Source organism: Homalodisca vitripennis, chromosome 3, assembly GCF_021130785.1.
Source record: "Homalodisca vitripennis isolate AUS2020 chromosome 3, UT_GWSS_2.1, whole genome shotgun sequence".
Taxonomy (NCBI): domain Eukaryota; kingdom Metazoa; phylum Arthropoda; class Insecta; order Hemiptera; family Cicadellidae; genus Homalodisca; species Homalodisca vitripennis.
The window spans coordinates 60,855,792-60,977,687 of NC_060209.1; the positions used below are offsets into that span (position 1 = coordinate 60,855,792).

Consider the following 121,896-nt stretch of genomic DNA (forward strand, 5'->3'; position numbering starts at 1 on the left):
CTGTTACATTGTTGTTACACGTTCTAGGGAGATTGAGGTTATGTCATTGTTTTGAGTGAGCTTTACCATTTTAGTCATGATGGATCAGTGGTCAGTTCAGCATCGTGTTTTTGCATATGACACATTTATTAAAAATGGCGAATCCGTTATCAAAACACAGCGTATCTTCCGACGCCACTTTAATATTGCGCGAAATGACACGGTTCTAAGCCGGAATACATTGCTAAGATGGGTGCACAAGTTCAGAACAACAGGAACAGTATCAAAGAAAAAGCCACCCGGTCCAGCAAGAACAGTGAGAACACCAGACAACATCGCTAGAGTGAGAACTGCTTTGATGAGGAGCCCGGGTCGCTCTGCACGAAGACACGCACAAGAGCTACGCATGAAGCGCGATTCTGTCAGAATAATTTTAAAATCAGATTTGAAATTTCATCCCTATAAAATACAGGTGGTACAGCAACTGAAAGAGAGGGACTATGGACAAAGAGAAGATTTCGCAGTACGTATGCAGGTGTTGTTTACTGATAATCCTGATGTAATGATGTTAATGAGCGACGAAGCTCACTTCCACTTAACCGGTTCAGTGAACAAACAAAACTTACGATATTGGGCTCCTGAAAATTCATGTAACTTTCATGAAAAACCACTCCACTCTCCAAAAGTAACGGTTTGGTGTGCTGTAGGCCACTTTGGGATAATTGGTCCGTATTTTTTTGAGGAAAATGGAGTCACAGTGACAGTGAATTCTGCACGCTATGTTCACATGTTGGAAACATATCTCAAGCTACAACTTCGGAGGCGAGGAATAAACGTGAAAAATGTTTACTTCCAACAAGATGGGGCTACATACTGCTGCTGCATCGATGCGAGTTGTGAAGATGTTCCCTGGCAAGTTGATTTCACGTTTTGGTGACGTGCCGTGGCCGCCGAGGTCACCAGATTTGTCGCCCTGTGACTATTTCTTATGGGGGTATTTGAAAGCTCGTGTCTATGTTCACAAACCACGAACATTATTGCAGCTAAAAGATGCAATCACCGAAGAGGTGAATTTCATTGGACAAGACATGTTGATGAGAGTGCGTAATGATTTTCTCCAGAGGTTGGAAACCTGTATCCAGGTTAACGGCCATCACATGCATGATATCATCTTTAAGAAATAAACCCAAACTAGGATAAAAGGTTCCATAAAACATATGTTTTTTGAAATGGTATGTTTTCACCAATATATATTCCACAATTAAATAATTTTACTCTATAAAATAAGGTTGTACTATTCATTTAAAATACGTCCGGTTCCCGGCAGTCACCCTGTACCAGGTCTTTTGAGATCTACGTCTTATGAGAAATAGTGAAACATTGAACGAATTAATATGATTTGCTCACTGTAATCTCTTAGTGTTAAGATCAGATTTCAGTTTCTGGATCAGGTTATGTTTATTGGTTCATGATTTTGGGATGAACAATTCACGTTTTTAGTACAGAAACATGTACATTTTTCTTCCTACTACAAATGAGTCTGAACAGACACATTTGTTAACACAATCGTAGTCACCGTCAGTCAGCTTGGGAGTGTTTCACATCTTGTATTGTTGTGAGTCCTAAGGATGAAGTTCTTTTACAAATCTGCCATTAAATATAATGAAGCAAAGGTTATTATAGCATTTTCTAAATGAAAATCGCCAACTACTTCAACTAAGAACTGTGTAGCGATTTTTATTACAATTTTACATAATATGTCCATGTAATAATTTTATTTTTTAAATAATTTTTTAGTACATTTTGAAAAGCTTATATCCCTGACTTTAAAATTATGCATAGTATGATAAATTTATATACTTGCTGTAATATCACTGCTTTTTTAAGTATGAAAATCCCACAAAGCCCTGCCGAGACATGAATGGTCTAGGGTACAAAGTGTTAATCAACAATGACTCAGTTGAAACAATCCCGCCAAATTTTTCATTTCTGTCTCACAGGAATAAACAACAAAGGAATAAGAAAAATCAGTTGTTGGTGATATAACAGTTTTATTTAAGTTCTAAAACACTATTTACAAAACACAAAGATAAGACTAGATTCATCTTGATTTTATATCAACGAAACCCTTGACAAAAACTGAAGGAACATGTATACGATTTACAACATATAGAAAAGGCAACAACAAACTGGAAGCTAAATGAATATTTATGAACAGATAATTTCAGATTTATGAAATCATTTATCTTTTGTACAATGATCCTGATAATGTAGTTTTATTCATTAAGATGTAACACTGTTATTTTAATTCTCCTTACAGCAATTACAGGAGTAAGGTTTACGTCAAAACTAGACCATTAATTAACAGCGATTATTATACAATACACTATTCACAGGTAAATATCTGATATTTGTGCTATTTCCTTTTATTTCTATAACTTTAATGGTTTTAACAACAATACATTTTTCAGGAAACATTTATAATTGTCTGGTTACTATTTTATGACCTGCAAACTGTTGGTTCACACAAACTCTGCAGTTACTGGGTTCTCTAACGAAATACTGTAGTTATCAAACTAAACATTACTAGTATATAATAATCTCACACCAGCAATTAACCCTTTTTTTTTATTGATGTTATTTTTTTATGTTTTTAAATTTTAAACCCGTTTGAAAATAAAAATTTTAACCCCTTAACAGTTTATTATAAATACTGAACATTACATTGTTTTCCATGTATACTTATGTGGTTAATTCAGAAGATTTTATTAATCGTTAATCTTTAAGGAAAAAATGTACTGCATTTTCTTTCAGTCTTTTAAATTATTATAGCCCATCAAGACTTTAGTTTGGTCTCTTTCTCCTTTTGCTGATATTAGCAATGGCTACGCCGAATGAGCCACTCTACACTACTGTCTTGATTCATCGCACACATCTTGTGTACACGTAAACAAAACCAATCATCAATTTGCAAATCAAGTTTTTCCATAGGAAGCTAAAACTTTGCAATACAACCACAAAATACGACATTGATGAAATGCAACATAAACATAGTGTTGTCTAAACCACAGTATCACATATGAATTCTAGATGATGGTTCTAGATTCTAGAAATTCATAAAAGAACATTAGAATGTCTTGACATCAATTAGCCAATGTCAAAATTACATGTGTGATACACTAGAACAATCTCTTTTGTAATTCTTCAACACACCATAAAATGGAATATACTGAAAAGTACTATTGCGTTAATGGCACATTTCTATAAACATATTATTCCATCAAGAACCATTAAGGAGTTAATAAAATTATATATTTGAAAAACATTTGGTTATTTAAATATTTGTTGTTTTCTTTTATATTACATTTTGATCCATTTCGACCCACCAACTGCACCGCATGTGTCAACAACTACAAACTTAAACACTATGGTACTCATTAATAAAATGCATTAATAAACTTACATAACCACAAAAATTATTTACAACAAATAATAATAATTTACAATCAATTATTAAAAAACATATCACAATTTTCTGTTAAAAACTAATTACTATACAATGGAGAATTACTTTACTTTTACGTGGGTCTAACAATAAAGATAATATGAATGTAACATATTGCTGTGCCCAAGCAATAAACCAGCTGCAAAATGTAACCTATAGACCTAGACAAAATAAATGCAACGTAATGTATGTGGATGTAGCAGACCGAATGTGATAAGGTAGTCTATTTATTATTGCTGGAGAACTTGGTAATTATGAGAAACTAGAAGATATTTATTCTCTTTGTTGTGAAAGAGCAGCTGTTCTGCGTTCTTCTCGAAATCATGCTGCCCCATATATTTACATCGGTTACAATTGATATGAAACTTCAAACAAATTCTGCAAAGAGCTTAAGGAATTAACGATTCAGCTAAAATAATTTAAGCTGCTGATTATGATTTACTTGCGATACAAACCCATCGAAAATCACGATACTTAAGCTTTTTAAAAATACAATTTGCTACAATGCCCACAGAAATACGTAAGTGATTGAAATAATTAGACGTCGAATCATTCAAAAGCGGTTCCACAAAAGGTTATGAAGGCGGCGGCTATGTACAAATGCCTTCACACCAATAAATAATGGTTTGAAACAATCGGATTTTTTCTGAAACAAAATTAAATACAGCATATTTACAAGGTTACTTAAAACAACTTTGTACCAAAATATACAGAGATCTAATAAATTAAATAAGTTATTGATCTATATGTATAAATTTTCAAATATTACATGTATATTTTTCTATGTATTTACGGAATCAGAAGAAGACACTGATTTTATACAAAACTTAAAAACGGGAATGTAAACAATAAATAATCACCAATTGGGAAGCATACGCCACTTTCGCATTGAATGAGAACATAAACTGATTGTGCATTGAATCGATAAAACAAATCAGTCCTAAGAAAGGAATCATCCAGCCACTCTAGTTTTGGTGAGAATCAAAATGGAAGGTTTGCAAAACTATTACATTAGAAAATGACAAATTTGTTCAGGTCATATTTTTTTGGCATGACATGCAAACAACCAACAATCTAACATGCAATTAATATCAGTGTCGGCTAATGAGAGAAAAACTGTTAAGAAATGACAATATTCAATAGTCATTTTAAACCTCTTATGTTTACCGTCACCAAAACTAGAATGGCTGACATCAATACCTACCTTAGTAAATGTTCTAATACCGATGTCATGAAAAATTTGCTTATGTTCTTGTGCAATGCAAAAGGCTATACTGGTCATTCAAAGTATTAAGTAGGTGATGACAATAAAAATTAAGAATTAATTAAATTCTATAGAAAAGTCTGAGAGGGTCTAAAAATATCAGAGTTTGTCATATGTCACGTAATGGTTTATGAGGTTTGTCTGGAAACTATCTCACCTTGGAAAAAGGGTGAGTCACTCTGCAGTTACAATAACCAAATCCTCTCTAACACTTTCACTGCGTCACCTGCCAGGTATTGACTTTAGGACAGCCACGATAGTATCAGTGTGCTTATGGCGCAGTCAATGTGTACTTATGAGAAGTAAAGTACTTTAATTCCATATACCTCTTATGGCCCATAATCTAATACATAGTAGGTCACTAGTTACATTTTCTTCTTTCATTCTATATCCTAAAATCTTTTTCCCTTCAAGTGAGTTTCTAATTCTGTGGAAAGCCAAAAAATTACAAGGAACTGCATCTGGATTGTAAGAGGGTTGTCAAATTGTTTTTGTTATGTTTCACTAAAAAAATTTAGAATAAGATTGGATGAATAGTTTGGTCTGTGAAGAAAGATTCAGTCATAACTTCACCTCAGTTTAAGCTATTTTCATCATTTTTACTACGACTAATCTTTTATTATTCTGTCGTAACAATTGTTCAAATGTTTTTTTAACTAGTGAACTGTGAAACAACAGATTTCATTTATCAAAACACATGAACTTGCAGGTACTTCTATCAGTATTTGAAAAATATGCCAAAATAGTTACAATGCAGATACAACCAAATTGGGGAACAAAGGTCCAAATAAGACAAAAGAACACTGACTGTGATGTTGCCGATAGTCCTATCAGTTTAGAATACCTGTCAGTAACATAAGATGTGACTGGGAATTCTAAAGTTTCTAGACAAACCTATTAATAAGGATTACTTGAAGGAACAAACTGAGTCATCCTATGTCTTGGAATGGGACAAACTTTGTTCACTCGTCATTTTGCAAGTAACCACATCACAATCAAGCACAAAGTATAAGTTTTGTTACAACAATGAAACTTTGCTGACAAATGTATACTTTGAACTACAAATTATATATATATATATATATATATATATATATATATATATATATATATATATATATCTTTTCATTCATTACAGTCATGGCACTGATATAGGTAAATTATCCCAAAAAAGTGTAAACCCTTTTCATTACGGTTCAATAGTAATTACTGTCCCTTTTTAATTCTATCTTTGTGTAGTAATGTATATAGACAAATACATAGGTTACATATACATTATAGGTAAGTAATTCTAAATCAGCCACAAATTTCTGTTACATTGTTAAAACATGCCATAGTATACATTGTTGTACATTTTCAAGCACTTTAAACAATCCTTGATATGACGAGTCAATTGTAGTTATGGTACTTAGATTTTGTCCTTTTTATATTATATTTTGATAGTACAAAATATAATATTTTACAACAAATTTTAATTTGCAAAACTTTGAATAAAATTTAAAAAGCGTAATAAATTTAACATATTAGTTTATTACAAGCATTAACAAATTTGCATATCTCTTTGATGAAAAATTTTCTGTTTTTGTGCAACTAGTTCAAATAATTTTTATCCTGTCTTTAATGACAGTGGGTCAAAATAGGGTTTCAAAAATCCCTTGGCATCTTTTGATGTAAATTTAAAATATGTTAAAGATTGTTTTGTGAAAAAATTCAAATATTTTGTAAGAATTAATTCCTACACTGAAACATACAAAATAAATAATAAATATTTTTAAAAAGATACAGAAATGAGTTTGAGTAAGAAATCATTTAATAATTTAGAATAGATTTAAATGTCTTGCGCAAGCTCATTTCTGCTTTTACTTTATTGTTTTGATATCCCATACAATTTTAAAAAGACGGGTAACCCTTTTATTTTAAAACAATGATTTCCTTTTTAGATGCAAGTGAGTCTGGAAACTAAAACTGTTTAGATTATTATCTTATTCACTGTGCTCATACAAGATACTGAGTACAAGAATATTCGTTAAAATTTATACTTATTGTATGGTTCATACAATTAATAGAGAACCACTAATAGAATTTTTGTTTAACATTATTTCTTCTACTGAAGAATATTGACTGTGTGGTCCCTCAGATTGTCCAACAATAACCAAAACATGAACTTATGTAAAAGAGATGCACGTTAAAATGATAAAACATGTCTTCTTCCAAGTGACAAGCGTAGGTGCCCAAACGTCTAGAGGCGAATGTTGCTGCCGACTAGTAGTGTTGGTAAAGCGAGAGCCTACAAAGCTGTGTTATAAGTCTACGTCGGACATAACACTGCAATCACAAACATTTAAATTAGCTCATTTATTTCACACCCTAATACAATTGGTTACATAACAAAACTGTTCAAACATTTTCCATCATATCGAATGTGTAAAAAAAATCCTCAAACACAACCTTTTGAGAAGTGGTGTTTTCTCTATTCAAAAACTTAAAAACTAATAGAAATGCTAATAAATATAAAAGGTGTAAGCAACCCAAATGTTCAACAAGAGAGCAGAAACCAGCTACCTAAATACCATGTTGTATTTTGGGCTAGGTTTTATTCCAATAATAATAAACAAAAAACTCAATACAATGGACTATCAAAGGATCCAACAGAACATAATGGAAGTTGTAACAACCAATTCAACAAAGTAACTTAATAACACGTTACTATGTTACACAGTGGTGGATTTAACTTTCTTGGGTCGATAGGCCCAAATAAATTTGCAGCACCCCCATACACACAAAATTTTTACCAGTTATGTGAAAATTGTTTTACCAAAAGGTGACAAAGGGAATACTATTCATAGTTCACATGAAAGACATTTTTTGCGTATGAGAAATACATTAATATTTGAATAATCAATCCATGAGAAAATCTTAATTATCAGTTAAAACAAAGTAATTAACGTAATATTGACAGATGAACTTTTCTTGCTTTCTTTCACGAAAATTCCCCAATAACATCATCAAAATTGATGGTAGATAGCATTTCTACCATTTACATTAAAAACTTGTATACAATAGTTTGCACTGATCACTATCCCAGACACACGCTTTTCTTACTTTACCTGGAGCCTAACCTAATAAATTTCTCCCTTACATTATGATCACCTAAAGAGATTCATACAGTACTTTCATTACTCACTTTAACCAATTATCATGCAGCTTCAAAAATGTGGAATTTGTATCACTTTTAGGATAGTTAAAAGTGTTTTTATAAGAGTTCTGTGTATCATATTCGTGTACATAATTCATAGTTTTATTATGGAACTTAAAATAATGTATTGTACACAAGGTGTTTTATAAAATTATTATGTCTTGTAATGGTAACATTAATCAATCAATCAATTCATTTATTGCCAAAAACATAACATGCATAGGCATTCGTCAAGAAAATTATAATATCCCAACTTAAAGTATACACTACTGACAGATCAAACACAACAAGACCAAATCAATATAACAGGAGTGATCTACAATTTATTATCCTCAACGTATTCCCGGACACTGTAATATTCTCTCGAAATAAGAAATTTTTTCAGATGATTTTAAAATTCCCTATCGTCCACAACAATTTTCAAGCAGGATGGCAAAGAGTTAAAAAGGCGGATGCAGGAGTAAAGACTTTGTTTTTCAAAAAAAGATGTTTTATGGCAGGGTAGGATTAGGTTGTTTCTTTTTCTTAAGGAGTAATTATGGGCTGGATTAATGTTGACTGAAAAATGTAGAGTTGAAATTTGGCAGGGGTACTAATGTATCCCTGCCAAATTTCAACACTACATTCATGACGACATGTACTCCATTGGGTACACAAATGATCTTTCACAACTCCCGCCGTGTACCCGATTGGGCACACACTTGACTTTCATAAAGCATGTTGTGCGCCCGACGGAGTACACAGTGCTACGCATTTCCTTATTGCATTTTTATTATTTGCCTGTCTCGGTTATTTATTATATTTGATCCTGCGTTTAAATAAATACCTCAGACTATCGTGTACCCCATCAGGCACACAGAGAAACATTGAATAAAACATATTGAAATTTTTTTTGTGCAAAATTGCCAAGCCTACATACTTTTCTCGTTATACTTAGACGTGCAATGTAAAAAAAGATTACAGTTTCTTTGCCATTATTATTGAAAAATTCGACGGTATATAATGGGGTTTCACATGTACTATCCACTGTCTAGACTATTTTAGTGCGGGCTGCTCTAGATGAAGTCTTATATAGTATGACACATCTTATTTGTTTGTACATGACAAATCATCTGGTGAAGTTTGTAGAGTATGGAGTCATTGTATATTGAGTACTCAATATAAAACTTATAACAATTAGTTGATATACAAAATTGTTAAAATTCCCATAATTACAATTATACCCAAATATGTAAAAAGATATTTCCTATTCTGACCAACTACAAACTTCAGAATTCACAATCTCAGAACAATAACAGTGACAATAAACAAATAATTATAATGGAACACTGTTATTATGCAGATAATACTTACCCTTTAGTATGTAGTCTGTGAGAAGAGTTGGAACTGTAGGGCTGTCTTCATTGATGGCTTTCAGGACTGGAAAATATAACAAGTGTTAAATCTCCATTACGCAGAATGTTAGATCACGGAAACTTTAATTAGGGGTACTAGAGAGAAGAAGTTAAGTGGAGAAAGTGTTGTGCGACATGTTTTGAGAAATACACGGTTTAGTTTTATTAGTCTGAGATGACAATAAAATTAAAGCTGTTTGAGGGTAAATATAATATGTTAAAGAAAGTAAATAATATGGATTGCAATGTCTAGCACATGTCATAACATTACGTATAAAATAAGTTGTTTAATCATTACATTCCTAACATTCTGTTACTGAACTATCTAAAAGTGAGTTACAATGAATCTATTACCGAATATTGGAGTGTCAATTACCGAACAAGTGTTAATAAGAATCTTTAGCCGACAAGGTTTATTCCTTTTTAGTTAATTATTTGTTTCTTTCAAAGCCAGTTAACTCATGTTTGATGTCTGTGCCAAGAGGTGTCCCACTTCAGCTATTGCACTATTTGGGAATTATGTTATAGTCAAAGAACCTCACTTTTGATTGGTTCAGATCTAATACTATTAACTTTAAACTATCAACTGTTATACTTGTTATACACTTACCATTTAAGTTAACAATACACATGGCCATTTTCATTTCAATATCATTTAATATATTGAATACTGTATTTTAGTTAGAAAAATGGTTCACCTTAGTATTTTAGTCTTATTAAGATAATTTGTACTTTATGATAATTAACATAATTGCAACCAAGAATTTGATAGATTAGAGTAAAATACCTGTTAACCAAAGGCAACAGAATAATATTATAGGCTTTTGAAAGAACTAATATATCAACATCATTAATGAATTTGAAGTTAGCACTTAAAGATATACAAGAAACTGTAGAGCTAGCTGTTTCGTATGAGCTGGCTACCACCACTTGAAATTGGCATTTTTATATTCTCTACTCAATTTGACTCCATGATTTAGTTATCTATAGTAGCTACAGATGTATGTGTTATGATTTTATATTTTAAACTTTGAATGCATTTGTGATACTATATTCTCACTCTGAATTATCATTACGGTATCACTAGAATAGCACATACTTAGCAATATCAGTAGTATTCAAAAAGGAAAGATACAAGACTTGTGTTTTATTTCAACATACTTTGTACTTTAAAAGAATGTTTGTGTTAAGTTACATATGTTTTGTGTACGTGTTGTAAGTGTTTGGTCAAAGAGTTTCCGAACCATTTCACAAAGCCTAATGTTGACAAATTCTTCCACTTCCTCATCCATTGTATGATGAGATCATTCATCCCAAATTATGTTTCAATTTGATAATCTAGTGATGAGTATAAAATGTGGGGTGCATGAGGCAGAGCGTATCATACAAAAAAATCAGTTGCTACACAATCAATGTATATCTGCAGTAGGCAAATTCCTTGTTATCATCTCTTACCATAAGTTCTATATGACTTGATAAAACATTTCAAGCATTTAACAAAAACTTTCGTCTTTCCTTGCATTACTCTAAGAAAAGTCAACCAAAATAGGGCCCTTTATCTTTTAAATTCTAAACACATAAACTTTTTCAGTCAAAAGACTTTAAAGTTTTTGGGACAGTAAATACTGGTGGCGAGAGAAAAGAAGAGACCTGGCCCGTGCCGGCGCACATCTGATGTACTAGTATGTTGCCAGTAATTTCAGGCGCTTCGCCCCACAGCCAACCCTGCGAATTGTTTATCCTAGCAATGGAGTTATTTGTTTTCAGTAATGTGGCATTCCTGCAGAGTGTGACTCATCTTAACATTATTTTCTTTTGACGTGGTATTTGTAAAGCTGTTGAAGCAAATTTTTTATCTAATTACAAATGTTAATATTTTTTTGCGTAAGAGGTTTTTTGTTTACTGTATATTGTATTAATCAGTAAGGTATCAATGTTAAATTTTTATATACATAAAAGCACATTTACATTTACATTATACATATATGAACATTAGTAATTGTTATCTTAACAATACAAAAATCTTCAATTTCAGCAATTCATTCCTTTAATTATTGTTTATTTACAACCACTGTAGAGCCTAATTATTATTAGTATTACAAACATAAATTTTGCTCAATTTTAATTGAAACATAACAATTAGGCCGCAAATAAATCAAAACAGTAAAACAATAATGGAATTACGAAACAAGGCGCTGCAACATACTAGTAGTAGCGCCTGCAATTTTCAAATAGGCCAGAATCCAGGTCTCTTCTTTTCTCTCGCCATCAGTATATGTATTGCCCCAACACTAATTGACAGTTTGACTCAGAGGTTTTGTGGAAATCCAGAATCTCAATTCTTGAGGCCATGGCATAGGTCAATTAAAAAAACCCTGATTCTTAAAATTCTAAATAAAAGCTTCAACATAAATTGTTTTGTGTTGTTCACTGAACATTTCTGGCATCTATTGTTTCTCGATACTTCGAGATACATCTTTTAATATCTAAGATGTCTTTTCTACCTGCATCTTGACTATTATACATGATAGTGCAACAAACATACTCACTAAATTTCCTTATGGCCTACAAAAGAACTAAATATCACTTTTAAAATATGCCTTATAGCTCTTGGCAAGGTTTGATATTATATCAGTAAAATGTAATCAAACGATCTTGACAAGTTTAGATGTTCGTATAATGTGTACCAACTGTCTCTCCTCTGCTGCTCTCTTTTGTAAAAGCATAAACTATTTTCACCAAGTAGTTATTAATAGAACATTGCAGACTGACAAGAAACACGTTGCTGTATTTATTTTTTTTCTAGTTGTTGACGATAATAGACAATTTTCAATAGCTGACAAGAGTATGACGGTGAGAGTGAAATAAACAGAGATGTGTGCTCGTTAATGGGGACATATCATTCTGTCAGTTTTTCAAGTTATTAGAAACTTGTACTCCAATAACATTTTTTGTGTTGTAAGTGTTATTATTATTGTTATTAGACTGTAATGTCCACTCAGGACAGTGTTCTCATTAATGGGAATGATTTTTTTCATAGTACAGTAATAATAGGTAATCGTGTTAAATTTTTGCATATGTTGAAAATTTTAACCATTATTTATTCTGAGTGTGTTATTTTAGTAAAATAATCATAAAAGACGTTAAGTTTATACTAATTTTCCACATTATTATACCAGATTTTTATGAAAAAAGTCATAATGTAGGGAACACCATGTTTACTATAAGAATGATGCCATAGTTTAATAGAGATAAAGAGTAAACTGGTAAATGCACAAGTCATATACATGTTTTACTGATTGCATTTGATCAGTGACAGATATAACGGAAAAGCTATTCGATCCACTCTTGTGTTATGTTTTAATATTGTCTTAAAGAACTACTTGTTTTCAATACAAAGTCCTTACTGTATATTAGGCACCTTAAACAGTACATGTGTATGTATCTATTATATATATACAATCTAATTTTACACCAAAAGTTTATTTTTCAAGCAAATACCATAGAAGGTTATACATTAAAGTTATAAAAACCATTGAGATCTTAAAGCTAAATCTCTAAAAATTAAATAAACCTATGGACAGTGGAATATCCGCAGCAACTTACTTTTGATAAGCACCTGAAGAGCTTGATTATTGAGAGGACCACTGTCTAGGTGATAAGGTATTACAGTTGTGAGATACTGGAACACACCAAAACACATTAGTTCACACTCGTTACTTCAAACCTCTCTTGTCTCTTATTTCAATACATATACTTTTCCAATTATTCATTAGGTACTGTTTACTCTGGAAACAACTGTATGGCTTATGTGGATAAATACCTGTATTTAGTTAATTGTGCATCCCTGTGCCATTTAGTCGTTTACAACCATCCTTCCCCATTCCAATCCACCTCCACCCATCATCCACCAGCCAGAACCGTTCATGAACACATGCATTAATTTAAACATAACACATAAGGGACCTAGCTATGATTTAACAAATTTTTTACTTCATGGTTTTATAATTGATTGATAAATATTACAACCTCCAGGCCATGTATGGACTGCATACGTTTTTGCTTTATATGTTTAAAACACAGAAATAAACAATTTTTTATGTACCTCCCATTATTCTAGCTCTACTATAGTTAGATAGTGGTTATGTAAATTCGATTATAGATATTTTTTATCGGAGAGTACTAGAGCGGTAGGCGGTACAGCACAGTGGTGGCAGATTCTATCTGTTGTTATATTTCATTTCATTCCCATTTCATAAGTTCTTTATTCATAAATATACAAAACAGCTTGTTTTGTTGTAAATGATATAAAGTTATATTTGCTTGAATTTAATAAAAGGTTTTTACTAATAAAAAATTCTTTAATCATTGAAAGATCTATAAAAGTGGACAATTTAATACTCTCTAAATCTTTACCTGAAACGGTCACATTTGTGTCGTCTGCATATAAACAGACAGCAGCTCTCTTTCCTCCATTGCTACAGGGAACTGATTTATATAGCAGAGAAAGAGAAGGGGCCTAATATTGAACCTTGCAAAACTCAGTGATCAACTTTTCTTAGTTTTGAATGAAATTTTTATTTTAATGATATTTACTACTGATTGAATCATGTTTAATTTCCATATATTGCTTTCTATTTTGAAGGTAAGAGTTAAACCATTTAAGATCTTTGCCAGTAACACCTAAAGATTTTAGACATTTATTAATTTACAATGTGACACACTGTCAAATGCTCAAAAGCTGCGCTCCGGGTGTGTTCCGCCTATCGGACAGTATCCGAGCCTGCCGTCCTGGTGGTTGCCGGAGTCATCCCTGTCAAGCTCTTGGCAGGGGAGAGGAAGGCGATTTATCAGAGACAAGGCGAGATCGGCAAGGACGCAGCAAGATACGAAGAGCGTGCCCTTCAGAAGTTAAAACTAGCTGAAAGTTGTGAATTCTGTAATTCAATACTGCCTACATCATTGCTCGAGGGAATGTAAGGAAGTACTAAGTTGTCAACAGCCCCAACAACAAAAAATCATTCAACACATTTGCAACCAAAACTGGGTCTGTCAGCACTTTATGCTCTACTGTAAGTGATACGTTGGACACTGAATGTTTGTGTTTTCCTACTTAAAGTTAATTCAATTCCAAGTAGTTTTAACTGTATTAGATGTTTTAAGAATTTTATTATCAAAATAATTTTTCTTTTGTAATGTAATAGATTGGTTTAACTCCTTTTTTCTATCTTTATTTAATATCAGTATTTTTATTGATACCAAACTGCTGCTCTAACTGAACTATTTCTCTCCTCCTATATGCCAAATCTTTAGAAGCCCATTAATTTTTTTCATGAACTTTCTCAGTAACAAAAACTTTAGGAAAATTTGTCTCAAAATAATAGCAGAACAAAGTGCTGGGTGAGTGAAAACATTATACTTTCAATCTACATATGCTTGGAAAATTTTAGACCAAGATAACTTTGACAATTGTTTTGAAAACACATTAAAATTGTTGTCTGTGAATTTTCTAATTAGTCTTTATAAAACCGGTTTCTTTTGTTAATCCGAAAACTGCTAGTATCTGGACGCCATGATCAGACAGTTGAATTAGTAGTCCATAAGTATTTAAATGCTCCTTTTTTTATATTTATTATAAAGTTATATATAGAAGTATCTGACTTTTTGGAAATTTGTATTGTAAAATCTACAGTGTAAATAATGCTATTTGCTTTTAGAATATCACAAACCATTTGTACATATTTAGATTAATACTTAGATCTCCTGTTATATAACATTTTCATATTTCTCACTTAAAATTTCCAATAATAACTCAAACTTAAGTAGAAAAGATTGAACATAGCAATATTTAAGCCTTCTGAATACACAAGAAATATATCCATAACATGCAATGTACAGGGTGGTTATAAATTATTGTACACATTTTAAGATTGAATAAATAAATAACCAATCAACTTAAAAACATGGAAATTGTTTTATTAAATAGCAAATTTAAAACAGTTTTATTACCAATGAAGGACAAAAAGATTACTGTTACTCATACTTTTACAAGGAAACTAAACTAATTCCACGTGCTCTCCGAGGTTTGCACGCAAAGTTTGTAGTCTAAATTCAACCTCACACCATGTGTTTCTGAGCATTGCTGGAGTTATGCTTCCAATAACCTCTCGAACTCTATTCTTGAGTTCCTCAATATCTTGAACTTTTTTGGCGAAGACTCTGTCCTTGACATAGCCCCACAAAAAAAAGTCTAAGGGTGTAATGTCTGGGGAACGTGGAGGCCAAGGAATTGGACCATCCCGTCCAATCCAACGACCAGGAAACGTGTCATTTAGGTAGTCACGTACTATCTTACCCCAGTGTGGAGGGGCACCATCTTGCTGCCAGTAAACATTTGGTTGTCTATGCTCAATTTGCGGTATTGCAAAAAGTTCAAGCATGTCGAGGTATACCTCTTTAGTGACTGTCGGTTCTGCGAAGAAAAAGGGTCCTATCACTTCATCTATAGAAGTGGCTATGCTATATATAAATTTGGCTATGCTATAGTCAATGCACACCAAACGTTTATTTTAGGGCTGTCTCTTTCTTGTTCTCGAACATTATGAGGATTTCCAGTACCCCAAATCCTACAATTGTGTCTATTCACCTTACCAGAAACATGAAAGGTTTCTTCATCAGAAAAAATTACTTTTTTCAAGAAATTGCTTTCTCCAATGTTTATTGTTTGTTCTTCGAGGTCAAGTAATCTAACAGCAAAATCGTAGCGTCAAGGTTTATCGTTAGGTTTTAGTTCATGTAATAACTGAATTTTGTATGGATGGAGCTTAAGGTGTTTGTGCAAAATTTTTAAGACTGTTGATCGAGGTAATCCTAACTCCAAACTTGCACGCCGAATAGACTTACCAGGGCTCCTCGTAAACAATTCTCTTACTTGATCAACAATAGCTTCAGAAACTGGAGGTCTACCAGCACCTTTTCTATGTTGGACACTTCCCGTCTGTTCAAACTGCCTATACCAGCGTTTTATAGAATTGTTACTCGGAGGATTGCGGCCATACTCTAAACGAAACCTTCTTTGAACAGTTATTACAGATCTGCTTTCATGAAACCAAAGAACACACCTTGCTTTTTCTTGCACACTAGCCATTTTGATACTGAGGTTAGTTTAGTGTTTGTTTAGTCAACTGTAATTAACAGCTGGTGTGGAAAGATCCATTGTTGACCAGCTGACTATGTCACAACACAAGTCATTAAGAAGAATCATACCTTACACCCACAGTTTAAGTGACATTTTTACTTTCTTTTTATAACTACTTTTTATAATTATTGTAATGTGTACAATTATTAATTTTCAGTCAGTATATAAAACTGTTTTAAATTTACAATTTAATAAAACAATTCCCATGTTTTTAAGTTGATTGGTTATTTATTTATTCAATCTTAAAATGTGTACAATAATTTATAACCACCCTGTACAATTATTTTAATCTATAACCCAAAAACTGAACCCCTATCATTTCATTAGTGTCTGCCACACCAAAATAAAACACTACTTTTTTTCTCATTTAAGCGTCAGCTATGCCGGCTTCGAAGTGCACTGGTTTTTATTTATTATTATTATTACATTTTTGGACCTCCCCGGGATTTGAACCCGTGATCTTTCGGTTAGAGAGCCGAGACTATAGCCATTAGTCTACGGAGGAGGACTAAAAACACTGCTATTAGTTCAAGGTAATGATGGTTGATTTTTTTTTAACAGAATCAAAAGAAGCACATGCTGATTTGTCTGAAAGACAAGCAATAACTCATAATATTATTACTACTGTTTTGATAGCTGACTGTGAGTGGTACAGGGTAAAAGGTCCAATTGAAAAATTATTCTTAGATCTTTGTTTTAGTCAGCTGTGACATTAATGTTTCCCAAGAAAAAATAGTACTTAAACAAATTTAAATGTTCTGGGGCAGTTATAACAAAGCAACAGAGATGATAACACTTTACTATTTTCCATAGTGGAAGATTTTCCATTGTCCTGTATAGGACATCAAGAGGAAGAATAGATCAAAGTAATACTATAATATTCTTAAAAATAATTTTTACCCTTTTGTGATATAACCGCATTTAATTAGAAATAAACTTCATTGGATATTCAACAGAAAAAAGGAATAGTATAATATTTCAAATAGAAATCATTTGCTTAAATCTTAAGCTGCCACAAGTTCTTGTATGTATTCCCTTAGTGCTGGGTATATTTTTATATGTTTAGTAGCTTCTGACAATCATTTAATATATATTATCTATATAAAGAAAACAATGATCAAAAATATCTATAACTATTTTAAATACCAATTACTAGTTGATACTAAAAACGTTTAATACATATAATCATCCAGTTTCCAAGTTCACTCTGAGTCTAAAACTTATAATTTATTAAAATCAAAATACTTTAGCCTCACTATTGAGAGCCATCTTCAAGTCAACAAAATGTGAAATCAAAACTGACAGAACCAGTAATGAACATGTTTAAGTGTATGAAGGGAGAAGAACTTCATCTTGATTGGTTGAAATTAACCAATCTGATCAATATGTATTCAGCATTAATATGGTTTCTTATTCACATGTTATCAGGTTTTTGATAATCTGATTATGTCTTTGTTTGTATCCTTCTTGATTATTTCTAAGGCTTCTCTCGCTGTTCTTGGACAATAGTGTGGAACTTTAATTTGTTGATTTTGATCGTGTATTTCATTTGGTAACTATGTGTAGTTTTCCATATCCCGATATTTCAATATACAGGGTGTATATTATGTCTGGAAACACCCAAATATATCCTTTAATAATTTAAATATAAATTTGAAACCTCTTAAAATCGTGATAGAGATTGGGCATCTACTTTTTGGAACAATGTTTTGTTATGTCACACCAACGGGGGACGTCCTGCCGAGGGTATCGTGAATATTCTTAATGGAAGCCTATACCTTGTGATACATAATTTTAAAGGTAATAGCTTACTGAATTGAATGCCACAAACCGCATCTCAAAGGAATTATTCTATCAGAAAATAGAGCATTTTTTAGTATTGAAAAATTTACTGATGTTCAACAATGTAATTTTAACATGGTTCTTGCACACAAAATGTGTTACACTAATTTTTTAGCATTTTTTAAATGTTCAATTAAAATAAAATAAAACAATTTATTTTTAAGCTGGTTTCATTAGTACAAATTTACCAGTTTTTATTACAATGAATAAAACTTATGAGTCACTTTCTCTGATTACTTATGAATCTATACTTGGTGTTTTCCAGTCAGCAGGAAGGTTTAAAGAGACAAAGGTCACTAGCCTATGAGAAACATTATTGTGTTATTAATCATCTGGTCTACAGGTTTCAGTTTGTTGAGCATGGAGCTTTCACTAGACAGGTCTAAGCTTGGGAATTACAAATGGACAAAGGTCATATCATTCCTGTCGAGTTAATCAGTGTCTCTGAAGCATTGCTGTCAACAAGTTATCTAATTACAGTAGTTCAGTTTTTTATTTGGCATTTTAATGGAATTGTCTCTGAAAGAGAAACGAATTACTCTGTTGATGATGCGAGGATTATGGCGATCGTCAAAGATCTTATCGGGAAGTTTGTAATTTGTTTAATGACACTTTCCCAGAAAGGAATCCCCATAAGTGTTTCAACAATATCAAAAACTATTGAGCGTTTTTAAATGACAGGGAGTGTACGTAATCGGCCAAAGTCGGGTAGGATACAATCTGCAACAGATGAAGAACATGCACTAGATGTTTTGCAAACATTTATTGAAGACCCACATACATCGCTCAGAAAAGCTGCACAGCAACATGATATGCACAGTATGTCTGTGAGTAAGATTTTGAAAATTAATAAATACAAACCATTTAAAGTTCATTTAGTCCAACAGTTAAGTGAGGATGATTACGACAGAAAGAGTTGAGTTTTTTGAACTTGTGATGCGCAAATGTGATGACAATAGAGATTTTCTGACCAACATACTATTTCTGATGAGGCAACTTTTTTCCTAAATGGCAATGTTAACAGGCACAATTGCCGTTACTGGGCTAGTGAAAACCCACATTGGATTACTGAGTCCCATTCACAGCAACCACAAAAACTGAACGTATGTGTGGAATTTTAGGTAACAAAATTGTTGGACCCTTTTTTCATCAATGGAAATTTAAATGCCGAACTTTACTACAATATGCTTCCAAAATGAAATAATCCCAGCTATTCAAATTGCATCAGGAGAATACTTTGATAATGTATGGTTTTCAGCAGGACGGTGCTCCACCCCATTATGGGAGACAGGTTAAGAGAGTATTTGGATTTAAGGTTTCCTCATAAAATGGATTGGCCGAAGAGGAGAAATCGAATGGCCTCCAAGATCTCACGGATTTGTCACCAATCGATTATTTCCTATGGGGTCATTTAAAATCCAATGTTTATAGAAGAAAGCCTCATAATTTGGATAAGACCTAAGAAACAGGATTATAGAGGAGATTGCTTTGATAACTGAAGAAATGTTAGGCAACTCTGTCGAATCATTTTACACAAGATTGGCTCATTGTCAAACCGTAGAAGAAACACAGTTTCGAACAATTGCTTTGACACCAAATGCAGGTAAAACGTTTGTTGTAAGACTTTTCTAACAGCATACATTATTTTTTATTTGTAATAAGAAATCAATAACATAAGTATTTCCATAATTGTACTGTAATAAAAAAAACTGGCAAATTTGTGCTAATAGAACCAGCTTAAAATGAAAATTTTTGTTTTATTTAATTGAACATTTAAAAAAATGCTAAAAAATTAGTGTAACACATTTTTTGGCAAGAACCATGTTAAAATTACATTGTTGAACATCAGTAAATTTTCAATACTAAAAATGCTCTATTTTCTGATAGAATAATTCCCTTGAGATGCGGTTTGTGGCATTCAATTCAGTAAGCTATTACCTTTAAAAATTATGTATTACAAGGTATAGGCTTCCATTAAGAATATTCACGATACCCTCGGCAGGACGTCCCCCGTTGGTGTGTGACATAAAAAAACATTGTTCCAAAAAGTAGATGCCCAATCTCTATCACGATTGTAAGAGGTTTCAAATTTTATATTTAAATTATTAAAGGATATATTTGGGTGTTTCCAGACATAATATACACCCGTATAAGAAATGCATTTGTTTTCCCAAGTGTAGACTTAGCCTCAACTACATGGAATTTCTTAGACTCTAAAGTTGCTCATTGGTGTATGACAGGATGTAACAGTTTAGAGTCCAAGAGCCAATTTGCAATGCATACACGCACAACCCAGATTTTCATAAAATTGATTTAGACTTTTTTCTAAAACTAGTTTAAGGTGGGGGTAAAAAAATATCAAAAGATAATTTTTTCCATGACATATTTTATAACTTGACGTCATAATTTAAACCAAATGTTAGTCGTATATAAAAAGTTAAAACATCAGCCAACAAGATAAGTATTGACTATTTAGCTAAAATAATAGTGGTTTTCAGTTCCCAGATGACCATGTAACTACTATTTAAGTTTAAGTGAAGTGTGTAAAGTTAAAATATAAACTATAAAAAAGTGTATAATTTGGTATTTTTTATAACCCATTTTGACCTCGACTAAACCTAGCATGACTTACTATATATTTATAATAAGAAATTCCTTTGTAACAATTCCATGAAAATCCAGAAAGACTATTTTTGTGAGGTTTTAGAATGCAAATTACCTCTTCTGGCCTACTGGACTATAAATACCCTGGTGGATTTATGTTTTAGTATCAACAAGAATATAACATTCTACCCAGTACCAATAATATTGAATTATTGTTGAATTCAAAAATAATAAATAAGTGCAAATAATAAGCATTTGTAAAAAACATAGCCTACATTACTAATAGCATTCTTTAAAAAAAGCTTCTTAATAATTATTTATTAGACTAAAATTTTTATACAATTTAAACCCTAGAAGGTGTTGATATTATTAAGGGGGGTCCGTACCAAAAATTTCATTTTTTTGAGTTTTTGGTTTTTTTTAGTTTTATATTCTTCAGAACCTCACCTTTTCAAAGATGTGCTTATTTTCTTTCTATCTTTATTAGAAGTTATTGAAAAGAAAGTTTTTCGAAAGCATTGCAACCAATTTATGGTGAAAGAGGCAGCCCCGCTGGTGGCCCACCGCTTTAATCATATTCATACATACTACTACTATTCTTGTTTCCTTATTGTTATGTTATGTTGGCTACCCTGCTTTTGATGTATATTTTTGTCTCTGTCAGGTGTACTATTTGTCATGTGATCTTTGTTTATGTGATGTCAGTGAGAGTGTTTCTCAATTTGTGTTGTTTACAAAGTGACAGTTTACTTATTCGAGTTTTGTGAATATTAGTTGTTGTTTCAAGTTAACATGGGAAATAAACAGAAAATCGGGAATCGTTTCAAGTGTTATTCCAAGAGAAAAGCATGTTGGAAAGACTAAATCTAGCCTTGATAGGATCTTCTGAGGCTATGTATAACCTCAATACTGAAACTTTGCCCAGGCCTACCACCAGCACTGACACTTCTGATAATCCTACCACCCCTAGTTCTTCTGTTAGAAAAATGAAAGTTCAAGGTAATTTTGAATACTATAATCAGAAGAATGAGGTTTAAGCATATGACATATTTGATTTGAATTCGCTTGCCGAAGCCATAAATGAAATCGCAGGATGCAGTCGTTGCAAGCACAAATTGATTTTTGAAAGGCGGTCTGTTGAAGGACTTGCAGTAAATTTCTCAGTGTATTGTCCAAACTGTACAGACAAAAAAAGGTCTATTGACAATTGTAATAAAATCACTGAAAATATCAATGGAAAATCTGTAACTCTTTTACGACTTGAACCTACGTCTTGTGCACGGTATGCGCAGCATTGGCAAAAGGCCACACAGCAGCCCAAAATCTTGTGTGGCACTCTAAATCTTCCTCCTCCTCCAGTTCATTATAGAAAACATGAACAAGTTTTAGGCACAGTAGCAGAAAATATGTGTAAAAAAAAGTATGAGAAACGCCGTAGAAGAAGCAGTGAGCAGTAATGATGGGGACCGAAATAAACTTATGCGTTGCACTAGACGGTTCATGGCAAAAGAGAGGCCATGTCTCTCAAAATGGCATTCTTTCTCTAACATCAGTAGATACAGGGAAAAGTACTAGATGTATCTATCCTTTCAAAGTTTTGTAAATGCCCAAATAAAGTGTGAAAATGTTCGTGTAGTCAACTGTAAAGCAAACTATCAGTGGGTAGCAGCGGGAGGAATGGAGGTCGCTGGCGCTTTAGAGGTTTTTCGGAGGTCAGAGCCGGAATATAATGTTCGCTACCTCAACTAATTGGGAGATGGAGACTCAAAGGCCTATGCATCAGTGAATGAAGCTCAAGTTTATGGAGAAAGAAATAAAAATAAAACAAAACTTGAATGCATAGGCCACGTGCAAAAGAGAATGGGAACACGTTTTACTCAAAATAAAAAGTTCGTCGGGTAAAACCCTCTTGAAGATAACAAATCTATGTCCGGAAAGGTCGACTTACTACTGCTGCTGTTCATCAACTGCAAAGTTATTATGGACTGGCTATACGTCGGAACACATTCAAGTGTAAGGGAAATGAAGCAAGCAGTTTGGGCTGAATTTTTCCACGTCTTATCGGACTAACGAACAACCCCAACACGAGCTTTGCCCAAAAGGAGACGGAACGTGGTGTAAGTTCAAACCAGAGCTTACTTGATAATACTGAGTATGATCATAACAAACACTTTCATTTGCCAAAAGCTGTTATGCTTGCTATCAAGCCAATATTTAGGGATTTGGCTGATCCTGAGCTTTTGCAAAAATGTTGTGAAGGGCAAAACACAAAAACCCAAACGAATCATTGAACAATGTGATTTGGTCTGTAATACCAAAAAGGGTTTTTTGTTAGCCTACCAGTGCTAAACAAATATGGGACTTATTTAGCTATAAGCACATTTAATAATGGCCTGATAAGTAGAGTACAAATAATGGATGAGCTTAAACTTTCTCCTGGTAAAAATTTGGTTGCTGCAATGAAAAGCCTTGAGAATAAGCGACTCAAGGGAAAGCCGAATTAGCTGCAAATGAGCTTGAGAAGAAAATCAGGAAGGCTTAAGGCATTGAAGAAAAGAAAGTTAGAGGACCAATTTGAGCAGGATGGAGCAGACAAAACCAGCCTACAGCACTGGCAGCTACTGATGTTACCAAGTTCACTGTAGGTTAGTACAACGATTTTTTCAATCGCGTTTTCCCAAAATTTGTATTTTCTAACTTTGATGTAAGTTTTCTCAGGACCTGTTAAAGATATCTTTATGAAATTTTCACTGTGTGTTTGTTTTAGTATTTACTAGTCACTAACACAAGGATTTTGTAAAAATTTTAATTTTTGGGCTTATAAAAATTAAATTTCTGAATTAAAAAACTTGAAATTTAACACAAGTTTTTAAAAAATTTGTAGAAAAATTAAAATACAAAATAAACAAAAATCCTTGTGTCAGTGACTAGAGTATTACATGTTTAATAAAATAAAATAAAACATTTCAGTGTAGGTTCAACACAACTCTATAAAAAAATTACATATAATTAACATTACGGAGATAGGCGAACAGACCCCCCTTAAAGGAAAGAACTATTGCTTTTCCAACAGTGACTAGTAACATTTCACCAACAGAGACTGAAATGTCAATAGGACAGCTCAGTGACATTTCAATTGACATCAGTGAAAGCTTCTCCCACCATAACCTATATCATTTACATTGTCTATACCATAGTTCCAAAATGCTGACTGTAAAACAATAATAAACTATTCACACTATTATTAGATTAAACATTTGAATTAACTTTACCTCTACATAACATAGATTATGGTTTAAAACAGAACCTAATTTATTCAATGATATTAAATTCTTGGAAAAATAATTCTACTGAGTAGTAAATTTAATAGCCTGCTTAAATCCCTTTTTTATACAATGAAAGCCTACATTTTATCATTTAACTACAAATTGAAACTTGTACATCTTTCTTCATTTTGCATGAAAGGAGGATATAAGAAATGAATCCAATGCACTAAATCATCAATACTTAAATTCACTAATGTTGTGAAGTCCATACAAGTGAGATGAACATAAGGTAATGTGAAATTTAGGAGGAAACTATCTAACAAAAAGATATTGGGAATTACATATCCAACGTAGCCTACTAATGTAAATATGAAATCAAATTAAAACTAACACATGATCTAAGTTTTAAGATATCAAGGAGTTTAAGATAAATAGGAGATATTAAGGAAATCAATCTATAAATCATAAAACTTACTACCTGTACAGTGACAATGATCTTGACACAAATCACCCTATTTTATTCATAGGGACATAAATAAATCTAAAGTACATTTACATTTTTCATTAAGTAGGATATTTCCAATAGATTAAACTTAGGAATAATATTTATATTACAATCACTTGTAAGTAATAATCTCCTAACAATCAAATACCAGAACCTGATGGATGTCTACTGTTAACAATTTTACAGCACTCGGATCATACCCAAGATGCCATATGTGCGGTACAAACATGTATTAATTGATGCTGCCAAATATGTCTTTATTTAAGAAGATTAATAAATAATAGAAGTACAATGCCTTACCACCAGTTATAAAGACTTTGTCTGTTAAAACTTTCAAAAAGGAAGTTAAAACTGTATAGGTACCTTAATGATGTATTGTTGTTTAAGTATGAATTTTCTACCAGCACGCAATATTTGGGTGTCACAGTTTTAAAATACGAATTGTACTGTTATGATTAGTTTGACGTGAGTCGATTTGTAAAACAGATTGTAAACTGAAATCCGCTCAAGAATAAAGGCCTTATTTATTTATTTATTTTAGAATTCACATAAATTGGAACTACTCTTTACAGACAGCTCATAAAGATTTATGAAAATTTTCTGTGCGAGACGTCACAAGATGTTTTCTGCTAGTTTTGTCTTGGCTTTTATCACTTATATCTTATTAATTGCTATGAACATGTTTATTTCGATCTCTAAGCATACCAAACTGATGTGTTTCTATAAATTAACCCAATATAGCCTATTGTAGTTTTAAACTTTTTCTGGGTTGAGTTTCACTGTTAAATCAACTGTTCTGATCAGATTCTCACCAGTTTTGCTCAGTGTTGAATGGGAGATTGGTGAGTCAATACTTGTAAAATGTGTTTCTTACAATGTTAATATTTAGTGATTATACATGTTTACATTCAGTAGTAAATAGTAACTTGTAGCAGTGTTCATTTAATTGCCATTATGATAAAATAATAAAACTAACTTACCAAAGAGTGGTACAAGTAAATACTTTGTTAGCCATATGAAGAATAACAATATTACACATAATGTGATAGGTTATTTCCAATGTTAGGTTAGTTTGATGAATAAACACTGTTAACATTGTTTACTACTTTAGCTATAGGTAAACCGCTTGCAAAAAAACCTTGGTTGATTTGAGTTCAAGCAGGGTGGGGTAAATACCCCTCCGCCCCCCCTCCAAGTATCCCCACCACTGCTCGGCCCTCACTCTATTTGATCAGCTGACTAATCCAGCTCAGTCGGTATCGTTCACTGCTGCGACCCGTTCAGTTATACCGCTAGAGCGTGTTATAACGGTCATCTTGTTGATCGAACAAAATGAACGAATGAACGACTGGATGTAATTACCGAGTGAACGAAAGGATCTGCTAGTAAAAGAGTATTTGAATAGAGGTAGAAACAGCATATTGTACAGTGAATGGAAAGATATATAGACCTAACAATACATGTATTATTTCAGGAATCTATTAAATGCAAATGTATATATTAAAACTTTTTTTTTAAAATGTAATTGTAAGTTACCAGATGCATTGCTAAATAATTTTAAATGTTAATATTTATTATCAATGGACTTTATCATAAGTAAGGTATACCCTACAAATGGGGAAACGCGCTAGTCCCCCTGTTGAATTATACGATTACTGTTTTATTCTTAATCGGTTAACAGTGAACGAAAGTAACGACTGAACAATTTTGAGGACCTAGTGTAACCTAATAATGCATAAACTCTATAATTTTGTAGTTATTTCCATTTGATGTTAAGCTATTTTTCATGGATAAGAGTTTGTAAATGAACTTAATAATAATATTATAAGTTTTAATGATCATTAAAATAACATATTTGGTTTGAAAAAAAATATCAAAACTCATTCAGTTGGCAGGAAAAAGTGAACGAAACGTTCTAGGTGAACGGGTCTTTTGAAACACTCTGATCTAGATCACTTGTTCACTTGACTGACCCGTTTGAATTGAACAACACATCTCTAATGGCCACTGCCATTGCACGGCTAACCTCAAAACAAAATGCAAGCTTCCTGGATACATCTATGGCTACATTAATCTGTTCAATTGATATTTTTACGCTTTGCGATACTTGTATATGCCTACACAAAACATATATAGTTATAGAGCAGTTAAAGTAGCTGCAGTGTAAACAAAACTGTGAGAGCGAGACACGATCCACACAGCTGATAAACAGTTTACAAGAAGTGGGTGCTGGTCCCACTCCCCACCCCAACTCCCAATCGGAGGGGTCCCCCTCCTGCGCGGGTCCTGCTCAGAAATTTGCTTCTGCGCAGGTTTCTTTAATAGCGGTTGACCTATAGTCCAGTATATTGTTATATATCCTATCACGTATGAAAATGTTTTCCTTTCCTCCAGGACCACTCTATATAATACCAATGATGCCATGGTGGTGTCATAATACTATTCACATAAAGAAATTTATAATAATGATAATTAGTAATAAATGCTATATTAATTATAATAAATATTATATTATAGCAGTGTTGCCAATATTACGCCAGTATAAGACATTAGTACTGGTGATGCAACATCATTTTATTTGTACGTAAATGAATACATTTTATTCACAAAAATCATTATATTTATAAATTTATTTCAAATAAATACAGTTCATAGAAAGTTTTGGGGATTTACTGTACCATGTATTATGTATTAGAGTGGGTGTCAATGCATTGGATTGCTGCTAAATATAATTACTGTATTACATGAATTTTCAGATATCAATTTGTTCTAGAAGATATGTATAACATAGGAATATGTATAAAACACTACTAGAAGGATATGTGAATCTTTTATCCTGAGGTACTTTTTGGGGGAGAAACATTTTAGAGTAGGCTATCCCTCTCTACTAGTATTATGTTAAATTACACAATACAATAAGAATAACATCTTTATTTACAATCCTCCCGCAATATAAGATCAAAATACTATTTGGTAACTTTTTAACGTTTTCTTGGAATTTATCCTCCTATGTGTTTTACAGACACACTTGTTTGCATCATATTAGTTTGTGAGCATATTTTAAACAACAGGTTGTAATATTTAAAAGATACCTTAGATTCAACTCCTGCTGGTTTATTTGAGCCAATCCTGCCCCGCTTCTTCTCCACGTGATGTTGTCGCCTGCGGTTCTGTACCGCCAGCAACAGAGAGATGAAAGAGTTCTTTAATTCCTTCTCGTACTCAAGTTCGTCACGAAGAGCCAGTTCCGAGATCAACGTCTCCGAGTAGTCCCTGATCAGTAGTTCCAATTCCAGGTATAAATCGTTCAGTTGGCACACACTCAGTGTTTTCAGTTCTGGAATTTAAAGTGTCTTTATTAAATTCATTTTCTTTTAAATTTCTGTATTTCTAAGATTAACATAGTTTTAATTTCTATTGTAATATCAGTGTAGGCCTATACCATGAGTGCTTTTAAAACATGTTATATCCCAGTAATTACACAGTGAGAATTACCAATTACAATACCTTAGAAAGTGTTCTTCAACCTTAATAACTTTTAGGCCTATATCTTTTACAAAGTCAGTCTGTAAGTAAAATCTAGACAGTGCTTCAACAAATGTTAAGTCAAGAGCCTTGTAAGCCCCATATTCAAACATCTAAATGAACCAATTAAACCTAAAAAATTTTACACTAAGATTTATATAATCTGACTGACTAAGGATATCATATTCACAATAAAAATACCATTACGTAATATTCCATTCAAAAATATTGTAAAGTATTACGGTACAAAATTTTCTTCAATATTTGGCACATTTTTGTAAATAAATAACAAATAAGTGATAAAACATATCTAACAATTTTAATTTTAGAATCTAAAAGAGTTCTTCACTAATTTATTTTTATTTTGACAACATTATATCAAAATCTTGGTTGGTACTTCCAAAATCAACTATAAATAAAATTGTCTGTTTTAAAATATGTTCCTTTATTCATAATATTTCTCCATACACTTCAATAATCATTCCTTCGTGACAATAATCACATAAATTTCCTTTGTATCCAGAAAATATATATCAGCCCATATTTCAAAATCAGGGATATTTTAACTATTAGAGGCATTATAAACCTGCACAAACCATAATTTACCCACTCCATTAATAAATACTCCACAAGGCTGTCTCTATCTAGACTACAAATTTAGGTACTCAGGACACTTGCATGGATTAGTGCCTGCAGTAGCCATCTTTATAATGATATTTTCTTTAAAAAAACAATAATGATGAATGAGAATAAAATGTACATAATGTTATTCAAAAATGTATATTTGTTATTGCTTTCCAGGGAGTGAGACACCACTATGGCATGATAGGTAGCTCAAGCTTATTAGTGAATAATCTAAAACTAAAGTGTGAGGTAATTTGATGCAGAATAAGGAAACAACCTTGACCTCAGTGGGGAATACAGGAGTATTTCTTATAAGTTCTGAGTAGACCAGAATTGCAAACCTTGATCATCACAGAACATACATAACAGAGAAGATAACTAAAGCTTCATTTATTTTGTTGATGAGTCAACAGATTTCGGTAGACCAATGTAAATGCAATAAAATACTTGGTGTACTTACTGTTTTTATCTATTCCTATAAACTATCAAAACAAATACAACTTTTCACATCTCGCATAGAGGTAAACAATAATCAACCTGTCTTAAAATAGAGCAAAGTCTCCAAAATTATATTAGTCCTATTTTTAGCTTCTGATTCTTCAATAACAATTGGTAATAATCTTTCCTAGTGTACTTATTTTATCTGAAACACAAGTGGCAAATACAATGTTCTATCAAGGAGAACTTTAAAATCCATGCATTATATATTTAGTAAAGCAAACATAGAACCTATAAGACTCACTGGAACACAATTTATAGCACTAGACAACAGCCAGACCTAGGACTACCATTGACAGGGCATAGCTTATCACTAAAAAAAATTCTTATAACAGGTCCTAGTTATTATACTCAGTGAGACTTCTGGGTTTGAATTATCTTTAATACTTACTGTCTTCATATAGTGGAGAATACAGAACTTCCTTGGCCTTCCTCTGCAAAGCATCCTCAACAGTTTCTGAGTCCGGTGTGCATTCTGTGGATGTTGTCTCCTAAACAGTATATAGAAGTTAGTACTGACCAGAGTGATCATTACATCAGCAATAACTCTCCAAGATAATTTGGTCTAGAGTCAGAGAGAGTAATTTGTAACAATATGTCAACATAAATATAGCGATTATCAGGAATAATCTATGTTAAAAGTTTGTTATTTACCGTGCATAGTGTGAAAGGCTAACAGGATTTTTGAAATTCTGTGTAACATATAAAGATAGCAAATCTTCGAAATCCTATCAACAGGGATAAATTATATTAAATTACAAACAAATTACATACATCATGTAGTCTTGCTGAAAATTATAATTGATTGTGTCTTGGCAAGATCAATGCTGAGTAGTTCCATGATCAATGCCAACCAGAACAGTCCTGCCTTTAACTTAGACCATTGTGTGGTCTACATCATAGGGATTCTGAATTCAACTACATTGGTAAGTTGATGATATGCAATTTTAAAAGTTAAATGCCTCCATTTTGTTAAGCTCTTCCACCAACTCCAATTTTTTATAAGGATAGATATGTGGTCAAGGATGTTAGTTTGATTCCCTAAAATCACATCCTTAAATTCCATTCTCAAAGTCCTACCTTCAAACATGTGGATTACATGACCATGGCACTATGGTATAAGTCCTACAAAACGTTGGCAAAAATTGTTATATAGAATTCAACAGAAAGTAACAAAAGTCTGTACTGAAATGACTAACATTTCCCTGAATTAGTGATTCTTCCACAACTTTGCTGGCCTTTGACCTTTTGACCTCAATATCAATAGAATTTTTCCTTGGACCAAGACCAAGAAGAATCTATTTACCAAGTTTCACATCTGTAGGACCTATTTAACTTGAGTTATAGGACAGACAACAATAATATGGGTTTAAAGGTAACACTGTTATCAAAAATAAACATATATCGTGGTACAATGTTGAATATTGTGTAACTAATATAATCAAAGCTAACAGACACAACAGTAAAATATATATTTTGTTCATTTTCAATCTAGTTTTAAATATCCTGTAACATGTTTAATAGAATAATTGATGGATGATAAATAATTGATAAATGATAATTAATTATCCCCTTATTGATCAAACTTCGTGGATAGTACAAGACGCAAACTAAAAATTCTATCTCTGACCATGCATAATGTCTAAATGGACATTGTATAGAAAACCTGTTGTTACCTCCATGATGTCATCAATCTCCTTGATGACTTCCTCCGCTGTCTTGACTGGTTCTGTGTCAGGGTTGAGGCCACTCAGTATCAGGGAGTGCATGTCCAAGTCACTGGCCACAGCTTCGTCCTCTGAGCTCAGCTCCCCCTCGTCCAGCAGACTCTTGTCCTAAACAAACAATGACTTGAACCATCCAAAAGAATCTGATGAAGGTTTGAAAGTATAATAGGATTTTGTACATTTGCTATCGTTATGTTACTAAATGTCAACGTTTCATTGTTTCAGATGAAACGCCACAAGGCCGCAAGAAGGGCCAACATTGATTATCTTGTTAGAATCCCACTTTAGTCTGTGCTTCTTTGACGTGTAATAAAGCTTTGGACTTCTTGTGCTCGTGAATTGCATCCTGTGCAGTAACAACGTCTTGGTTTTTGACATGACAACGTCTTAAATTAGGTTGCGGCTCGGAGTCACTCATGAAAAAGTGTAACGCCCGGTAACGTTACGATGCCCGTCCAGTGGGTCCGCTGCACGCCGCACGGGATAAAGCAGATAACTGTGGGTCCGCCGCACGGGATAAAGCAGATAACTATGTTTATTCGTGAAAATGTGGAGTGCTTAGATTCGTCATTTACAACAACTACAACAATAAAGGTAAATAATTGTACACTGATATTTCATTATCGTAAACTATGATTGATTGATTAATTGTTAGATTGACACAAAAGTTGAGAAACTGAGTTTATAGGTTATGTCATACTATTGACAAATGTTGATAGTGTTAAGTAAATTATTAGTTTAAATCACTCTGCAATCAATCGTAATTCAGTCGATTGAGAAGAAACAGCACGTATTGCTAGTCAAACATTTAAAATAACAAATTATATAACCTCTAACCTGTCATAACAGTGCGACCAAACAAACGAACTAAACCGACCAATCACCACGCGCGGAGTTAGAATTTAACTGTGTTTAGCAAGAATTTCAAATTCCAATTTTAGTAAATGTTTTATTCAACTTTACCATTTACAATAACAAATTTTAATTAATTTCAAATTATGTACAATGTTTTAGTAAACAAAATATATTTCTATAGTTAAAATTTGTGCAATTCTTATTTTCATTCAATTCCTTGTTCCTATTGTGCAATTTAATAATATTCATATCAATAAATATTCTACCGAGAAAAAGACGTTGTCACGTAAAATCTTCGCCCGTAAAACCGACTTTACAGGCAACCATAATTTTTTTTTTCTTGTCTGGACTCCAAGCAATTTTCGGGTTTGATTGACCCCTTTCTTTCTCTTCTCTTCTTTCTCCTTTTTCCTCTTGTTCTGTCTCTTTTTTCCTTCTTTTCTTTCCTTTTTTTATGTATTATCTTCCCATCTGATGAACAGTATAGATTTTAATTCTTGAACCATTGAGTTATACATTTTGTAACATATACCAATGGACAATGTCTGAAATCCTATTTACATTTAATTAATAAGGTCCTTTGCGCTCCTCTGGAGTGACATTATCTTCAGTATCGGTAAAGGTGTATTTGTACTGCCTTGTGCTCAGCTCTGTTTAGGTTCACTGTACAGTCTTGACACTGTGAGTGATTCAATCACTCCAACTACCATCCTCTGCAGTGAATTCAATCCAACAAAGTTATCAACCTTGTAGAGACCTTGTGCTTATAATCTATAAATGCTATCAGAAAATCCTTTTCAAATGGCTTACCTTATCACATTTACCATTTTTGCAAAAGCCACACAATAATCCTACAGTGACAAATTTACAAATGGCGCACTAGGCCAGGGCTTACGGGCCACAAATTTTAAAATTAAGTGAAACAATATTTTCTGACTAGCATTAACTCAAATCCAGAAATGCTTTTATACATGAACTTTGACGATGTTATTGTTGAACATTTCCATCAATGAAAGCAAGAAGAGTTAACATATACTGACTTATAATGTGTACTTTGGTATCTACTAATGAGTTTCTTCTTGTTGGGAGGTTATAAAAAAACTAACATATTTTCTGTAAAATATTTCTCAAAATCGAGTAAACGGTATGAGCTGCTGACTACTGGTTACGCTTTTGACATGGGGCTAAAGATTAAAACAGTATTATTAATAGGAACTCATCTGAAATCCATCAATATTTTGATTCAGATAACTAGATTTTAGTGTGTCAAAGCTAATGAGTTGTTACAAATACAAAAAAATGATCTCCTGTCATTACAAGTTTTAACGTTTTTATAATTATTTATATCAATTTCTTATAGGAAAATCTGTATTGTTTGATAAAAAAATTACCATTATAATATAATATAGCTATATTTTTAATATGAGAGACATCAAACTTCTGGGCTTTGTCAAGAGAAATTCAAGATATTTCCACAATACTAAGACAATTATGACTTTGTATAAAACTATGATAAGAAGTAAATTAGAGTATTGTTCTGTTATCTGGAATTCAATAAATGTGTTAGAGTGTAGCAATTTAGAGATAATACAAAACAAATTTCTTAAATTTTTATTTTACAAACAACATAATTATGTATGTCCTTACGACATGCCCACTTCTAATTTAAGGGAAATGTTTGAGATTAAAAAATTGTCCATAAGAAGGGAACTAGCCTCAATAAGTTTTTTATGTAAGTTACTTAATAATTCAGTTGATAGTTCGTATTTGTTAAGTCACATAGGTTTGCATGTACCACATCATATATTTAGAGAATTTAATTTATTTGCTTTACCTACATGTAGAAACAGTTTCTCATTATAACTTTCCTTTGTACAAGACTCTACGGTTTCTTAATTTAAACCAATCAAACATAGATATTTTTAATGATAATTTGGAAAATATTTTAAAGATATGCAGCAACCTTTTATTTTGATTTAATTTATTGTTCATTGTAGAAGTGTATGTGTACAATGAAGCAAGTTGTTATTTTTTTAAATTTTATAGAGTTCATTTATTTATGTTGTGTAAAGAAATTTTAATATTAATTTGTGTAACTGCCAGCAGTTTAGTTTAGTTTAGTTTGTTATGTTAAAGTTCATATTAAGAGTACATTAATTTTAGTTAAGATAGCTGTTTTGGGAATAATTGAAGGTTTTGTACTTTGTTTGTGCTATATCATGTCCTGTAGCTGTCATGTAAAATTGAAAATAAATAAATAAATAAATCTCCCTTGTACGTGATGATGAAATGTAAGGCTATATAAATGTATATAAGGGAGATTTAACATTGATCTTATAGGATTCAAATCAAGATGGCCCCCAATGTAACTGCCTCGTGACATGTTTTAACAATATGTATAAAGGCTACGTCTCATGTTTTGGTAGATCTCATAAGAAAAAAGCACCATCTTATTGATTGTATTTTATTGAGCAAATAGTGACTGTAGAATACATAAACTAAATTGTAAATATATATGAAAAACATTTCAAAATAAATAAATCAGTGGAAGTACACAGACAGTCATCAACCTCTAGTTACAGGCCATATGCTGGAACCTGCTGGTCACAGGTGTTCTCCATCTGTCTCTGGCACACTACCTGAGCTGACTGTTGATTGATAACAGCTGAACAAGTAAATCCTGCAGAACAGCTCTGGTTCCAACATCTGTCATCCGATGTGACATTCTGAATATCTCTGACTTTAAACTATACAAGATTTTACATTGATTTTTTTTCATTTACAGCAAAATTGGCTTAACAAAACAGGGATGTAGATTGTATAATAATGTATAGAATACACACATAGGAGTTGCTTCTTTTAATCCACATCATTCTAAATGTAACCAGAATGTATTTAATAATATATTGTGAAGAATAATTTTTAAATTTAGAAAAACCTTTCTTTTAATTGGAGAGGAAATTTGAGAAAATAAATACAGGCTCTCTGTAATGTATGGATATAATCAGTGTATTTTTGAATGTATGGAAATATTAGATCTTTATTATAATGATATACCCTAAGGGTTGAATGGCAGCCATTTAAATTAAAGTAGATAAAAAATCTTACACTTTACGTAAAGATTAACTTTTGTTGCCCTACTTGTAATTCTTATTTTCTATACCTTTGGTATAACTCTGAATACTATGAAATAAACAGTAGTAATAAAAGTGTCCATAACAGATAAAAGGTACTTCATTATAGAGTAAAAGTTGTATGGACAGCTCAGAAATGCATCTAATGGACGCTTTTTAGTGATATCCATTGTTTGATAGTATTGAAAACTTCTCAATGCATAAGAAATAAAACAGGCTTCAAAAAATTACTGTTAATAAATGTTATTAAAATGTACCTTTTAGTTAGATTAGATTGAATATTAAAAATGAGTGCCATTTGTAACTGAATACTGAAAAGAATAGACATCTTTATAAGGATGAGCAATATAGAAAATGTAATTCAACAGATTAGTTGTTCTATAGGCTTAAATTATTTACCAATACAAATTGCGGATAGCTAATAAAAGAAGAATGTTTTACTTTTTGGCTCATACAAAAACGTCCTGAAAATTCCTATAAATAACAAAGATGCCACATGTTTAATACTTTTTATCCCAACTCTGATGGTTTATTGGAAAATTTGTTGTAATTCTTGTTAAAATAGAAAATTAATCATGATAAATAAGCTCTTAAATAATTATACAAGAATATACACACACCATGGTTTTACATTAATACGCACCTTGTTTTCATTGAGATTCAATGTAGGCATGTGCATTTTCCTGGCATATGATTTTGACCAGTCGATGGGAAGAATGTTGCCAAAATTACCCGTGATCGTCCACCACATCCTGCAACAAGTAATATACATTAGCCAAGTGCCAGCCCCAGAATTGAAAAGACAAAACACTTCTCTTAGAAAACAGCTGGAACAAAACCAAAGTGAAGGGTAGAATCTCAGTAGATAATTTAGAGGACCCCCATTTGTTGCACAGGCTTACCCCGGCTCACATTTTCTTGTTCCAAGAGACTTTCAAAATAGCAAAGTTCTTTACATGGAAAAGAGTTATTAATATTTAATTCCATTCTTTATTTAGTGAGTAAATTACATAAATATTTAAACATTATTTTAAAGTAATAGATGTTTGAATTTATTTATTTTTAATTTAATTTTTAAGAGACAGCAGCAGATGTACTGATGACTTACGTTAATTTACCCAAATAAGAATAGTGAAAGACGTTTAACATTTTTACATCATTAATTTGGCCCTAGAATCATAGGATGTCCCATTTTAATAAAGTAATGATTAAAATGCATCCAAATGCTTCTTTAATTTTTTTCAACTGTGTTATTAGGTTTTTTAAAATTGTTTTTAACTTAAAGTATTTCTCAAAAATTAAAAAGTATACATTTAACAAGCCAAACCTAAGAACATTTGGATGCATATTAACTAAAATATATAAAAAAAGACATCTCTCATGATTCTTCCACCAAAAGTTAAGGATATGAAGGTGTTTGATGTTCACCAAAGTTCTTATAGAGTAAAACTACTAGGTTGTTTTACTGCATTAGGCTCTTAAGTATATTTAATTATAGAAATTTTAAAACTATATGTTTATGTGTATTGGGAATCAATAATATATACCTCAAGGTAAATGTTGAAAATAAATAACTGCCTCAAAATGGGTTTCACGGATTTTCAAAAGAATTAAAAGAATATTTTCCCAACATGTTTAGTACATTACTTTTAGGAGATTAAAGAAAACACAAATCAGCCAATTAATACTATTCTGCAATACATGTTAAAAAGTAATTTCTTTTTTGCAGTTTTGATAGTAAAAATGTCTTTGATAACATAGGAGATAAACGTATAATTTTTTCTAGAACAATTTATATAAGAAAGCATTATCTATATTTCTGATATAGAAAAATATACAATATAGAAAAATCAGATTACTTCTTATGAATAAGGCAGTGCGTTTTAAATACTAGCTCCTTCAACATTGTACCCTGCTAACTGCAGTTCATAACTGAATAGCAAAACCGCATCATACATATTGAAGGCGCGCAGCTGTTACTTGGCGGAGAAGGCTTTTAAATGATTAATTAACTACTGTTATCCACCGCCACACTTAGAGTAATTGCTTTCGTGTAATTAATTACTGACTAATCCTCCTGTACAGCACTGGGTATTATTCATGAATAGCCAGAAATATAGTTAAAACATGTATGTACTTACTGACTAAATATGTTTACATCTACTGTAGAATAAATATAACCTAAAATAAAGTAAAATCGATGTGTTGGTACTCCACTAGAAAGATTAGATTGCTATATCGCGTGATAAGCGAAATACCACAATATTCTGGTTTCCTTGTTATCAGTGAAATATTGATAAAGTTCAAGTTGTAACAACTATACAAACATTTTCCAGTACCTTAGCAACATGATAATTACTGCCTTAGGTGGAGAGGGAGGCGGAAATTGTTTCGAGTTTAGAAGAGTAAGGGATATGCAAAATCATCAAGCAGCGAAAGATTCCTACATGCTATTATTATATAACCTAAGCCTCTATTTTAATTAAGTTTCCGGAAATATACGTACAGTATCTAAATGTTGACTTTCATTAAACGTACAAGAAAAGTTTTATTTAGATAAAATTCAAATACTCTTAGTGTTTTTTTGTTTTCTTTCGTGCAATCCAGCAACAAAACTCAACTATATTTTTTTAAACTTATTTTCGTAGTAAAAATGTCCAAGTAATTATATAGGTTTAAAATAAAATAAAATAATTACTTGCCTCCTGTTATTGTTTAAAGATACTGTTTATAAATATTCCAAAGGAACAATTTACTCATTCCAACTCAATTTTTACTATACCTATTTGAATGCAGTTGTTTGTAAGATTAAGTTAGGTTAAGAGTGAAACATCTCGATTGTTATTAGTTTATTTGTGTTTTATATACAAGTTTAAACTTCCAATGCGTCGACGTTTACCTTAACAATGATTGGTCAGTGGTTACTTTTGCCAATTAATCAACTGGGCCGAAGTAATTAGACGCACAAGCCAAGCCAGTGGCCATCTGGAGCCAAGATTGAAGATAAGGAAGACACAATGCGATGCCGGTACACTCCGGTGACTACGACGGTAGCTACGAGATCAGAGATGAGTTGTTGCCGACAATGCCGTCTACAGTTCCACTAAGTACAGTACCCGGTAACTGCTCTCACTTCGTCAGCGTCACGTGACCTGGCTAGTAGTAATTAACTACCAAGTCAGTGGCTATCAGGAGCCAACATTGAAAATAAGGAAGACGAGATACGATACCGGTACAGCCCGGTGACTACGACGGTAGCTACGAGATCAGAGATGAGATTGTTGCCGACAATGCCGTCTACAGTTCCACTAACTACAGTACCCGGTAACTGCTCTCACTTCGTCAGCGTCACGTGACTTGGTTGTTACTTGGGTTCATTACTTTCTGACATCTTTGGAAATAGAAATAACTAAAGAAAAATAAGTCTCCGCTTGTGTTGAATGTTGCAAATTTCAAGTATTTTGGGTATGTTTAATGCAACGTTGGTGAAGACAGTTTTAAGTGTTTATTAATATATTGCACCTAACAAGTGTTACATTCTTAATTTTACTGCAGATGCGTTCGGAAATAAATTACTGCAGTATTAAAAACCCCCGAGTGTAAGAGTTAAATTTTACTGATTTAAAACTAAAATAAGGTTATACTTTTAGATCGAATATACGTTCTACAAATCATAATGCAACTGCGTGTCTGCAAGCTATTTTACAACATTACCATCGTCAAATATTAGCGGGCTTCAAGATTGATGTTTTCTTTAATGAACATAATTGTATAATATAACTTGAACACTTTCTGTCACTGAACTCCATTCATATTTCGCAGGCAGTGATTGTAAATCTAAAATATTTTTGTAGTGACCGTGTTCACGTCGAAAAATTTTCTTGGAGCTATACCAAAACATTTATTTTCGATCCTGCACAAGAAGATTTGTAATTAGTGAACAAAATTTCTAAAGGTATAACAAATTTGGTGGGCAAAGGAGTATTTGTTACAAAAAATAAGAACGTCCAATATGCCTGTATTGGAGAGATTATCTGAGATTATCAGAGATTATCTGGAGGAGAAATGTACGAGGTAAATCCAGAAATAAGTTGTTCTCACGGCTAGAGGGGATTTCTTCGACTTGTTAGTTACAAGACCGTGTAGCCTGATTCATCCCCTCCGCAATGAGACCGGTTCGAGGTCAGTACGTTGGGAACTGTCGATATAATATGTTTCGTGAAAAATGTCAATCCAATCTCCCGCCAAGTGGGAAATGTATGGCATCATACGTTATCTCGTTTTGAAAGGAAAAACTCCGGTTAAAGCTTATAATGAGGTAAAAACTGCAAATTGTGATGAAGCTATGAATTGTACGAGTGTATTCAAGTACTGTCGCGAGTTTAAAATACGGTCGTGCGCCTGGGCACGATGATCAGAGGAGCAGAAGACCTTTAATTCTGGAAAAAAAAATTGAAAATGCGCACCATAAAGATTGACTGTAGATGAACTTGCAATATTTCCACAAATCTCCAGATCCAGACTACACGAAACCATCACAGAAACCCTCGGATATCGGCAGCTGTCCGCAAGGTAGGTCTCTAAACAGCTGACATACCAAGAAATTGAATTGAGTGGAAGCCAGACAAAAGTTTTTGAGGCGATACTAACTCCATGGAGATAAATTTCTCCGCTTCATCATTTGGAATAATGTAGGTTGTATCTCGTTATAAACCTCCACCGGAGTTTTTCTCTTGTAAACGAGATAACGGATGACGCCGCGAATTTTGCACATGGCTGGAGATTGGATTAACATTTTTCACGAATCGTATTGTCGCATCAACAAATCCCGTTGAGGAGGGGAGGAATCAAGCTACAGCAGTGTAGCCAACATATCGAAAAAAATCCCTCCAACCGTGAGAACCTCAGTACACTTACTTTCTGTATATGCCTCTTATATAAGTAACATAACGTTAGTCCATTACGATGGTGTAATCGATTTTGGGTTAGGAAAGTAAGTTCTTTTGTTAAATTTACAGAATACAAAAATAATTATAAATATATTTTTAGAACCCGTGACATGACAGGCATTTAAACGGGTAAATTAGGCCATTTTTTAATCGGGCCCAAATAAAACTGCTGAAGATAAAATCGTGACACTTTTAAAGTATGTACTGAAATGTAGCTCCAGGGGTTACATGTTATTTTTTATTATAAGAATATTTAATTTCTTTAGAAGTATATTAAAAACAATAAACTATCTTAAAGTGTATTTAATTTATAAAAACACACACACAATTTCTTAAAGTCATATATGAATAGAAAACATGTCACTCCCTGAAGCTACATCTCATGTACATACTGTAAATATTTCACATTTTTATTTTCAGCCGTTTTTCTTTGGACCTGATTAAAAAATGGCCGAAATTGCTTACTTTGATACCTGTAATTTCACGAGGAGTGATAAATAAGGTTTTCTATACTATCTGTATTCAGAGAAATTATCTTAAAGAGCTACGAATTAAAAAATATATATATTTTTTCAAACCCAAAATCGATTGCATCACCTTAACCTTTGTTGATACTATTGGTGCTTTTTCCTTTAAACAACTACTTTCACTTACCAATAAAAACTTCTAATCTATTTATCTTTATGCAAACTAAGCGTATGATAACAAGTCAATAAAGTTCAAGGGGTAGAAGTATTACTGCTGATAATAACATACTGTATTATTCCATTGTCACGGGGTTTCAACAGTGGCTTTTTTATCAACTCACCCATTGAACAGAGTTGAACTTACAGTGTACAACAATTTCATAAATGATCACAAATCGTAAATCTTAAGCAAAAATCGACACATTTTATGGATGAACCTATAAAAAAAATATTTTTACAGATGTTTCACTAAAAGTAACGTACGGTTTATTCAGCTTTTTTACATTTTGCAAGTGTTTTCGTTTTTAGATGATCAAGTTCTTTTTGATATATGTAAACAGAATTAAAAGAGGTTGCCTTCTAGATAATATTATCTAGCGTGACCTTTGTCTAGAGTCAGCTACACGTTTCATTGCGATGGCACAGCTATTTTCTCCTGGCTGTTTCCTTATAAAACTATTTAATCCAGTTTAAATTAGTACTTTCACCAATCCGCTCATGTTTAACAGACGACATAAAAAAGCCCCTTACGATGAGTTTTAAATAAGCTCACTGATATATAACACAACTGGTTCTACGAATTAACCTGTATGTTTTAACCTACGCTCGTATTTTGTAACACAACAACTTTTAAACAGATTGGTAAATAGTTAAAATTGTAACAATATTTGGTTGAATTTTACTACTTACTTGTCCACAAAACGAAAACTTTCTCTACATTACTAAAAAGTCTTTATTATTTTCGAAAACGATTAGAACATATATCTAATTAATGAACTGTTGAATCTTACCTAATCACCATATCAATTATCTTTCCGAATCGTCGTAGTTTATATCACGTTGGCACTGATGTCGACGATCGAAGCATCACTAAAGATAATAGCAATCACGTAACAAATCAAGCAAGGATCTGATAACGAACAAGTATGTAACTTGCTATTAAAAATGTAAGTACTGGTGACATATAACGGAATTCAATCCAAGATTTTAAACAGTCGTGTCAATTTTAAATTCTTTCCTTGAATAACGTATATATGTCACTTTTATTCAAAGACTATTATTAACACTCAAGGCATTAATGGCACGAACAAATCGTAATGAATGTAATGAACCATTTTGCTTGTTTACATTATCTTTCATAACATTTTAGATTAAACCTCAGGTACTCATGGCCCCAAAACACACCACGGATTATAGGAGACCCCTGTTCTGTTTACCAACACTGGTATTGCACTGGGGTCACTGCTGACGCACGTGTGAAGTTACACAACTACTACACACTGGGGTCGGGGTCCGAGCCCTGAGAACCATGCTAATGAAGCAGCTGACCCTGTATGGTGCTAGTTCACGTGTACAGTACGAGATCTGTGCAGTGTAGTCGAGGTCAGACAGACCATAAAGTGGTATACGGTCACCACCTGGTTCACATCAGGCAAGGAAGCAATTATCGTGCCAGGCAGCTCCGTCTTATATAGTACGTCTACTGTTATATCTCGTATAAAAACATGTAACAATACGTTCACGATGAAGTCTACATAAGCTTCCATAAAACCAGATTGTGATAAACTTATTTTATGGAGAAACAAAAAGACTCGTGACAATTTATAATACATTGCAACAATGGAGTGTCCAAAACCGATAACAGTTTTTCAGTCTCGTTGATTTTTTTGTTGCAAAGCTACACCCCCCACTTTTAATGCGTGTTTCCTTCAACTGGACTGGAGCTAGCATATTAACATATAGGGAAGCACACAAATTCCGTCTTTCGCCCTTAAATTTCTTTCATACCATCATTACACTAGGATGGTAGTAGTCATGGAATTAACCACACAGTTTCCATATACTGTTTCCGTATTATCCATCTTGACGTTTTTAGACTTTTCTGTTCACTAGAAAATGGGGAAATCTCAAAAATAAATCTGAAATGACTATTGCGCTGCTTCCAGAGTGACAGGATATACGGAGGTATGGGTGGGTAGCCGCCTCTTGTTGAGATCACTACCATGAGGATGCGGTGGTTGTGGGGGATATCTCAGTCATGCACCTTGCAAGAAGGGGAGGCTTTCTCTGTTCCAGGCTCTAACAGTCAAAGCTGATATAGCAGGGCAAGTGTTTCTCACGTTTATATAAGCTTGCTAAAACCTTAACAATATGATAGCCCCACCCATTCCAACAATCACCCTCCGTAGTAAACTACCTCACCCCAATATGTCCACATATTTGCGGTAAACTATGTGCCATAGATATCCACTGCCTTGCCCAGATGGAAGTGACACATTGGTTATTGCTGTACCCAACAAAGGTTCTATTGGCAGGTATAAACTGACTAGGAACCCTCCTTCGTTTTTCTTATACACACAAAACTGATAAAACCACATATTTTTTCCATTTTTAAAGGTCTGTAACATATAAAACATTAACTTTAATTTAATCAATTACATGCATCTCTGTACATATGTTAGGAGAATATATGTGGACTGTAATGGATGATGAGAACCGATTGTCTTTTTAGAAAGTGCTATTAATAGTCAATAGAACTTGGCTATTACCAACTGTTATCAAGTACCAAAAAGATCTACAGCTGTATGAAGACTTATATATCAGTATTCTGTTAAAATACAGCTTTATCCATTATAAGAAATGATGATAAGATCTACAAACTAAGTTATACAGACTATGACTAAGTTACTGAGCCAATACACAAAAACAAATCAACAAATCAAAATTGATAATACTATTTCTCTCCGAGACGCGCCTCAAACAGTACTTTACAAACCAAATCAGATTTTGACACTCGAAGGGAGTAAACAACTATGATAAACTGCAGTCTCATGAAAATGAGGCTATTGGTCAAGTAGTAATGGCCTGCGGACAGAAGAGGGCAGAGAGGTCACCACTGACTGACGGGTCACAGTGGTGGTTAACCCTTACAGCTCGGTACCTACATTACAAGACGCAGACTGTACATAGTCTGCGCCCTTGGGCGCAACTTCAACTCCGTCATTCACAATTGAGATTTATCATTCTACTAAAGTGATTCGCTATCTCTTTTAGTATCTTAAACAAACAGCGCGTAGACCCTACTTTCATTTTCAATGTTTTTACTTTGAAGTGTTTTAAGTTATTTATGATCTGTACTTAAAACGTGTTGCATCTTGGAAACACTGATTATACCAGTTACGAAGATTACGATAAATAACTGAATAATACTTTTTGAGTTTTGTTATTGACGACAGATATTTGAAAGGATAATAGGATTTCGGAAATTTTCCATCGTTATATGTTACAAAAATAGAACACTTCGTTTCGAGGGTTGAAAACCAGCCTCTTTGTCAATTATCAAAAAACCATAATTCTTTTAACATCGGGAAAAACCGATAAGAAAAAAGTACGGCGATGAACGTGTTTAGTGTCAAGTACTTGTTAGTACTTTAATCTTGCACTCGAATTGTGCAAATCGTCCCCCAGACATTTTGGAAGTGAGACACTGATTCATCTCAAAATAACTGACAACAAAATATATATTTTCACTTTTCAAAATCTTGGAATCGTTATCACAAACTACATCTCACCAAATCTACTGGCTCACCTAGTAGCTATTTTTTATTGTGGTTTGATAAGGTACCGGTATGTAAAGTTTCACATGCATAAATTTCCTCCTAAACAACACTTTTGCACAGTTTTAAACGTCATATTTTAAGGTACCAAGTATAAAAAACTAGTTGAACAGTCTTCTTGTTGAGCCCTGCGCTGATGATTTGCAGACTCCACGGGCGATAAACTCAACAAAGGGCGTGAAATTTCCAATAGAAGCGTATCGTTTGAAGGCTAAAAAACAGAAGTAAAAAGTAGAGACGTCGACGACCAGGTATTGACTTCAGTATTGAAGAGTCCAAGGTTCTATTCCTGCTGGAGGTATTTATAGAACTCTCCCGCGGCGCGGCGTCAATCGAGGCTGATTTACACTGAAAGCTCAGTGTCATTCTGGCCGAAGCTTCACATTGAATTGAACAGAATTTGTTAGAAATGGATTATGCAGGAGGTTCGGGTGGCTACTATTTTTAGCTTAACTATGTTTATATTCCCCATAATATCTACTTAACACTTTCACTGTGACTCTACACTGAGCTCGTACACGTATATGTAAGAGGGCGGGCCTACTAGGAAGTCTGCCGTAGCTATTGGGTAGATTTGGTGAACTGAACATAACTCTCTTCGTACACTATTTCAACATGTCATAAAGAACATTCTCTGACAGTTACTCCACGCTGAAGTAAGACTCGAAAGCAGTAAATTCTCGTATGAGAAACATACTTCTGTCAAAAGACAATTAAGATGGGGTTTAAAGACTGTTATAAACCCCATCTTACCATCTTAATTGTATTTTGACAGAAGTATGTTTCTCATACGAGGTATATATCTTCTTGATTAGGGCAACAAACCAAATTCAATTAAGGCACCAGAAATATTTTTGACTAGAAGTAAATTACAATGACCGAAAGTAGTCGTTTTATAACCGAAGTAGGCTTTTCGAGTCTGTGTATATATTTCCTTGATTGTGGCAACGAAGCAAACACAACATTGTCCTTGGAAATATAATTCATTTCAACTAGAAGTGCTTATACACATGTAAGACTAAGGAATTGCGTGCGAAGCCGCGGGTAACTGCAAGTTGTAAATATTATTTGATGAAAAAGTATTAAGTACTTAGCAAACTGAAGCAAGAAATGACGCTCTAATTCCTTATCCTTGGCGCTCTAATCGCCTAGCAGACCTTTCCATCTCAAACCTTTCTCATAAAAACTAAGTTTATCCATAAAGCAATGCTCATTTACAATTTAAACCATTCAATTCTGTTTTACAAACTACTCCAATCTTACATCGAAATTGGAGAAACCAAACCGTAGTTTTGTTTTGATCTAAAATAAAACTTAAGAAAGCACAAAATAAAATCTGGGATCAAATTCCAGATTGTGTATATGACTTTTCACAAAGAACTACACAAAACTCCAAAGCAATCTTTGTTAGTTCTGAATACTCGAGAATGACGCACAACTGAGAAGGTCTGGCTCGTTTATTTACCGTGCGGGCGAGGTGGATTCCATGGAAATGTGAAGAAAGACAGACAATAGCTCACGAACTAAACAATTACCAGGTCAGTATCAGAACTGTCTAGAGGTGTAAACTTAGGATCCAGCGATGTTTACTGTGGAACAATAATAGTCTACGTACTCTCTTCTCAGCCTGGTTTGATGATGGGTCAAGGTTTACAGCGCTCTCAGGGGGTCGTTCCTGGTTTATACCTGTCTGGGCGAAAATACTGGACCTATTACTTACTTAGCATTACCAGCCTGTTCACAACTGATATATCATCTGTTTTACCTAAGCGTGTGTTATATCAAACTGAGCTGTAACATGAGTTTATCAGAAGATGAGGTGGAGAAGTTGACATTAATTCACCGTAAGGCTACCCTGAGGGGAGGGCTGAGTACTTGTCGAGGTGTGTATTAAACTGATCCGAGAAGGATGAATGAGAAGGGAACAAGACTAGAGAGTTTGCGATATCTCAACCAAGCAACTGAGCATTAAATTTACCAACGCAATTGTCACAGGTTTTCCCCTGGATTTATGGGTAATAAACTCCACATTTATGAACTTGAACTTTTGATTGCCTCCCATTCACTTGCTTCTTGTTTTTCTAGCGGATTGCACGATGAATGTTGGATCTCACATACTGTAGTAACATTACAGCAGTACCAGCCTTCAAATACCACATCCAACATAACAAGATATCCAATGAGCGAAAGTGTAGGATCACATAATTCTTGCAATCTGTATTAGGTACTTAATTTTTTAGTTTAGATTATTATGTGGCTTACTATACAATGTTCACCTAAGAACCCTAGGAAAGTAACCCACTCTGCCGGCACTCTGCGTTGCAAGGACGTTGAGAAAGGAGCCTTGCGGAAAGGGTTGGTGAATTGAAGAAACTTTGAACGAGGCATAGTATTATGAAGCACAACCTTATATCACCTTGCATGCATTGATCATGACATTATTATATGTCTCTTGGAGTTTTGTTAATCATACCGCCCGCACCACTGATACCCTTAAGGATTACCATTAGGCCATGATCATTGGCAAAGAATCTAAAAAATGTTCCTAAACCTTGCCTCACATCTTCCGGTTAGTTTTTAATATCCAAGGTGCTAATCTTTCATTTGAAAAAGTATGACAATCACGAGCTTGAAATCAAGGGAAGCGTTCAAATTTAATATGTTTTAGCAGTGCTCTACTAGAGCAATTTTATCCCACAACCAAAAAACAACATTTTACATATCAGCAGATAACGTTATTTTATTGATGTTTTGCAACAACGGCTTAAGTATTAACACAAAAAAAAGATGAAATTAACGAATTCGGCATCGAATTATTAACGAGATCTTACAACTTCTCTTACTCCCTACTCTGTACGGTGACAGCTCAGTATTTCCGGCGAGGAACGGCTTAGCTAAACCGCAATAAAACAAACCCAAGTTTACAGTACGTCGAAATAAATGTCATGCGGTGAGTCACTTTTATACTGGGTGATAACGTTATCATGTCCCACACACGTACACATGCCGGAAGTGAAGTGCTCAACGGAGATTTACCCACTTCCCAGTGTTTACTATTGATTGACATTTTCTTTCACTCGCTTTACTGGATAATAAAGTCACTTTCATAGTGTACATCAAATATTGGATAGGAAACATTCAAATATAACTCACTGTAAAGCGTTTATTAATATTCATGAAAGTGTATTTGTCGCTCTATTATTTTAATTGTAATTTTTAGACTACTCAAGTGTAAAATTCTATTTATTTTAGAAGATAATCCAATAATATAACTATTGCTTCTGTCAAGTATACACTGTACAAAACATGCTAAACACGATAACAAAGGGAAAGGACATTCATTGTCCAACCCACATGTAAAAATCCCACAAGCAACTTAACTGTTTTTGTTAGTTCTCAGTTCCGTTGTTCGGGCAGGTGCAAAATCGATCTACCCTCCCCTCCCACCCCCTCCGACAACCCTTGTTGCTAGGTGACATTTACCGGCCCACAACCTTCAGAGTACCTTGCACTCGCGCTTGCGGTTTCCATAACAAGACCTTGCCTTTGCGTTCGTTTTACTGTCGCGAGTACACCCATAACATATAAGGTGTACTGTTACCAACAGAACAACAAAAACTTTACCTCTCTCGTTCTCCATTTTATGTAAGAAATCCCGTGACACCGCAGCAGTACATAAAAATGAACAACACCAAATGTCATGAACAGAAAGGGTTTGACTACTCGGAGTTTAACTGGTAAAACTCGGAGAAAATTTATTTCAAATTATTAAGAGTTTCACCTACTTCAAATTTTTTTAAGCCTGAGATAATTGCAACGACTTTTGAAGAATAGAGAGTTTTACTTGTACCAAATTCTATATTTCCATCCTTAACGAAAATTTCAAAAACGTGTATAAGTAAGGATATTACTATCTACTTCGAATTTTACTTTTAAATCCAGAGAGAACTACAAACCACAAGACAACGTGTCTTTCACATGCTCCAAATTTTCTTCTCGAGCCATGAGGGAATTTCAATTCTATGAAGAATCAAATACTGAACAACTCGCAGGAACATGAAGAATTAAGAATTTTACCCGCTACGAATTGTCATTTTAAAGATAATTCTAATAATATCTAATTCTGATATAATATATATATATATATATATAATATGTATGCTATATCTAACGATATTTTATCTGAGATGATATTATTAGCTGGAGTGAAGAAGATAAAATTAATGTTTCACAGATTTCAAAGAATGAGGATGTTATGATAAGAGACTATCATTAAGTGTTTTTTTTTTCTTTTTTTCAGAAGGTTCCTCTTTTAATACAGAACTTTTAATACAAACGCTAGTTTCAGTTATTATGTAAACTAGTCAAGCTCAAAAGAATACATTGATCAATATAAGAAATGTTTTCGTAATTCTTCCAGCAGTACTTTGCCGATTTATTTTCTTGTAAAATTTGCAAAAAAGAAAATAATATTTATAAATTAAGAGATAATCATTGGTTACATCCCAATTTAATATTAACGAAACAAGTTATTTTTGTTCCACATCCATGACAATGGTGGCACTTGTAAATGTAGATGGTATTTTTTATATTTGAATAGTGTATGTAAAGGACAATACTTATGGATGTCAGATGTCAATTGTCAATGTCAATGTAGTTGGTCAGCTTTGAATAATCTCCCTCCCCCCTCTCCCGCATACACAAAATTCCGCGTTCAGCAATAATTAGATTGACAGACATGACGCCCGCACACGCGCACGCGCTCGCCTAACCACTGACCGTGACAATCACTGAATCAGCTGATAACCGGCTGTTTCCGGCAAACTGTTGCCATCATCAGCTGTCAGTCGCTGACGTGATTGTACTTCTCACTATCCCGATTGTCACATTGGTCCATACAATTTGAGGAACTCAAAGATTTAAATACGCGAATAGCAGTTACAGCTCTGCTCACAATTTCTTCCACTTCAGTAATATTTGTCTCGGTAAAAAAATGCTTAATCCTAAACAAATCTTTCATTTAAATCCTTAAAAATGTGAACCCGGCAAGTTGCTCAAGTAGAACCCTTGACATCTTGCGTACTGTAAATTTTGTGCCAGATTGTACAATAATTGTAGTGTAACCCAAAAGGTAGGTCTATCCAGTGAAACCCATATGTCCAGAAGAAGATAGTGCTATCCAATGGAACCCATATGTCCAAAAGATAGTGATATCCAGTGAAACCTATTTGTCCAGAAGATAGTTCTATCTAGTGAAATTGATATGCCCAGAAGATAGTGCTATCCAATGAACATCCATATGCCCAGAAGATAGTGCTATCCAGTGAAACCCATATTCCCAGATGATAGTTCTATCCAATGAAACCCATATGTCCACAAGGTAGTTCTATCCAGTTAAACCCATATGTCCAGAAGATAATGCTATCCAGTGAAACATCGGCAGTAAAAACCCAATGCGGGGCACGCAGGACATTGATATTGGGAAGTTTCTAAAAATCGAACAAAAGACTACACGCGGAAGGAAGATCGACAGGTTCTGCTAGAGACAATAGGAATCTGTCAACTACCTCAACCCAAAGGCAAAAAATGGGTCAAACACAGGTTGGGGGAGGGGGGAGGAATGTAGAAGGACTGGTCCAGGTGAGCTGGCCTCTGTTCAACACCGCGGTCTACCTTTGTCAGGGCCTGCAGATGTATTACTGCAGGCTTGCAGGTGTTGGGTGCGGGAGGACACTGAACTCTGGAGGAGACAAGATTTTTTATTCTTTTTGAAACGACTCGATTATATCTCCAGAAAATCGGTGGCCTTTCTCTTTAGACTTTCTTTGGGGATATTGCTTGGAAGAGATGAGATGATAATGACCAGCATCACATCTATTTCTACACTAAATTATTTTTAACAAATGCGACCACATTTTTCTTTAACGTGTTTGAATAAAAGAGTAAACTTTTGTCGTTTAAGTTTAAAAGTTACAAATAACTGTTCTCATTTTATGAACTTGAACTTCCTGATAAATGAACTCACGTAACGGAAAAGAATGCGGATTTCGAACGTGACCCCCAGACCGTGAAGATTGGTTCCGGCTGAGCCATGATATATGCAGGGCATTACACACTTTCATTTTCTACACTATTCCATATGAATTAGGGAATTATGATTGTGTTTGCTTGAAAGAGAAAGTAAAAACTAAAATTAAGGAACTAAAATTAGGGGCTATTAGGTTTTATTATTGTCATGTCAGATAACCTGAATTAATTGTTTCCGTAATATCAACATAATATAAGATGCTCCTAAAGAAGGTGTCTAAATCTCATTCTAAAATCTTGATTCAGAAAATATAGTTTGCATTTTTTTAAATTTTATTTGATTCCATAGACAGTTCCGTTAGTACACAACACTAAAGATAACACAAAACCACTAAGACAATAAAGGTATTTCAGTATTACATGGAAATTATTGTTTATTACCACACATACAGTTTAAATATGATCCCAGCATGTAGCATATCGACAAAGGTTTGTATATCGTGTTTCTATATTATGAACAGTCTATTTTAAATCCAGTAATGATTTAAGGAACATTAAAAAACGAGTAGGCATTTAAAAAGTGTGTAAAATGCAATTAGGTAAGGGATTAGTGAACATTTAATGAAAAGAAACCAATACATTTTCAGGACAAATGTTTGTGGAGTATATTCAAAACCAAGTCTTAGATCTCTGAGTAGGGAACATAATAAAAAGTAGGTTGGGGGTAGCGGGTCTGGAGTATTATGATGAGGAAGGGGGAAACGGATCAATATGACGGGATTGCGGGGATGACTCACCCTGGCGCCACATGCACCCCATGCGCCCTCCTCGCTACACCCCTCTAGCTGCACTCCTGGCGCCCAGTCACGATAAGGGACTGATCCTTTAATTTACCGCTATAGCTGTCACCTGGATGGAGTAAACACCTTTTTTATTAGGACATCAATCGCTTTTATTTTATACTCCACTAGATTCACCCTAAGATGTTCTACCGCTACAAATCTGCGTAAAGTATGCTTAGCGGAATACTATAAGTACTTATAAGTCAGTCTGCGTTTTAATTCATAATTTACAAAAAGTAGTAATTTGGGACTATGACATCATTGTCCATTTCTATTAACGTCAAAGTTAAAGAATGTCTTATTTTTACAGGCGAAGTTACGGCTGATAAGTACTCTCTAACACTTAACAGCTTAAAGGTGACTTCCGAACTACCACCAAAGGCAGGGCAGGCGAGCTGCTTGCAAGGACAGGCTCGCTCAGTGGTCACACATCCAAGTAGCAGCCACGCTCGACGTTGTTTGATTCTGTTATCTTGCGATAACCGCCGTACCCGCTACACTGCGCCACTGGAAACCTTAAGGTGCCAATAGACACGTCTTACTTATATTTTAAGAGGTCATTAAGTAACTTTAAGGTCAAGATGCCCTAGACCTCCTACAGAAATGTTCTATTACACCCTCAATGATGGTGAAATGTAGCCAAGTTCTTAGGTAAATTGTTAAAACCATCCTTTGCAATTCTTTATCTGAACAGATCTGGAAATTGGTGGACTCCAACGGAGGTGTTATCGAGCACTGATAACGAGAGATCTCCTTTGACACCCCGTTCCGCAATCCATCTTGCTGCACTGAGCTTGGAACATCTAGGTCTCGATATTTCTTCAAGGATATCCTAACAGCTCTTGCTGCAGAAGGTAAGGCATACGGGACTTGAGACCTCTAAACCATCGATCTTATCGGAAGCATCTGCTTCACTCGTTTGGGTGTAAGGGGTACACGAGTAACACATTTACTATGTACGTACCACATTTTCGAACAGTAGGAAAAGGAAAGCTGAGTACAACCTATACACACTAGGGATGGATACATGAGACGGTCTGTGATAAAGGGTACACTAAAACAGCGTGTTATCACCAGTAGCTAGGTATACATCTCAGTGTTTTCCCGTCAAATGGGAAATTTCGAAATGTTAACCATTGCGATGACAGTTGGGATTGCCGTCTCACTGTACGATGGCGATGGCCAAGGCCAAGCGGCAAGGTCCACGCTAAACTCACAACCTCCTCTTATGAAAGGATTGTTCTCAAACGTAGAATGTCACTTATGAAGACGTATAATACCTTTATATGGTTTATTGTTAATATTTGAATTTTCTGAATAGCAACACATTTAAGTGCGGTATAGTCTTGTGATTTTAGGGATAAAATAAGTTACGTGATATAACCAAAGAATATGCGTCTTTTATGTTATTTTTGTGGAATGAGAATTCACAAAACTGAATTAACAATTGTGCCAGAACATTGTGATTGTTCGGTCCAAAAACAAGAAAGGGTAAAGCAGACACAATTGGTTTGTTTTGGGAAGTAACTTCCAAAATGGAATACCACCAAAATTCTAAGAAAAAAAAAAATTGTACTACTCATTTTGTTTATTAGCTATACACAAATGTACAGCAGAGAGGCGTCATATGCGAGCTATTGTATTGGCGAACCGGTTGGCAATATATCCTGGTTAAAGCTTTTCAGCGCAAGTTTCTTTCTCGAAATTTGTGTCTTGAGCCAAGAGCAAACAATAATTCCCATGTACTTCTAAAAGGAGGTGAAATTTGTCGAGCAGTTCGAATTATATTTAAATTGGACGAATCATGTATTCATACCTATGTTACTTTATTGCGGTAAATAGGTTATCACTTTCATTCGCTCACCTTCTCTTTAACTAAGTTACTTTTTAAATGATGACCTGATTCACGAACACCGTAATGAATTTATCGTATCTTTCTAAACTGATTGAAAGTAAAAGGACTGAATAATAATAAACTGATCTTCATATTGGATCGAATGTTTCACTCACTATTAGAAATAGTTAAAAAGTTCAACTCAATCAACAATGTATGCTGTTGTTATCAACAAAATAGTATTAGTTTTCTTGATTGAGTGAAGAAAACAGAGATGAATAATTTTTAGTACATTGTACTTTAACGATATTATATAAGACATCTAGTACGAGAGTCAGAGGGCCAAGGTCCAGGCGGAGCGAAGGCCAAGTGTGAAGCGTGTGACCATCAGTCACAGCAGCTGCTGCTAGAGATGACGTAGCAGCGAAGATCTGCAAGATGTGGTGCACATCCGCGCCGCCGCCGCCACTGCCAATGCCAGTTGGCCTGGTTTTTGTGCCGTTGCCATTCCTCTCGAGAGAGCTCTTCATTGATCACACATGGTCTCGACCTGGAGTCTCCACACGGGTTTCTTTCTGCTGGTTGGGCCTTGGTAACTTTCCAACAAACAACGGACTGTTGGATATCTCAAGCACGGAGCAGAGTAGAAAAATTCGCATATGTTTGTATTTAACCTAAAAACTAAATGTAATTTTTGTACGTAAACAGTTGTTGAAAACACAGCGCGATAGTTAATCTCATCTTCATAGTTGAACAGGCTTAGTTTGTTTATGATTGCTACTAAGGATGGATGATTTTAGAATTATTTGTCATCGATCTTCCAAAAAATAGAACATACGTTGAAATCTTGTCACCATCTGGAGTTACTCTCACCTTTTCTGATACGTGCGACATGTGTACACAACCAGTGTACCAAGTTTTGTATAATGATATTGTTTTATTTGCGACAAGAAGCTAAGAAACCTACCATTTCACTTAGTACTGAAGGGAACTTTGTACTCGCTTCCAGAGTGGCAGGATATTCAGGATGGGAAAGGTTGGGGTTAGGGCTATCTCCTGTTGTGATCCCATGAGGAGGGATGGTGGGCTCTGTAGCTCAAGTCAAAGCAGGCAGGGGTCAGCACTCCCTCACGTAATAGCAACAGCCTTTAACACAAGGGAAGATCCACCCACCCCAACAGTCGTCCTCCGCTCTAGAGCTATCGACCCACCCTTGCACCCCAATCGCGACATTTGCAGTGATGTGCCGCTCCTCATAGGGTTACCCAGATATAAGCGACTCATCGGCTTTTGCTGTACCCATTGTAGGTTCAACTGGAAGGTTTATCCAGCCAGAAGTGATTCTTTCTTCTGGGGATGTACAGTGACATGGTTTTGGATTTCTTCTTACAGGTCTGGACTTATGAATGTATGTTTGGTTTCTTGACATACTTGTTCTATTTTCCAGTTCAGACTTGATTGCCGGTTAAATGCCAAGCTTAGATTGGTTTTAATTGTTGTGTGTATGATTAGCCATAAGTGGAAGATTTCACCTGTGGAAGATCAGGTGGATTTCACCTGAGGAAGAATGTAGATTCCAACCCTCGAAACGTCGTGTTCTACTTTAGTAACAAATAATTGTGACAAAAGTCCTCAATCCTGTTATTCTTTCAGTGTCCGTTACTCTACCCTTTCACATATAATAAAAAAATATTGTTCTAGAGAGCCTGCATTACTAAGTTAGAAAGTCAAAGGCTAAAAATACCATGGCGCTATCGTATGGCACCCAAACCTGCCCGTCTAAAGCCCTAAGCTATTCTGGAAGCATAAACTTGCGATTCTGACCGAGCTATTCTGATGAGAAGTGCCGAGTGCTGGGTGTTGATACGCCCAAAATACTCTGGAAGCCGAACAATGCTTTGATCCAGCAACGGTTTGGACGCGCCAACATCGCTCTTTGACAGATTCACGCCTCCTCGATGCCCTCGTTACTTTTCATTTATCTAACAATATACAAGTCAAGGCCATTTGGAAGCAAGTTATCGTTCAACATTTAACACTTTGCTAGCCCAACCCTATTTTTTCATACGTGTTAAGAAGTCAAAAGAAAATCTGATAGACTGACTGCATTTGAATAATGACAGTAGCCATATTTTGTCGTCTCACTCAATAAAAAATCCGTTCTATAACAATTACTTTACAAACTTTATTGGTCATCTTATTTTTCAACCTTTGCTGATAATTCACGTAGAAAATCTTAACGAAATCGAATTTGCAAGTACATGCCAATTTCACATCAGTAACCTGAACATTTCACTGATGGCAACAGGCCAAGCACGGGTCTTGCATAATAGCCGAGGGCCCAGAGAAAGTTGTTCCCCGAAGGCCGTCATCGTTAGTGCCTTTCGGGAGGAATAATTTATGATTCTGATTGTGTGCCCATTTAAGGGGAAAGATTTCCAAGGCACAGCTTGAGTTTCAGTTACTTCTAGAGATGCCCCTTTTAAATTTTCTATCAAATTCAGTACGTGAGAATTAATATCTACCACTTAATTGTCAGTTAGTTGAACAAATTTAGACGATCTCTTCACCCCTTCACCATAGCTCTCTACCACGCTTATACGTGGATGCTAGCTGATTATCCCTGGACCCGCATCTGCCAGCACTTATTCACTAGCCATTACAATATGCCCTCATCTGCGATCATTAGCATTCCGCAACTCAGTTCCCTAGCCCTAGCTCCACGCTACACCAGGTGTCTCCCACATGTTCTTCCTGATGTGGCCGGAAACACAGTATCAGATTGTCCTCACCACGCAGACATATAGAGTTACCTGCAGTCTCTGACAACAAGGTCATAACATGTGATCTGTCTGAAGGTTCAAAGAAAAATCAGATTTTTTAAATTATTGCCCATAAATAGTTTTTTTTCTGACTTTAAGACCTTCACAGTTTGTTTTATTATTCGCTTAAAGTACGATTACATATGAATTCCGAATTTCTCTTAAAAACTGTACGAGACGCCACAAGGACCATCAGACTCCGAAAATCCTGACTTATGTATCCATATTTTTGTGCATGTGTGGAATTACTAAACTAAACTAGACCTTAGTACTAGTATAAGGCTTTATCGAGGTAATTTGCAGTACGTGACACCACTGACTCAATTGTGATCTTGTAACTCTGCACTACTTGATACTACACGCCCAATCTCGATCTTAGAATTCTGCAGTATATGACACTACTGGCCCAATCTCAATCTTGGAATTCTTCAGAACAAGACACCGCTGACCCAATCTCGATCCTAGAATTCTGCAGTATATGACACTTACTGGCCCCAATCTCAATCTTGGAATTCTTCAGAACGAGACACCTCAGGCTGACCCAATCTCGATCTTACAATGCTGCAGTATATGGCACTACTAGCCCAATCTCAATCTTGGAATTATTCAGAAGGAGACACCGCTGACCCCAATCTCGATCTTAGAATTATGCAGTATATGACACATAACTGGCCCAATCTCAAATCTTGGAATTCTTCAGAACGAGACACCGCTGACCCAATCTCGATCCTTAGAATTCTGCAGTATATGACACTACTAGCCGAATCTCAAACTTGGAATTCTTCAGAACGAGACATAACCGCTGACCCAATCTCGATCTTAGAATGTGCAGTATATGGCACTACTGGCCCAATCTCAACCTTGGAATTCTTCAGAAGGAGACAACCGCTGACCCAATCTCGATCTTAGAATTCTGCAGTATATGACACTACAGGCCCAATTTTAATCTTGGAATTCTTCAGAAGGAGACACCGCTGACCCAATCTCGATCTTAGAATTGCTGCAGTATATGACACTACTAGCCCAATGTCAAAATCTTGGGAATTCTTCAGAAGGAGACACCGCTGACCCAATCTCGATCTTAGAATTGTGCAGCATATGACACTACATGGCCCAATTATAATCTTGGAATTCTACAGAAGGAGACAACCGCTGACCAATCTCGATCTAAGAAATTGGTGCAGTTATATGACACTACTATTGGAATGTCAATCTTGGAATTCTCAAAATACGAGAGCTGACCCAATCTATCTTATGACACTACTCAGAACCAGACGACCGCTGACCAATCTCGATCTTAGAATGCTGCAATATATGGACTAGCCGAAACTTGGAATCAGTCACCATTGACCCAATATCGATCCGAGAATTCTGCAGTATATGACACTACTGGTCCAATCTCAATCACTTACCGCTTAACCAATCTCGATCTTAGAATTCTGCATGACACTACAGGCCCAATCTCAAATCTGGAAAATTTGGAATCTCGATCATTCTGCAGTATAACTGGCCCAATCTCATCTTGGATCTCAATCTTACCGCTGAAATATTAATTCTGCAGTATATGACACTAGAGCACAGGCCCCAATCTCAATCTTGAATTCTCAATCGCTTAGAATTTTTTCAGAACACACCGCTGACCCAACTGACAATCCCGAGTCTTAGAATTCTGCAGTATATGACACTACAGAAGCCCAATCTCAATCTTGGAATTCTTCAGAACGAGACACCGCTGACCCAATCTCGATCTTAGAATTCTGCAGTATATGACACTACTGGCCCAATCTCAATCTTGGAATTCTTCAGAACGAGACACCGCTGACCCAATCTCGATCTTAGAATTCTGCAGTATATGACACTACTGGCCCAATCTCAATCTTGGAATTCTTCAGAACGAGACACCGCTGACCCAATCTCGATCTTAGAATTCTGCAGTATATGACACTACTGGCCCAATCTCAATCTTGGAATTCTTCAGAACGAGACACCGCTGACCCAATCTCGATCTTAGAATGCTGCAGTATATGACACTACTAGCCCAATCTCAATCTTGGAATTCTTCAGAACAAGTCACCATTGACCCAATATCGATTCGAGAATTCTGCAGTATATGACACTACTGGTCCAATCTCAATCTTGGAATTCTGCAGTATATGACATCACTGGAACCATCTCTATCTTGAGACTCTGCAGTAGGTTGTATGCAGCTACTCAACTTAAAACCTCTTATCAAACTCTCCACACTAACGCTGAAATATCTCATTACAGTATTTATGCTAGCAATATCCAGACGCGGGTTGAACTGAAATACTTCGAAGATGGTCATGATATCGGCCGTGTGAGCTTGACAAATATAATCATATCACTAATTTAGTCACGTTTTGGCACGCTGAAATATAAGATACTACTTAATTAGCCCGTTTACGTGCAAAGTGGAATTTACTGTAAGCTCAATAATAAGCCCACATAAGACTAGTGTTACGCATTATGTTTGTCCTCGGACAGACCTGGTTCAATGAGAGGCTAAAAAAAAGAGTTGGACCTGTCGTTCAACAACAAAATCCTTATGAAAGACACAAAGCGGTCTGCAGTTTCCCACTTGAGCCCACTAACAAGCCACCATCCGTCCAATTCAGGTGTCGACGCCATGTTTAATTGTCGCCCGTGCTCAAGAGAGCTCTCCGCCGCCTTTGTCTAGGCATCTTCACACTGACACGGCCGTTATGAATTCACGAGCACCTTTATAACTACTGCAATTTGGATTCATAATTGGACATCATTATTTCTTGAAACGACATTACTGCAATGAAAGTAAGAAAAATTCAAATGATCTAAGAACCTTATTGTTCAAAAATTGCTTGCAAGGTTGAAATTATGAAATGTATGAGACTTTAAAGCATGAATGTTAACGATTTGTAATCCATTTAATCACGTTGTTTTAAAACATTCACTGCACCAGTGAAAGGAAATTTGAACTCGATATGATGCAGCGAAAATTGTGCCATACATTTTTTGGTGCCATATTGTAAACAAATGATGTATAGTCATCCAACGCCACTTAAAAAGTAAATTATCACAACTCTTTCCCGGTCTTTCTCATCCAACGAGAATTTAATGAATTTTTTCAGTTTTATTATTTCGATGAGCGAGAAGTTTGTTTAACCATAGTTTTAAACGTCAAACCCTTCTCAGCCTAGAAATTATTCTATGCTCATAAATCTTCTGGTTGAGAGTGAAGTATGTAAAAATGTCATGGTCTTTCCTTATCTCCTTTGTCAGTGGGGGTGGGGTATCCTCAGTCATAGTCCCGCGTCTCCCTAAGTGGTAGTTACATTCGTAGCATTGAGAGATCGCGGCGATAAATATTTGTTAGAGAGGTAAGCCTCGAAGCATTAGTTTTGCTATTGTTGTGCACCGGTAATCTTGTCTAACATTAGTTGTACAATCGCCAGATTAGAGTCAGGATTACAGGAAACAAGCTACTATAGAACAACATAATAGACAAAACGTAAAATACTTAAGAGTGTATGTCATTGTCAGGATAATGAGTAACATGGCCAAGCATTTGGCAAGCTTTACTGTGACAAATCCATGAGTAGTATAATCTGTTGACTAATATACCTCATTTCATATTAATATATTAACGATTCATATTTATTAATGTGGACAGGAGCGTAGCCAAGGCACATAGCAATATATTGCCACATTTTAAATTAGTATTATTGTTATTGTTCAATCGGGAAATAAGTTAAGTTTTAATCATTAAACATGAAGATTGGGATCCATGGAATGACTATATCGATAACAAAAAACAATTTCTTTATGTTCCATGCCTTTGGTGATTTCATTGCCATTATTAAACTTTTTAATTTTTGTGCATACTTATTATGGACATACTATCATTGTATCTTGAGGTTTCTTTCTGGTGAAGAGAATAGATTCAAATCCTAAAAATGTATTGTTTAATTTTTATAACATAACGATGGTAAATGTCCTTTATCAAATTATCCATCGTCGGGCTTCCAGGTATTTACGCAATCCTGGTATTACAATCCAAAACTATTCAAGGTATTTGATAATTTTATTAAAAGAATTTCATTTTCGTCAGGTCTCCTAATTATGAATTAATAGTTCCTCCTCCGATATTTCTAACTACGCTGCTAAGAGTTAAATCGTGACTTTTATAAATCAAGACCTTACATAACGTGTTTAGGGTACTCTATGATATTTATCAATAAATACTGTAGGATGTAGATTGGTTGCAAAGAACGGATACCAAAGAGAAGCTACAGCCACGAACTTCGTGGAAGATTTTAGTAACTATTTTTAACCTACCTAATAGATCCAATGCAGGAATCATACCACATGAATCTCGGTCTGCGCTGTATTACTAAGTTGCTGTAATTATGTTTCCTACTCGTGTGAATACCCATGTAAATGGCAGTAAATTGCCATCGTTACATAGGACATCTACAAGCACCCCATGTGTGTGTACACATATTTCACAACTGGCCATATCAAATAGATAATTTAAAACCGGGTTTAAAGGGTTATAAAAATTGGAAATTTATTTTCCTTTAAGAAATATGAAGCTTTAAATCTGGGTGCTTGTGTTAGAATTTACAGTTATAGTGTTATTATTTATATCAAAAAAACAATAACTGCGATCAATAAACACTGGAACATCGCCGTTAGTGTGAGATTTGTATAAACAAATGTTGTCATGCCTAGTTAATAAAAGGATGGGAGAAAATAAGCAATTAATACAAGCATCAGCTCAACAAATTTTACCACGTACTTGAGACTGCCTACACAATGGATCGTAAACAATTTATTGAGCAACAACAAACCTCCATCTTCATAGCGCTAAAGGAAGGGAGTTGTCCCTGTGAGGTATTCATGGGGGACAAATTATTTATGTGGACAGTAAGAAAAGAATTTCCTACGAAGTCGTTGCCTTTGTCGTCATCATACTCCATAAAGGGCTTAGTCCGAAGCCTCTGAAAGGCGAGATGCGCTTAGTCTTGTGTAACTCAGCTAAGTCCAGAAGAGCAAGTTTGACTTGGACAGTGTGGATTGTAACTTGGACTTACTGACCTGGTATTTACTGCGGCTCATTGAAATTCATCACGTCGACTTCCGGTTAACAGTCCCTATGTTCTCTGTTGCTTAAATGCCCCTCTTATATCGCCTGGATGATATCACATACAGAATCAATGTTTGGAACTTTATATGTGAATAATATACTACAAATTGGAAACACAGCTCCATTTTAATAGATTTGAAATATTAAGAGCATCATTAGTGTTTATATTGCGCAAACTAGAAGGTGTATATACATCGTCTCAAAATTTAGTTCCTTGATACGTAATAAGAACAGGTTTTCACAAACATAAGGCGTAAAATGCTTTGATTTCCGTCTATTTGTGTGTTTCCTTAAACGGCAATAACTTTACAGATTGGCAATTATATTTATATTATTATAGCATAACTTATTGCGTTAGAAAATATAAATTTAAAATATTGTCTTTGGTTTCAATATGGCAGCCGTTTTAAAACTCCTTGTTAAATGTCTCGAAAGCCGTTCAGTGTCCAGTTCGACACGTTAATCCTACAAAATTCCCTCAAAGATTGAAAAATTTAATTTTCTCTGATATTATCCTACCAAAAAAGTAGGATTAAAAACGTAGTTAATTTTTTTGGACGTTTATTGAAAATTGCCTCAAATTGCATTCGTTACGGTTTTGAAATCAAGTCTGAAATCTCCCAATGTCTCACGAAAGCCCTTTTATACGTTTATTTAGGAACCGTAAAAACATCAACGGGAATAAACAACTCCTGTAATGACATGAGCAGTAAACCACTTAATTTACAACGTCGGATTATTTGGACACACTGCAGCCAACACGAAGAGGCACACTCCGATAAACAAACAGTCCGAGAAACAGGTGTGTGGCCGAATTACCTAATCAAATTCTACCGTAATTTTGAGTTATAAATCGTTGCTTTCACTTCCTCATCAATTCTGCGTCACTGTATAAATGTAGTGTTTGCAAAATTGCAAGCGCAAAACAACCGATTTCCAATGCACTTATTATCCAGTATGTTTTGTAAGATACTGCATCCAGCCAATCGAAGGGTGGAAGTAATTACACTTGCGCAAGATATTCACGTGTTGATATATCTTTCATTATAACTTTCAGTAGGTGCAGTCGATATTCGGTTGGGTTAACTTCTTAGAATTTTTAAAACTTTTTTCAGGTCTTTAAGATCTTTCGCGAAGACGAGAAAAATATATAACCGTGTTTTTCTCATTCCTAGAGGACTTGTAAGTGTTGAATTTGGTGGTATGTAATTACTATGACCTCAGAAAAACTACTGAAGATGAGGATATGAAATGTTAGTGAAATATATATGAAGCATACTGAAGGGAGTGACTAATCTTTGTCAATAAAAACTGTCCCTAACAAATATCAAGGATTATGTTAATTTTAGATTATGTTATATTTTTAAATGGAATGTTCTCATTAAAATTCAATACGATTCCCAAAAGTAAATAAAAGTCATAAAATAAAGTGCAAATATCTAAAGTTATAACTCTGCCATTTATACCAAATATCACCTCTCTTATCTTCTCTTATATTTTTACTTAGGCCTTATTACACAATTTCCCAAAATTTCCACTTTAAACGCCTATAAATTTTAGAAGAATCGTCATTGAATATTGCTTTGTTTTATAGAAGAAATCTAAAGGTGAATTACTAAAATTACAAACAAATATTCAAACCAAAATCTTATTGCACAACTTAAGTCTCTTACATTGGAATTTGTGAGAATCAAGAAACCCACGGGGTAAAACACTAAAAAACTCATTTATTTGTATCAGGTACGGCGCAACCGTTGGATGCATACTGTGGAAGTGCGCAGATAAGGAGAGAGGAAAAAGAGAAAATAATAATAAAACTATATATTGGAAGAAAAAAGATATTAGTTCTTGAGAAGTCGCCTTTCTGTTGTTGCAAAACATAGCGATGGCAATCCTGTTATCCTTTCTAATGCTAATAATAAACTTTGAACAAAAACATGTGTCTATAAAAACAGAAAGGATACACTCCATATCTAGCCTGATGTATGCAGATAAATTTCAGATTTTTCTTTGCATTCAATACTTTAAAAGTTTATAAGCGTTCAACTTCATATCACAAAAGGTTGGGAGGCGGCAACAAATTGACTTGCACAAGGCGGCGTAATAGCTACCGCCGGCCCTGATGTTTAGTTTTGTAACGATAACATGACTACACAGGTCATACACTCTCCCATATGTTTACTTAAACTATCAATGTGCAACAGGTAGAGAAAACAAACAAACCCATTATATAATTATAACAAGAATAACTTTACTCAAATATATTCAATGATATTAATTTTACAATATATCTCTAATTAGGCCAATCCAATTAAAACGTTTAAAAAGTTTCATGAGTGAAGACTATTCATCCATTCAATTTTCATTGTACCCAAATTGCCATTTAATGGCATTACTCACTTTTATTATTTTGAGAATTTGTTATAATAAATTCGTGCCCTGAAGTTTAACTTGAACTATGGCTTAAGACCAAACAGCTGTTAAGGGTAAATCAGAACGCCTAGTAGGAGTTAACCTCATGCACTCTTTACGCACATACCCAGACAGGTATGTTGTCTTTCCGTACAGTGGGTTAATTGCTTCACTTTCCCTCATACTCAGGGACACTGTATTACGACGATAGCCTTGTTTAGAGTCTGTACTGGCAGTTTAACGTAACTAAAACAGCCCATTTGAAAATTGATTTGGAACTGTTATATATATGGCGCTGCCAGTACTGTTCTAATGCCAATTACAATACCGTTATGGTTATTAACATCAATGACAGTTAACGTTTTGTCATGTTTGATAATGTTATATTCATACGGCTCATTAAAATTACATATTAGGTAGATATCTAATCTTTTGAATACACTGCATGTTTTAAATAAATCTCTACCAGATCAACTTGAATACGTCGTAGTTGTTTATGGACCTTTACAAAAACCGAACGTTCCGAAAGAGGAGAAGTACCAGATACAAAACAAATTCCTACACAAGTATATCTAAGTCTTTTGCATGTATTAATTATAACGGCAACTGATAAGAGCATTCTGTAAAAAATGGTCATTTACGGTAAGTATATACCTCTAGTAGAAAAGGGAGAAAATTCTACGGATTTACACTTTTGATTAACTCATATGAATAATTTTTGATAACTGACTTCATGAAATTGTCATATTCAATAGTTTAGAAGAGTTCCCAATGGTTAGAGCTTCTCAAATTTCAAAAGCTTATAATGTTCATTAGGGAAGGAATTAATAAAGAAAGTTCAAAATTCTTTCAGAGGCTAGAACCCCCCAGAGACCAGGAGATTCTTGAGCCTGGTATCTCCAAAGGCCATCTCCTATAGATGGATTGGTATCTTCCAGAAGCCAAATGCTTTCATATGACGAAATCTTCTGTACGCCGATAGATCATATAGATCGGTGCTAGAAGCTTCAAAGCCCCATGACCTTTCAGAGGTCGTGAGCTTCCAGAGGCCAAGAGCTTCCAAGAGCCGAAAACTTACAGAGACAGAAAGCTCTCAAAAACTGAGAGCTCGCAAATGCCAAGAGGTTCTAGAGATCGAACTGAAGGTTAACTAGTATTTCCACAGGAGGAGGAGATCAGTATATATCGGGTGAATCCAGACGTAAGTGGTCTTAAAGACTTCTAGAAATTAACTGGAGATATATAGCTCGGTGATTCTCATTAACAAATAACAAAACATTCTAGAAATTGGATTGATCTAATGGTTTTGCACTCTACACTCAGAGATGTCTGCCAAGGCCCGAGAAGTTCATTGCCCAGAAGTTATAACGCGGGGTCACTAGTGAACAACCATGAAAATCTAATGTGGCCTGTGAACCGATGAGCAAATCATTCCTGGTTGTCAATTAATTATACCTAAAATCTAACAGTCATAATATAATCTCCAACTATCAAATTTGTTCAGTGTGAAGTTGAAGGGTTTCATATCATTAATATAATAATGATTTTCTTCATTTTTTACGTATCGACCAACGAATGCGTTATTTATAGGTAAAGTAATCGCCAGAGAGAAATTAAATGTCATCAATAACTTGTCCGTTGACAGACAAAGAGGGCAGATGGAATTGATGTAGAGAGTTCACTATAACCTTCTACTGTACTTTCCTTGTGACTGAAATTACAACCGTGGTAAAAAGACGGGTGAGTGGTTTCCATAAAAACGTCACACCGCACCGGCCTGGCCCGGCTCTGCGGCTCTCTGATCATCAACTTGGAGTTGAGGTATATTTAGCCGACAATGTGACAAGTATCTCAGACAAAACAAAACAATGCCAAGAGAGTAAATAACCACGTGACCTCGAAGTCGAGTAACACAATATGTTTGTAATGTGAGACATGGCCGTAGCTATGGTAAGTACGCTGGTCATGACAATGCCAGTACGCTGATGCAAGTGATACATTAGTGCACACACTTCCTCAACTTCGAGATGAGAATTTGGATACAGCTTATTTAAATTACAACTATATAATGTTAATTGGAACGCTTGTCTGGTACAAACATGCAAAATACAGGTACAAAATACTGTACAACTAGAAATCTAAACAAAAAACTTAGTTTTCTTGCAGTATCCCCCTTTTTGCATAATAATTAAACGTTGCACAAAGGTTTAAGTAAAAACATCAATTGTTTTTTCTTAATAACACCATTAACGCTACAACCAAACTTTTGGTTGAATATTTTTAAAAGCTAGTCTATATTTTAAAGTGGTGTAAGTGATTTCCGTTTGGGTTAATATCTAAAAACGTTTAGTCAAAGGGTTTTAACATTAATTTCTTACCGATAAAAATAGAAATCCCACAAAGAATTGTAGGTATTTACAATCAAACCTATATCTGACCTAAAAATGGGCAGAAGATAAAAATTTATAATTTGTAAATACATTATGAAATGATTAAATGTCATTAAAAAGTTCCATCCCCTGCGGCCATTTTAATTTCAGCCTGTTTTCTAAGGTTCTTGTTTAATCCAACATTCCTACTTTAAATGGATACAATACTCGTGGAGTGGACATAAAAATAAAAAATTTAAACTACACAGATATTACTCAGGTCTATTATACCAGACTTTTTGAGAACCCTAAATAATGATGAAAATGTAACGAACAAGACGTAGATGGCGTAAGTGTCTATTGTCGGTTTTTATAAAGACAGCGTGAATAACTTCGACTTTCCTTCTCTGAGATTGTACACTATCTACCCACATTTTGCGCTGAGAGTATCAGAATAGACCGTTTAAGCTTGAATTGTCCCTTGCAGTTTTCAAACTATAAATAGTCACCAATCTTGAATGACAGAAACCTGCCAATGTCATTTGCGGCTTGTTACCCAATGCTGTGTTGTGTAAAATGCTAATATTGTCGTTTGCATAACGCAGCGGCCATCGGCGGCGTCGGTTTACCACAAGAGCAGCTTCCATCTCTGCTGCAAGACTACACCACAGTGGACTTCGGATCAAGTGTGAGAATTTCTGTTCATAATTAATTTAGATTGGGAGGGCCGGTGGCCTCACGGCCCGACTTTGGATCTGACTTAGAGATTGCGCTGGTTAAGACATGCCAGTGACCTTTGCACTTTTTATCAGTACTATTGACCTTGTGCTGTACCGAATCACCCTCTCATTCTGTTTGATAAGACCCTCACACAGGCCAGTGGTATATGAGGACGGTCAAAATAAGGCTAAAAAGGGGACCGGTCGCTCCGTTTTATTTAAAAAGATTAAAAATAAAAAATAAAAAAACGTGGCTTTTAATAAATTTGAATTATGAAATAGTATATGCAAAGCACAATGGTTACTTGACTACTAGAATGGATTGAAAGAGAACAAAAGTATTTGCATAGAGCCATGAGAATACTCTACACTGTACCTAGTTATCTATTCTATCGCCCGCTACAAACAAAGCACGCGTGACACTACACCACACCCATCGGTGAATATCGCCATCACGCATGATACTTATCTACCCGAGGACCCTAATCTGATGAAGATGAGCCTCACATTGGACCACACGCTACTCGCCCAGGAAGACTGCGGGTGTCCTCGGTAATCAGAAGGAAAGTTGGCGTGTGCCGGGGCTCTCTAACCATTGTTCCAAGTTCCAGCCAATTATTCTATTACCCTTCTCCATTGTTAGGCTCCTACTTCTATTGTAGACTAAAGACCCTTAAACGTTCTTCGTTCTTCAGCCGAGACAAGGGTAATGAGGCATTTGGCACCGATGCTCTCTTGGATGAACTTCATACTTCAAATCGTCCAAACATTATAAATTGTGCTCGCCTTTTATTGATCCCACAAAGCTACAACTCTATACAACTTACTCTTTTGTAGAAAACTCACAGAAACGTGTTTCTGATGGAAAACTTACCTGAAACAAAGAGAAAATTGTTAATGTTGATAAAATGTTTAAACAATACAATCCTTACATACAACAAAAACATAATGTATATTACCTACAGGGTATTTAATAATTTTGGCCCATGTGAATTATTAACGTTTTAATTACCTGTACTTTACTTACGTGAGTTAAAATAAATAAATAACAGATTTTCTTTGTTTCGAATAAGAAGTAACGATGATGAATATTCGAAAATGTGTAACCCTTTAAATGTATTTTCTCTAAATAAAATGTCTTCTTCCAGCCTGTGTTGTCATTTGTTTTATAATTATAATACAACGAGATATGTTCTAAAGTATTTCTTCTATTAGGAAACACATACATTTTACATATATGCCACTATTCAAAACTTGTAACATTCCTAAAAATACCTGCCTAACAGCAAAAACCAAATAAATAAATAAACAGAAACAAAACTTATACATACCCCTTAGTTAAAATGATATTGAATATTTTTATTATTATTAATAATACAGAAGTAAATAAGAATTAGAAAATTATACTTTTACAGATCTTAAGTGCTCAAGAAAATTCATACAGTATAAAATTTAAATTGTTTTCGAAATTGTAAAAATGGGATTTTGCTTGTATGAATTGTATTTATTTATATCAAATAAAACATAACTGATTGTTTTATTATTTTTTGTAACCAACTTCTATTTTATGTTGATTTTATACCCGTAAAATTTAAAAAATTATTTTAGTACCAAAATTTTGAAATCAGTCAAAATATTCACATTATTCTTTTCCTTAAGTTTAGTCCTATAGGATAAGGCTCATTAAACTTCAAGTCTGAATGCATGACTGTAACTTATTGAATAGCTTTAGTTCTTATTGATCAAGAATTAGTATATAAAGAAACAAAGTTATAGAAATGAATGAGGTCGTTATAGTGTTTGGAGGAAGCAGTTTTATTTATTTTAACAGTTTCATCACAATTGTGGTCAACATTTATAACAATATGTATATTACTGGAGGATAGACAGACACAATTCAATGGGGAAAGACACTTATTCGTATGTTTTTCAAAAGATGCAGTGTATGTTTTGAATTGCTTTATTTTCTTTCACTTGCTTCTTGCAGGACTTGCATACAAACTATTGCATACAAGTACTGTACATGTAACACAAACTAAAATTCCTGGTATTACACTTTTGTAACACTGCGTTTCAAGAGTTAGCTTAAGAATGAGTCTATATGGTTGTTGTGATTCCTGAATAATGCGTGTTACAACGCTCCGGTTAATTTGTTTATTTTAACCTAAACTGTAGTTATGTGTTGTGTTAGCTATTCACATGAGGAAGAGATCAGATTGCAGATCTCAAAACGTAGTGTTGCTGATTTGTTGTCACTGAGCAATGGCAAATGCTAGGGAAAATCCTGTTTCCTTCACAATTCTTCATCGTCAAAAACAAACTTCAAACAAAGAACTAACAAGAAGGTAGATAATAGTGTTGGAATTCTTAAATAAGCACCTGTAAACACTTCCATACTTCTCGTGGTAAAAAGTGACAAGAATAACTCAAAAACAACTGAAAATTCTTTCAGTACTGACATTAGCTGAAGGATTAGGATTCTGAAGGAATAACTAACTTAGTCGTTGCTGACCTAGTTAACCAGTAAGACACTTGCAGGTAGAAGATATTAAGTAAATTCCAAACGGCCACATCTCAGCAAACTGCCCCATTTCCCAAAGACGAACAGTTACCAGTCAGGACACGTTCTGCTGCAATACACCGAGCCCGCAGAGCCCCTTTATAGGGTTTCTGGGCCGTCCAGGGATTAGTTTCACCATTAACAGTTCCATCGCTCTTCACATTCTTATTATTCGGCCTTTAAGAAGGAATTATACATAATGTTTCACCCTCTTGTGCCCTTTCCCTTCACTAATGAATATTGCATTGCTCGCCGTTACTTCTACAGTGGATTGAGAATGTAAATGAAATTACACTCTCTATAATAAATTAGGGCAATGGGCGGGATATTGAAATGATTATGGGCTGAATAGATAAAAGGTCACTCACTTAGAAAATATCTACAAATATAGTGAGGTCAAAAAAGAAATGACACATTTTAACATCAATTTGTATTCAAAAAATCTAAACTATACAGTAACATTTATACACGTGCAGATACAAATACTCAAAGAGTTTTAGTGTAACTTAGTAAATATCGATATGGCCACAGATTATCGCCACACTACAGACGTGAAATCGAAATGTAACATATCGAACACCTTTTCTGGATGAGAATGATTTCTTTTTAAAAAAGTTATTTTTATAGGTGATGCAAATTTTCACATGCCAATCGTCATTATTGTAGAATTTGGGTTCAGGACCACCACATGAGTTTGTCGAGTATTAACATGACTCTCAAATAGTCCACGTCTGGTGAGCTTTAATGTACGATAGATGTTTGCAACCATTTTTCTTTGCAGGGAATTCTGTAACCGATATAATTTATGTGATATACTGGAACCTTTTGCATTTTCCCAAATAGATGAAATTGAAACCACGGAAGGCCCAATTTACTTCCAGTAGGATGATGTACCACCATATTTCCAAAACCTTGTTCGGCATGTTCTGGATGACGAGTTTCAATATCGATGGCTTGAGAGAGGAGGACAGATACAATAGCACCAAGGAGTCCAGACTTAACTCCAATGGATTTGTATGGTCCTATTTCAAGAACATTGTGTATTCAGAATATTAGAAACCTGAACCGCCTACGAGAGAGGAGGACAGATACAGTAGCACCAAGGAGTCCAGACTTAACTCCAATGGATTTGTATGGTCCTATTTTCAAGAACATTGTGTATTCAGAATATTATAAACCTGAACCGACTACGAGAGAGGAGGACAGATACAATAGCACCAAGGAGTCCAGACTTAACTCCAATGGATTTGTATGGTCCTATTTCAAGAACATTGTGTATTCAGAATATTATAAACCTGAACCGCCTACGAGAGAGGAGGACAGATACAGTAGCACCAAGGAGTCCAGACTTAAACTCCAATGGATTTGTATGGTCCCTATTTCAAGAACATTGTGTATTCAGAATATTAGAAAACCTGAACCGCCTACGAGAGAGGAGGACAGATACAGTAGCACCAAGGAGTCCAGACTTAACTCCAATGGATTTGTATGGTCCCTATTTCAAGAACATTGTGTATTCAGAATATTAGAAACCTGAACCGCCTACGAGAGAGGAGGACAGATACAGTAGCACCAAGGAGTCCAGACTTAACTCCCAATGGATTTGTATGGTCCTATTTCAAGAACATTGTGTATTCAGAATATTATAAAACCTGAACCGCCTACGAGAGAGGAGGACAGATACAGTAGCACCAAGGAGTCCAGACTTAACTCCAATGGATTTGTATGGTCCTATTTCAAGAACATTGTGTATTCAGAATATTAGAAACCTGAACCGAGTACGAGAGAGGAGGACAGATACAGTAGCACCAAGGAGTCCAGACTTAACTCCAATGGATTTGTATGGTCCTATTTCAAGAACATTGTGGTATTCAGAATATTAGAAACCTGAACCGCCTACGAGAGAGGAGGACAGATACAGTAGCACCAAGGAGTCCAGACTTAACTCCAATGGATTTGTATGGTCCTATTTCAAGAACATTGTGTATTCAGAATAATTAGAAACCTGAACCGACTACGAGAGAGGAGGACAGATACAGTAGCACCAAGGAGTCCAGACTTAACTCCAATGGATTTGTATGGTCCTATTTCAAGAACATTGTGTATTCAGAATATTAGAAACCTGAACCGCCTACGAGAGAGGAGGACAGATACAGTAGCACCAAGGAGTCCAGACTTAACTCCAATGGATTTGTATGGTCCTATTTCAAGAACATTGTGTATTCAGAATATTAGAAACCTGAACCGACTACGAGAGAGGAGGACAGATACAGTAGCACCAAGGAGTCCAGACTTAACTCCAATGGATTTGTATGGTCCTATTTCAAGAACATTGTGTATTCAGAATATTAGAAACCTGAACCGCCTACGAGAGAGGAGGACAGATACAGTAGCACCAAGGAGTCCAGACTTAACCTCCAATGGATTTGTATGGTCCTATTTCAAGAACATTGTGTATTCAGAATATTAGAAACCTGAACCGCCTACGAGAGAGGAGGACAGATACAGTAGCACCAAGGAGTCCAGACTTAAAACTCCAATGGATTTGTATGGTCCTATTTCAAGAAACATTGTGTATTCAGAATTATTAGAAACCTGAACCGCCTACGAGAGAGGAGGACAGATACAGTAGCACCAAGGAGTCCAGACTTAACTCCAATGGATTTGTATGGTCCTATTTTCAAGAACATTGTGTATTCAGAATATTATAAACCTGAACCGCCTACGAGAGAGGATAAGTGATGCCATTTGAAGCGTTTCTCAAGAAATGCTGAGAAATGTTTGGCAGAGCCAAATACTATGGACATCGAGATTTATTGAGTACCACTAACATTTGTTTGGGTTCATCTGTCTGCAGGTTTATAATGTGATACACCATATAGTTAAACTGTTGTGAATAAAAATCGATGTTAAAATCTGTCAGTTCTTCTTGGACCTCCCTGTATATTTAAAAGCATTCGTAATTTATTTACTTTAAAATGCAAACATTAGCATTTTGTCTTCCACAGACATATTTGTACACAGTATTAGTTTTAAAATGTCCTTTGCCAATGTTCCTAAACATTTCCTGAAAAAAGTATGTATAAATATATATATATATATATATATATATATATATATATATATATATATATCATATATACGAGTATATCTTCTGTATACTAAACGGCTTCAACGCTCTTCTAAGTACTTTAAAGTTTATACAAAAACAGAATATTCATTGCTCATGTTTAATTTTCGAGTTCACAGAACCCTTCATCAGAACCACACTGAATTAAAACATATAAACAGAACTCAAACCAAGAACAAAAGACATAACCAAAATAAACTTTTAACAAATAAATACCATAAACAACAAGATTACAATTTTATTAAAATGTTGGTTATGTCTTTTGTTCTTGGTTTGAGTTCTGTTTGTATGTTTTAATTCAGCGTGGTTCTGATGAAGGGTTCTGTGAACTCGAAAATTAAATATGAGCACTGAATATTCTGTTTTTGTATAAACTTTAAAGTAATTAGAAGAGTATATAATATATATTATAATGGATACACAGTGTAGTTTATTCCGAATGAAAAAATTAACGAGCTTTGTAATTAACAAAAACGTAATGAATTACTTAAGCATTTCCTCAAGATGAACAACATTACATGCTAACTGGATGTAGTTCTTTGTTTTAAGTTTGTTATTTACGATGAAAGGTTTGAAAGGATAACATGATTTCGGATTGGAATCTATCCTCTTACTTGTGATTTGTGCTCGGGACTTGCATCTTGTGCAGCGACAAAGCCTGGACTGGACTCCAAGCAGCTTTTTGGGTATGTTTGAACCCTTTTCTTTTTCTTTTCCACTTTCTTTTGTTCGTTATTTTTGAATGTATTAATATCTCCCCAACCTGACGAAGAGGATATATTCCAAACCTCGAAACGTTATGCTACACCTTTTATAACCGTTGGCAAATGTGTGAAATCCTGAATGTGTTTTCAGTTTCAAAATTAATCCACGCTATGATAATCACAACTGTCACATGGCTAACTTATTGAAGTAATTCGCAATAATAAGTTTATAGCTGGGGTGCACTGTCCATATATACAAACTAAACCTCCATTTTAAAACGTTATCTACGTTTCTAGAAACATCCTCCGATCGTAGACGAATAGGTTTCTCACCGTTGCGTCGTTAACTCGGCGTCGTAAACTCTTTATTGGCCGTATACTCCGTTTCTCATCACTTCAGTGTCGACCTCTCTGTTATTACTTTTAATAGCTGAAGAAGTGGTACAGTAAAAGACTGGTTATGCATGACTAAGTTTTTCAACCTACATCAACACAGGTTTATGAATTAATGGCCTAACAGTTAAATGGCCATATCCACGAGTACGCAGGCATGAATTTGTCTCAAGAATCTAAAAGACATTTTATTAGATTGAAACATTATTTAAGCTTACTAAACACCTGAATTAATATTATAAGGATATTCAATATTCTTGGATTATAGTTATATTTTTATATACAATTAAGTCTAAACCCGCAATGGCTTTGCTAAATAAATTAACAATTAAAAATATTAATATGTAAAGTATATTTCGCTTATAGTTCAAATATAATTTAAACAACTTGATTATAGTTTTATACTATTATTTATACTATTATATACAAATATAATGGTCTCTCTCTGTGTATTTGTATGTGTCTGTGTGTTTTTTTTTTTTTACTCAATCACGTAAAAACTACTTAACCGATTGCACTGAAATTTTACATGGACATTCTTAGGGTCCCCAGTTAACATTAGGCCTACACTTATTTCGGAAATTCCTCCCCAGCTTCGCTCCATTGGTCTTGAATACTCCCTTACTCCCTTTAACACCCCATTATCCATATAACGTAAATATTATGGGAAAGGTTGACTCGATTTGAAACTTTAGCTCCAATTCACATTCCTGTCAGTGCAGCGTCTGGAATCTGACAGTCAGTGACAGCGTTGGATTCCAGGCGCTGCAATAAGAGGAAGATGAACCAGAGCTAAAACCAACATAACGCTCCATTAGCAATTATATTTATTTATTTGCTTAATCAACAGATAGTAAATGTGTTTTAATCACCTGCCAAAGTCAAAAATAATAAGTAGAATAATGTATACACATTTAAACAGATGATAGTAAAAGTTTCTTGTTATTCATCTCTCAAAGTCAGTTACACTTTACAAATGTCATGTTACGTGCAGGAAGTTTTTTCTTTGTCTGGGCTTGTTTTTTTGGGATCTTAAATAACGATAATAAAATGCCATAACTCGTCACATCATAAGTGATGTAAAGACTTCGACTTTAGCCTTCCGTTGGACTTAGGATTTCTCGTCTAACCTGAAGTAGTGCAATTGTTATTGAAATTTTTGGGCCTATTCAATAAAATATCATGAAATATTGGAGATAAATTCGAGAAATGTCAAAGATACCTATAAAAACAGTGTCACTCTCCAACTTCACGATCGTATCGTTAAACCAAAATCTAAGATGGATCAAATCTTAATCTGCCGCGGTTAACTAATAGTGATCTTGTTTAACCAAAATGAAAATATAACGAAACTTTATTTGTTTACATTAACGAATCAACAAGATTACAGATGTGCTATCGTTTCCCCACGCACAACACGCCGGCAATAAAACATGCCAACAATAAAGATGTAAAATTCCATAATATTCAAACTATAATAATCATCCAAGAAGGAAATTATTACAAAAAACTACTGTAGGATATAAATTAAGTTAGCATCGACATCTTGAGAAAACCGAAAAGACAGAAATGAGTTCGGAAAAGTAATCTAAAACTACGGAATTTTCAAACAAAGAGCTTTAGAACTGGTTCATTTGTTCAGCGCTCAAACACGTTTATTGTTTCATCAAAGGATCCGCAACTCTGAAAGTTGGAATGCGCAAATGTTGCACACTCCGCCAGTACAGTGAGATCAGTCAGTATCTGGACTGGCCAGTGGCCATATAAGAGAGCATCATGGCCCACTCGCCGCCCGCGCCGCCGCGCCGTCTGACTCATGAGTGGAAATACTCCATTCGCAGCTTGACACTTGATAGTTTAACTGGAGTCGGAGGATGTACGTACAGTCATGCTTCACGCTAGGCCGACATTTAGGACGTGAGTCACTGGTGCGATCAACACACGTGGCGAGTCCACGCTCTGGACAATGGAAGTCACTCTGGAGTATATTGAAAGGAATACCGCAGGGTTTGTGAGAAAATACCTGAGCGCATTATTAAGGAGTACTACAGTAAGGAGGTACTATAGGTACATTAGGAGTAAGGAGGTACTACAGAATGAGTTGACCTTCTAGTGGAAGTTCTTTGATTTGAAAAGGTGACATCATGCTCAAGAATCAGTCTCAATAATAGCAACCCGTGTACGGGTAAAAACTTTTGTGATTCCATTTAAACGAGGACATTTGTCAGAGTGAAGAGAAAAGTTAACAATATTATTGTACTTTATTGTTTAAAACATGCAGAAAAGAGCAAAAATCTAACGATAATGACTCTAAAAAAGTGTTTGTCCTATGTTTATGCAGAGGCTTTTAAAAAAAACCAACCACTGGACTTTTGAGTCTTTTACTTCAGTTAACGTACTTGATCGATCTAAAAGAAATCAAAGAACATATTATTACTAAGAAGAAAAGCGAGTTTATCATATTATTCCTATTGGGTACTGTAATTATCGAAGGTTGATTGGTGATTTCCACTTCAAACTATTGTGGTTGAACTGAAAAACTGGATGACAGGAATAGTAGCGACTGTAACTTCACGATTCCTCATATCTACATATGACTAATGTTCTATGTGTTGCACATCTTCTGGAACCAGAGAAGATAACCTATAATAGTAAATTTACCACTACAGAGACCAAACCCTTAAGAACTTAGTTAATTCAATTCTTCAATTCTAAGAACTTACTACATTCCCAAGTGTTATGAATAAAAATCCAAAAATGATCTTAAAATTCTTTAACCTATTATAAATGAGGTTATAATTTCCTCTGTGAGACCGAAACCCAGGTAGCCAATCAGCCATAGAGGAGATGTGCAGTTTGTGCCATATCCTTATTAGAGTCCGCGAACGACCTTGGCAGCGATTAGACCGCGATTAACTGGGTGAATTGGCCGCAATGACACACTCCGACACAGCGAACATAACCTAACTTACCACATGGCGGGATATTGTACCAGGTCCTGGTAATGTATCCTGGTATTTAATGTGTGAGAAACGGCAATATGTTCATCTAGCAGGAAAATCGTCATGGTTGGTCGATATCCATCGCCCTGTTTGGGCTTATATTATTGATAGTTATGATAACAAAGTGCTAATATCTTTTGCAACACAACTCATCGAGTAATCAAACTTCCAAAATAGAAAATCATGTTCCAATGGGTCTCTCATGGAATTCAGACTTGCATTTGTTTGATGGTGGAGTTTGGGAGAGTTTTCCTCCTACCACAGATCAGGTAAGAAATCATCTGTACAAAATAACAAATTTTGGAAATTCGAGAAAGAGAAAATTAATTCAAAACATTTTACCCAGGCTGAAAAAGGTAGATTAACCCTTAATTTGGAAGCATTTTACTTCTACACTTCAAGACATCCTTGTTCCAGCCATAGCTACTGTCCTGGACTTCTATTAAATGACTTGATCGATAGTCCATTCAAGCGAGTATTCTACTTAAATATTTTATGCTCTCCTGGCCTCAATGGCTGCTCAGTCTTTTGAATATTATCCAACAAATCACATCATATGAGCAAACAGTCTTAAAAATATATGTTGCGAAAGGGTTACTATGCCACTTCCATATACGAATCTAACTTGACTAAATACATTATCTATATCATTTGATATATATATATATGGATAGATAAAGCGTGATAATCTTTAGGTTCATAAAGTTAAACTTGAAGACATTATTCTAATTCTGTCTTAGTCCTTTTGAACTTAAAAATATCAATTCGTTCTTTGCTATAACGCTTATGATTTGTGCATTCAACAGTAACAAACTTTTTAGTAACACATGCATTATTAATGAATTTTTATGGTACTTCTAGAATCTGACAGTGTCTCTCAAATAGCAAAAAACAACAGACCGGGTATATCACACATTTAGTGACCGTGCTAAGAGGGATTGCCGCACTTGGGCTATGTATACTAGTAATTACACACCGATGGTTGGGTATCACACCGCAAGGAGTCCTAATCAAAGTCAAGATACCTAATTTGTGATTGCTGAAGATTTCACTCTTACTTTAAAATTACCGTTTAAATAAATAATACATCACAGTACTAATATTTATATTCAATGTATTGAAGATAATTTACTTATATTACTGTATTACGACCATTTTCATTGTATGGAGATGAACTAAATCAGAATCGCAAACAATTGAACAATATTGCAGAAAACAGAAGAATTTTTTGTAGACACAATTAAATGTGAATTATGCGTTGTTTTCAATATCTCGTGTTTCCGATAAGCAAAAGAGATTACTGCAACCCGACAGTGGTAGTTCATGCTTTAAACTTTTCACAACTATTTGAATTCATTGACAATACTATTTTGGGTTTAATTAACAATTCATTAGGTATCCTTACCTTCGAAAAATCCAAAATCAACCGTGAGGTGTTGTCATAAGCTACATAATTTGAATATAGTATCTTTACTCCATAATCAGACTAAAGCATGCAATTGAATTGACTGAATGACTTCCTTAGTGTAGTTAAAATCGCACAACACGCCTAGTGTGTAATATCTTAAATGGAATGAACAACACTGGTACATGCTGCTCAGAGAATGTACCAGTGAGTGAATAGCGTATCTGGCTGTTCACTCGAGTGCTTCACCAGTGGGTCAGCCCAGTCCTGCTTGTCTGTCTAGTGGGTAATATCTTAAAATTTAGTGTAAACACACTGGTACATGTTGCTTAGAGAATGTACCAGTGAGTGAATAGCTTAGCCCGGTTGTTCACTCTCGAGTGCTTCACCAGTGGGTCAGCCCAGTCTGCTTGACCTGTCTATTGTGGGTAATATCTTAAATTAGTGTAAACACACTGTACATGTTGCTTAGAGAATGTACCAGTGAGTGAATAGCTTAGCCTGGGCTGTTCAACTCGAGTTGCTTCACCAGTGGGTCAGCCCAGTCTGCTTGTCTGTCTATGGGTAATATCTATAAATTAATGTAAACACAACTGGTACATGTTGCTTAAAGAATGTACCAGTGAGTGAATAGCTTAGCCGGCTGTTCACTCGAGTGCTTCACCAGTGGGTCAGCCCAGTCTGCTTTGGCTGTCTAGTGGGTAATATCTTAAATTAATGTAAACACACTGGTACATGTTGCTTAGAGAATGTACCAGTGAGTGAATAGCTTAGCCGGCTGTTCACTCGAGTGCTTTCACCAGTGGGTTCAGCCCAGTTGCTTGGCTAGTCGGGTGAGTAATATCTTAAAATTAATGTAAAAACAGTGGTAATGTTGCTCAAAGAATCTACCAGTGAGTGAATAGCTTAGCCGGCTGTTCACTCGAGTGCTTCACCAGTGGGTCAGCCCAGGTCTGCTTGGCTGTCTAGTGGGTAATATCTTAAATTAATGTAAACACACTGGTACATGTTGCTTAGAGAATGTACCAGTAAGGTGAATAGCGTAGCCGGCTGTTCACTCGAGTGCTTCACCAGTGGTCAGCCCAGTCCTGCTTTGTCTGTCTAATGGTTAATATCTTAAATTAATGTAAAAACAGTGGTACATGTTGCTTAGAGAATGTACCAGTGAGTGAATAGCTTAACCGGTTGTTCACTCGAGTGCTTCACCAGTGGTCAGCCCAGTTGCTTGGCTGTCGGGTGAGTAATATCTTAAATTAATGTAAAAACAGTGGTAATGTTGCTCAAAGAATCTACCAGTGAGTGAATAGCTTAGCCGGCTGTTCACTCGAGTGCATCACCAGTGGATCAGCCCAGTCTGCTAGTCTGTCTAGTGGGTAATATCTTAAATTAATGTAAAACACACTGGTAACATGTTGCTCAGAGAATGTACCAGTGAGTGAATTAGCTTAGCCGGCTGTTCACTCGAGTGCTTCACCAGTGGTCAGCCAGTCTGCTTGGCTGTCTAGTGAGTAATATCTTAAATTAATGTAAACACACTGGAACATGTTTGCTTAGAGAATGTACCAGTGAGTGAATAGCTTAAACCGGTTGTTCACTCGAGATGCTTCACCAGTGATCAGCCCAGTCTGCTTGGCTGTCTATGGTAATATCTTTAAATTAATGTAAACACACTGGTACATGTTGCTTAGAGAATGTACCAGTGAGTGAATAGCTTAACCGGTTGTTCACCTCGAGTGCTTCACCAGTGGGTCAGCCCAGTTGCTTGGCTGTCGGGTGAGTAATATCTTAAATTAATGTAAAAACAGTGGTACATGTTGCTTAGAGAATGTACCAGTGAGTGAATAGCTTTAACCGGTTGTTCACTCGAGTGCTTTCACCAGTGGGTCAGCCCCAGTTGCTTGGCTGTCGGGTGAGTAATATCTTAAATTTAATGTAAAAACATGGTAATGTTGCTCAAAAGAATCTACCATTGAGTGAATAGCTTAGCCGGCCTGTTCACTCGAGTGCATCACCAGTGGATCAGCCCAGTCTGCTTGTCTGTCTAGTGGGTAATATCTTAAATTAATGTAAACACACTGGTACATGTTGCTCAGAGAATGTTACCAGTGAGTGAATAGCTTAGCCGGCTGTTTCACGTCGAGTGCTTCACCAGTGGGTCAGCCCAGTCTGCTTGTCTGTCTAGTGGGTAATATCTTAAATTAATGTAAACACACTGGTACATGTTGCCTTAGAGAATGTACCAGTAAGTGAATAGCGTAGCAGGTTGTTCACCTCGAGTGCTTCACCAGTGGGTCAGCCCAGTCTGCTTGGCTGTCCTAGTGGGTAATATCTTAAATTAATGTAAACACACTGGTACATGTTGCTCAAAGAATCTACCAGTGAGTGAATAGCTTTAGCCCCCCCCCGCTGTTCACTCGAAGTGCTTCACCAGTGGGGGGTCAGCCCAGTCTGCTTGACTGTCTAGTGGGTTAATATCTTAAATTAATGTAAAAACACACTGGTACATGTTGCTATAGAGAATGTACCCCAGTAAGTGAATAGCGTAGCAGGTTGTTCACTCGAGTGCTTTCACCAGTGGGTCAGCCCAGTCCTGCTTGGCTGTCTAGTGGGTAATATCTTAAATTAATGTAAACACGACTGGTACATGTTGCTCTGAGAAAGTACCAGTGAGTGAATAGCGTATCCCGCTGTTTTCACTCGAGTGCTTCACCAGTGGGTCAGTCCAGTCTGCTCGGCCGTGTGGGGAGTAATATCTTAAATTAATGCAAAAACACTGGTACATTTTGCTCAGAGAATGTACCAGTGAGTGAATAGTGTAGCCGGCTGTTCACTCGAGTGCTTCACCAGTGGGTCAGCCCAGTCTGCTTGGCTGTCTGGTGAGTAATATCTTAAATGGAATGCAAATGATCTCGTTACTAAACTAGGCCGAGCACTCTGGCCCTACTCAACATGCGTAGTAGGCCCGGGTATGGGTCTTTGTGCTTTGTAAGTATGTCTAATACTAATACGACAACCTAAGATTTATATATGGTTACTGTGATGGTAGACTGTACAAAAATACAGCATCTTAACGTAAATTTAAGTATCAGTGGTCAGACTAATCGCTGAGAGTAATTCTTAACGTAACTATTTAACCTACATTATGCTGATAGGAATATGGTAGTTGTTTATTGCTTACACCTAATGTGGGTAGGCATCCCAAAAATATTTATGGCAGTTCCGAAGATTAAAGAAAGTTTGGGGGACTCCATAACGGGTTTTATTGGTTAAAATTGAAATCAAAGGTGAAAAAGGAATTGGAAAAATTTCTTTATTTCATCATTCAAGGGCGAACCGAACATCTGTACAAAGCTCCCTGTCATCTAAGGGGTTACTGTTGATATTAGGAAGTACAGGAAACCCAATGTAACATACATTAAGATAAGCTAACAGAATTATAACCTAACGTAACTTTTCTTAGCTTCATTTATACCAGTGATAGTAAAATTACTAACTTTACTAAAATCTATCCTGACCTCAAACACTCCTTATCCTCAAATCATTTTCCAACTTCTAGGTATATGAGTTTTATAATCACGCAACCAACACCAATTTAAACATAGTCAACAAAACTACCATCCCATTAAGGGCTCAACAGAAAAGTACTGGTGGGAGGATTGTGACTTATGGATTAGAAACGAAGATTTGAATTCACTAAAGTACAAATTAAATACCACGATTACAAAATTAATAACAAGCATGTGACTTCAGATCGTGTTAATAACTGATAACATCCTAACCTTCAACTTGAACTTTGAAAGAAAATTGGTGCAGTGTCGGATCTTAGCATTGGCCATTTGTCCTTCGTCTGCACAAATAATATTAATACCAAAAGAGATTTTCTAACATTTGTTTCTGATAAAGATATGATCATTATTCAATATTCTATAATTATGTTTTATTTATTTGCATGTTTATTTGAAGCAAAGAATGTTAGTTTAGGTCATTTGGAGTTTGACCTGTTTGTTTGTTTGTTTGATTGTAGATAATGTGTAAACATAATTATTCATTGTTAAGACTTCTTGCGTGAATGATCTAATCACTAAAGATGAATTAATCGATTATATAGTTATATTACGTATATGCAGTTTTTCATGTTCAAACTGCAAAAATGCAAATTATGCACTCATTTATATAACGCAGTTATATCTTATGATAATGTAATATAGTAAATTAAAAAGCTTAATAACAAAGTTAGTGTCTGTTTAACCACTTGATTTAACACCAAAATAATATTTGACAGTACTGTATATTGTATCGAAATATGTCAAAAACTGAAGATATTCCTATATTCCGTTATAACGCGAAGTCCACGATACAGGCACACTTGTTGCCAAGATGACGATATTAAATTATTTAATTTTTCACAATATTTGAGATGAATTCTCCTTGAAAATTCATAAGCCTATGCACAATTATTTTTAAGTAATATCTGTCTGTTCCACGATTATTTTGTATGTAATAACTGTCTGTTTAGTCCACGTATTTGTAAGTTGTCTGTCTGTTCCACGATTATTGTATGTAATAATGTCTGTTCCACAAGTATTTGTATGTAATGTCTCTCTGTTCCACGATTATTTGTATGTAATTTTTGTCTGTTCCACGATTATTTGTATGTAATGTTTGTCTGTTCCACGATTATTTGTATGTAATGTATGTCTGTTCCACGATAATCCGTATGTAATGTATGTCTGTTCCACAATTATCTGTATGTAATGTCTATCTGTTCCACGATTATTTGTACGAAACAACATTCGGTTACATACCCAAGTTCTCTGTACTGAATAAGAAAATATATAACTGTATATACTATAGGTAATTTATTAACAAAAACATACTATAAAGTTTAAAAGAAAATAAGCATGTACAGGAAAGAAGTTTACACGATTTCAATTGGCATGATTATCCAAGGTTTAAGAAAGATATAATGTTAGTCCAAATTTTTGTATTTTCTCAAATAGTGCTCAAAACTGGTTTGATTAAATGTTTATCCAAAAGTAGCATATAAAAATAAAATTTATATTTTGTACAAATTTGTGATATAAATAAAATAAACGGTGTATTTGAATATCCGACAACTGGGAGCAGAACGGAAAGAAACTTTTTACCAAACTGACTTTTAAGTAACTTTTCAGATTTATAAATTCCCGGCAACTTTGCTGGCCTTTGCCTTTTTTATCCCAAAATCAACAGAGTTCTCCTTAGAACCAAGAGGAACGTATATATCAATCCAAGTCTCAAGAACCACTCTAATAAAGAGTAATAGCACACGCACACATACAGACAACAACACGATTTAATAAGTATGAGTCTGGCCTTTAATAATTATTTACACATTGGATGGTGCATTGAATGTTGGTCGAATGATGTTATCATGTAAAAATTTCCTTGAACAAAAAGTTTGCCATGCAGAAAATTATAGTCTAGAAAACAATAACATACAAAATACAAAAGACGGATTGCTTTGCCTCCTAAGGCTCCACCATGGATAGACGTAGAGTAAACAATGTGGATTAAAAGCAAGCACAACAGAGTAATCCACCCTACTACCACCCCCATCCCCCCTACGACTAGAAGAGTGGTCGACAATCAATATGGTGGCCATGGCAACATTATGTTACTGCTAGCGTCTACATTCCCTCAGGATACTGTAACACAGTTTGGACAACTGTGGTGTTACTCCCTTGCTGAGTTTCGAAAACTTGCAAACCATTTGATTTAGTGACGAAAATTCACTCGATTTTGAAACTAATTTTAACTCAAAGGAAATAATTAGTATTTTTGTATACAAAAAGCTGTTTTTGGTATTCCCTAGGTTTGTTCCAGCCAGCCTAAATGAATGTCCTAGCAACTGGTGGAATTTTCTGAGATTTTGTAGGCCTCTTAAATCCCTTGCCCCTTCTCACAGCCTACAGGTTAGCTTTTCAATCGCTTTGCACACCTCCCATGTTTGTTATGTTCCAGGAAAATCAAGTCTCACAATATCCTCTATCTAATCCCCTATTCTCTGGAAGAGTTCAACTCCATAGTCAGAAATTCTCATCTCACGTTCAATAGGTCTTTCTAGTCACAGTGTTGCGGTCCCAAGGTTTGCTTTGTCCTTTGTAGCATCTCCCCCAATTATGGGTTGTCAACTATTATTTCTCCCGTTCTTATTTTCTTTTGCAAGTTGTGAGCTCTTGAGCAAATGGGTTCTTCCGCAATCTAAGACGATCAGGACAATTATGCCTCAACCCGGTAGACACATATTTTCTCCATGAAAGCATTTTTGAAACTTCTACTGAGATGGTTCCTCATTAAGATTTTCCAAGATGCGCTATTCTCCAAGTTGCTTAGTTTCATGAGAATATGAATATCGTACACATTATCTGTGATTAACCGTCAGGTTTTTAACAATCTGGTAACCAAGCTTATTAAACCAGACGTCTAACTAAACCTCAAAACTTCTAAAATAACTCTCACCACTGTTTAATTTTATAAGTTTCATGTCACTCAAGTCTTCCAAGTCTGTCATGTGGTTTATTGAATCCTCTTGATATGTGGATTTTCAGGACCTCATCCGAACATGCAATGTTTTCCTGTTGGGTCTCTAGGCTCTACATTTCTAGACTTCATTCTCTGAGTATCCGAAACCAATTTCTGGCAGTGACCTGGTGTCGAACAATTATTCATAGTCTGTGGCTTCACTTCGCTTAGACGCTTCTATGTTTTTGACTGATGTCTATTAAGGTAGGACGATTCTATTGAAGATTGCCCATCGCAAAACTCTTTTGTGAGTTACAGTCCATAATTTTGTTATCATGTTTTTATTGCAATAGTATTGGTTTTTTTCTTTGAGGAGACTCTGTCAGACAATATCAGTATTATACTGGAAGAATATTTTACAATGTACAGCAAAAGTGAAGATATATCTCCATTAAATATGTTTACATTCTTGCCACAAACATGTCAATGGGCATCTTATATTGTGTGGTTTTTCCATACGAGTTAGTGTATTATATGTATATAATGGTTTAATTTATTCCAGAGAATATATATATACAGTCATTATCAAACCGGATTTTTTATGGTTACGTTTATATTTTCTCTCTACTTCCATAATGATATATAAAACCAACGACGAACATTTTTGAAATCGTAAAGCCGAGTTTCTTCATAGAACTCCAGAATTTCCAATAGATTGGGTCCAACTAGAATAAGTATAATATAGAAAACCCCATATAACATTTCACCGCACTTTTCTCAATAAGTTATTTTGTTCGAACACATACACAAATCCATAAAAATAGTGGCATTACTAAGAAATCTTTCCAGCGAGATTGACAAAACCGAACCTCGAGAGATAGAGAGTGCAAAATCTGAAGAGGACGTACGCTACAGTGGCTAAGCCGTGTAGGTGGGATGCAGTGCAGGATAACGTTTGCACATTGAAGCAATCTCGAAACGCTATGGAGCAGGGGAGGGGAAGTTATTCATCATACAAAGAACGCCTCTGCTCTTTCACTGATTGAAAGGAGCCCCGAGTCTAGACGTCGCGCCGCGCCGTGGCTCTTAGAAAACCCTCTTTCGTCTTATTAAAGTTGACTTTTCAATGCTTCACCCCGAGGGATCCGTGAATGAAATGAATAAGTGTTATGTAAAATTACTTCACCTAGATTACGGTCGTGTTCAATAGCGCCTTAGAATCTACACGGCATGAGCATAAATCAACGGGTTAATACTTGATCCAGCTGCAGCTGAACAATGGAGGTTTCAGAGAAGCCAGTTTTTCAGTATTACCGCGTTGTAATTACGCATCTTTAATATGGTGAACTTATAATCGTCCCTACGAATTTTCTCTGTTATTGTAATCTACTACTATCTTTCAAAAAATTACGATCTTCCTTTTGGCTGTACTCAATCGTACCCACAAAACTCTTCACAAAAACTCGTCTATTGAAAAAACTGGCATGAAACTTTTGTCAGTGATTGATGGTAACTCACAAACGTACCATCCAGTTCAATCGATCAAAACACAGTTTGTTCCTCGATATAAAGGCGCGGGCGCGCGTTTCCATTACAACAAGTTCTCCACAGAGAATAATTTGAATCCCATTATCCTATTGATAGGCAGCAGTTAGAATGCAAATGACTCGATATCTATTCCACTGTGAGCACAGCACAAAGCCGGGTCACAAGTCACAGGAGTACACGAGGAAGGAGATACTGTACAAGCCACTGCTGTGCGTAGCTGTGACTTTAATGATACGCCTGCTTTGTTACGCTAATCGCTATGATTCATTCGTTACATACTGGGCCAGGCTAGAAGAGATCAATGCCCTCTATTCGAATAACCGACCAGGTTGAAGTCAGTCAAAGGTGATTTTTATTTGTCTATCAAGAAAATGTTTTATCTATAATCACGTGTTTCTGATATATGTTAGCTATACGTATAACAAAGTAGAAGGGAGAAACAAAGCACATGAATCTTTCAAATAAAGGTAACTTATTAAGTACATGCCATGCGCCATAATTATCTCGTAGGGTTTCTCAGATACCGCGCAGATACAATAAAGATCTTGAGATATTTTGGTCTCATAATCAGAACTTCAAGTTTAACATCTCTTGACACTCCTCTCCACAGCAAGGCCGAATATCACAAGATAACAATCGTGTGACCAATGTTTTGACGCAGAAACAGAAAAACGTAAAATTATAGTAGTGAGATCGGCCTACCGCGTAAACTTATGAACCACGATACAATCTGCAATAACGTGTTAACTAATCCAAAATTTATAAGAAAGGATCCAATTAATTAAATCCAAAACTAAAAAGTAATTTCTTGTATTAAGGAGCTGATATATATATATCCTCTTCATTAGGTTATCGATTTCTAAAACATTACTTAAGAACAGGATGAATACTAGTTCTCGAACCATCATTTTACGTTGTAATCCATGGTCATGTCCACATCATACCAGGTTCTTCACTTCATCATAATCATGAAAGCAAAACATCCACAACCTAAAGAATACGGTGAGTTCTCGAAACGACGTCTTTCTGTAAGTAATCCTATTGTCATGCTCACATCATACCAGGTTCTCCACTTCGTCATAATCATGAAAGCAATACATCCAGAACATGAAGAAGAAGGTGAATACTATCGAACCATAATTTTACAATCATTTTCACATCAAACTAGGTTCTCCACTTCATCATAATCACGAAAGCAAAACATCCAGAATCTGAAGAACAGGGTGAATAATAGTTCTCGAACCATCATTTTACGTTGTAATCCATGGTCATGTTCACATCATACTAGGTTCTCCAGTTCATCATAATCACGAAAGCAATAGATCCAGAACGTGAGGAATAGGGTGAATAATAGTTCTCGAAACATCGTTCTTTTATTGTACTTAGTTGTCATGTTCACATCATACCAGCTTCTTCACTTCATCATTATCATGAAAGCAGTATAACCAGAACGTAATAACGAGATCGCCCCTCCCTACCGACATCTGGCCGAAGGTAATCCAAACAGTCTAGAGTTATCTCCGTTGACACGGTTGGTCAACAGGACGTCTCCGAGTCAAACAAAGATCAAAAGGTGACGGCGGGGCACCGTGAGGGCTATAGAACAGTGTTATTACTTGCTAAGGAACTTCATCAGTTCTCTTTGTTTGAATGTTGGATTCTATTCGAGCGACAAATAAGGTGCAAGAGCTGGAGTGAATATCAGAAACAACCTTAGTTCACACTTCTTGTCTATGTGTTGATTACGTCAGCGTTGAAATATCTCTATAGTAAACGTTTTACACTGCAGCAGTGACGAATGACCTTGGAGAAGTGTGAATGTATCTACCGGTAACTGAAGTGTGTCGCTTACATAAGTCAGCGAGAGGCTGACTGGATAACGGCTTACTGACCAACCTCCATCTCACCTTCAACCTCCGCGAGTTCCTTGGACTGTTAGACTCCAGATGGAGAACGTAACCAGAGAACTACGCACGCGATAACAGTGTATTACAAGTAACATCAGTTATACATCGTCACACTATAACAACAATGTTCTTCTTTGACTATGGACTAGGTTTTATGGCATCGAAAAAATTATCTAAGGATTAGCTCTCACTTCTTCTATTGATATTCTATGAAAACCTTAAAAGCATCGACAACGGGTATTACTGTATGTTATTTAGACTCACCATAAATTTAATTTTCTGTAATTTCTGTAAACTTAGCGTGCTGAAATTTATGAGAATAATTTGAAAAGAGGATTTAAAAATACAACATAATATGCGACTAAATACTGAACATCCGTTTCCAACCAAACAACCCGCATGTGTAATCTGGCATTTAATAATTCTATCCAGAACAGATACAAAACATATACATACACAAAAACGATACTTTAGAATAAAATTTTAATAAGTGTTAAACAATTTGAAGAAAAAAACAGAGGGTTAGGAGCGAATGGAGAGAGCTTGGTGAATTATTTAGCTAGAGGGACGCCCTGACAATTAATAACTTGTTTATATTTGCTTTTTATAAGGCTTACGTGGTACTAAATATTTAGAAGGTTTCATATTGGTAAACAATAACCATGCATAATTTTCTTTAATAATATTTTGGTACGATTTACTTTTCACACCTGTTGTTAAAATTGGTTCTCCTCGTTTTGCACATCTGTAAATATACTAGAACATTTATATAATTGATATACATATACTTGAAGCAATTCTTTTTGATAGAAAAAAAAAAACAGTTTGTATCTCAATTTAAATTGATAAAGGATTTTATCACTGGTAGATTTAATATATTTGGGCAATAATTTTTTAACATTTCAAGCTAATTTAGATTCAATGCACAAGGGTATCGAATTTGTAGCTTAAAGGAAACTTTCAGCTTTAGTTTTTTATCACCATTTGTATTTATCTCCAGAATTAATGATTAAAGAAAATGTTATTCTTTTCTCAAAATACTGGAACAATACGATATTTTCCTTCTTATTGCGAAAGCCCCTTGTTCGTTGTTAAAGTGGAGAAATAATAATAGGCTTGCGAAGACTCATTTTATTTGCCTTAATCCAGTGTCCATTCATAACTTCGTTACGTAATATATTCCAATATCTCCTAAATGTCCTATATTCAAATTTAACTTGCCATACTAATTCTTTAATATAATGCAATCGTTTTTTGTTGGATTTTGTTAAATTTTAGAGTCACGTTTTTGCTGGAGACAGGAATTATTTAATATTTTGCTCACTCCACGAGGAATGTAGGAATGTATCCAGGACCAAAAAAAAGGCTGGATATGAGGTCAATTTTTGTAGTAAGTATATTAATTATAACTTAAGGAATTCACATGTTTCAATGAATTAAGACTTTGTATTTCTATTTAAATTAAATATGTGTATAGGGTGTTTACTAAAGGGTGTCACAAACTTCTGTGACTACACATAATTTTTTTTAATGTCACATAAACATAGGTCGAGAAATGCCTTGGTAAGCCACTATTTTGCGTTTTTTACTAAATAATTTCATATCTTTAGAACTAGTAAAGCTACAAATAACAAACCTTGCACATAGGTAGTGATATATAAGAGAACATTTTACAAATTATGATGTTACTTGCTTTATTAGTAACAAAATGACACTGTTAAAGTCATATATAAAAAAAGAACTAGTGTAGTTATTAAAACATCACAAGATAACAACTATGTAGTAATTTTTATAAAAATTCCAATGATACGTTTTGCAACGAAATCCGTCAACGCATAAGCGAGCAAAACCATCTTATAGGTAGGATTGCAAAAGCCGGGAGCAGCAAATATTTTATCAGTTCAAAGCTATCAGCTTTCTTGCATTAGTTACAGAAAAATTACAAGATGTTAACTATTTTTAATTTTCAGAACAATTTCAACGGTACTTTCCTAAGGAAATCCGTCAACGTATAAGCGAGCACGTCTACTTTAAGGATACGCTTGCACAAGTCAGGAGCAACAAGCATGTCACAGTTGAGCGATATCAAGTATTTGTTGACCTGTGTTTATTTGACATTTTTGTTTGTAATTATGTGTACTGTCATCCACTGAAGTTGACAGCCTTTTGTAAACACCCTATATAAATAAAGGAAATGACACTTTTTAAATGAAAAAACTTAAGCAATTTACATATTTTATGTTTAAAAACATGCCATTTCCTTCAGTTACATTTTATACATATACTTTGTATTCTTGTCTTTAGTTATTTTTACATGAGTCAGAATATAATATTGCTAAATTCCTCAAAAACTACAATTTCTTGTGGAGTTCCTTTTGTTCAAGGCTGTCTAAATGTGTGTTCCAGATTTCAAAATTTATTGTAATAGTTAAGAAAAACTTATTTTCAGTAATTTATCTCTATTATCTTTAATGGTACTTACTCTACGAGATAAATTAAGTGGTGGCTCCGGCACTTACCTAAAACACAAAAGATTATAATGAGTCTTGATTAAAACATGTTATTTAATTAGCTTTAATATTATATCCAAGAATGCAATTAAAGCCTTTTCAATTAAGAAAGTATTATCTACTTGGTATCAATGTACTAGGAAATAACTTTAAGGCCAAGATTTGTCAAATGGCTTCTTAACTTATCTAGTTAAAAAGGCCATTAACGTCAAGGTCGTGCGTTATCACTGCTCTACAAACAGTCTCGAGTCTGTGACAGCGTTTACTTTTTCAAATAGACCTCACATTCAAAACAGAACATGAACTTCATCTCTTGTATTTGTCACATACAAGCACTGTATTATAAAATACCAGCAAATTTCGCTAACAAAATGGATTCAGTATTTTGAGTTACCACGCAAATGTGTATTACATATTATAGTAAACTTTAATCTCAGTGCACATATATCATGGAACTGGTGCTGGCTAACACGATTTGAACCCCTTTTAATTCAACAGTAACGTTTGGATTCCTACTATCAATTTCAATAAACACTGACAATTTTAGATTTACAGTAAACTCACTAGTATTATCCTATTATAATGCGATTAGAGTTGAATATGAAGATACAGTACAACAATGCAATCATTCAAAGTTGGGATATTCAAATATTCAATTAACCAAATTTTGGAACAAATACCATTGGAACAAAAATATAGGTACTGTCCTATCTTTACAACCCTTGTTCTGCTTTAAACTAAAACTGTTGTTGAAACTGTTGTTGCGAATTGTTGTTTTATTTAATGACAAGTGTGTTTACCTTTTAGGCCTGTTTTGGTTGCTCCATGTTGCACAGGCCTGTGCAAGGATCTTATCAAACAGAATAAGGAGGAGAGTACTATGAGGTCGATAATACTCACCTAAGTTAAAAGGATGCTGGGCATAACTTGAATCTGCGTTATAATCCTGGATGCGAGATTCAAGATTTCTGTGAAATCGATAAGAGAAATATCCCATAAGCAAACTTTAAACGTTACTCGCGCTAGAATTGGTGGAATAGACCTAATGGGAAGGTGGCGAGGGATTAAAAAGGGAGTAGAAAATTATGAATTTAAGGCCATCTTCCATCTCGTTGGCTGACGCCGATATAACTAAAATGGGCATGTCTAACTGCTTGCTTTAGAAGTGTCTTTACATGTGACATATACAGATTTCATGTTTGGTGTCTATTTTGTTACATTCTCATTTCAATCCCCACAAAAACTAACCTGAGTGACAAGTCATAAAGGGAAATTCTTTCATCGATTTCGTGAAAACTCGGTATTATCCTTGTATATGCAAATTTGCTCAACTAACCTACCTGAAGAATTACGCTGGTATGAATCATATTTAAGACATATATTTAGGTGATTTGGGTCTACAGTCACCAAGGGATACTCCATTACGCCCTTAAGACTCAATAATACCAGCATATGGACGATTAATAAATTCCACCCGCATGTGTTTCTGGTTACGTCAGTGTCCTGATAAAAAAATAGTAACAATGTATTTTGATTGTAAGGGAAAAGTTATGTGATGGTAAGAATAGATTTGATTAAGATAACGAGTCAACAAATCAACTTAATCAACCCTAAATGCAAATATAGCCACCCAAGCTTGGTGTCAGGTGGTGAAAGGAGTTCCATTTAAATACGACCGGAAGTCCCTGTTGTTGCGCTCTACAGCTGACTGCTCTTCCGGTAGTGCTGTCAGTTAGTTGTCAGATGAAATCACTTAGATAACGACCAGCTTTGGGGGAGGTGAGGGGGGAGAAGAGCCTCGCCTACAATTTCAAAATGGGCTATATATTTTTTTATTTTGATCCGGACTTACTCAAAGTTTTGTGTTGGATTTACTTTTTCTATTGGACTGCACAACAGGCTGAGTCTGTCTGTGGCAGTCACCGAGACCTTGGACAATAGAGCCGCCAGAGTATGCCCCCATTGCAGTCAAGATCTTATCAGTGGCCTTGAACTTATCTCGCTGCCTGCTCCGCTGTCTGGTTGACATGTGCTCTTGCGGCAACGCTCCGTTCTTGTCCATAATTTATCATATTGGATATTGGTCACACTTTATCAGGCATCACTTTCATGTCTGAACGTTATCATAACGAGCAATCTACTTATAATGAAACCCCTAAGAGTACACAATATTAGTCCCAGTTTATAATATTTACAATATTATAACAAGTTAATTACTTTCTGTTGGTGCAATCTCACAAATATTCGCACGGTTGAGCGAATCACAAACATTTCCCATAATTACAATTTATAAAAAATTCGGGTATGTATTGTTAAATAGCCTATGAAAATCAATCATTTTATCTAAGGGTTTCAGAATAAAGTTTTGGGGTCTTTTTCGTCTTTTTTAAGGGCCAGCACCTTACAAACATACTATACCTGACTGACAGTGCATATAATAGTTTTTTTTTTTTTTTTTTTTTTTTTTTTTTTTTTTTTTTTTTTTTTTTTTTTTTTTGTGTTATTAGTTCGTAGGGCAGTAGTCCCAGGTACTACTTCTAGTATAAACTCGTCTTATCTTATCAGTGATAAACGCGCGCCGCTTATCTTTAGCCTGTAATGAAACCTGCGTTAGTTCTGTCTGAGTTTTGTGTTCAATAAAGCGTGGTGAGTTGATCTGGGCTTGGACTTTGCAAGCTCGAGTTAATTTTTTTTCTAAAAGAGCAAGCAGCGCAAAGCGCTGCGCAGCGAGCAAGCATCGCGTGATCTGAGTTTTGAATAGGCAAGCTAGGGTCTTTTATGCTGGCCCTTAAACGAAAAAGACCCAAGTTTTGTTTTAACTGATTCCGGTGGCTTGTTCAGAATGTGAATTTCATTTTGGGTAAATTCATCTTTCACACTAAGAACGCCATTTGGATGAACATCATTAAAGGGACATAACAAATTAATAACATTTTATTTTTATTGCTTTTGGGCCAAAAACAGTCCATAACTAAAGTAAAGTAAACTAAAGAAAATCGTTTAATTTTTTTAACTCTTCCGACGCCCTTCCATTTCGACATCCACTAAATTTATCACGGCCGACGATCGGTTTCTCTCTTAGGAGAAACTGGTCAATTGATTTCAAGAAAAACCAGGTTGCGTTATTAGATACGATGTGAATATCTTAGTTCCCAAAACTTCAGTATTTTAAGCCACTTAAACTGTATTCTTCTATTATTACAAGCGATGCAAATGTGATGTTTATTTGAGTTGACCATTAGCCAGCAGACCGATGATGGGTTGGTTCCAACCAAAGGGTGGGATTTCGGTCGAGTTTCTGGTGACCTTATTAAGGATACAGTGACAGTCTGGGGTAGAGCCAGACTCCTGCCCGACACGGTCATGTATTGATCTGACAGGGTAGGGCTATACCCTCGCCCCTGTATGCGGCGCGTGCCACCCCTTCTCCCACCCCACCCCACTCTTACACGGACTTAAATAATCACTAACTCCCTTCTATCGGATTAAAGAATAACTTGACTGACTCACCTCTCTTTTGTTTGTTCCTATTCTCAACAATTGGCGGAACAAAATACACAATTTGTTGTAAGAGTTAGGCAACCGGCAATAAATAACATCAGATCCAAAAATGTTAACAAATTTTGTAATAATTTATTACATCCAATATGTAAGTTGGTGTTTGTAAAACATTGTAGATAATATTATTGTTATATAGACCTGATCGCTTTGTGTGTGTGTGTGTGTGTGTGTGTGTGTGTGTGTGTGTGTGTGTGTGTGTGTGTGTGTGTGTGTGTGTGTGTGCGCGCGTGTATGTGTGCGCGCGCGCGCGCGCGCTCGTATACATAACCTTTTCTTAAATCATACTGAGAGTTTTGCCACAGCCAACAATATAATTTATTGGATCTAAATGTAGCCTACAACATGACTAACTACAATTACCACCTATTATATCAATAAAATGGCTCCTCTATTCTCCGTTCCTAATAATTAGTACGAAAATGATTTTCAGAACTGATACTTGGCAGAGGTAGATTACAATTCATTGTTTTACAATACCTTCTCACACGTTCTCAAGTACAAATCCTCACCAGTCTTGACTGGGTAGCGCTATATAAAAGCTAATTAGTAAAGATCTAAATGAAGGTCAGAGAGATACTATCCTAGAAATGTCCATCCCCAGGCACCCTATTGCCCTGAATAATGAGTGTTACTGAATAGTACATTTTCCCGCAAAAGTCTATACAGCCTGAGATATGATTTCAACCACGTCTACTCATCACCACAGGTTTAACCCTAAAAAGTGTTTAATCTTTTGTACTGCCAACAAATAATCATTGGCGATTACAGTGTTTGCAAAGATTTTTCCACCACGTCTTTCTTAAATCTTGTTTCTAAAGCTATCCACTACTCCCTCCCAACCCCATCCCCACACGCCACATGTGGTAGATGTTATGTTTTACTGGACAAACTTTATAACTGAACCAGAATTATTCGGTAGTCGAGTTTTTATACTGAATTCTTTAAAATGTACCTAAAACTGCTACTGAATTCTGGAGAAATTAAGGAAATTAACATGAAAAGTTATTTAAGAATATAAAGCCAGATGTTATATTACGTTACAACGTAATAAAATAAACAGTTGAATGATGTTTAAAAGACAAGTGAATGAATGGCAACCAAAGACAGCAAATACATCACAATTAAGAAACAATAACTCAAGTAAAATTATTGAAAAATGTAAGAACTCACGAAAACAAATCAAGTAATAATAATGACACAAAAGCAAACAAAATAAAATAAACTAAAACAAGATCATACAACGAAAATTCTGTGACGAATGAGTTGGTAATTAGAAGAACATGGTGTCATGGTGAGTAACACGGCAGAGGAAGATGAGTAACAGGACTTTTTATTAATAAAACTATCTCATGACGCGCAGTCTATTATTGATGTGGCCAGGCGCCTGGCGCTATATTGCTGCCTCCCACTAAAGCGTGCATCGGTCTCAGCATTCCTACACACACCTCTTGACACACTCCGACAATTTACACGGTGTTATGTAATTGCTGTTAAATAAAAAATGGGAAATACATTTATTTAAAAACATGTAACAAGTTAATTGTTTTTATTTTTTATTAGATAATAATTTAGTTTTAGACAAACCTTCAGCGACTCGCTCGTTAATTCTTGTGTGAAGCTTTTACAGATGGGCCAAAGCGATTTGCGTGCGCGTACCGATCGGGTGGGAGGGGGAGAGGGGCGTCTTTTCCAAGGAAATTGGACTCCTTAAGAATCCATCCTTCAGTATTTTTTTTAGTGACCCAAGAGGCAAGAATTGGAATATTTACTGATTGTCTTGTAATATTTAAATAAAATGTGTTCTGATAGTTCAGTTCTTTTCAATCAATCACAATATAATAGCGCGTAGATGATGTCAATATTTTGTGGATGGCTAGTAGAGCCTCGCCGCGCGCTCGGATCCCTTGGCCCACGTAATGTCCGGAGAACTGTGACCCCTGAAGGATTATATATTCTTTAACTCAGCACAACACTACAGTACTACAAAATAGAGACTGCTGCTGGGGCTCAGGGAGGCCATACTCACACATACAAAATGTGTGATTGTGGCCAATCGCACTTCAACCCTGTACGTGCATCTAGTGCATTTCCTCAATCAAGTCCAGTTTTCCTTATCTGTAATTTTACACTCAAGTGAGTGGTATATATAGATTGTAAACGACATACCGATAAAAATGACACCAAAAAACCTTAATACACTGAAATTATCCCGGAGTATTGTTAGATGAGTCTAACACCTTACTGACGAACAACCTGGTCAGTGACACTAAGCGGATGGATGATGGGACGGAAAACGGAAGATGCCCGACGCTCCAACTTCCAACCCTTTGCCTGCGCTCGTGAGTGTGGGAATGTGTGCTTGCGAGGCTACTATCTGGCCCTTCAGACTCTAATATTGCTAATTGCTAATAATACAGACTAAAGATATTTGTATCTGTAAGAATATCTTTAGTCTGTGTTAATACTACAGTGTTATGCAGTTCTATTACAAATAACACAGGTGTATTTCGCAACCTTTTTAATACACTTGCCTATCCTAATTCATCAACTAATACCATTAGGCCATGGCCTACAGAAAGTACTTTTACATTGTATTGGAATTATATAAAATATGTGACATCCATACAAAATCAAGACAATAAATTAGAATGTTAGGAAATGCATATCGGCTTATTTCGTATCATACAATAAATAGTGCCGATATACTCCATGCACTGCAAGAACTGACTTGTGCGTTTTACATTTTTCATACGAGATTACTACCACATATCATAGTGAGACCTCGACTGCAAAAGTAACAAAGTGAAGAGAAAGTTCGTAGCTAACTGGCAGGTTGCTCGTTATGCAATCGGAAAATTTTAGTCGATAGAGTGACGCAACTATAAATTAACATCATCATTAAAACAGCTGTGAGGGCAATTACGAGAATTAGACCGCCTGTTAATGACTCATGCGTTATCGCATACTGAGGACACGTTGGATTTACATTAGCATTTCAGTAAAACTGCGTTAAGTTACCCCAAAGTTGTTCATTAATTTTTTCTACTTTTTACGTTTCTACTAAAGAGGCGATGCCGTTAGAATGTGTTCGTAATAATTAACTAAATAACGGTAACAATGAGTGTAGCCTACTCTTCTCCAGAATGCAAGCAACAAATAATATATGTATGTATTGTTTTACCGAAGTATGAATTTTCCCTCCCTAAGAAATAAATCACCGCTAGGGATGCTGGGTTTGGTGGTCGAATGCCACAAGAGTAAAAGCATTTAAAAAATACCAAAATATAAATGAAAGTCACCTTTTCCATTAAATTCTATCCGGTTGATTTTGATCGATTTCACTAACAAATTTTTGTTTTATACAATGTCGACTGGTTCTCACCTTTGCACTAGTTACTGCGTAAATAATACAATGTAAGCTCTCAACACCTCCTCCTCCTCCTATGAGTAAATCTTCTCTGTTGTTCCTTTGGTTTATGGTTTATTATTACACAAACCCGAATATAAAATGTTCATATCATTTTAAGGACTAAACCATTGATGGCTAACACATAGTTCGTAGGCACATAAACTATGGGCAGTCCTTTTTTTCGAGTTGCTGTTTCTTTCTGTGTACTAGTGTAATTCCCGAACAGGTATTTTGTTACCTCGGGCTTTATTGTTGATTTTAGTTTAAGATCTACTGTATGTAAAATGTACAACTGACAACAATAAAGAAATTTTTCATTCATTCATTCAGTTAATGAATAAGAACAATTTACATGAAATTAATGTCTGTACGTATGACAACGCCGTAAAGGAGTTTTGTGAAGAATTTAAAACAGGTTTTGTGCAAAAGGCAGAACGGTACAAAATCTAGCAGCTGTTCGCCGGCTCTATTGTCCCTGGCAACATTCCAGCAGCGAGGCTGTTTAAAAGGAGGCGGTGCGGTCTTCAATAAGTTACAGTGAATCGACCAGCTGGTTGAAAGCCTCTTCCGTTCTGGGAGTTCTACGAGGTAGGCGGTAATTAGATTTCTTTTCCGTTTTGTGTTTTCTTTTCTGTGTGGATAATGTACTTACTAAATTGCCCAAAAGTATTTAAAATTAAACTGCACAAATACATATATCCATAGATGATTTTTATACATTTGTGTAGCCTGATTTAACAGTATGAATATATATTGACAATGAAAACTATATTGCTATGTGATTTTGCATTGCTATGTTTAACAAACTAGAACAAGAATATAAAAAAGCCAAACATAAGATTCAACATGTAAGCAACTTTATACACTCCGTAGAGTACGCCGAATCCATTAATCAAAGCAGTCATGTGATCAGCAGCGTACTTATAATGCATTTTTCGAACAGGTTAGTGGCTTACATACTAGGTAAACTTATGTAGTTTACTTAATTATGTAAACTCTCCGGATATATTTTGAGGCTTTGTTCTTCGTGTCCAGAAAACAAAATTTTAATATATACATGGGTCAGAAACGCTTTGTGTAGTCTGTCTGTCTGAGCTTATTAGTTTTTATTTTATATTTCAGAAGCCAGTAAACAAAAAACAGCGCAAGTTTGGTACAAATATTTATCTTGCTGTTTCAATTCAAGAGGAAAATAATATTACGTTATCATATCACGTTTCAAGATGGCGGATGGTATTAGCTTAATACCGTAATAACTTATCATATTATGACTTTACTTAAAAAGAATTATAAAAGCTGCTAAATCTAACTACATGTTGACACTAAAATATAAAAATTTGTAAAGAAAAATATGCAGATGTAAGTTTCAACTGTTGTCATTGTATTACAACGTAAAAAATTGTATCTACATTTATTTACTTACCACTGCCATCGTGGTAATAGTTATGTTTCAGCCTTCGATCCTAATTCCGTTCTAGAACGTTCCCTCTCGCATTCTTAATTATCTCCTTACTCCAGCGTCTTTTCGTGGTACGAAAATATATTATATTAGTTTACTGTGGGTCAAAGCTAATCTAAGATTTTGCCAATAGACTAGAAGGCATATAAACCGCTGAAGAAAACGAGAGTGCGGCAGAGAAAACTTTATCTGTCTACATTCAAAGTAACGATGTCATGAACTGCCAGGAACTACATAACCAAAGAACGGATCAACAGTCGTGATAGTTCTGTTTGTGGCTTTGGTTCCAATTTCACTCTATTATGTTTCCCCTTGGATTCTTTATTTCCTGACTCCAGGATCTTCTTTCGTTGATACAGGCGGTGTAAAAACATGTGATATTAGTGTAATGTTGGTCACAGCTACACTAGGATTAAGCCGGAAAGAAATCGTTTAAAACATTGCTAAAAAAGACGAGATTGAACCAGAGGAAACCGTTAACTGTATACATTCAAATTTAAGATGTAATAAATTGTCAGATAGTACAACCAGAGAACGCTCTGCGTTGTGACAGTTATGTTTGTGGCTTTGGCTCCAATTCCACTCCAGGACGTGTCCCCCCCGCATTCTTAGTAAAATCCTAACTCCAAGATCTTCTTTCGTTAATTCACGCGGTGTGAAAACATATCCTACTACTGTTGTAGGTCACAGCTGATCTACGATTAATCCAGAAAGAAATAGCTTAAAAAGTTACTGAAGAAGACAAGAACCCAGCAGAGGAACCTCATTAACTGTCAACATTCAAATTTAAGATGTAATAAATTGTCAGATAGTACAACTAGAGAACCCTCTGCGTTGTGACAGTTATGTTTGTGGCTTTGGCTCCAGTCCACTCCAGGACATTTCTCCTTAGGATTTTTCATTGTATGCTGACTCCAGCACATTCTGTCGTTAATGGAACGATACAAAGTGTATTGTGGGTCACAGCTACCCTACGATTAATCCAGAAAGAAATAGCTTAAAAAGTTGCTGAAGAAGACAAGTACCCATAAGAGGAACTTTATTAACTGTCAACATTCAAATTTAAGATGTAATAAATTGTCAGATAGTACAACCAGAGAACGCTCTGCGTTGTGACAGTTATGTTTGTGGCTTTGGCTCCAATTCCACTCCAGGACGTGTCCCCCCCGCATTCTTAGTAAAATCCTAACTCCAAGATCTTCTTTCGTTAATTCACGCGGTGTGAAAACATATCCTACTACTGTTGTAGGTCACAGCTGATCTACGATTAATCCAGAAAGAAATAGCTTAAAAAGTTACTGAAGAAGACAAGAACCCAGCAGAGGAACCTCATTAACTGTCAACATTCAAATTTAAGATGTAATAAATTGTCAGATAGTACAACTAGAGAACCCTCTGCGTTGTGACAGTTATGTTTGTGGCTTTGGCTCCAGTCCACTCCAGGACATTTCTCCTTAGGATTTTTCATTGTATGCTGACTCCAGCACATTCTGTCGTTAATGGAACGATACAAAGTGTATTGTGGGTCACAGCTACCCTACGATTAATCCAGAAAGAAATAGCTTAAAAAGTTGCTGAAGAAGACAAGTACCCATAAGAGGAACTTTATTAACTGTCAACATTCAAATTTAAGATGTAATAAATTGTCAGATAGTACAACAAGAGAACGCTCTGCATTGTGACAGTTATGTTTGAGGCTTTTGCTCTAGTCCACTCCAGGACGTTTCCCCTTAGGATTTTTTATTGTATGCTGACTCTAGCACATTCTGTCGTAAATGGAACGATAAGTGTATTGTAGGCCACTCTAGGATTGCATCCTATCCGATATAAACAGCAAGATTTGCACATTTGATAAAAAAAATTGTGACAATGCGAGAGAGGAAAACTGTAAAATTTAATTAGTTCAAGCTTAAGAATCGATACAATCATGAAATGCTATACTGTCGCGACGTGACAGTTGTTTGTGACTTTGGGTCTAATTCCGCTCCGGGGGGGATGTCCCTCGGGGTCCTAATTATCCGAATCTCCACGGAACATTTACGTCCCATCCCCTGCACCCCCCCCCCCCCTTAAATGATGCGGTGCAAGGATATACGGTCTAAACGTAGGGCACACATCCATCCGTGGACTACCACAATGTTAGACAGGACGATTCTCGATGTGAATAGAACGGCTACACTGAAATAAACTGCAAGAAAGGGGTTTTTCTGGATTGTCTACAATCAAGAATGAATCCATCCGCTACTCCTTAGTGCCGAAAAGAAAAAGCCAGTATTCGCTTCAGTAATCTCCGAGCAATCAGAGGACCTCTCCGAGTGTGAAGGCGATCGCAGTTTTGCCATTGTAACAAGTTGCACAGAACAAACACAGGGGATACATGAGCCATAGTAGTACGGCCCGTTTAGCACGAGCACGGATAATGCTGTGTTTGGCTTCCTTTCTCCTCCTTTCTGCTACTCATGTTCCCCCAGGGAGAGGAGAGGAGAGGAGAGAGTCCGGAGGATGAATGATGGCTGAAAGTAGAAACGCAAGTAAAACAGGTTTGAAGCCATTCAGATGAGTTTCATCCTAATATTAATCAATTGTTGAAGTATCTAGTGCTTGAAAATCGTGCACGATCGTCCACATAAAAACATATTTTCTCCCCAAGAATCTGAATGGTGATTAAGAATAGAATTTAACTCTACGCCGTAATGATAAATACGGGATTCTTAAATTTATTTATTTTTCAAAATAAGCATATTTGTAGAATCACAAATGTGATTTTGATATACTAAACAGATGGAGTTTTCATGTACGGTACATTGCTTGTCTGAAAATATAAATTGTACTCAAATAATTATAACAATAATATCGTAAAGCTCTACAAATTATTAAGAAAACTGCAAACGTTTAAAATGGTGTTTAAAATTGAAAAGCTAGTTACGTACTCATACTCGTCAGAACTATAATAATTAAGTCACGTAACACAAACTATACAATATTGCTTAGTTTAATTGTTTAGGTAATGTAATGAAAATATGTTATTGCACTTAACAATCTTCAATATATACACGTTTCATTATTATACAATGTAAGAGTACACCACACTACGAGTCCCGTAACAGGCTTTACTGAGGTTGTATGCTGAATTTTAAGCGAATTTCTAAACGTGTTACTATGTCACATGTTAAAAACTCATATAACTGTCTCTGTTTGTTTTTAAATTTATGTATTATGGGATTATCACTTTGCCAAAATGGTTATCCATAGGACCAGTCTAAAAACGCTTCTTTGTCTCTCATCCAAATCTAATGGAGTGACATGCACCATTATCTATCTAAATGTTTCCTATATATAAATGAAGCTTCATGGAAAACTTCAAGTCTATAGTACTGTGTGTTCTCGACATATTACAAGGAAAGACAGAGAGATAGAAATTACATTTTACCCAGCTGACGTTCAGCCAATTAGCTAAATAAAGAACTATTCAAATAAATTCAAACTTAATTTTTACCTTATTTTCTAAGGAAAGTTCCCTGATTGAAGCTGACATGAATTGCTTAATCGAGGATAAATTATACTTACCTAGAAATCAAACCTGAAATATCCATAAATCCAACACCTTGTATACAAGATAAGGATGTAGTCACGCAGGATATCATTGGATCACCGATTAGGGCTGAATGTGTCAAAGGAACAATGAACCAATCCTGACTGAGGTGTGAAGAACACCCTGCCGGGTTAAGGATCAGATGTCGCCACCAGATGGTAAATGTGGATAGTAACTCCTTGTTGGGCAACTCGCTGATGCGTGAGTCCCACAAAGCCACAAGGGAAGGAGAAGCCTTTTTTTATTTAAGTATTTTATTTTTCTTCCGACATTTATTACTCCGAATACTTTATTAACATCAATGTTATTAAAACACAACAACCACAAAGGACCCATAATTGTCTAATCGTTAGTATTGAGGGACTGTACAAATTCCGTTTCTTTGTGTCTGTCTGTCGCACGATATCACGACAAAGAATTGACCTACAAACTTGAAATTTTGCATGCAGCTTCATTAGTACTCACATATACTGTATTCAATGGTGGTGCATCTCACTCCATAGGATTCGACTGAGCGTCAGCTAATATTTTTACATTGGTCTTATGGGTAACCATGATGTCAACGAGAAATAGAAGAATAAATAACTCAATGAACAAAATGTGAATATATCATGTGGTAAGATTTCTTGAGAAATATTTCATTTGTAGACCTTAAATTTTGCATTAAAATTAATTTCTACATAGACAACAATGAGTTCTATGATGGTCCATGTCCAACCACGGCATCATTCAGAAGACTAGCACAATTTCAGATTTGTGTACCGGTGGGATGTAAAGATTCTTTTTCTGCATCGTACATATCTGTATATCTGTCCGCGGAATTTATTGAGGAGGAAATTAACTATAAACTTTAAATTTGCCTAGCAACCTCAGCGAAGGCTGTTAGCGACAAATGGTTGTCAACGGTACCTTGTTATTTTAGTAACATACTGACTTGTTTTTAATTTTACAACAAATTTAATCGAAACCTGGCATATTAACATACAACATAACATAGTTAAGTGACCATTAACCTTTTTTAAGAAGATGTTAAAGCGCCTTTTCGATCTACCATAATATATTGCTTGTATATGGCTCCCCACAACAATGCCGTAATATTTCAAGAAACTGTATGGGGTATATTTCTTTGAGGTTTTCAAAAAAAACTTAGAATGATAATCATTGTATGTATTTCCTCTTTATTTCACTACAGAATTGCCTGAAGGACTACCACTATGGGTGATCATAAGTACTACATAGAATATATAAAATTTGGTGTATAACAAATATCCTAAATCTTACCATAACCTCAACTTCAGTTTAAACCCTATATGCTGAAGTCCACAAACAAACCCATTCGCACTGTCGTAAAATCCCGAAACTCGGGGATGAAATGTGAATTTATAGCGTTTAAAAGTTTGTGAAAACTAGGACGATCTCTAAGCGTTAGCAGTTAGCGGGCTGAGTTTCTAGGCCACGCGCAGTGCAGTTTGGCTCGAGCTCAAACTTACAAGGCTTCTGGCCTCAGTCGGCTCCATAAATCCTCTCAAACTGTCCTTTATTCTCCATCCAGAGCTTGGCTAAGGTCGAGGGACTGTTTATTGTGACACCGTACAACTTTCATTCCACATTTCTATCTCCATTTTTCCTGAAAAACAAGATTTCTCTCAATTGTTATCGTGTCCATAACGACTATCGTAAAATTAACGCATCTAGCCGACACATTTTTGCCTTGTTGACAAGCGGGGGCCGATAGTACGATGTTTCGTGTGTGGGCCCACATTACCACACAATGTGGCGGTTTGAGAACCAAGGTGAGAACTGAGCCGTACGTGACGTACGTCGTGCCGCAGGTCAGGCAAGAGAGGGACGTGCCCTGTGTACGCTCCTAATAACACCTCTATTATTCAACCAGCCGCCTGCCATCATTTCAACACGTACAGACCGATAAGGGTTATTACTGAGCAACTCATTGTGTGGTGCTCGCACCTTGGTGTTTGGATGATTGTAAACACCGTAATTGTTTTTGGGGCAGCAATCACCCGCACGATTGTTGATCAGGAGGGACCAGGGAACTACTTTAGTTATAGAAATAACGAACTAATAATCACATGAGCGTCTATAATCACCTTGTTCAACAACAGAATCACCATTATCTTTTATCACCGTCGGTCATGAAAGTAACTAAAATTTCTATGTCCTAATAACAGTATTCAACTGTTTTCGCACTTTCGTGATAAAACGTTGTTACAAAATGTGGCAGAATTATAGACGAAAATAATTACTCGGCTACGATTACTTTCCACTAGTAGTGGTTTGATGATAGCCTGAATGAACAGAATATTCCAACAAGCACATGTTACATAAACCTTATGTTCACATTGCTGCTAACAACGTATGCTCGACCAGATAATAATAGATAGACAAGCCTATATGAGAAGTAACGGAAAACATTACATGGAGATATACACAATCAAAACGTCTAACCAATCTTAAAAAATCGTTACGTAGATTATAGACATATTACGGACACAACACCAAGTGCTTAAACGGATCGGATATAAGAGCGTAAAAATTACATTAATACTTCTTTTATTAAACGGATGACTCTTTAGGCTGAAGTTAAGGAACAACTGAGCGAAAGCTTCAATATTGAAAAATTAATTAATGATCTCTAACGTATCTTAAAAAATCGGTAGCAGGATCGTATGAATGAAGAAATTACACATTAGCTCAACTGGAAAGCCCTGCACATAACGCAGCTATGGTGGGAAGGGTTCATTCAATGCGAATGTTAAGTTTAGTTCCAGTTCACTTTCCTCTTAAGTGCAAAATCTGAAATCTGGAGTCATGTTCGTATGAAAAACTCTCATATAACAAGACTTAAAATAATGAATCTCCAGGCTCAAGTTCAGGAACTACCACTAATCAGATGGAACTACCACTATAAAAGAAATCATTAACAATAAAAAGATACGCCGTCTAGTACTCAACCGATTGTAAAAAGTCATATGGTCGTAACAATGGCCTAATGAAGGTATATAACCTGCATACCTATCATTAACTGGTAAAACCAGACACAACTGGCAGGACCTCCAGACTCAAGCTGAGGAGCAACCGCCGAGCAGATACAGACAATGACAGCACGTGAGGCACCTGAGGCCATTCGCTCTTTGCCAAGTGTCGTCGTCTCCCAGACAACAGAAATAGTCTCAGACAGTCTGGCCTTGTGTTCATCTCTTGGTCGTGCATGCGTTTCAAGCACGTGTTTATCATCATTAATACACCATTTCTAAACTCACGTGTATTACTTTATACTTGTGTTTCTTTTCAGGTATAATAATCTCAAAAATAAATTCGGACTACTGCTTATGTGAAAACCACTTCAATACAGTAGGTATTTCTGAAACATGTTGGATTTAAATACGAATTCAAATTTGTGCCGAAAACGAAATCACACCTTACATAATCACGCAGACGTCTCTCCCTTGGTTAAGACTTTGCCTCTTCAAACTCCAAACTCGAACCCATGCTCTTGCCAATCTCCACCGAGAGCCGGTGCCACAGACGATGCGTCAGAGCCGTCTGGTCTAGCGGATATCCACCGGAAGTGTGACGTCCTTGTCGCGTGCCCATCCTCCTCCCCCTCTCCCATTTACTCACGTCAACAAACCATTGTTGATAATATCAATTTCCTGACACTGCATTATTAATCTCTCATCTCTAACCGGACAGTCATTATAGTTAGTCCCCACGCAACGGATAATTGTAAATCATGACAAAGAACGAATCAGAGGAAGATTCATGAAGATCAACAACGGAATCTTCAGATAACACTTACCAAAGAATGGTAAAGCGAAGAGTTAGTATTGTATCCCGTGGCTTCCATTCAACTTGTGTCCTCTATTCACAGACGAATGATCCAAACCACCAAACCGACAGCCACGGCTGACTGGGCAGACGCAGCAAGTGGCCGTGTCGAGACAATCGAACATCCAATTACACCACAGATCACAATGGCTGATGCTGCCTTTGATCTAGCTCCTGCCGAAATGAATCGCACCGAGAGGCTGATTGATTGCTCGATGGACCACGAAAAGCTGCGGTTCTGCACTGTTGAGCTGACCAGATATTAATGACATTCAATAAATACAGAAGGATGGTGATTACACATGAACGAACAAGAAGAAATGTTCTTAATAAATAATAATGGACGTAAATTATACGTGTTGTCCAAAAATTGAGAAAAATTTTCGCATGAGGTGATATCAAAGGCGGCAAGTTCATCAACAGCGAAAAAGAAAGTTCTTTCCTTGTATTTTAAACCATTGAAATATTTTGATTTTGCATCATCAATACAAGAAAATTACAAGTAAATGACCATTTTGTAGGTTTGTAGTTCCCACTTCAAATGTTTTCAGGTAGGTTTGTCAGCGCTTGACCTCTTTGGGATATGTATCAAAATGTTGTCTGGATCAATCCAAGAGGAAATTTTGTTGTAAAAAGTTGCTTTTAAGTTGAGTAACAATAGCAGATTTTCTTCTCTATTCAGCCGTCGTTTGTACACAGAAATTTCCAAAGAAAGATTTTCAAACTTGAACAGTACATCTTGAGGTACAAAAGTCTATCTACAAATCGAGGTTTAAAGGTATCAGCATTACAGCTACTACTTATTTCCTGGTGATTTATAAAACACTAAGAAGATACAAACCCTCACTTAAGAGGAAGATAAGTGTGAATGAGTATCTCTTGTGAACAAAGCCATTTCAATTATAATTTTAGGCGTTTCTTCCACCAGCGCTCACTAATCTTCCTCCCCAATCTACACAACCACTCAAAAACTGCAGTACAGCAACGACACTCCAACCTCGCTAGGCCAGAGTGGTAATCTTATTGTTTCGAAGCCAATAGGTTGCCCGCTCAATACAGAGTTACTATTATATGAACTACTACAGTCAAATGCAAAGGTTAATCCGTTATTAAATTTCATCGGCACGTATTAATTCGACTGAATTATGCAATGATTACCGTAGACCATATGCACAAGAAGCCACCTGATGCAATACCACGAACTGATCCCCAACGGAAGAGAACGTAAAACAAGCAAACCGGTCTCTAGGCTTTCACTAAATATGGGCCATAGTGGGAAGCCACGATATGGCTAACACGGGTTTGGTTCGCATAAATAATGACGGGATTGTTTTGGCTGGACCGCTACGAATGGTCCAGCTACTTTAGGTGGCGCCTTGAACTGCTTGATCCAGTAGCGTAACTAAGGGGGTTATGATGGGGATAGCAAACCCCCCTCCCACAAAAGCCATATTTTTGAATATATGTACTATAGCAATCCAGTTTGTTGAAAATATATCAGTTAAATGTATTATTTTGAATTATGCCTATCAAATGTATTAAAAGTTACATTTACTCACATTTACACCATGTCACTCTGGAGTGGTGTAAAACAAGGTAAGGTGTCTTATTTTACCAGGCGAAGTTATTGCTAAGAAGGCCTCTCAACACTTAACCTGGGGACCAACGGCTTAAAGGTGACTTCCGAACCACCACCAATGCCCCGGCAGGCGGGCTGCTTGTAAGGATAGGACCGCTCAGCGGTCACCCATCCAAGTAGCAGCCACGCTCGTTGCTTGATATGGTTATCTTGCGATACACGTTATACCCGCTACACTGCACCATCGGTGTGTCCTTCAGTCAGACTTATTCTCCCCTTCCCCAAAGCCATGTCCTAATTACGTCATTGGCTTGATCTAATATAGTAATGTTCTAACTTGTGTGTGCCTGGCTCTTATTTTGAGTTTGATATACAAAATCTCATAGTGATTTAAAAATAGCGCTTTCGCAGACGTTTATCATAGAATATTAGATTAATTGAGTTTACCATTAAATTTTATGTAGAATACTACTTAGAGTGATTGATCCGATTAATTCGGAAAAGTAAGTATAAGGATCGTTTAAATTTATCCGAAACCACTTAACTTAAACCTTTCATTATAATGAATCAAGGACAACATTATATGAATCTATATGACCACATTTTTCGTACGAGCCTGGGCCTGAGGGAAGGCCCATAAAGAGTAACGGTGCTCTGTAGAGAGTGAGACCCGCCATCGGCCTCACCCAAGGCCGCGGAGCCTGGGCAGGACTCGAGTGTGGGTCGGCGGTCGGCGGAAACCGTGGGACACGCGAACCTGCTGCTATCCTGCTATCCATCCGCTGACTCACAAGCTGTTGACATCGCTACCTACGTGTTCCTCGTGCTGTCAGTCTCGTCAAATTTGGTCAGAATCAACTGGAAGTCTTGTACTTTGAACCTGGTCATGGACACGAATGAAGAGATTAGTTGCTGAATATGAAGTTTAGAAACATTTTCCTGAGCCTGTTTAATGTCTGGAGAGAATTACGTTTCAAACTAAAAGGTGTTGCTAAATTGAAACTTTCCCTTTAACTACTATATTCACATTAATTAATATTACAGCATTTTTGAACCTGGTCATGGGCACGAATGATGAGATTAGTTGCTGAATATGAAGTTGTCAGATTCCTAAATCTTACTGCGATTGTTCCTGGCCTTTCTCTTGATGCACTTGTACATCTGTACTTTTGGTTAGAGTCCAAGTCGAAATAGAAGTGACATGGAAGCCTTTACAGATATCCTTTCCTTACCCATCCAGTAGCGTTCTAGGTTCTCCTTTGGCCCAACCGCTACTCACACGTTCCGTATCCCATTTCCACCCACGTCACTGAGTGCAGTGCTGTGTGATCCTACTCAGCCGATTGCTCTGGTTATTTGTAGTTCGAGCTATCAACAAATACAGTTCTATTGGCTAGGTACTGATCTCTTGAAAAAACGTTCGTCGAAGATGATTAATAAGAGGATTCAATATTGTCCATATGTTTCGCGTCACCCAAGTTGCGTTATTTTCTTGAAAATGAATCGACGCTAGTACACTCGAGTCGAAACAATATTAGCAGAAACTGCACTCTTGCAGTTCAGATATTTCAAAGTAACACTTGAAAAAAGAATGTCAAAAGAACTAATGAACCACATTCCTGTTGAAATAGGTTAACCAGTTCCCCAAGAGGCGTGAATTGTCCTTTCACTGATATCCTGTGGCCTTTCAGGAGAATCTCGCCGCTAAACCTCCTTATTAAGAGAGGATATCCCATTGTATCTTTAGGTAACGAAGGCTCTTTTAAACACATTAAGGTAATTAATTTTTTTTATTACAAATATTTAATGGCATATTACTTAACACATCGACAACGATGGGCGTACATTACTACTATTCCGACTGTCCTAAAGGTGATGCGTGCGTGACGCATGTAACAGTGAAGATTTAAGAACGTCTTCTATAGCTAGAAATGTATCATAATTTAAAGTGTCATAACATGCAGTCATTTTCCATACAAGCCTACATACTGTACAAAATTCACAAAATATTTTAATCCTCGTCTTAATAAACTTTAATTTTAATTTCTTTAAATACCTACAATTTGCCGTGAAAAGCCTAAACTGTCTATTTTTTCTCTAGATAGTCATGGTGCTGTATGCAACAAAGTGGTGGAATCTTATAATTCAATATGTCTAGGGTGCCACAAGAACAATTATTCGACAATGTGGAGGGAGCCGTTAACCCGATATGATCTGCAAAAGAGGGAGCGGGATCTCGGATATAGGGGAGAGATCTCAGTGTTGGTAAGATTTGGAAGAGAGTGGGAAAATGGCAAGTAGTGGCGGGATATGTAGGGGAAGAGAGACTGAAGTTTTACCACAATCGGAGGATAAGATTGTCAAACAGAATTCAATATATGACGTTCCAATTATTCTACACTGTGGGGAGAACCGATAACCCGATATGATCTGCAAAAGAGGGAGCGGGATCTCGACATAGGGGAGAGATCTCAGTGTTTGGCAAGATTTGGAAGAGAGTGGGAAAATATGGAGAACAAATGGCAATTGGAGCACGTTAGCAAAAGAGTTGGCAAGAGAGACGTTGAAATTTTTCCAGGTGTTGGGAATAAGGTTGACAAACAGGATTCCATATTTGCCATGCCGTGTCAATTTCAGTTCGGAGGTGGCGGAATTTAAACTCAGAGAGGAAGTGGTGAGGTGAAAGGGTAGGCATGTATAGGTGACATGGTGACATGCAAGGGACCGAGGAATATGGGCTAAAATAATAATTATCTTGAGAAAAATATTGCGTGGGAGAAGAGAACCAAGGTTGATACTGTGGACTTCTACAAGTGTTAGGAAACCTTTGACAAAGCTGAGAATAATTAAAAGAAGTCATATAGTTATTGTAAGAAGTATATAAATATGAATTTTGCCGGTTAATTAATAAGTTAGAGAAGGGTTAGGAAGTGCAGTACCAGAGCGTTATCCACACATGTTTAATGTATGTTTGTTCAGGATAAGACCACTGGAACACTAGGACAGTAACTTGATTGTGAGGGGCTCAGTCTTTTGATTGGTATTGGATTTTAGGAACGGATGAGATGAAAACAGTTTTTTAGAACAAAAGGACCGAGAAACAACGAAATATAAAGGGAAGAGAACCCTAATTATCTATAATGCAGTTGGCTATTACGGAAATGTCACGAGAAAATCTGTCTTTCCTTTATTTAAATGCAAAATTTCAATATTTTAGATCATTATATGAATTATTTACATTATAAAATAATGGAAATGTTTTAAAAAATTAGTATTAAGCACTACCTTGTTACACATGATAATTAAACATAGTTTAATGCATATTAAATATAGTACAAATAAAGTCTTTAAATTTGGTAAAAATTAGAAATTATGGTAGTAATCGTATTTATTCGTATTGCTCTTATGGTATTTATATCAAAACTGTGTAAGACCGCAGTCTTAAAATTGTAAAATTGTAAAGTTTTCGAAAAAGGTAAAAATTTGTTGAAATAAACTGTGAATTTGTTAGTTCGTTATTTGTTTTAGATAGCGAGTAAGTCTTATTATGCATTGTGTAGTATCCGAAATAAGAATCTGTATTGAATACTAGGAACGGCCGCCATATCGGAATAGAAATCTCATTGAACCAACTAACTAAAGGAATATTGTTTCCTTAAAAGTTTTAGTTTTATATAAATTACGGTAACTCTCTTATTTAATGTAGTTGTTAGTTATGTTATTGTATACTTCTTAAAAAATTCTGCTGTTCCATTTTGACCTTATCCAATATCAAGAAAATTATGGGATAATGACCAAAAAAGACTACGAAATTTGGTCCGAATAAAAAAATAAATAAAACTGCAGTCATAGTGTACACAATCCGCTTATATTGAACCAATCCACCTACATTTTTGAGCAGAGGGTTGTTTAGGATTCTGGAGATCATGGTCGGTGAAAATTTTCAAATGTTTTTCGGTGATTTGCTATAAAAATTATTTCAACTTTCAGAATTTTAAGAAATGTATTTTTGAGTCACTTTTGTCCTTATGTTCCGTAGGTACAACACAACTCTGAAAGTGATTTTTTCTAATAACATTTAACAGAAGGTGAAACCTGTGGAAGATTGCCTATTCTCCGCTTCCGCCCTGTACAATTCACCTGGTTTTGCAGCTAGCTTACAACTAACCTGTAGAGGGTTGCCAATTCTCCGCGTCCTCCTCGAACAATTCACCTGGTTTTACAGCTAGCTTATATCTAACCTGTGGAGGGTTGCCATTACTCTGCGCGTCCTCATACAATTCACCTTGTTTTGCAGCTAGCTTACATCTAACCTGTGGAGGGTTGCCAATACTCTGCGCCATGCTCATACAATTCACCTGGTTTTGCAGCTAGCTTACATCTAACCTGTGGAAGGTTGCCAATACTCCGCGTCATGCCCATACAATTCACCTTGTTTTGCAGCTAGCTTACATCTAACCTGTGGAGGCTTGCCAATACTCTGCGCCATGCTCATACAATTCACCTGGTTTTGCAGCTAGATCTAACCTGTGGGCTTGCCAATACTGCATACAATTCACCTGGTTTTGCAGCTAGCTTACATCTAACCTGTGGAGGCTTGCCAATACTCCGCGTCCTGCCCATACAAATTCACCTGGTTGTGCAGCTAGCTTACATCTAACCTGTGGAGGGATTGCCAATACTCCGCGTCCTGCCCATACAATTCACCTGGTTTTGCAGCTAGCTTACATCTAACCTGTGGAGGGTTGCCAACTCTCCACGTCCTGCCCATACAATTCACCTGGTTTTGCAGCTAGCTTACATCTAACCTGTGGAGGGTTGCCAATTCTCCACGTCCTGCCCTTAAAATTTATATGATTTTGCTGGTGGATTACATCTAACCTGTGAGGATTGCCAATTCTTCACATCCTGCCCATACAAGTCATAATTACATCTAACCTGTGGAGGTTGCCAACTCTCCACGTCCTGCCCATACAATTCACCTGGTTTTGCAGCTAGCTTACATCTAACCTGTGGAGGTTGCCAATTCTCCACGTCCTGCCCATTTTGCTGGTGGATTACATCTAACCTGTGAGGATTGCCAATTCTTCACATCCTGCCATACAAGTCATGGTTTTTGCAGCTAGCTTACATCTAACCTGTGGAGGGTTGCCAACTCTCCACGTCCTGCCCATACAATTCACCTGGTTTTGCAGCTAGCTTACATCTAACCTGTGGAGGGTTGCCAATTCTCCACGTCCTGCCCTTACAATTTATATGATTTTGCTGGTGGGTTACATCTAACCTGTGAGGATTGCCAATTCTTCACATCCTGCCCATACAATTCATATGGTTTTGCAGCTAGCTTACATCTAACTTGTGGAGGGTTGCCAATTCTTCGCGTCCTCCCTATACAGTTCACCTGGTTTTGCAGTTATCTTACATCTAACGAAGAATGAAGGTAACCAGAAACGGAAGCCTAGTCAACTGTGGAATTGTTCACCAGTTTGTGGTTTTCCAGTGGTTTGAAAGAGTGTGCCCCACAGAGTAACCAACGCCCAGGATCAGTGCTATGTTCCCGTGGGACGATAAACTATAGAGAGATATTACCCTGTCTGGGAACAGTAACAGTTTAGCGGCTCTGTTAGACAATCTGGACCTGCCTGCTGTAACCGCTTTGCTATAATGTGAGAACTGGTGTCGTTAATTAGAATGGTGCACTTTTGGAGTTTTAACAGTTGCATAACTGATTGTTACGCGGGTGTTGATTCAGAGTCCTTTACATAACTTTTGTTGTTGTGTAGGACTAAACTGTCTCCCTTCACTCGTGGTGTTGATGCAGAATCAGCTGCAACAACGAAAAATAGATATATCTAGAAGATGCACGATGGGATGATACATTTCTAAACACGATTTCTGCCAGGATGAACCAAACACAAACAGTAACAGTCACCCAAACAAAGCTTCCGGAACAACAATTAGACAGCTGAAAATGATAAATTGGATTGAAGGTCCAGATGGTACTAGACCGAGTCAATATTTGGACTAAGTCGTGGATGAAGAGAAGAAGGAAGGATAGAAACCAACTGGAAGTAAACAATGTCAAATAAGGCGCCCACTATAGGCTCGGGCACTGTAACTATCTTGTCCTGTTATCTGGCTAATTGGCTTTGTTAGTGTTAAAAGACAGGCTTTCACTTCGGCACGAAACTGTCGGTAGATCATTGGCAGCAAGTTGAGGACCCTGACAGTAGGAACAGACTGTACATACATAGTTGTTTATAGTGGTCCGATAATAACAGACTATCTAAGTCAAGGTTGTTTGGGGCATAATTCAGTTCTGTTAAAACACGTATTTTATGAGTACAGTTCCAATAGAAATTACTGTTTCAGGTTTAGATGCGATGCTTCGTTCGTAGCCTAAGTAGATCACATTATTTACAATATTCTTTTAAAGTCAACATATATTTTTCCCTAATAATAATATAATTATTACTTAGTATACTTGATTACATACGTCATTGCGTAAGTGCAGTGACATTTAGCCTTGATATTAATAGACTATTCATAAATTAACTATACGTATGAATATGTTAATGTGTTGTATTGCTCAAGTATTGTAATGTAATACTCACTGATACTTAATTTTATTTGCGTATAAGCAATCAATCAATCCTGTTTGAATAGAAACTTAACAGGTATAAATAAATGTTCAAGTAACATTCGGCAAATGGGATTTACAATATATTTAACACTTCTTTGTGAGACATTTTATAAAAAGGAAAATATACAGGGCTATGTTTAGTTTTGACATTGCTGTTGTTATTCTGTTCTCAAATTGTTTATGTCACTATATTTGAGGTATATCTTTCACAGATTTTTTTAATGTTTACAGAAAACCGTTGATAAATAACACCAAGGGATGAAATTTCACGAATGGTAGTTTTACTAAACTATTACACAATTCTACAAAAATTTAATGTTGTGTTTATTATCCGAAACAAACATTTTTTCCCCGTTTCTACAAAAAATTAATCTTGTGTTTATTATGCCGATCAAGTATAGACATTGTCCTTTCTTCCCATATCTTAATACTAAGTCATTCAATACCAACTAAACAATTTAAAGTGTCCTAGTCTTGCCCCTCTCGATCGTTAATCCTGTCTCTCGTTTCATGAATTTTTTAATCCCGACTTCTAATCTGGTAACATTTAAGAAAATAAACTATATCTGTAAAATTTAGACAATGGTGTCCACAAAAAGACTCTAATATACTAGTATATCTACATAGTTCCCACTTCTTATTTGTCTATTATTCGTATTACCTATTTGCGTAATTAGAAACTTTCAAAACTTGAGAAGTTATCAGTATCTGAGATTGCCAAAACTGCCATAATGAATCGTCCAATTTGAAGAGAAGTATAAAAAAATTAAAATCTCTATTTAAAGTAAAATGCCTGGTACAAAGAAATTATAACTAGAGTGCATTCAATCAAGCAATGTCTTATCCACTATTGGCAATTTAACTGGAGCAAAGTGAAAAAATATTACATTAAAAATATTCCGAAGAGTTCATTTTAATAACACGCTGAATACAGAAAATTTGAGTTTGAAACTGTAATGCTAGTTTGGCAATTTAACTGGAGCAAAGTGAAAAAATATTACATTAAAAATATTCCGAAGAGTTCATTTTAATAACACGCTGAATACAGAAAATTTGAGTTTGAAACTGTAATGCTAGTTTGGCAATTTAACTGGAGCAAAGTGAAAAAATATTACATTAAAAATATTCCGAAGAGTTCATTGTAATAACACGCTGAATACAGAAAATTTGAGTTTGAAACTGTAGTGCTAGTGTGAATGGGTTCCTAGCGTAAAATGTATCTTGTGTTCCATATCAACGCTTTGTTTCCGGTGATATATAATATTGTTATCTAGACCGCTGCGGAAGTGATCATGGCTTCCAATTGCAAGAAGAAGTAACGTATTTCTTGTTATGCTCACTTGAATGGGTTCACAGCCTAAACTGTATCTTGTGTTTCATATCAACGCTTCGTTTCCGGTGATATATAATATTGTTATCTAGACCGCTGCAGAAGTGATCATGGCTTCCAATTGCAAGAAGAAGTAACGTATTTCTTGTTATGCTCACTTGAATGGGTTCACAGCCTAAACTGTATCTTGTGTTTCATATCAACGCTTTGTTTCCGATGATATGATATATAATGTTATCTAGACCGCTGCAGAAGTGATCATGGCTTCCAATTGCAAGAAGAAGTAACGTATTTCTTGTTATGCTCACTTGAACGGGTTCACAGCCTAAACTGTATCTTGTGTTTCATATCAACGCTTCGTTTCCGGTGATATATAATATTGTTATCTAGACCGCTGCAGAAGTGATCATGGCTTCCAATTGCAAGAAGAAGTAACGTATTTCTTGTTATGCTCACTTGAATGGGTTCACAGCCTAAACTGTATCTTGTGTTTCATATCAACGCTTCGTTTCCGGTGATATATAATATTGTTATCTAGACCGCTGCAGAAGTGATCATGGCTTCCAATTGCATGAAGAAGTAACGTATTTCTTGTTATGCTCACTTGAATGGGTTCACAGCCTAAACTGTATCTTGTGTTTCATATCAACGCTTTGTTTCCGGTGATATATTATGTTATCTAGACCGCTGCGGAAGTGATCATGGCTTCCAATTGCATGAAGAAGTTACGTATTTCTTGTTATGCTCACTTGAATGGGTTCACAGCCTAAACTGTATCTTGTGTTTCATATCAACGCTTTGTTTCCGGTGATATATAATGTTATCTAGACCGCTGCGGAAGTGATCATGGCTTACAATTGCATGAAGAAGTAACGTATTTCTTGTTATGCTCACTTGAATGGGTTCACAGCCTAAACTGTATCTTGTGTTTCATATCAACGCTTTGTTTCCGGTGATATATAATGTTATCTAGACTGCTGCAGAAGTGATCATGGCTTCCAATTGCATGAAGAAGTAACGTATTTCTTGTTATGCTCACTTGAATGGGTTCACAGCCTAAACTGTATCTTGTGTTTCATATCAACGCTTTGTTTCCGGTGATATATAATGTTATCTAGACTGCTGCAGAAGTGATCATGGCTTCCAATTGCATGAAGAAGTAACGTATTTCTTGTTATGCTCACTTGAATGGGTTCACAGCCTAAACTGTATCTTGTGTTTCATATCAACGCTTTGTTTCCGGTGATATATAATGTTATCTAGACCGCTGCAGAAGTGATCATGGCTTCCAATTGCATGAAGAAGTAACGTATTTCTTGTTATGCTCACTTGAATGGGTTCACAGCCTAAACTGTATCTTGTGTTTCATATCAACGCTTTGTTTCCGGTGATATATAATGTTATCTAGACCGCTGCAGAAGTGATCATGGCTTACAATTGCATGAAGAAGTAACGTATTTCTTGTTATGCTCACTTGAATGGGTTCACAGCCTAAACTGTATCTTGTGTTTCATATCAACGCTTTGTTTCCGGTGATATATAATGTTATCTAGACCGCTGCGGAAGTGATCATGGCTTCCAATTGCATGAAGAAGTAACGTATTTCTTGTTATGCTCACTTGAATGGGTTCACAGCCTAAACTGTATCTTGTGTTTCATATCAACGCTTTGTTTCCGGTGATATATAATGTTATCTAGACCGCTGCAGAAGTGATCATGGCTTCCAATTGCATGAAGAAGTAACGTATTTCTTGTTATGCTCACTTGAATGGGTTCACAGCCTAAACTGTATCTTGTGTTTCATATCAACGCTTTGTTTCCGGTGATATATAATGTTATCTAGACCGCTGCGGAAGTGATCATGGCTTACAATTGCATGAAGAAGTAACGTATTTCTTGTTATGCTCACTTGAATGGGTTCACAGCCTAAACTGTATCTTGTGTTTCATATCAACGCTTTGTTTCCGGTGATATATAATGTTATCTAGACCGCTGCGGAAGTGATCATGGCTTACAATTGCATGAAGAAGTAACGTATTTCTTGTTATGCTCACTTGAATGCATAATGTGTTTGTTGCAGTTTACAATGTTACGCGCACGCTCTCTGTATGACATAGCTCATATATCGATTACTAATCAATTATAGTAGTTGTAGTATACAAGATGGGCGACTTTCACAGAGATATTGTATAACGATACATATTGCATTTTTTTTGTCGTATCCACAATGTCAACTAGACGCAGATTTTCTTTCTCTTTGTTTCAATAAACATGTACAAAAGCTTCTCCATTTGAACGTTTCAATTGTATATCATACTTTGAACTAAATACACCCACAAAATATGAACGATTGGGGTTCATTTTGCATTTCTAACACATAACGCTAAGATAAAAAACTATGGCGAAAAGTACACGAGGTTTGACATTGTTCTCGTGGAAAAAAACTCAAGGTCGTTTTATTACAGTAGGATCCTACAAATTTCAGTATTTGAGTTCCTTTCAAAAGTGTATGTGAATACATGGTTTTTTCAAAAATAGTTTTCCTTCACATAATCTTATCCAATTATTTGAGTCAACTCATTTAGCACAAAATTATGATTCAACTGTTGTGCTTTTCTTAGTTATGTACCAACTCATCAACGATCTATTATTATTATAAATGGAAATCTTGCTCCTTAGCGAACTACATCAATGTAAAACAATTACAATTACTGCTCAACCGATGGCAAAGGAGGTAATTAGAGACCAGGTCCAATTAGCAAACTTCTATCAGAGGTTGCCACGTAATCAGTCACAATTGAGGTCAACAATCAGTTATCACCCCGAGGCCTACTCATGGCACCCATCGTCTCAGAATTGTTGGAAAAGCAAGTGCAAGTTGGTGCAGTCTTGTTTCTAAACATCATTTGCTCCAGATCACTAGCTTCAGTTTGCTTTCCCCAAATAACTAATTCTAGTAGTGGTTATTCCAACCAAGCGGTTAATTGAACCGGTTTCTCCTAACTTGACAGTTGAAGCGTAGTCTAATTGTAGGTATAAAGATGTTTAGATAACAAACGAACACGGGGTAGTGGGCTCTATGCCTTTTTAGGTTTGATTCAAAGGACGCTTCTTTTTACTTCACTTCATGGGTCACTAAACCATAACTGTTCAAAAGACGATGCCTATAATTGCTTGCACGGAATTTGTTTAGTTGAACAGTGAACACGAAAAAGAAGAAAGATTATCCCATCCTTACTTATCTATACAAAATTATTTGTCTATACTTTTTGTGATATACGTAAGGAATTGACTACACAGTATCTTCTCTATTATTCGAGAATACAGTAAAAAAAAGCAATGGAATGATATCCCAATTCTTAGTGTCAAAATACCTAAGATATTTTAGTAAAGACAAGGACATAAACCACATTAGTAACTTGTAAACAGTGAAAAGACACCGGACTTACTGGCATTCGTTCATGATCTCCTCCTGAGTGCGGACCTGCACAGGCGCCAACTTCTCCACGCTCTCGTCGTAGTTACAGAAGCACTTGGTGATCTTGTCATCGAACGTGTTGACGAGATCCTCCAGGGACCCGGAGAATGTCTCTGTGAAGTTGTCCGCGACGGAGGACACGGATGCCGCGTCGTTCTGACAAAGGTGCACGCACTTGTTCGCGTTGTCGCAGAGCTCGGCGGTCACCGCGTCGGTGATGAGCTCCTCAGGGGCGATGTTGGAGTTGGCGTCCTCCTCCACGGCATTGTCCTCGGCCGGTTTGCTGTGATGGAACTCTGTGACACCCCACTCGTCAGTCTCCTCGAACTGTGCCAGAGGAGCCTCAAACTTTAGCTCTGCCATCTTGGTGGCGGAGTCCCGCATGATACACGGCCGGGCGCAGACTGGATGTACGAGGTGGCGGTGCGACGCGAGTTTCTCAGCGACTGTGCTGCTGGTCTAGTGTGGCGGCCGGCCCCACAATCTCCACCCGCTATTGATCTGCGGACTGCGTCAAAACTGCTACGGGCGCTTGTGAGCAGACGACACGACACAATAAAAACAACACATTGATCATTTCATTACTTATTGAAATGTCATTCACTCAAAGCATTGTACAAAATAATTGTTTCCACTTCGGACTTAATTCCTACTATGAGGATATTTTAAAACATTACATTTACTTAATTACATTAACACAACCTTTCATTGCTAAATGCATATTTTCATTTATTTAAAACACAAAAAGGTATAGCCTAATCACAACAAAATGGAATTAACAAAATTAGGAATAATTATCCAGAGACTAGTCACCAATGAAGGGGTTTTACCAATATTCCTAGTTGGCTATCTTCTGCTTATAGTTGAACGATTTCTTACGGTCGCAGTGTTCGAATCTAATAGGAACCCGACTGAACGAAACGAACGACTGAAATGACCGATCTTGTATCATCATACAAACGCATTCTGTCTTTCATTATTAAAAAAAAATTGTTACATTGCTCGAGATGTTCGCACCATAGGTTTCGAGCGATTCCTTATTATTTATTTCTGTGTTTCAAAAGAAACAATCAGATTAGGTGATCAAAGTTAAAACGAAAAAGTTTAAAAATCGAAACGAACATTTAAACCCTGCAATCCGGATCTCCCGTTCATCGAATGGCACATTCAATTCGAGTGGACCATGGTCTAACTCATTAGGACCAGATATGTAGATCTCTGCTTTATTCCTACATACACTAAACCAGAACTAAACTGACACAAAGAAATAAGTAAAAATTAAAATGTGTCGATTAAGAACTGTCATAGTGTGCGAACACTTCAAGGTGAGAGTCGCCCGCCTCATGCCCCCTCCCCTCCCCCAATACCCGCTAGGACATCGGAGGTCACGGAAACAGAAAGTGGATTTAGGGACAAAAAAGGATTTCTGTGACACAGGCGAGAGAGACCCCAGCTGAAGGTGCGATGAAGTGTGACGCCTACTCACTTTTAGACAGAACGTAAATCTGCTTGTCGAAATGTCCCATACGTTCCGACAGGAACTTGAAGTGCACCATTATGGTTTTTACGAACCATAAGTTTTCTTTTCAAATTTCAAAAGAAAACTGTCGTAATTTATACAATAAAACAAAGTCGGGTTAGTTATACAATTTATAACTCAAGAATTGTTGTCCCTATAACAACGATCTATGTATGATGTATAAGATTCGTCTCCACCCGGAATATCAGATTAACTATTAAATAATCGTAAAAGCTTAAGGGAAAATCAGATAAATAGAAACAGATTAAATGTTATCAACTGTGCTGTGTAAACATAGTATTATGACAGTACAAGCATACGTTTAAGGAAATGTCCAGATAAGAAATTGAAAAGTTTTGTTAAAATGTACTTTTAACTGTAATTTTAATAAATATTAAGTATGCAGTGCTCTGTCAGTACTGTGATGCAGACATCAAAATAAAGTTACTATCATACTATGCCTATACATTTAAAGATTGTCATAAAATATCTTAGTTATCCTGTGTGTGTATAATATTTCCTGGATCGGGAAAACAAGGCATAATCAAATATGCCTCAAAATCCTAAGACCGGAAAAATTACAGTGGCCATAAATATACATTGTTATATATTTCCTTGATCGGGGAAACGAAGTAAAATCTAAATTGGCGTCGGAAATATAGATACGCTCGAATCAGTAGTCCTCATGCAGTTGCAAAGCCTACAACATTGCGTGCGAAGCGGTGGTAACTGCTAGTTCTTTTAATATTGAGAGTCGTGTAAAGAGCCCTTGAGGATTAGTGACTTAAACCCGTCTCTATATTATTGAGGTCGTCCTGTTCTGCGGACTCAAATGTGAGTTGGTACGGGGCTGGAATACCCTTCAGTGCGGAACAAGAGGCAGGGACAACTATCTAATCGAACAACACAGATTGACAGCTTTAGAACGCTTGATGTCTCAAGTTGGTGTCACAGTAATCAATTGGATCCTTAAGTAAGTAGTAATTAAACAACTCAAAGATCCAAAAGAGTTCAAATCTCATTTGAAACACCTCCTGGCACCAAAGCCAATTTAACTCTATTAATGAGTTCATGATGAATCCCTGGAATAATTTTTTGAACACCATTACCAGCAACGAAAATCCTAATGTAGAACAAGGATTGCACGTTTTTATGCTGACAAAACATAATTTAAGTAATGTATTTCCTAACTCTGTTGACGCATGCAATGCAATTGTTATTGTTTCTACGCAATAATGTTTATCGTTATAAGATGCGGGAAGGAGAAAGGTGGAC

At 35.7% G+C, this 121,896-nt stretch overlaps 1 protein-coding gene across 1 annotated transcript; it reads right to left on the minus strand.

Moving 5' to 3' along the window:
• Positions 1-6,673: 6,673 nt before the first annotated feature.
• Positions 6,674-119,555, minus strand: LOC124356984 (fasciculation and elongation protein zeta-2). Its single transcript, XM_046808335.1, has 8 exons — positions 119,074-119,555; positions 35,760-35,868; positions 31,077-31,235; positions 29,792-29,891; positions 27,846-28,090; positions 12,945-13,020; positions 9,298-9,363; positions 6,674-7,073 (listed from the first exon to the last, which is right to left on the minus strand). The coding sequence occupies exons 1-8, from the start codon at positions 119,484-119,486 to the stop codon at positions 7,057-7,059; spliced, it is 1,185 nt and encodes a 394-aa protein (XP_046664291.1). The 5' UTR covers positions 119,487-119,555; the 3' UTR covers positions 6,674-7,056.
• Between the last annotated feature and the right edge of the window lie 2,341 nt (positions 119,556-121,896).

Bases quoted from the DNA above. Each gene is read 5' to 3' on its own strand.
- LOC124356984 (XM_046808335.1), bottom strand. From the start codon at position 119,486: ATGCGGGACTCCGCCACCAAGATGGCAGAGCTAAAGTTTGAGGCTCCT. The intron at 29,892-31,076 runs GTAACAACAGGT...TATACTGTTTAG, and splicing joins AGATTGATGACATCATGGAG to GAGACAACATCCACAGAATG. The intron at 13,021-27,845 runs GTATCTTTTAAA...GGTGTGTTCCAG, and splicing joins CAGCAGGAGTTGAATCTAAG to TATCTCACAACTGTAATACC.